Raw genomic sequence first — 121,896 nt, 5'->3', positions numbered from 1 at the left:
AATCACTCCAGGATGCAGTTAGAGGATGGAGGACTTCAGGACGGATGCTTCCAAGAATATTTCCTGTTTTGCCAATAGAGGATATGACTATCACATAATGATTGCTGTGGCATATGTAGCTTGAGAGGGAGGAGTGGCTTAATTTATTAAGGGGTGATCATGTAGAGGGGGGCCAAAGGTGAACTTCGATGAACTCTGCTATAATGGTGCCGTAAAGCAGAGTCTACAATCCATATATTTCCTACTTTTTGAACAGGAGTCTATCTTTCTCAAAGGGTGGATCCTGAACTACCTGCAACAAAAATCATCTGCTTTGCCTGCTAAAAATACAAAATCCTGGCCCTATCCCAGATACAAATTGGGCAAGGGGGGCAGACGAAATCCTTGGAATCTGCATTTTAAACAAGCACTTCAGAGGACTATTCTTGTGCTTTTGAGTCTGAAAGCCATTGCTTTAAGTCTTTAAATGGAGGTGATGATTAATTGTAAATCAAAGTTGGATCCCTTTCCTATCCTATGGAGCAACCCAGGCAGGTTCCAACTCTAATTCTGCATCAGGGAAACATACTGTGGAATCTGTGAGGCTCAGGGTTCCCCCAGGGCTAGATTTTCTGGGACCCTTCTACCACAGTGATTTAACTCAGCTTTGGGACTACAGAGAAATGAATTTTTTATTTCCTTCTCTTCTTTTCCCAAAAAGAGTATCCTCCTTTGAATTTTAAAAGGTGTTAAATTAATGCAGACATCCTCTTAGGACTTCAAGCTTCTTAAAATAGATGCTACCTGTGCTTTAAAAATTTTAATTAAACCAACATTTAGATACCCATACAAGGCCCTGCCTAGGCTGGGTATCAAAGCACACACTATTGGAACGAAGACTCAAAACTCTGATTATGGCAGCAGTTAGGAGCTCTTCATCTCAGTTGGATGGGCCAGCACATCAGTTCTATGTAGCCATTTTCAGAATAGATAGCAGTGTTAAGGCACCTGGATTACATCACAGATGCCTCAAGTTTGGAGACTTCTGAGAACCCGAGTAAAGCTGATACAACACAACCCTTTGGAAGCAGCTCTCTCCTTAGAGCCCTTAGCGTACCATTGGGGACAAGTGACCCTGGCTTGGATGTCAGTGTTGGAAAGTAAGACACATGAACACGGGGAGATCTTGACAAGGCTCTTTACTTCTGCAGAAGGGCGCAAGTGCTCAAAAAGCGCACACAAAGAAGGAACACCACTATTTATCCCTAACGCAGGTGGTACATGTGTCCCCTTCCCATTGGTCAGTTCAGGGCGCACATTCTTCTTGGTTGACTAATTTGAAACAAACTATTATTGGGAGAAGAGGGAAAAATTGTGGGGGTGGTGGAGGAGGCTGTCTCAGACAAAGTAGGAACAAAATGGAGTAACCAAGGCTTCCTTTGATAGAAAAGACATATGTTAATTCTCACAGCACCAACCCAAATTCTTAGTGGATTCCAACTAAGAGATCTGAGAGACAAATGACTGGTCATATATCTTCACATCTGGTTGCCTCTACAATGAGTAGGGACATTGGTTAGACATTTGAATCACAATAGGAACAAAAAATAAACCAACTTTCTCTATTGCTAGCAATTTGTTCCATCAAGAAAGTAAGAAAATTAGGAGTACTTGTCATGGCTCAGCGGTAACAAGCCCGACTAGTATCCATGAGGTTGCAGGTTCAATCCCTGGTCTTGCTTAGTGGGTTAAGGATCCAGCATTGCCATGACCTGTGGTGTAGGTCACAGATATGGCTCAGATCCCACATTGCTGTTACTGTGGCATAGGTTGCAGCCAATGTGACTCCTTGCCTGGGAACTTCCATATGCCACGGGTGAGGCCCTTAAAAGACCAAAAAAAAAAAAAAAAAGATTTATTTAATACTGTTTAGAAAGTATCTGGTATTTACACTTATTATCTAAAAGCAATGTTTATGAGCAGGTCTCAGGAAGTCTTAGCAAAGATTATGCTTCAAAAGATTATTTTTGAAGTACTCTGGCTAATAACATTCATTTTGGCAAACAACCTTATTTTGCTGCTACTAATACTTGAGACAAACTTACCTTAGATTATTAAAACTTACTTTTTTTCTTAGAAAACGATAATTCAGGAGTCAAGCCTGACAGCAAGAGGAAATGGAATTGAGTATTGTCAATTTTTCAAAGTTGACCCTAAACCCAGCAGTAATAGGTTACTTTTATATTTTAAAAATGGACAAAATTAAAAAAATACATCTTTTTTTTCTAATTAAAAGAAAGAGGGAAGGAAAGGGTTATTGATTTATTTTTTTTTAAAGAGGAATACAAACAGCTTCAGCTGGTTTAGATCTTTGTGTATGAATTTGGTTTCTACTTCCTAACTGCACAGCCTTTGTCACAACATACTTGTGCCAAATTCCACATACAGATCCTGATTTGCATAGCTCTCCTTTATGTCAAAAAAGAAATCCGGGCTAACTCTTGTGGGCGAGGATGTGAAGAAAGACCAGAGAGTATTCTAGCTGATGAAATCCTTTTCCGAATTCCCAAGGCTGCCCTTCTCAAAGCTCAGTCTAATATCGTTATTTTAATGCCCTCTTTAAGCATACCTTCATTTCCAAAGTATGAAATAGAGAGAATTTAGTGTTTTTTCCCTAGTTTTAAAATGAGAAGCCCAAACTGTACTTATTATATTTTAATATGGAGCAAAATCAGGAGTGCAGAGACGTGCCAGAGCCAGAGAGAGAATATGTGTGAAAAGGTGTTGTTGAATAAGGCAGCAAATTACAGTTTTTGTAAAACAGGTTTATACATTAACAAAGAACTGGGGCAAAGGGAATTATACAAGCAAAGAAGATGGGTAAAAAAAGTGATGAACAATTATGCATGTACACACACACCACCCCCCAAAAACTTTGGATTATGACATCCAAGAATACTAGTCCATAATTCATGTAAATGTATTGCTGTGGAACTTATTTTTACTTTTCTCCATAAATACATTGTTGACACAACAAATAATACTCTCAGTTTATGGACTATAGTCAAAAGGCATTTTAGGAGTTGACTTTTCCTTCAAAAAAAAAAAAAAATTGAAGAGGCTGTAAATCTCACTTGCTGTTCTTATGCAGGTCTGCGATTTCATCCTACCTATTTCCAAAAAGAAAACAGTAAGGGGATGCAGACAGCTGTAACCTAAAGAGTGAAGGATTTAGTGAGCTGTCAGTTTCTTGCAGAAGTCTTCTTTTCTGGTACTGCTGTTCTCTATGTATTATTAATCTATTCATATTTAACTCCAGCTATTAGCCCGCCTCTTCCAGCCACTGAGCCATTTGCAAAGGAGAGGAGAGAAAGACACGGGTTGCTATTATTAGGCATCCTTGTGTGTGATGAAGGTGGAGACAATTAAATAACAGCATTTTGCTTCTTGGAAAATGACAGAGATTGTTTGGGGTGGACAACTCAGGGCTGGTTAACATAACCTTTCCCCTCAAGAAGGTAAAACAATAGAGATACATTTTTGTAGTACTTAATTAAGTCTTCAGCAAGGAGTGTGGGAAAATTACAGACCCATAAAACCCCTCCAGTTCTAAGCAAGAGTAAATTTTCTCTGCAGCATTCTGTCACTGCTCATTTACTGCATCATTTTGACAACATCTCATATTTCCACAAGGCTTTTATATAATCTATAAAAAGGGACAAAAAGGTGAGGAACAGAGAGAATGGGGACAAAGTTTGGACCTCCCACGCTGTCACTTTCTTTCAGTTTTCCATTAAACGGCGAGGCTGAAGGGTAGCATTTTAAGATGATTTTGCTAAAAGGCTGGGACAGGAATAATCGAAACAGCAAGGAGAACGCTGTGAAAAACTGTCACCAATTGCTTCCTCTTCCAAAGGATGAGTGTAATTCAGTCATAATGTAAGCTCTTTAATGTTCCTCCTCCAAACCTTTTTCGATCAGGAAAGCCTGGAATCTGTAGGCAAGAAAGATAATCACATTCGGATTCAAGCAGACAAAGTTCAAATGCTAACAGCCTTTAATTTTTTCCCCTTATTTTCTGTTTCTGTAGGTTGGGCTCTCATTCTTTAAAGAACTATCTTTCTGAGGTTTTACTCAGAAAATCACAGCAGACTAAGTAACAAAAATAAATTCTACCAAAATGAAAAACACTTGCCAACCAATAGGTGATAGTGTCATCTAAATTAGAGAGGATAATCCCCTAATATTCACCTATTGGACTTTTATATGAATTATGTGCATTTTTATAGACCTTTGGAGTCTCAAGCAAATTACATTCTTCTGTTATTTTATAACATAGCCTTATCTCTGGAGTTTTGTTTCTTAGACCCTTGTTTTCTCTTGCTCTGATTTCTTTCTTTTATATTTAACAGGACAGAAGAAAGTCAGTTGTTTGTGCTTGAAAAGGATTTCCCTCCCACGTTAAAAAAGCCACTTCGAAAATAAACTTGGAAATTAACTTCAAATCAATCAATTCTCTCTCCAAATTTAAGAATGATTTTATAAAGAAAAGATAGATACAGACCTGATTACCATCTCTTAAAAAGTATCTCTTCTCTATGACCTATGAGAAACAAATAAAGATTTTAAAGGCTTAGCACATATACCTTGAAAAAGTAGTTAACTCCAACGGCCACTCATGGCACTAAAAGGTGTTCGCTTGGAGTTCCTTGCTGTGGCAACAGTGGCTTTAGGATCTGGCCTTGCCGCAACTATGGCATAGCCTGTAGTTGTGGCTTGGATTCAATCCCTGGCTCATGAACTTCCATATGCTATGAGTGTGGGGAAAAAAAAAAGGTGTGCACGCATCAAGAGTAGACATGTAGTACAGTGAACTAAATCTGATGCTAATGAGATCTGGATTGTGGGAGTATTTCTAGAAAAGTTTGCCTCATTCCAAAAAGCATTAATGATAGGTTAAATAATAAATGAACAAACAAAAATGACTAAATAATCAGTAAATTTGGCTCAAAGTTTCCTAGCAGTCAGTCCCAAAAGGTACCAAACAGAATAAAGGCAAAGCATTTTTACTACCACAACAGCATAGCTATTCTTTAAAGAGGAGTCTATATAATGCAGTAATCTGCCACATCCTTCTAATAAACATAGTGATAAATTCTGTAGGTCCTTAATGGAGACAGATGACATAGCATCAAAAGCAGTCAATTAACTTCTTTTTATGGACTTAACCTGCACACTTAATTCTGAAGTTTCACAACTGTCTATATTTGGTCAGTAGGAGAAATGAGGTAAGGCAGGGACGTATCTGTACAAATCCGTAACTACAACAGAAAAGAAGCCTTCAAAATATATGTTCTAATATAATGAATTTAAGAGCACCACATTTTCATGTGATGAAAAACATTTTTAAAAATAATGAATTCTGTTCTAACACCCGAGGAACTGCAATGGTGGCAGAGGCAGTATTAATTTCTTTACACAGAGCTGTAAGAAAAGTTCATCAGATTAGAATACAGATTAGCTGGAGATTAACTCTAGGACATTAGGATCAAGAATTGTGAAGCTAGGATTTCCTCTGAATAAAGCAGAGCATCTTCTTCCAGGTCTGCACCAGCTTGCTCTCATTGGCCTGACAGCTGTATCACCTGGATTCTTACTATCTTGGAGACTTTGGCTGGGCCACTTTTAGCCACAAGAGATCCAGGGTAAAGTTATGGTCACTAGTCCCAGAGGTAGAAAAGCTGGTTCATGAATAGTATCCATCTAAAATACTTGACCCGCAAAAACCATGACAGGACCGATTCTCTTTCCTCTCTCCAGGGTAGTACACAAAAATCCTATTATTCTTGAGTGGGGAGGAACTATTATTAGTGAAGGGAGTGTGGGAGAGAATAAGTTTATCTCTTAGAAAAGAAATCTTTAAATTCTTGAAGACATGATGTAGAGAAAACTGGGTGAAATTTAGCTGCCAAGTCCCTTGGTTTGAGGCAGTCACCTCAGTCTGGAGGTCTGGCCAATGCCCTAATCCACCTACCTTTTGTTGTGAATTAGGCAACGAAGAGAGAAATCCTTTTTGCTTTTGCTTATAATTCCCTGCCCTCAACTTGCAATGTTCTCTTATCAAATCTTGCTCTCTTCTTAAAACCAAGTTTCCTCTAATTTTCTTTCTTTTTTCAATAAAGTCTTGCTGACAACTTGGATCACACCAGTCCATAACCTATTATTTCTCTAGGATGTAACTTATCACATTTTATTTTTTAAACTTGAAAATTAAAACATTATAAAGAATATATTGTGGGATCTTTCCATGTCAGACACAGATCTTACAAGATGCTGCCCTTTGGGGATACAGATGGTGGCCATGGGTCTAAAGCAAATGGAAATTCCTATAGTTTAAGTTTAAAAACAATGTGGAGAGAAAAATCTGGTTCCGTATATAGCACTTCCTACCATTTTTCATGTCATGATACATTTAGAAAATGCTAATATTTTGTGTCATGGCACACTGGGGTAAATGGAAGAGCCAGTCAAAGGGACTCTGGCTGCTCTAAGAACTGAGGGGATCATCGTCTCAGCACACTTTTTTTCCCACACACCAGTCGGGAAGTTCTGCAATAAAACAAAAATTTCCCAGTGGTCTAATATTACGGGAGTGGGGGAGGGGGGGGAGCGTGGGCCTTATCTTATGCTGACCTATTGGACAAAAAAGCCAAATACTAGATCTCTGAATACCTAGAAGGAAAACGATTCATAAAGAAGAGCTATGAGGAAGGAAATATGTTTCTTGGGACATTATTTGTAAAAGGAACTATAATACAGAAATCAATCTTTTTCAACAGTAATACAGAAAACATCCTATTTTACTATGCAATGTGTCAACACTGGGCAAACAATTTAAACTTGGTCAATATTGTGTAGCTGTATGGCCTTGTGAAGGAAAGACGAAAAGTGCTCTAATTTACCAGTATGCTGAGTCATTCTACATTTTCATTCCAGCTCAGGAGAATATGATGATGCTGGTAAAAGTCAATAACTGGAAAGCAAAGGTTTCTGACAGGGAGAATTATAAAATCAAGAAGATGATAGAACCTTAAAAGTAATAGTAACATTCATGTGGGGAATATTAATAGCTGGAAGAGCAAAAAGAACTCAGGGCTTTAAGTAGAATCTCCTCAATTTAGTGCCTTTTGTGGCGGCTGAGGGAATAGGGAATAAGTACAGAAAGAACTAGAAAATATGGAAACATAAATTGTTTTAAGGAGGGGAGTTGGGTATCTTTAAAAATCCCATTTGAATCCAATAGCTTTCATCCTTTGCTTAGAGAACACTGGTGACAGAATAAACACGTCAGCAGGCCTTGAGCAATTATACCAACAGATAAGAGTGATCAAAACAAGTATTACTCAGGTTGTGACGTTCAGGATGAAGGAATAAAAGGACAACGCACTCTATGAGGACTTTAAATTCTCATAATATACAAATTAAGTTTAAAAATAACTTAACTGAAGCCATTACCTTATCAAAAAACCTACTGAGCTTGACAGCATTGGAAGAACCTGCAGCTAAGTACCGTGGATTTGTGCAATCCTAGAGGATAAAACAGAAAATCCACAATTAAACATTAGGAAACATAAGTTCTTTGTTAGTCATTACTGCTCCTCTTGCACATTTTTATAGTAAAATACTGGGCATAATATTCTCATAAAATATTCAAGTAATTTCAAATTATGATGCACAGAGCAAAGAGGAAAGTGATAAAGACTTTGTTATTTTGGCGACTTTGGAGGACACTGAACCAATGTATTCATCATCAGATAATTCATAAAGGAAGACTGGATTGCTAATATCTTCCTACTAAGAAAACCAAGACACTAATTAGGTGACCTACCTACATTTACCTTGAAAAGCAGATATAAGAGCCGTTAAAAATAGATAATACTTCACTTTTTAGTACTAGTTACCAGGGCTCAACTAATGTAAGTACTATGCAGTTCTTAAGAATAGTAGGAAGCATGAAAATAGGAGTAAGAGGAGCAAAAAACAAACAGAACAGTTGCCAAAGATTTTTTCACTCACTGAATGCAAGGTACTACATCTCTTGGTAGGCCACTAAAAAGTAATAAACAATAGATATATTTTTTGATAATAATAAACAATAGATAAGCAATAGTTTATTTAAAAATAACATTAAGTATTTTTTTAATGATAATTATATAATAATAAATAATAGATACATTACTACTAGGATTTCAGAAAACAAAAAAATGGGGCTCTGAAGAGACAAAAGAATCTGGAACACTACAATGAAGTGACTAGTATAGTGCAATGATTAGTAAAGACCTTAAAAAGTTTACTATCCTTTTCTTGGAATTCCAATGTTGAATTGCCTTTACCATGTCAAGAGACTGAGTACTTTGATTTTTATCTCAAATGCCACGTAAGGCCAAACCATGAGTGCATCATATAGGCTCCTTTCCAAGGATGGTATTTTCTTTTCAGTTATGGATCGTCTGTGTCCCCTAGGAAATCACTGAAATTATGGTTGTTGCATTTATTCTGATTGTAATCTCTTAGCCCCCATGATTCCTTTCCAATGCATTTTGTTAATAACCACCTATTTTATTCATATACAACATTTCAAGGCTCACATTTTGAATTTTGGCCAGAACCTACATTTTCAAAAACCATATACAAAAAAGAGACTACAACTTTTCAAAGATTACAGAGTACAAGAAAAATCAGAGGTCTTTGAAGCCAGCAAGCTCTGAATCTGACTATCTATCCCAACACCGCTAGATTGTGTGACACCAGTTAGGTTACTAAACCTTTAAAGTTAAACTTTTACTCATTTGTGAAATGAGGAGAGCAATACTTATCCTATGGGATTTTTGTGAAAATTAAATGAGATAATGCATGTCTGGTACACATGGCAGGTACCAAAATACTAGTTCCCTTCTTTCTTTATCCCAAGAAAATGCCATCAGATTGAATTTTCAGACCCAAAGCACCTAACATAATAAAAGATAATTCTATATTATCTTATATGGATTAAATAGACTGAAACATTATTGTGTAAATTGCTATATTTGAAATCATGTTTGAACACATTTATACAGTGGTTGGAGCATATAAAAGGCAAACCGTAGATGAGTGTTAGATGTGATATCTGTTACAAAACATATTGATTACACAGTCATCAGAATGTCAAAAGACTTCCGAGATGATTCCAAATAGAGCTAAATTACCAAATAAAAATTAAACAGCAAACAAATAAAACCTCCCCCAAACTTAATTTTAGGTCTCCACAATTTCAGGTTGACAAGACTAAAGAAAACCTATGATTTTAGGATGAGAATTTTAGAGCCAAAAGAGCTATCTGCTATTTGACCATGGCTGAGGGCAAAGTCTGAAAATTAATAGTTCTAAATGTTTGTCTGAGAAAGAAATATTAACTAGGGAAGATGCTTCAAAATGATCACTTTGACATAAATGTAATAGAGAAAAATTTGTGCTAGACACAATAATCCCAATAGGATTTAAAAAAATATGTAATCTCCTTCCTGTTTATAATTCAAACAATTTGCCTTTTTTTTCAGGTACCAGACAACTTTGATTCTTTTTCTTTTTTTTCTTTCTTTTTTTTTTTTTTTTTGGTCTTTTCTAAGGCTACACCTGCAGCATATGGAGGTTCCCAGGCTAGGGGTCTAATCCAGCCGTAGTCGCCAGCCTACACCAGGGCCACAGCAACACTGGATCTAAGCCACGTCTTTGACCTACACCACTGTTCATGGCAACACTGGATCCCTAACCCACTGAGCGAGGCCAGGGATTGAACCCGAAACCTCATGGTTCCTAGTCAGATTCATTAACCACTGAACCGCGACGGGAACTCCTGATTCTTTCACTTTTTCTCTTCTTCGGCTGTACCTGTGGCACGTGGAAGTTCCTGGGCCAGGGATCGAATCTGAACCACAGCTTTGACCTACACCACAGCTGTGGCAACAGTAAATTCTTAACCCATTGCACCTGGCCAGGGATTGAACCCTTGCCACTTCAGAGACAAAGCCAGATCCTGAACCAGCTGTGCCACAGCAGGAGCTCCCTAAGTCTATCTTTGATGTATATATAGTTATGTTCTTACTTTTTTATAATTTTAAGTAAATTTGTACAGTAAGCAATACTGTTACATCAGTATTCACTGGAGACTTTATATTTACTTGCTGAGTCTTTTTGACTGCCATCTCTTTGAAATCACTTATCTAATTTTCCTCCTCATTTTTTCCCTGCACCCTCAAGAACCTCTTGTTGTTTCTGCTGTGTTCTTGAAGGTGTATACTGATAAAAGGCGATAAGTATGTTGTATGTGAACGCTGTGGAGACTGTGTGTGCCAAAGTACTACCATTTGAGAACATTTACATCTTGTTAACAATTAAAAGATGGCCCTGCTTTTGCAAGTAAAATAGGAAAATCACATATCTAAGTGATTACCACAGAAATCCACAGGCACTAGAAACAGATACATTCTAAAATACATTAAAAGTAATTGCTGGAGCAAATTAAGCATATCCAGTGGTAAATTTCCCTTTGGAAATAATATCCAAACAAAGTAATCTCAGTACTTCTTCAACAAGGATATTATATATTCTACATAACAGGAATCCCCTGAATATGATGGTCCAGTGCTGACTACCTGGGGGCATTTAGGCTGAATATTCCATAGTGGCAGCTAAGAAAAACAAGGCACATCCACTGCAGGTAGAATGGAAAAAACAATGGAGTGGCAGGCAGAAGAATGGAAAAAACAATGGAGTGGCAGGCAGAAGCTACCTGTTATGGGGGTAGAGGTGGGTTGAATCAAGCAGCGTTCACAAATGTTGATTCACAGAGAAGGGACATCAGAGTCACCTAGTCATTACTTAAAATTACAGAATCCTGGTCCTTCTGTTAGACTTCATGAATAAAAAGCTCCAGTTGTGGGACATTTATTCAAAGATTTTCACAAGTATCGTTGGTAATGTGAACATGTAGTAAGGTTTGGGTAACTGACGATCTAGGTGATTTCTAACAATTCTTTCAGCTCCAAGATTCTAAATGTTAGTTGAAGGATAACTAAGTGGAAAATAGGCGGAACTGTAGAGCATAGGCTCTGGAATCAGAGTGCCTGGTTTGACCTGTGTAACCTTGGCCTGGTTACCTCTTTCTGCTTCTAGACTTTGTTTTTAAAATGGAGGTACTTATAGTACCTACTTTATAGGACTGATGTGATGATGATGTATGTGAGATAATGTACATAAAGAACTAGAATAGTGCTTAATAAATGTTAGTCATTTATTAAACGACACCACCATGTCTGGAATACCACTGCACTGGTATTGCTGCAGAAATCCTACTTGTGAACAATGGCATATAAACCATGACTGGAGCTGCTGGGCCAGGATCATTCTCCAGGCAAAACTAACTGGCTTATATGAGAACTTCCCTTAGCCTTTTTAACATCCAGTTCTGGTTGAGCTAAATATCTCAGGAAGGGACTCAGTCCACTGTATACACGTAAGTTTATATAAACAAATGCTTACAAAGCATTCTTAGTTTACAGTTAGTAACTTTCTTGTTTATCTATTTGCTCTTTAAGGTAAATTCTGTAGCTTGAGAAGCTAGGAGGCTTTTTGCTAAAGCAAGAATAATCAATGTACAGTGTAAGTGACCCTTCTTTGTCACCATAATTATTTTGACTTTGGTGTGATTTTTAAAAATCTTTTTAAGAAAAAGTCTATGATCTACATTCTTCATAGAACAAAGTTCGAACATTCCAACAGATGAGCACATGAGGAGGCTGAAGTGACTGTGCCCATCTCAGAGACTATGTTGGCTCCCATCTTCACTACTTTTGGGACCAGAACTCCAATGCCTGATTTCAAATGTAAAGCTTTTTCTGTGAGACTATGTAACTTGTGAAGCCTTTGGTTTTGCCTTTACCTGATAACAATACAAACATGCATTAGTGAAAATACACACCAAATTAATCTCTTCTGCATTGAAATCCTCAGCCAGGAAAGCAGTCCTAGTTAAAACTTCATGGCGCTTGGTTTCATGAATCTGATCCAGTTTAGTCCCTATTACCAACAGTGGGATTTGGTTATCAGCAAACTGTTCCCGGTCATAATCCCTGTGATAAATAATGAAGAAATGAACAGATTTTACTTTTCTGATGGTAATATTTAAATGCAACTAGCTTATACTATTTTATTGACTCTTGCTCATCCATCACCTATAAACCTACCTTTCTCTCAATTTCTTGCACCTACTTGTTCATTTTTCAATCAGTCCTCACCATCTATTGAGTTCCAACTATTAATTCAACCATTCAAAATTTGCCCTATGGGTCTCTGTAGATTATTCAAATAAACTGGGTACCCACCAGGTATATTAAAGTAGCTTGATTTGACTTCTCCCAAAGCTCTGTCTTCTAAGGCTAACAGCTCAGGAATCTTTCTGGGTAGATGCAGAGTGGATTCAAACCTCAGTGGACAGAAAACCCAGGAATCTAGCATAGCACCCACATCTTTTGCCAGAGGGGAAAATGTCAAACTTCTGGGTACCTTGTGGGCATACATAAGCATTATACATATTTCTGTCTATGAGTAATAAAGAAAAATAGATCATTTCAGAAAAAAAAATAGGAATGTTGAAGGCCATAATAAATCAACCATAGGTGATGCTACAGCCTGGGGAAAGATGGATTCAACAAATGGAAAGGTAAAGAAACAGCTGAAATGCAAAATGAATAGAAAGGTAAGAATTAAGTATAAAATGCCTTTCTTTTTTTTTTTTTTTTTTTTTTTTTTTGTCTTGACATGGGAGCTGTGGAAGACACAGGACAGGCAATAAGAATCATTTAGGGTTAGTGGCCTGAGTCACTGTCTTTCTACTGATGAAAGAAACATAGAACCTAATTTTGCTCAACTAATACAAATGCTAGTCACATATAATAAAATAGACTTGGATTTCTGACATATTAAAAGCTCAATTTATAACAGCCAGCAAAATCTGGTTGCAAACACCTTATGACGGTAAATCAATATTGCATAATCCAGTTAATACAAACCAGGGGAGAATAGCTTTTTTCCTTCTTTTAATATTACTTTTCTTTCTCTTTGAGTAATCGAAATCATGTGTGTGTGTATGTGTGCAAAATTACCAAATCTTCTTGCTCTTCTCAATAGTCTTACAGAGCCTCAATTACTGTTTAGTCTTGGAACACAACTGTTTTGAACTATGTAACCTCCCATTTCATAAAAATATTAGTATTCTAATTACTGCATCAAAGTCAATAATAATTTGATAAAGCCTTTGATTCTTCTTACCAACATCAATGTTGACTTAGAAGACATAATCCAAAACTGAAATTTGCTTTATTAGAAAATAAAATTTTGGAATATTTTCTCAGGTCAGTCTCCCAAAGCAATAGAAATTAGAGCAAAAATAAACCCATGGGACCTCATCAAACTGAAAAGCTTTTGCACAGCAAAGGAAACCCAAAAGAAAACAAAAAGACAACTTACAGAATGGGAGAAAATAGTTTCAAATGATGCAACTGACAAGGGCTTAATCTCTAGAATATATAAGCAACTTATACAACTCAACAGCAAAAAAACCAATCAATCAATGGAAAAATGGGCAAAAGACCTGAATAGACATTTCTCCAAAGAAGATATACAGATGGCCAACAAACACATGAGAAAATGCTCAACATCGCTGATTATAAGAGAGATGCAAATCAAAACTACCATGAGATACCACCTCACACCAGTCAGAATGGCCATCATTAATAAATCCACAAATAACAAGTGCTGGAGGGGCTGTGGAGAAAAGGGAACCCTCCTGCACTGCTGGTGGGAATGTAAACTGGTACAGCCACTATGGAGAACAGTTTGGAGATACCTTAGACATCTATACATAGAACTTCCATATGACCCCGCAATCCCACTCTTGGGCATCTATCTGGACAAAGCTCTACTTAAAAGAGACACATGCACCCGCATGTTCACTGCAGCACTATTCACCATAGCCAGGACATGGAAACAATCCAAATGTCCATCAACAGATGATTGGATTCAGAAGATGTGGTATATACACACAATGGAATACTACTCAGCCATAAAAAAGGATGACATAATGCCATTTGCAGCAACATGGATGGAACTAGAGAATCTCATACTGAGTGAAATGAGCCAGAAAGACAAAGGCAAATACCATATGATATCACTTATAACTGCAATCTAATATCCAGCACAAATGAACATCTCCTCAGAAAAGAAAATCATGGACTTGGAGAAGAGACTTGTGGTTGCCTGATGGGAGGGAGAGGGAGTGGGAGGGATCGGGAGCTTGGGCTTATCAGACACAACCTAGAATAGATTTACAAGGAGATCCTGCTGAATAGCATTGAGAACTATGTCTAGATACTCATGTTGCAACAGAAGAAAGAGAGGGGGAAAAACTGTAATTGCAATGTATACATGTAAGGATAACCTGACCCCCTTGCTGTACAGTGGGAAAATAAAAAAAAAATAAAAAAAAAATAAAAGACAGCTACCATTCTAAAAAAAATAAATAAATAAAATAAAATAAAATAAAATTTTGAAAGTACCCTCCTTTAGGACTTTTCTTTTTTTCCCTATATTCCAACTCTGGTTTACACACAAATTTTTGTATGTATTTTATCAAACATAATTTCTGATACACATATTTCTGTTGCTTGAAGTCAGGCATAATCTCTTCCATATTAATGAATATATTTATTGCATACATGTAATATAACATGTGTTACACATAGGTATATATAAAATCTATTCTCATTTTCTCTTTATAGCTTTCTTTTTTCTCATTTTTTTTCATAAAATCTTACACGAAATTTGAAATCTGATCTCAAAAAAGGTTTTTTTCTTTTTAAATCATTAGGTAAAAAAACAAATGGGGAATTTTATCATGAATGGATGAGGCTGATAACACATTAACATCCCAAAAAGACAGATAACTAGTTATTATGTGTACAGTACCATTTCAGTAAAAATGCAACACTTGGCATCTTTCGGACAACTATTTATTTATTCATTTATTTATTTATCTGCTTTTTTAGGGCCGCACCTGTGGCATACTGAAGTTCCCAGGCTAGGGGTTCAATCAGAGCTGCAGCTGCAGGCCTTCACCACAGCCACAGCAATGCAGGATCTGTACAACGTCTGCAACCTACACCACAGCTCGAGGCAATGCTGGATCCTTAACCCACTGAGTGAGGCCAGGGGTCAAACCCACATCCTCATGGATACCAGTCAGATTTGTTTCTGATGAGTCACAATGGGAACTCTGAGACGACTATATTTAACTACCATTTTAGAGAAGATTAGGATTCAGAGAAACAAATGATGCTGGAACAACTGGGCATTCATATACCAAAGTCAACCTCAACCAAGTCTTTGCGCATTATAACTAACTCAAAACAGATCACAGATCTAAAAGTAAACCCAAAACTACAAAACTTCTGGATGAAACACAAGGGAAAACCTTCATGATCCGGGATTAGGCCACGAGTTGTTATACGTGATACCAAAAACACAACATAAAAGAAAAAAAATTGAGAAATTAGATGTCATTAAAAATGAAAAACTACTGCTTTGTTAATGGTACTGTTAAGAGAATGAAAAGGCAATCTACAGACTGGGAGAAAATATCTGCAAATCAAACAGCTCACAAAATGTTATTTTGGAGGGTATATTCTTGTGACTGCTACAGCATTTCAAACCAAATGTGAGATAATCTGGGCTTACCCATTTGTTACCAAGACTCCAGTTGGCACCAGATCCCTGTTGAGAGCTTCCAATGACCAACGATACAAATTTTGGGATGACTTCTTATTTGTTAAGTCATGTACTAAAATAATACCTAAAAGAATAAGAGAAAATAATATCAATATTGTAACATTCCTCTTCATTTAACAACTGGCAAAGCATTAGGTTGCTTGAGGAATGCCTTCTGGTATAACTAAAAAATTATACACAATGATTTTATTTCCTATATAAATTACAGATAATTACTTATAAATAATTAACTAAAATTGTTTCTTTGTCAGTTATTTAACTTAAAAAAATTCTACAAGGGTTGACAAAATGTCATTAAACTTTTAAAATGACTTTTCTTCTTCATTCAACACTTAATGAGTACCTGCTCTGCCTAGTCTTACCTGCAGAACTACTTCATCAATAAAAGATTTAAGAGTTCCCCGTTGTGGGGCAGTGGAAACGAATCTGACTAGTAACCATGAGGTTGCAGGTTTGATCCCTGGCCTCATTCAGTGGGTTAAGGATCCGGCATTGCTGTGAGCTGTGATATAGGTCGCAGATGCGGCTCAGATCCTGCATTGCTATGGCTGTGGCTGTGGCTGGCAGCTATAGCTCCAATTTGACCCTAGCCTGGGAACCACCATATGCTGCCTGTGTGGCCCTAAAATGCAAAAAAAAAAAAAAAAAAAAAAAAAAAAAAAAAAAAAAAAAATTTAAACTACTTCAAATGTGTAGGAAATTATATTCATTCAAAAAGGTTATTTTTTCTACACTATGCATCTGTCAGAGACATCATACATACACATATTACTTAACACTCATTAAAATATTTAGTAATAAAATTTATTAAAACTGTATTTATTTAATTTGATACAATTCCTATTCTTTTTTTTTTTTTTTTTTTTTTTTGGTCTTTTTGCCTTTTCTAGGGCCACTCCCGAGGCATATGGAGATTCCCAGACTAGGGGTCTAATCAGAGCTGTAGCCGCCGGCCTACGCCAGAGACACAGCAACGCAGGATCCGAGCCGCGTCTGCAACCTACACCACAGTTCACGGCAACGCCGGATCCTTAACCCACTGAACAAGGCCAGGGATTGAACCTGCAACCTCATGGTTCCTAGTCGGATTTGTTAACCACTGCGCCACGATGGGAACTCCTACAATTCCTATTCTTTAGCTGACAAGATGTCTTCTTATAAATCTCTTGGACCTAATCAACTCAGAAGTTTCATCATTTAGTTCTTTAAATTAGTGGTTAGCTATGTAAGCTTGTCCTATCTATAAGAGATTTAGTTAACAGAGCAAAAGAAATGTGCCACTAGAAGGAAGTAGGAACAGACAGTAAGAAATATGAATAGTGGAAAATAGATGGACTTCTGAGAGACTGAGAAAAATGACAAAATGTAATAAGAAGCAGAAATACAATTAAACAAAATCAGTTAAGATCCTAGACAGAAAGGCATGTAGGTAAATACTACAATACAATATAGACAAAAGAAGGAAGGCTTTAATGCCTAGTCAAATTTACGGTATTATCTTGTGGTCAAAAGAATACAGGTTTTCAAACTCCCAACCCATTCCCCTATTACCCAGATTCTACTATGAAGAGAGGATGTGAAACTGATGATTCTTCCATCTTTAAGATGTAAGCGATGTCAATTTGAAAAAGAAAGGCACGAGAGAATTATTTGGCTCTTCTAGCTTTCACAGACATTGTGCAACCAAGGTGCTTGTCCAAGTTATAGCTGACTAGTTTCAGCTGACTCACATGTATCTTTAGGCTGGCATCTGGAACCAATAGAGATCTAACACTCATCCCCATATACAACTGCACTAGCTCTGCCTTCCTCAATGAATGGTCCTAATGGGCATGATCAAGGACAGATTTTTAAAAGGATTAAAGGGCTACCATTAAAGAATACAGCTCACGTTTATTCTGTATGTACGTGCTACATATTGTGTTTTACATGTGTCCTCTAATTTGATTTTCAGAACAGTGCTATGAGGTAAGAATTATCTTCATTTTATACTTGTGGAAACTGAGGCTTAGAGAGGTTGAGTAACTTACCCTAGGATACATGTCAAGCAGGGTAGCAAGAATTTGAAATTAGGTAATTTGACACTGAAAGACCATAGGAAAGCAGAATAAAGGAACTTCAGGGAAAAGAAGTGGCAGATATTTTCTCCTCTTCCTATTTCCCAGGTATAAATATCACAAACTATGGGTGAGACTTTTGGTTTAGGAGAATGAAAAAGTTATAAAGGCCTAGATGAACTATTAGATGGACAAAGAAAAGTTTATTTTTTGAGGATATCCATTTAAAGTTTTTGAGCTTTTAAGGGCATTGAGCACAATTTTCCCTTATTTTCCTTCTTTCATTTGGGCTAAGAGTTCTTTCTTTGTAGATTATGAGCTAGAGGGGACAAAGGGAGGCCCAGAGGAAAGAAGTCAGGTGATAGCTAATCAGAGTATGTTCTAATCTTTAAAAATGGAGAGATAGAGACACTTCATATGTTTCCTTTGGGGATTACTAGTCTCGTTCATCACAGTGGGAAGAAGGTAGGGTATTGAAGGAAGAAAGATATTGCCTAGACCTGTGTATTTGAATGCCGTGATCCTTATGTTCTGTTTCTTAGAAAACTAAGGATGGTAGATGGAGTAGAGAACCTTGAATGCTTCTACCAAGAGAAATGTTCCAGAGATAGGCTCAAACAACAAAGAAATCGACTTTTCTTTCTCTCTTTTTCAAACTGAATTATCAGTCATTTATAATACTGTGTTAGTTTCAGGTGTACAGCAAAGTGATCCGTATATATATGTTTTTCAGATTCTTTTCCATTATAAGTTATTACAAGATACTGAATATAGTTTCCTGTGCTATACAGGGGGACCTTGCAGTTTATCTATTATATATATATATATATATAGTAGTTTGTATCTGCTAATCTCAAACTTTTAATTTATCCCTCCTCCCATTCCCCCTTTGGTAACCATAAGCTTGTTTTCCATGTCTATGAGTTTCTATTAAGAGTGTTCTTAATAAAGACTTAAAAAATATAGGAATATATCTCAGTCTTACTTGTAAACTAATATAGGGTACATGAAATTATCTCAATGATATTTAAGGAAGAAACAAATCACTAATGGATAGTAGGTAAAGAAAAGATAACCAAATAAATAATTAGATGGATTTCTTTAGTACTTTATAAGTTTACAACTCAGAATCCCATAAAGTTTCTAGGATTTGAATGGTCTTTGTTATTTATTTATAATTTTTATTCTAACTCTTTCTCAAAATATCTAAATAGTGAAAGTGTTATATATCCAAACTTCTCCTTGCCAGACTAGATTAATATCAACTTTGATAAGTCATTTGACGGATATAATACAAGTTTATCACTTGATTCTAGATCTAAACCAGGCTTCATTTCTTTCTCTCTTGCTCTTTAAGTAGTCACCTAATACTATACCAGTCTTATCTTACTGTTTTTCTCATTTGTATACATCTTATTAATATATGGTATTATCATGTACTTTTCATATATCATTATGAGGTCATATATTAATGCCATCATCTTAAACTGTGTTTTGTTTCATTTACAAATATTTTGTTTCTTTAATTTGATTGTGATACTCTTAAGATAGAATTCTGTGCTAACTGGGACATAGGTCTCAACTAACACAACTCATCCTGTATACTACAGAATATATGAAATGGCAAGAACCTTCTCTACTTTTTGTAGTATCTATAACATCTTATGATATGGGATAAGATATTTAAAAAGGAATATACATGATGAAGATTATACTGAATAATTACAATGCTCACCTAATACTGAATGAGATTTAAGCATAGCAAAAATGAAGCCAAATTAATAGCTAAGCATCTATAAGAAAAGACATGGTGAGATGCCATATCTTTTGTACATCAATCAAAGAGAAGTTGTATTTCAAAGTGAAAAAAAAAAAGGAAAAAATGAATACAAAAAAGAGATAAAAACGCTAGTTAAATCACAGGTGTCTGTAGTTTAGTTCCTTGACAAAGAGTAGGCACTCTATGAACTGCAATTATGTTCTATTACACAACTCCATCTGGAAGTTTGCTCCAGATATTTGTGAATCTATAGCTGGGTGAAGTTTCTGCACCCCTGAAAACATCCTTAAACAGCTATTATAAATACACAGGACTCTCTCTAAGGAGCAGATGAGAGAAATCTCAATATCTCTGTGATATCTGGCTTAGCCTATGGGACTCCTAATAGTATGTACTCAGTTAACTGAAGAAGTAGCACTCTGGGCTAGCGGTTGAATCAAAGATGCAGCTGAGGCCTATGCCAGAACCATAGCAACACTGTATCTGAGCCACATTTGCAACCCACACTGCAGCTTAACAGCCACATCAGAGCCTTAACCCATTGAGCGAGGCCAGGGATGGAACCCGCATCCTCATAGGGACAATGTCAGGTCCTTACTCCACTGAGCCACAACAGGAACTTGGAAAGTTTCAAGCCTTATGTTGAGCACCTAAAGTACAATTTTATTTCTCAATATTTAATTTATGACAATAATGTAAAAAGAAACACTTAGAGAAAGTAAGTATCTAATGTTCTAAAATACATAGTTAGAATTTAAAAACACAAACTGGAATGTGATACACAGATTTAAATTAAGAGTTGTGAATATATTAATCTCTCTTAAATTGAGTCCAGCATTCATAGCATTCATGTCAGATGATCTATATTCCAAGACCATTAATGGGTGGTAAAAATAAAAAATGCTTTACCATTTACAGAGTTGTAGAATACTGCTCTTGTGCTTTTCACACTGCTGGCACTGCCCACCGAGCCTCCAACATCCCATAATTCTATATAGTAGGTCTTCTCTTCTGGGGTTCCTTCTTTGTAGTCATGAACCTAACAAATCAATCCATCAAAATAATTATTACAGCCACTAAGAAAACCCAGTAAGCACCTTTATTCCAGTTTAAAGCACTGGACATTCCCTATCAGCAGCTTACCCTCTGATTTTCTAGTTACTACCTACTATCTTTGTAGCTTTCTCTCTCTAATATTCCAATTCCAGTAAAAATATTTGACCCCAAAGGTCCCTGTACTTCATTGATTCTAATACCTTTTAAAGTCCTTCATTCCACTTCTAAATCCCCATTTCTTTCCTAACTAAGCATAAATTCTACTATGCATCATTACAGTTACTCCTTTACCCCTCTCACATTGTATTCATTTGACAAGATTCCAACCCTGGTTATATCCACCTTTTCCTAGATTCCAGGTCTACAATCCAGCTAGCTGAACATAATGTTCAGAAAAATATACATTCCAGCTAACTGGATTCATTTTAAATTGAAGTCTACCTTTGGAGCTGTCCTTCAGTCAGTTCCTTTGTCTATCTCCTTTTTTTCTCTCCTAGATAACTATTTCACACTTACTCTTCTTTTTCAGATTTCCAATATCTTTTCCCCATCTTCAGGCACAGCTACTAACCTTGCTTCTGGAGACAGAAGCAATGAGAAGAGAATGTCTATAACCTGCTCTTCCCTCATCTATCCAACTCCTTGCATCTGTACCCATATAATCTGCTTTTCTTCCAGCTATTATAGATAAACTGTGTCCCTAAGGCCAAATCACCTTCCTGTGCATGGAATCCCATCTCTTACCAAAGAGGTAGCTCTATTAATTCTCCCTTTTATCATCAAATTTTCCCTCTCTGTTGGATAATTCTCACCAGCAAAGATGTCATTATTTTTTCCATCTTAAAATAATCTTCTCTTGACCTCATGTCTTCCTCCAGCTACCCCACCACTTTTCTATTCCTTTTTACAGCAAGAGCCCATCAAAGAGTTGTCTTTTCTCAACTCTTTTCCTTATATTCTTTTCCTTACATTCTCTCTTGAACTCATTCTTGCCATAACTTTTGCTCCAATCACCCTATTGAAATATTCCCTATAAGATCACTATTGGCCTCCCCATTGCTAAATCCAATGATCAATGAACAATTTTCTTCTTACTCTACCATCTGATAAAACAATCACTCTTCTTTCAAACTTTCTTCATTTAACTCACAGGGTATCATGCCTGCCTGCTATTCTTCCCTCCTCACTGGTTAATCCTTTTCATCTCCATTTAGGTTGTCCTCATCTTTCTAACCTCTAGTTGTTAGAGTGTTTCAAGGTTTAGTTCTTGAATCTCTACCAACATTTTTTACAGTTTCCTCTAAACTTTTTTTTTTTTTTTTTTTTTTTTTTTTTTTTTTTTTTTTTTTTGTCTCCTTAGGGCCACACCTGTGGCATACAGAGGTTCCCAGGCTAGGGGTTGAATGAGAGCTGTAGCCGCTGGCCTACACCACAGCAACACCAGATCTGATTAGCATCTGCAAACTATACCAGAGCTCACGGCAACACCATATCCTTAACCCACTGAGTGATGCCAGGGATCAAACCTGCGTCCTCATGGATACTAGTCAAATTCATTTCCGCTGAGTCACAATGGGAATTCCTTCATCTAATCTTATGATTTAAAATGTCATAATGATGTTGATGAATTCCAAATGTATATTCATCCTGGACCAGTCCCTTGACCTTCAGACTATCTTATCACCAGAATACAATTTGGATGTCTAATAAGCACCTCAAATTTAACATATCTAAAAATAATAACCCATTCTTTCTCACAAACCCATTATTCTCCCAGTTTTCTCTGACTCAGTAAAAGGCAATTTGAGCTTTCCAGCTTCTTGATAGCCAAAAACTTAAGAGTGATCTTAAGAGTTAAGGAACTCCTCCCAGATTGCATATCTGATTTGTGAGCCAATCCTGTTGCCTTGCCTTAAAACTATATCCAAAACCCACTCATTTCTTACCATTTTAACTACTACCACCCTCAAGGCCTCTATCCATCTCTTTGCCTGAATTAATGTAATGATTTCCTAAGTGATTTTTCCACTAGAGCCTCACCCTACTCACTTTCCCTCCATCCCCCCCTCATTTGTTTTCCATACAGTCCTAGAGTGATCTTTTTAAAATATAAGTTACATCATATTCTCCTTCAATTCAAAACCCTTTAATGACTTCCTTATTCAGAGTAAACTTCAAGTCTCTCCCTTTCTCATGGTCAACACTCCTGCAGTCATTTATTGCCTATACTATATTATTCAGAAACAAAATGATATAAAGCAACCATATCTATTAGAATATAGCCAAGATCCAGATTATAGTATGGTGGTTCAGGGTGTACATCATAATCTTTCAAAAAATTTTATTTTTAGAAATACACATGCCAACAAAAGCAAAAAGTAAATAAATGAGACTACATCAAACAGAAGAGCTTATACACAGCAAAGCAAACCAGCAACAAAGTGAAAAAGCATCTTATGGGATGGGCTAAAATATTTGCAAATCATATATCTGATAAAGGGTTAATATCCAAAATATGTAAAGAAATGATACAATTCAAAGCAAGAAACCAAACAATCCAACTTAAAAATGGGCAGAAGAACCAGAGACATTTTTTTCCAGAGGACATACAAAGGCCAACAAATACATGAAAAGGTTCTCAATATCACTTGTCAGCAGGGAAATGCACATCAAAAGTTCAATGCAATAGCACCTCACACCTCTTAATATGGCCGTTATCAAAAAGACAAGATAACAGTGATGCTGGGGATGTAAAACTGTTCAGCCACTGTGGAAACAGAATGGAGATTCCTCAACAAGTTTAAAATAGAACTACAATATGTCCCAGCAATCCCACTTCTGGATATATATATATATATCCAAAGGAAATTAAAATAGGATTTTTTATAGTGTAAATATAATTTTTAAATGAAGTATAGTTGATTTACAATATATTAGTTTCAGATGTAGAGCACAGTGATTCCGTATTTTTACAGATTGTACTACGTTAGAAGTTATTACAAGATGTCAATAATTCCCTGCACTGTACAATATAACCTTGTTGCTCATCTATTTTATATATAGTGGTTTACAGCTTTTAATCCCATACTTTAATCTCACCCCTACCCCTTCCCCAATGTTAACCACTAGTTTGTTCTCTGCATCTGTGTATCTCTTTCTGTTTTGCTATATACATTTGTTTGTTTTATTTTTTTAGGTCCCACATATAAATGATATACAGTATTTATCTTTGATTTGTTTCACCAATCATAATACCTTCTAGGCCCATCCATGCTGCTGCAAAGGGCATAATTTCATTCTTTTTAAATGCCTGAGTAATATCCCATGTTATCCCATATATAGCATGTTCTTTTTCCATTCGTCTATTGATAGTCATATGGGTTGCCTCCATATCTTGGCTATTGTAAATAGTGCTGATATGAACAGAGGGGTGCGTATATCTTTCCAAATTAGTGTTTTCTTTTTTTCCAGATATACACTTGGGAGTGAAATTGCTGAATGGTATGATAGTTCTAGTTTTAGCTTTTTGAGGAACCTCTATATGTTTTTCATAGTGGCTACACCAATTTACATTCCTACCAAACAGTGTACAAGTGTCATTTTTTCTCCACATCCTCGCCAACATTTGTTATATGTAGACTTTTTGATGATAGGCATTCTGACAGGTGTGAGGTGATATTGCAATTTTTTCTCACAATTTTTAAAATTATAGATTTACAATGTTGTGCCCATTGTATAGCAAAATGACCCAGTCACATTTATATATAATACATCTCTTTTCTTATATTATCCTCCATGTATCTTTTTTTTTGTTTGTTTGTTTTTGTCTGTCTTTTTTGCCATTTCTTGGGCTGCTCCTGTGGCATATGTAGGTTCCCAGGCTAGGGGTCCAATCGAAGCCATAGATGCTGGCCTACGCCAGAGCCATAGCAACACGGGATCTGAGTTGCGTCTGCAACCTACACCACAGCTCACAGCAAACACCATATCCTTAACCCACTGAGCAAGGCCAGGGATCGAACCGGCAACCTCATGGTTCCTAGTTGGATTTGTTAACCACTGTGCCACGATGGGGACTCCCATGTATCTTTTTGAATTGTAGTTGTGCCTGGATATTTGCCCAGGAGTGGGATTGCTGGATCACATGGTAGTTCTATATTTAGTTTTCTAAGGAATCTCAATACTGTTTTCCATAGTGGCTGTACCAGCTTACATTCCCACCAACAGTGTAGGAGGGTTTTCTTTTCTCCACACTCTCTACAGCATTTATTTGTAGACCTATTAATGATGGCCACTCTGACCAGTGTGAGATGGCACCTCATTATAGTTTTGATTTGAATTTCTCTAATAATTAGTGATGTTGAGCATCCTTTCATGTGCCTACTGGTCACCTACATGCATGCTTTGGAGAAATGTCTGGTTAGGTCTTCTGCTCATTTTCCATTGGGTTGTTTGTTTTTTTATTGTTGAGTTGTATGACTTGTTCATATATTTTGGAGATTAAACCCGTGTTGTTTGCATCATTTACAACTATTTTTTTCCTATTCTATAGGCTTTTTTTAATGGTTTCCTTTGCTGTGCAAAAGCTTGTAAATTTGATTAGATCTCATTTGTTTATTTTTGTTTTTATTTCTATTGCCTTGTGGTACTGACCTCAGAAAATACTTGTATGGTTTACTTCAGAGAATGTTTTACCTGTATTCTCTTCAGGAGTTTCATGGTGTCTTGTCTCCTAAGATTTTAAGCCATTTTGAGGTGTTTTTTTTTGTTGTTGTTGTTTTTTTTGGTTTTGTTTTTTTTTGTTTTTTGTTTTTTGTTTTTTTTTTTACATGGTGTGAGGGTTTGCTCTAGTTTCATTGATTTATATACAGCTATCCAGTTCTGCCAGGACCACTTGTTGAAGAGACTATCTTTTTCCCATTGAATATTCTTGCCTCCTTTGTTGAAGATTAATTGGCCATAGGTGTCTGGCTTGATTTCTGGACTCTTTATTCTGTTTCATTCATCTATATGTCTAAAACAGGATATTGAAGAGATATCTGCACTCCCAGGTTCTGCACACCATAGTCAAGATATGAAAACAATTCAAGTGTCCATCAATGGATGAAAGAATAGAGAATATGATATATACATAAATACGACATATATATATAATAATGCAATAGATAATATATATAATATCATATACATAATGGAATATTATACAGCCATGAGAAAAAGCAAATTCTGTCATTTATAACAACATGGTTGGGCCTTGAGGGAATTATGCCAAGTGAAATAAGCCAGACCGAAAAAAAAAAAATACTGCAGGCTAATCACTTATAAGTGGAATCTAAATAAAAAGTCAAACTCATAGAAAGAGAAAGCAGAAATGTGGTTACCAGGGATTGTGGAGGTGGGAGAAGTTGGTAAAAAGTGAAAATTTTCAGCTTTAAGATGAACAAGGTCTGAGGATCTAATGTATAATATGGTGACTATAGTTGATGACACTCTATTGTATAATTGAAATATGCTAAGAGGGTTGAACTTAAATGTTCTCAACAAATAAACATGTAAAGTAATGGATGTGCTAATTAACTGGATGGGAGGAATCCTTGCACAATGTATAAGAATATAGTAAGTCAAAAAGATATATACTTTAAATATCTTACAATTTTATTACAATTTGTTACAATTTTGATACAATTTGTTAATTATATCTTGATAAAGCTGGAAAAAAGTCCCGAAAATAAATATACATGCCATACTTACTGTATCAGTAACTTTGGGGTCCAGTCCTTGGCATGCACAATTTGAACAATTCTCTAAATAATTCTGCTGTAACCCCCCCCCCTTTTTTTGATTTTTAGGGCTGCACCTGTGGCATATGTAAGTTGCCAGGCTAGGAGTTGAATCAGAGCTGCAGCTGCCAGCTTACACAGTGCCAGATCTGAGCCGCGTTGACGACCTACACCACAGCTCATGCAATGCCAGATCCTTAACCCACTGAGTGCAACCAATGTCCCCATGGATACTAGTCAGATTCGTTTCCACTGAGCTATAGTGGGAACTCCCTGTAACCCCTATTAAGAATTGCTGATTTTACAGAATGGAACTATTTCGATATCAGGAAGTCTAGATTATACTCCTTTTTAAAAAATCTTTTGTCTTTCTAGGGAGACACACACCCATGGCATATGAAGGTTCCCAGGCTAGGGGTCCAATTGGAGCTATTGCCAGCCTATGCCACAGCCACAGCAACGACAGATCTGAGCCATGTCTCCAACCTACACCATAGCTCATGGCAATGCCACATCCTTAACCCACTGAGCGAGGCCAGGGATCGAACCCAAAACCTCATGGTTCCTAATCAGATTTGTTTCCATTGTGCCAAGATGGGAACTCTGCATCTTTTTTTTTTTTTTTTTTTTTTTTTTTTTTTTTTTGGAGATTATACTCCTTGATTGCTACTAATAATCCCTGATATATTTGAGTTTCAGGTTTTTTGATTACAAAATGAAGAAGTTATGTATATCGAGTGGTTCTGAGATAACACTGACATTAAGAGAAGACAACTATCAGACTGGCAACAAAGAGAATAGGACACAAAATGAGGAGAGTAAAATCACAGCAGCTGGGGACCATTGTGGACAATGGAATGTAATCCTGTATACTGTGATAAAAGGTGTCACTGTTTTGCTGTATGGCATAAATAACTGATAAAATGTGACCATGCTAAGTCATCAATGAAAAGGTGAAACTACATGAATTTTGTTTATGAAAGCAAGGAATATTTTATCAAGATTTCTAAGCAAAACCACTGAAGCAAACAATATAAGGTATTATAAGGAGTCAAAAACTCAACCACTTTAATGAATCCTGCCCCCCTCCCTAGATCCAAAACCAACCAGGGCAGGTTAAGAACTCCTATTTGCTCCCATAACATCACACAGTTCTACCATTTCACTAACCACACTGTCTTATTTATCTACTGGTATCTCTTCTATTAGACTCTGAGCTTAAGGACAGGACCATATTTTTCATCTTTGTAGGCCTAGAATATAGCATAATACCTAGCACATATGAAATGCTTGGATATGTTTGTTTAAATCAAGAAATAAATTCAGGATATCTCATCCTTTAAGATTTTATCATATTTAGTTTATTATTTTTACCAAATTCCAGTGCTTCTCAGGTACAGTCTGAGAACAAACTAAATCAGAACCAATAAGAAGACTTATTTATAAAAAAAACAACCCAGAGATTCTTGGACAACTTCTGAAATTTCTGCGGTGGGGTTCAAAAACCTATGTTTTTAAAGAAATCTCTTTAGGTGATTCTAATGCATAATTAAGTTTGGCAACCATTTAAGTACACCATTTTTTCCCCCCAAATTATTTTGAATACCTAATTTCTTCCCCTAAAAGACTGTAACCTCTCCCAGAATAGCAACATATAATGCAATGTCCAGGTAGCGTGCCCTTGTAGCCTTGCAATGTACCAAGTCTGTAAGTCAGCTCCCTTCTGGCTACACATATTCCCAAGCCAGACTGGCTCACTCATCTATACTCTTCTCCACAACCACTTTCCTTAATCAAATCTTTTCATGTTTCCTTCCAGAAATAGAAGAGAAGGTACCCTTCTTCCTTTCCAAACTGCTCAATTAATACTTAGCTCAACTTAATTTAAATTTAATGGTTCTAAGAACTTTAAACTATGGCTTGTAGCTTGTAGCTATGTCATTATAGCTTTTGTACGGTGAGTGATCTCCATGGGAGAGCTTGATATTATAAAAGTATGGCTCTTGACACAATAAGTGGTACCTTGGCGCTATACTAAGAGCCTGACATTAAGGCAGGTAATGCCAAAATATAAGAAATGTGTTTTATATTTAAATCAGGTCATCAAGGATCTGATACTTAAAGTGATTTTACAGACTTTACAGCCATATAAGGAAGGATTTTCTCAACAGGTAGCAACAGTATGTGCTGATCATCAAATGGCAAAAGGAACCACGCTGTCACTTTGGTACTTTTCATTTACTCACCTCTTGACTTTTTATTGGAAACCAAATCAAGACTAAGTATAAAAGGTTTTGTCTCATTTGAAGAGTTTATTCATTGTTTGTAATTTTTTAAAAAGAGGAACAAATTTAGTAAAGGAAATAATACACATCAAGAAAGAGCGGTGGATGTTGTAGATGTTCTCTAACAAGTTTGATTTAATATGTGTGCCTGCAGAATTATTAAAGAGAGGCAGGAAGGAAAGAGGTCTTAAGAGAGAGTTGGTAGAAAGGAGAGAAGGATAGAAAAAGTCAACAATGAGTGTACCAGGGAAGCAGAAATTGAATTTTTCTCATTCACTGCTGTACTTTCAGTTCTTCCCAGTGTCTAATAGCCAGTAAGTATGCAATATATGTTCTGAATGAACAAATGAATGAATGAATAAAAAAGTTTCTGCTAATTGCCTCTTTCTTACCAGTAATCTCGTTTTGCCTTCAGCCAAGCTCATTTCCTCTTCTTAAAAAACAAATGAACAAACAAAACCCTTCATTTCCCCCTTCTATTCTGTACCCATTTGCTCCTTTATTTTACCTTTAAACTTTGTGTATGATTGATTTAAACCTGTCTCTATTTCCTCTGCCTACTCACATCTTTTGGTTTCTGCCACTAACATTCCATTGCTCTTTCAAAGGTGAGTACTAACTCTGTTATCACCAAATTCAATTTTTTCCTCTCAGTTCTTATATCTCTATATCATTTCATACAAAAAGTCAATCCCTCTCCTTCATGAAATTCTCATCTCTTTTTTGTTCTTGTGGTATGTCATCTTGGCCATCCTTCCTATTTCTTTAATCAATCTTCCTTTGACCCCCTTTTTCACCTTCAACTCTATATGCCCTCAGCTCTCCTGTTGCTAAATTTTCTTTTTTGAAAACCTCATCAGCTTTCATGATTCAGGATTATCTCTCTATAGATTATTCCAACTCTGAATTCTCTCTTGAGTTTCAGCACCTCAAATTCTTTCTAGACAGCTTCAGTTGGACAGCACAGATACCTCCCTTCATCATGCCCAGGGCTGAATTTATCATTTCATTTTCTTTCATCTGTAATACATATCTCTCTTCTTCTTTTTTTTTTTTTTGTCTTTTTGCCATTTCTTGGGCTGCTCCTGAGGCATATGTAGGTTCCCAGGCTAGGGGTCGAATCGGAGCCGTAGCTGCCAGCCTATGCCAGAGCCACGGCAACACGGGATCTGAGCCGCGTCTGCAACCTACACATCAGCTCAGGGCAACACCAGATCGTTAACCCACTGAGCAAGGGCAGGGATCGAACCCGCAACCTCATGGTTCCTAGTTGGATTCGTTAACCAGTGTACCATGACGGGAACTCCCCATATCTCTCTTCTTAAGGAATAATTCATTTGTCCACTATCCAGGCCACCTGTTCAATCATTAACACTGTATAATTTTCTACTCTTTATAAGCACCTCACTTTTGAACTCCTGTGACATATTCTATATCAGTGCCATGCCACAAAACTTTCTGAGATGATGGAAATGCCAAATACAGTAACAACTAGCAATTTGTGACTACCAAGCACTTGAACTATGGCTAGTTCAACTAAGGAACTAAATTTTTAATTTTAGTTCATTTAAATTAAATTTAAAACTCCACATGAGTCTAGTGGTTACTGTATTTAACAAAATTAGAATACCTTTTTCTTAATACCATTCTGGAACAAGAGGGCTTACAGAGTAGTGATCAGAAGCACAGGCTCTTACACCAGACTTTCTGGGTTTGAATTCCACCTCTATCACTTAATAGCATTGTGACCTTGGACAAGTCAGTTAATGCTTTTGTGCCTCAACTGCTGTATGTGTCAAATGGGGAAACTAATAAAACCTACCTCAAGGAGTGGTGGGCATTAAATGGATTAGTAAATAAAACAGGTACCTCGGTTCAAAGTAAGCACTAAAAAAATGTTAGCCATCATTCATTATTACCGTTATTTTAAAGATCATTTATATAAAAACCTTGTCTCAGAGTTCCTGTCGTGGCGCAGCCGAAATGAATCCGACTAGGATCCATGAGGTTGCGGGTTTGATCCCTGGCCTTGCTCAGTGGGTTAAGGATCCTGCGTTACTGTGAGCTGTGGTGTAGATTGCAGATGCGGCTCGGATCTGATGTTGCTGTGGAGTAGGCCGGCATCTACAGCTCTGATTGGACCCCTAGCCTGGGAACCTCCATATGCCGAGGGTGTAGCCCTAAAAAGACAAAAAAAAAAAAAAAAAAAAAAAGACAAAAAAAACCCCAAACAACCTTGTCTCACCTACTAGTTCCCCACCTCATATTTTTAGTAAAGAAGTCGGCCTTTAAAAAAAAAATTTCTCTGCAGTGCCTGCACATTGCTATGCTACTCAAAGAGGAATTCGATAAATATTGATTGTATGCAATATGTAAATTAGAGTTAAAATCCCATTAAAGTGAACTGGAAATGACAAATCAATTTCCTTATTTATAATTTGTGAAAAGATTAAATTCTGTAAGTCTCGTTTTCATAATTAAGAGTAGTCATGCATTTATATTGGTCCCATTAGATTTGGCGCAACAAAATTAGAACACAGTAAGGAATGAAAAATACCACAAAATAAAACTCTTCTCCTTTTTTCCTTCAGTTCAGTTCTGAACACTAATGCCTTGCATACTAAATCCAAAATGCTAATAATTACTGAGTACATACTATAACCTTATCATCTTCACCCAGCACTTGAAATTAAACAATTACATTATCACCTTTACCATCTCTATTTTAGTTGGCTCTTAACAGATGTGAAATGAGCTAAACGGGAAAAATGTTTTTAAGAGTTCTGAAGAGTGTGTGTTTATGGATCTATACTGATTCTGGAGAAGCTCTGTCAAAGATTTCAATAACACAGAAGCTGTAATTGCAATATAAAAGCTGCTAGAGAAGAAAGTGTTCTTCCAAGTTATTTAGGTAAAGACTTTATCAGATTTAATTATCCTTGTTAGAGGGAAGAACTTTATTATAACAATAGTCAAAGTGATCTACATGTTTATCAGAACTTCCTTTAAGATTGGCTTAAAGATGGCTTTCACTTGTATTGCCACTCAAGAAATGCACTTTTCTCAAAGATAAAAGAAGCCTAATCAACAAGCCTAATTCAGTGAAGAGTAATAAAAGCAAGGTCACTTTCAGCCTTATATGCCCCTCTCTTCCATAAAAATGCAATTCAGGACAGACTGGCTTTAAAAGAGTTAGTTACACACTCATTCTAGTAAAATCGGTCAGTTATTACATGACACTTTTCTTCAAGTGTCATTTCTGTCCAAAAGGGAGGCTGGAATAAAGACAGTTTTATATCTTTCCCAGTGTTTCTGGAACTATGGAGGGAGTTAAAAAAATCTGCAGTCTTTATAAACGCACTTCTCTGTTAAGAGCAGCATTATTCACAATAGCCAAGACATGAAAACAACCTAAATGTCCATTGAGTGATGAATGGATAAAGAATGTGTAGTATAAATACACAATGGAACACTATTCAACGATAAAAAATAATGAAATAATGCCATTTGCAGCAACACGGATGGACCTAGAGGCCATCATATTAAGTGAAGTCAGAGAAAGACAAATCACATGATACCACTTATATGTGGAATCTAAAATATGACACAAATGAAGTTATCTATGAAATGGAAGAGACTAATAGACATAAAGGACAGACTTGTGGTTGCCAAGGGAAAGCCAGGTAGGGATGGATGGATTGGGAGTTTGGGATTAACAGATTCATTCTATACATGAATGAACAAGATCCTACTATATAGAATAGGGAAGTATATTCAATCCTATGATAAACCATAATGGAAAAGCATATAAAAAGAATGTATGTATATGTGTATAACTTAAATAACTTTGCTGTATAGCAGGAATTAACACAACTTTGTAAATCAACTATACTTCAATAAAATTAAAAAAAAATCTCCAAAAGCAGGGTTCTCCAAAGGAATTCACTGCTGTTACTTCTAAAACTGGTCAGAGTCTTGAGAAGTAACTAATCTCATATTGATCTGCTCTCTGGGACTATCATGGAAGCATTCCTTACAGATACAACTCAGTTTCCATCTTCATATACAGAGGGATGCTAAGACAAAGTTTCTTTTGGAAATTTTGCCACCAGCTACACTCAATATCCCTGTTATCCTCAGCTATCATATACTTTGGGTCCTTAATTGGTTTCTCATATTTTGATTCTCATACCGCTTTCTGCTTCCTGTACCCATTATTCAACCCCAAATGTTTCCTTCTTTCTCATTTTTCCACTTCTCTCCTAGACCCTAAAACCTAACTCTGTGATTACAAAATTCCAGTACATCCTTACCCTCAACCTCATTGTATTACCTGATGCCAGTCCCTACCCTGAAGACATGACTTCTGCTGCTCTCTCAGGTAGATGGTGTTCACTCTTCCACATTCACATTACCTTGGAGATGAAAAAGAGGAAATACCTTGCATACTCTCTAAAGCTACTTTCAATACATCAGCCCTCTGCCTTTATATAAAAAAAACCTGTGTTCTTTTGAGGCTTTGGACCATCTGGCTGTATACCCTTCTTTCTCCCTTTCCTTACTGTTAATACCTACTAGCTTCCTGTCAGCATTTGATTAATAGTCTTGCCTTTCTGCTCTAAGTCCTGTCATTAACCACTTTTATATCCACTTGGAAAACTGATTCCACACCCTACCCAGTGTTCCTTAAAATATTATTAATCTACACCAGAATCACCCCATATGCTTTTTAAAATGTAGATTCCTGGGCATCATGTATAACCCTGAATCAGAATATCTGGGGGTAAGGTCCAAGAATCAAATTAAAAGACTAAGATGTAAGACTGATTATCAAAGCAAAATTGAACTACATCTTATTTACAAGAAATACACATAAATACAAAGGCACAGAAAGCATAAACATTAAGAGATGGAAGTAAGATATACCACAAAACATTAACTAAAAATAAGTTGGTTTATACAATACAGTATTAATTATAGTTGTCATATTGTACATTGTATCACCAGGACTTATTTATCTGATAACTAGAAGTTTGTACCTTTTGAGCACCCTTACCTATATCCCCTATTCCCTCCACCCCTACCTCTGGCAACCACTAATTTGTTCTCTGTTCCCATGAGTTTGGTTATTTTAGATTCCACATCTAAGTGTGCTCATATAGTAATTGTCTTTCACGTTCTAACTTATTTCACTTAGCATAATGTCTTCAAGGTCCATCCATGTTGTTTCAAATAGCAGAATTTCCTTCTTTTTCAATGGCTGAATAATACTCCAATTATGTACACCACATTTTCTTTATCTGTTCATCCATTAATGAACACTTAGATCTTAAAAGTTCTCATGACAAGAGAAAAAAAACAGTTAACTATGTGAGATGATGCAAGTTAACTAAACTTACTGTGGTAATCATTTCTCAATATATACATATATGATTATGTTGTACATCTTAAACTAATACAATGTCAGTATACGTCAGTTATATCTCCGTATATATGTTATATCTTTTACGTCAGTACATGTCAGTTATATCTCCATATATATGTTGTATCTTATATGTCAGTATATATCAGTTATATCTCAATAAAACTGGGGTAAAATGTGGATTTAGTGCTCTTTTATTAGCAGACAAAATAAACTTCAAGATACAATGTATTACTGGATATAGAGAGAATATATCATGACAATAAAATGTTAAATAAAAAATTAAAAAAAAAATAAAAATAAGTTTCTGTTGTGGCACAGCAGAAACGAATCTAACTAGTAACCATGAGGTTGAGGGTTTGATCCCTGTCCTTGCTCAGTGGGTTAAGGATCCGGCATTGCTGTGAGCTGTGGTTTAAGTCACAGACGTGGCTCAGATCTCATGTCACTGTGGCTGTGGCGTAGGCCAGCAGCTGCAGCTCTGGTTCGACCCCTAGCTGGGGAGCTTCCGTATGCTGTGTGTGTGGCCCTAAAAAAAGAGAAAAAAAAGTACATCCTTCAGGAAGCTTAAACAATCTTATTAGTACACAATAATACAATCTCAAAATATAAACAAAAAATGGACAGAAGTAAAATGAGAAATAAACAAATCCACACTTACAGTTGGAGATTATAATACTCATTCCTTAGCAATTTAATGAGATAAGCAAAGAAAATCAGTCAAGATAGAAAAGATGTGTACAAAATGAGTAACAAACTCGACCTAACTGACATATTTAGAACAATGCACTCAACAGTTACAAAATATGCATTTTTTTAAAGTGCACATGAAATATTTACAAAAACTGGCATTAAGCAAATTTCACCCAATTTTCAAAGGATGAAAGCAACAGCATACATTCTGAGCACAATGAAGCTAGAAATCAACAATTAAAAGATAATAAACATTCTCAAAGTTTGGAAATTAAGTGGCACTTTTCTAAACAATCAATGAGTCAAAGAAGAACTCACAATGGAAATTAGACAGTATTTTGAACTGAATTTCAGAGATGTAGCTAAAGCTGTGCCTAAATAGAAATTTGGACTCTTCTAGAGCTCTAAAAGGAGGCCTGGGGGGCGTGGGGGAAACTCACTGAAACAACTACCTAGGGCAAGAAGTTAGAAAAAAAACCACAGGTAATTAAACCCAAACGAAGTATGGACATAATAAAGAGCAGAAATTAACAAAATAGGAAAAAAACATATAATAAACAAAAATCAACAAAGCCCAAAACTAATCCTTGACAGACCTCTGGCAAGACTGACCAAGAAGATAAGAGAAAAGCCAAAAATTATCCATACCTGAAATGTAAAAAGGAATATTATTACACATCCTGCAGATAATGAAAGATAATCTAAGATAATAAAAGCACACTGTTTGAGAATTTACATGAATTGGACAAATTATTTCAAAAACATAAGTTACCAAAATTGGCAAGAAGAAATAGTCATTTTCATATTTTCTTTAGTTATTTAAAAAGTCCCACAAAGAAAACTTTAGGCCCAGATGTTTTTAACTGTGAATTCTTTCAAATATCTAAGAAAGAAAGACGACTAACCTTATATAAACTCTTCCAGAGAATAGATACGAAATAAAACTTCCTGCTTCATTTTATGAGGCTAGCATAATCCTGAAACTAAAACCCCACAAGAAGATTATGAGAAAGGAAAATGACAGGTCAATCTTTCTCATGAATTTATTATTTTTATTTTTTTTTTGTCTTTTTGCCTTTTTGAGGGCCGCTCTCATGGCATATGGAGGTCCCCAGGTTAGGGGTCGAATCAGAGCTGTAGCCACTGGCCTACGCCAGAGCCACAGCAACACAGGATCTGAGCCACGTCTGCAACCTACACCACAGCTCATGGCAATGCGGGATCCTTAATCCACAGAGCAAGGCCAGGGATCAAACCCGCAACCTCATGGTTCCTAGTCAGATTCTTTAACCACTGAGCCATGATGGGAAATCCTTTCTCATGAATTTAGATGCAAATATTTAGGAACAAAAAATATTAGCAAACTGAATCTACTTACATAATAAAAGATTAGATTAATACATCTATACCAATTTGGATTTATTTCAAGAATGCAAAATTGTTTTAACACTTAAAAATCAATCAACATAATTTACCACGGTAACAAAACAAAGCAGGGATATTACGACTATCATGAAAAAGCATCTGATAAATCCAACACCAAGTCATGGTACAAACACCATCAAAATAAGAAGAGAAGGTAATTTTAATCTGATATATTGTATTTACAAAAAAATCCTATGGCAAACACCATATTTAATGGTATTACATTAAAAGTTTCCCGATATTGGGAATGAGACAAGGATGCATATTAGCATTGCTTCTTATATTTAACACTGTCCTGGAGATTTAGCCAGTTTAATAAGCAAAGGGGAAAAAAAAAACCCCAAACAAGACGAAAGGTAAATTACATGAGTAGACAGCTCTGGGTGGATAAGAGAAGCAGGTGGCGGAAGGGGCAGAAAACTGAATTTAAGTTCAATTTCAACTTCAGATTGTAAAGTATTAGATTTTATTAACTTCACATCTTTTAGGCTTCTCTGATCCTCTCTACAAACCTATAGGCTAGATAAGGCAGGTATCATTTACCTCTGTTTTGCAGATGGCATACTAAGGCTCAGAAAAGTAAACTGAATAGTCTCTTTCAGAAGCAAAAGGCAACATAGGGACTGACCTAGGAAGTGGGAGTTCACATGTAGGTTTCTTTTCAATAGGTCATACTTTCTCACAGAAAAGGAACTAGAAAAGTCCAAATTTTGTCCAGAACTCTTTATTAGGTCTCCTCTCTAAATAAAGTTGCCACTGAACTCATTATCTAGAATTTCTTTTTCTTCCATATCTAAGAATTTGGGAGCATAGCAGGCTGAAATGACACAGACAAGACCCTTTTGACCTCGGATATATAGAAATGCCATAAAAATAGATATATTTTTTAATGAAAAGGACAAGTGTAACAGAAAAAAAAGGGGAAATTCCCCAGATGCTAAAAATGAAGAAAGAACTTAGAGTGCTAAGTGGGAGCTGATCCAGATTCAGTTATAGCTTCAGGGCTTGGTCCCTAGAGTTTTAGAACCCATCCAAGAATAGGGATCTGTTTTCTAGCTTTTAAAGCAAATGCGTATATGGGTGAGTGACAAAGAAGAGATTCCCTTATTACAACATTGTTAATCAATTATACTTCAATAAAACTTTAAAAAATGAAAAAAAGACAGATTCTCTGGTGAAATGTTTACCCTTGATGAACAGCACTGTCAGTGAAGAGAGTAGGCAAAACTATGTCCACTGGCTCAGGAAAGCAGGAAAAACTTTCTGTCAGGGACCTTGTAGAGAGTAGATAAAAGATCCACACAAAATGTAAATCACAGTTGGATACTGGGAGAATTTACACTATCAGGATTGTATGGAAATTTCTAGCTGAGAAATTACAAGGACCATTGAAATCTCTAGTGCTCTGGCAGCAACAGAAATGAAAAGGTAGTGCACTCTTACGACACAGCATATTAAGACTTTAAAAGGGAAAAGGAAAAAAAACAAATCCTGCTAAAGATGTGGTCATCCCCAAAGATTTACAAAACAAACAGGCATATTTCCATGAAGTCGAGTCAGCATATACAACAAGTAGAACATCTACCACCCATCCAGGAAAAATGACAACAACAACAACAAAAAAGAGCAATCCAAAAGAAACTATAAAATATTATGTCGAAATTAATTTAAATTAAAAAAATGAAAGATCAGAATATTTTGAAAATTTTTGACATTTGAAAAAGAACCAAAAGGAACCTCTCAAAATTAAAAATTACAGTCACTGAAATAAAAGACGGAGTGGACATATTAAAAAAAAAGATTAGGTATAGCTCAACAGATTCTTGTTAACTGGAAGGCAGATATGAGTATATCATCCAGAATGCACCAAGGAGAAATAAAGAATAGGAAACATGAACATGCAATTAAAAGATGTGGAGGACAAAAATGCAATAGAAATTCAAAAGAAGAAGAGAGAGGGAATGAGGGCAGGTAAACAGATAATAGCTAAAAATTTTGAAAAATGAGATAGACACGAGGCATACTACTTCCAAATAGGATAACCATAAACTAATCCCACCCCTATACATAGGTTAGTAAAACTACAGAACAGCAAAGACTAGAAAAAAAAATTTTTTTCTAAAACAACTAGAGAGAAGAAACTACCTGAAAAAGGAATAATATTTTGGCTGACAGAAGATTTCTAATTAGCAGCAATATACATCATAGACTGTGGAACAACAGCTTCAAGGAACTGAGGGAAAATAACTGTTAATCTAGCTAACTACTATACCCTCTCTATTTATTTCTTAACTCAATGGAGACAGGAATGCCTGCGGAAGAGAGACTTAGGACTGGCCAGAATTAGCGAGACCAACATCTGGGAAGATAGTTAATTCACTGGAAACTGCACTTGTGTTTCTTAAGGTGGAACAGATGATCTAGACAAGGCTCCAGACACTTTTGCTTTGGCTATATATTTCTAGCCAGAAGTTGGTGTCTCAGTGGCAAAGGCTTAGGCAGAATTATTTATGAAGATGTTAAGTAAACTCTAGATAAATAGCATAGTATTTAAAAGTTAAGTCTCTGAAATCAGACTAACTGGGATCAAATCTTGATTCTGCTTCTTATGAACTGAATGAATTTGATCAAGTTACTTTTCTCTATGCCTTAAGTTTTGTAACTATATCTCACAGTTTAAAAAAGACTAAATGAACAGGTAAAACATTTGACATAGTATCCAGCATAGAGCAGATGCTTACTAAAGCCCAGCTATGACTACTACTTAGTCTAACTGTAATGTGATCATGAGTTTGAAGATGTTATTTCTTTTCTTTTCTTTCTTCTCTTCCTTCCTTCCTTTTTTTTTTTTAAATGGCCATACCTGTGGCATAGGGAATTTCCTGGGCCAGGGGTCAAATCAGAGCTGCAGCTGGGTCCTTTGCCACAGCCATGGGAACACCAGATCTGAGCCACATTTATGACCTACACTGCAGCCTGAAATGCTGGAGACTTAACCCACCGAGGCCAGGATGCAGTGTCTCTGCATCCTCATAGAGACAACGTTGGGTCCTTAACCTGTTGAGCCACAATGGGAACTCCTGAAGAAGTTATCTTTAACAAGACACTGAAAAACTAAAATATAAGAAACACATACTCTGACATCTACTGAGCAGCCCACAGTCCATGATGGATTTCCCAGCACTTGATTTTGGCATAGAAGATGAACTAGTGAAGATTTCCCAACACCTGTAAAAGAAACAAGAACTCTAGTCATATAAAAGACACGCTGAAATCTATTATGGCAAAAGTAAGGCAGAATATGCAGTAATAATATGTAAAGCATATGGTTGTTTGAAGAGTGTTCATACCATACTAACCATTTAATAAGCTTCACTGGTAAAGAGAAGATAGTTAAGGACACTGGTTCTCTCAAATTTGGCATTAGAACCCTCTGGAGGGCTTGTTAAAACAGAAAGCTGGGTTCTCTCCCCAGAGTTTCCAGTTCAGCAGATCTGTCACGAAGCCAAAGACTTTGCATTTCTAACAGGTTCCCAGGTGATGCTAATGCAACTGATCCAGGAAACTCACTTTGAGAACTACTGGTCCACGGCAATTTCAAATGAATGAATCCCTTTTCTTTTTAATGATTTCATCTATTCAGCCGATTTCAGAATTGGAAAATCTTAACATATCTTAGAGGTAATCTCGTCTATCCTGACCACCAATGCTGAGGTCCTTTCCTCAGACCATGTAAGATGGTCTTTCAGATTGTGCTTGAACCCTGTCAGTGACAGGGATTCACTGTTGCACATTTCTGTATTTTGACACTCCAGTTCTCCCATACAGTGATTTTTACAAAGCAGTCAACCACTTGGACCAGGCTTACCCTTTAGAAAAAGAGAATAGCTCTTCTCTTCTACAGCATGGCCCTTTACCTTTATAGGTAGCATTTCCTTTTCTTTTTATTGAAATATAGTTGACACACAATATTATGTTAGCTTCAGGTGTATAGCATAATGATTCAACATTTAAATAACATTACAAAATGATCACCATGAAGCCAAGCATCTGTCCCCATACAAAGCTATTAGAGTACCATTGGTGATATTCCCTATGCTGTACAGTACATCCCTGTGCCTTATTTATTTATTTAGTCTTTTTGCCTTTTTCTAGGGCCGCACCCACTGCATATGGAGGTTTCCAGGCTAGAGGTCAAATTGTAGCTACAGTTGCCAGTCTACACCATAGCCCACAGCAATGCCAGATCCCTAACCCACTGAGCAACCCTGTGCTTTATTTATAACTGCAAGTTTGTACCTCTTAATTCCCTGCACCTTCTCCCCACCCCTCCTCTCTAGCAATCATATATTCTCTGTATCTGAGTCTGCTTTCATTTTGTTTGTTCCTTTGTTTTTTAGATTCTATGTACAAGTGAGATCATACAGTATTTGTCTTTCTCTGACTTATTTCACTTAGCATAATACCTTCTAGAACCATCTGTGTTGTCACAAATGGCAAGATTTTGTTATTTGTATGGCTAATTGTGTGTATTTTTTCTTTATCCATTCATCTATCCATGGACACTTGGATTGCTTCTATTATCTTGACAATTGTAAACAATGTTGCAAAGAATATAGAGATGCATACATCTTTTCCAATTAGTGTTATTTTTTTTTTTTCAGGTAAATACCCAGAAGTGGAATTGCTGGATATGGTAGTTCTATTTTTAATTTTTCAAGGAGCCTCCATATTGTGGCTGTACCAATTTACAATCCCACTAACAGTAAATGAGGGTTCCCCTTTCACCACATCCTTGACAACAGTTGTAATTTACTGTCTTTTTGATGATAGTTCTTCTGAGAGGTGTGAAATGATATCTCATTGTGGTTTTGATTTGTATTTCCCCAATGATTAGAGATGTTGAGCATCTTTTCATGTGCATGTCTTCTTTGGAAAAAATGTCTATTCAAGTCCTCTGCCCATTTTTTAATTAGATTTTTTTTTTTGATTTTAGAGTTGTTTGAGTTCTTTATATATTTTGGATATTTCCTTATCAGACATGTTGTCTGAAAATATCTTCTTCCATTCAGCAGGACAGCACTTTATTTTCATAAAGATCTCCTGTGTTCAGGATAATCTAGTTATTAATGCTAGGAATATGTTCAGAGATCTATAGGAAGAGGAAAGGGAATGGAGCTATTCATGTACACTTTGTGTAGAGTTATTCATTAAGTTAACACATTTTGGGAAGCCATTATAAAAAGCGCACTTGGTGAATCTTTATGTGACACTAGTTGCAATAAAAAATTTAGACCACCTCTTTGTGTGCATTATTGTGTATGGGCCTGCTACGTTTTATTATAAAATTCTATTTACAGATTATTTATAAAGTATATAAAAAGGAGAAAAAGAATCATCTGAAGAGCACTGCTGTCAGCATGTAGACTTAATTTCACAAGCAAGATTTTTCTATGGACAGGTTGTTATTGTGAATATATACATACTGTACTTAAAAACAATGAAACATAAGCTTTTGCTTGCATAGCTGGCTTTGTCTTAAATATCCTACCCATCCTTCTCTTCCATTTCCCTCTCCCAATGGTCTGGTGAACTAATCTTTCAAGACTCACCATTATTGTAGTTAGAAAGTCTTTTCTGACTCCATACAGAGAACAAAGCATGTCATCTACCATTCTCTGCATCTCCACTGTACACTGTGCATTTTCCTAAAGAGCATTTAAAATACACTAGTACACTTGCTTTTTTTATCAGTTTTATTCACTGTGCTTAATTTTAAGTTGAGGGCTGAGACTGGATTTTACTCATCTTTTTTTTTTTTTTTTTAATTTCTGGTACTCAGAACAGGGTACTCAGAACAGCCACTTATTTAGTGGCTAAGAATTATATTATTAAATAATCTTCATAAACATCTTTTGTCTCAATAGTTCAGAGAGTAAACATATTGATTGGTTTAACCATTTTCTACTTAATAGGGTGTTTGAACTTCTCACTATGCTAAGAAAAGATTTCTGTTTAAACTTTTGTTTAAAATTATTTTCCTAGTATATCTTACCAGAAGTGAAATTAGTTTGTAAAAGGAAATCAACATTTAAAGTTAAATATAAATATTATATATATTGACAACTTTTATCTGGTTACTTTACCACCAGCCATACCCATAAACCTGCAGGTCTTGTTGCACCTCAACAGTATGAAGTTGCTTTCTCACCTGTGTTAGTTTATAAAAGAAAAAAACCTGACATCTTGCTTTAGCCTGCATTTCCTCACCTTCTAGTAATGGTATAATTATGATCATCTGTGATAATCAGTTGTTTTTCTTATGAATTATCTATTGATGTGCTCTATCCATTTATCTACTGGGTTTTAGTGTTACCAATTTATGTGACCGCTTTATATATTAGCTGCTCATGCAATTTAATCAAATATTCTCCCAGATGTCCCTTTAATTCTTTTTTTTTTTTTTACTTATAGGTATATAATATTTTTGAGTACTTAAACTGAGTTTTTTTGTATTTACCACAACCCACTGGTATCTACGGCCTTTAGGGCATATTACTGATTTTCGTGTTTGCACGTAGGTTTATGTTGGAAGCATACAGCTAGGCATTTAGTTAGCTTGATTCAATGCTTGAGCTTCTAGTTCAGCTTAACTGTGTCAGAGTAAACATCTCTATGCAGTAATATTGTATAGGTGTCTATGAATTAACTGCCTTGGGTGATAAGAGTTAGCTAACATGGGATGAACCCTAAATAGTAAGAACAATTGAAGTACCAAGAATGGTGGCTAACTTTAAGAATGTTGAGAGGTTCTGATCCCATGTTTTCATCATTAGGACTAAATTAGATCAAAAGAATGACTTAATTTGCTGCAGAAAAAAGTTCAGTATGATCAAATAAAAGCCAGCTCCAAATAGAGTTGGTAGTGTGTTAAGCTCATCCCCTATGTCTGAAAGAACAAAGACAAAAGAGTATGAGATGTTAGAGAAACTTTCAGGATTTCTCACTAAATTATAAAATATCTCTAAGAAATACAAACAAATCCCAAGTCATCCCTTTATATATTTGCAAAATCCTCAAATTTTCACGGGGTAAATAAGCCTTTATTCAAAAGCAAACTTTGAAGTTTAAACACAAAGGCAGATAAAGTGTAAAAAGTATATTCAAATCTGTCACATAGCAAATCACTGTTAAAAGAGAACTGATAAAAAGGTAATAACTGATTTTACACATATAGCCTAACATCAGTGAATGTGTGACAAGATCAGTCACTTTCCCAGTGGGCACTGCTGTGTCTTCTCTTTTACAACTAAACTATAATAATTTAAAGAAACCTACTAATTGCCTGATCATTTTCCCCATTTAATGCAGCAGCCAATTTAACCCTGTTGCATAACGCACTGATTCCACAGTTATAGCCCCAGCATCTAATTCAGTACCTGTTATGCTGAAGGTTTTAAAAATTTTTTTTGGGGGGGGGAGAATAAATCAACTAGTTTGAACAAAATGTAATGTGAAGAGATTGTTAGATGCAAAAGAAAAGGAATCATAAATGCGAGAGAGCACTCACTTTACATATGATCAAAAACTGTTAACTCTGGATTCCAGTTCTAAATCTTACTTGGTGATACTCTTTCAAAGTCCATTTAGACTAGCACTGCTTTCTTTATCTGTAAAACTGAGTGCTTTTATTAACTTCAACACCACTTCAAGCAAAAGAACTAAAGCTGACATAAATTAGATTATGTTCATAGAATTTCAAAGTGCAACTTTCTGAAGGGAGTATTAAATGCTCAGTAAAATATTTTGTAATTCAACTAATCTTCAGGCAATGTAAAAATGTTCTCAACCATCTCCTCTCCCCAACAACTTTATTGTTTGGTCGGGCTGTTTTTCAGGCTCTTTGGGGTCCTTAACACACCAAGCGAGGCCAGGGATGGAACCTGCAACCTCGATTCCTAGTCAGATTCTTTCCACTGCTCCATGAGGGGAACTCCTGTTCTCTTTAATCTTAATTGAAAACCTCTTATGTGCTGGGTTGTAAGAAATAGAAAAATTAAGATGAGGGTCATACTCATCTTAATGCTAAGCCCAGTTTACTCCTAGTGTTAAAATTATTTTGACACCTTGGACACTTGACAACTGGAACTGAAGTTTTCATTTCCCCCTTTCCACTTCACTCTCATTCTGTTTCTCATTATCTCCATTCCTAAGCTCTTTAAAAACTTGGAATAAATGGTAACTTTGCATTTCATAGATATGCTTTTCTGGAGTTGACTTTTGGATATTTGCTCTGATAGACATTGTGTCAGATGTTTGGAGCCATGAGCTGTGGTGTAGATCGCAGACCTGGCTGGGATTTGGCGTGGCTGTGGTGTGAGCCGGCAGCTGTAGCTCCGATCGATTGGACCCCTAGCCCGGGGAACCTCCATATACTCTGGGTGTGGCCCTAAAAAGCAAAAAAAAAAAAAAAAAAAAGAAGAAAAGATTAAAGAGAATAAAGAAAACAAGAAGCCCAGTTGAGCGTAAAAGATTACTACTACCTGCTATTTCACTAAATAATATAGGTTAGTGTTTTAAGCACACAGGCTCTCGGTTCAAACCAGTTCTGTCATTTACAGCCCTCCGCCTCTCTTTTCTCATCTGTAAAATGGGATAACGGGCCTGATCTCAGGATTGAGTCAATATATGCAAAGCACCTGGTACAGTTTCCTAAGCGCACGTTTGATTTCCTTAATTAACAAAATCTCTTAAAGGAAAGGTCCTAACTTTGTCTCAGCACGGCGTCTAATACCACACTCAGTATCCGCATATGTTTTAAAACAAAGGATCACTAAGCTGCGGTCATCTGGTAGACAGATGTAAAAACCTAAAAAAAACAGAGAAAGGCCCGGGCTCCGCGCCCCCAACACTTGCGAAGCCGCGGCTCGCTTAAACAGAGCAAAGTCCTCTGGGAAGTGTAGTCTTTGGGCCTTGAGAGGGATGTCAGCCCCCCGCCAGAGTCAGTTCATCCGCAGATGGGTGGAGAGGGAGTGAAAGGGGAGGATTTTCATATAACTCAAAAGTGTCGGGAGCCCCAAAGGTGGGTTAAGCGGCTCACCTGAGTCTCCCAACACCAGTACTTTCACCCGATCCAGGGACGCCATCTTGCCAGCTCCTTCCTGAGGTTAACGCCTATTCCGGGATTGAAGACCAATCAGAGCTGGGTATGGAGGGCCGAGTCTTCAATGCCATTGGCCAATCGGAATGTGACTGATTTGATTGAAGGCCTCACCGTGCTGATTGGCCTGCCTGGTTAAAAGTAGCGGGTGGTTTCTAAAACTGGTCGCAGGAATATGGCGTTTTCTTTGTCGCATAAGTGGCGTGGCTCGTTTAAGCCGGTAGTTGAGGCGCAGAGGGAAGCTGTAGTGGGAGTGTACGAGGATTCGCTTTGGTAAACCTTGTTCCCTGTTCCTTGTCCTCGGTTCCCTGGTTCGACGTCGCCTTTCAGGGTGTCTTCGTTGCTTTTTCCTTAGCTGTCCTCCTCCCCCTTACTCTTTTGAGTCGGTTCTCTGCTTGGTCCTCCAAAGAACCATTGACCCCGGAGCGGCCCATGTGCGACCTCGGGTAGGACTGGCTTGGCTGCGTCAAGTGTGGCCTCTGGACTCAGCTGGCAGAGTCCGAGGGAATTTAGGGCGTCGTGGTTGTCACAGTGGGGCGGAAACGAACATTTGGGAACGGGGCTGGTCCAGAGGTTTCGCGGTGATAATGCCACTTTATGTATGAAGCCGTGGAGACTATCGTGAAGTGTGGCTAACTGAGAAAAACCAGGTGGATGTATAGAATCCACGTTATTCCAGATTTGGAATAGTAATATATCGAAATCTAACAGAACTCCCCACGTCCACTTCTTCTTTCCCTTCATTTTGCAGTTTGCAGTCAGCAGAATCCTTTAAAATCGCTAATTTGGTGCTGTCACCTCCTGCTTAAAACCATTTGAAGTTTAAGAAGAGGGTTTTCAATACCCTACCTTTCTTTACTCTGGAAGCTGCAGTGGGGAAAGTGAATGGGGGGAGGTGAGGGCTAACAGGGTGGGCATGTTTGAAGAACACGTGCTGAGGAGACCTATTGAAAGTTTTATGGAAATACTTGACCAGCTGTTATCCATACTGGAAAATCAGTGGTGAACAAGATTAAGACCCTTGTCTCCGATGTAGACATTGAGAAAGTATAACTATTCACTGCCACCAAGAAGGGGAAAGAGCTATGGGAGCATGTGAAAGGGGGATGATTCTAAACTGCTAGGGAGAATCTGAGAAGGTGTCTCTGAGGAAATGTCATTTGAGATGTGAAAAATGATTAGGAGAAGGGACTTCGGCCTTTGTTGTGGGGGCGTGTGTAAAGGCTTGGAAGCAGAGAGCATGTGTGGCTCCTGGAATTGAGAGAATGCCATTGTGGCTGCAGATGAGGCTGAGGAGCCTAGACCCAGTACAGAGAGTGCATTCACTTTCAACTTTGTTCTTACAACTCTGCCTGGTGTTTGTGTGATTAGAATACATATGGTTTAAAAACAAAAGCAACTTGCTTTCAGGGGTCTGGGTTAGGTAGGGTAGGGTTGTAGGTGAGACTGATAGGTGACTGATGGACTGATAAGACTAAAAAGAAGAAACCAGACATGGCCCCCAAAGGTCACACACTCAAAAGTCTCCAGAGGCCAGCCAAGCTCCTTCCCTTTTTTAAAGTATCAATTGCTCTTCAGCTGAGTGTTTCCATGTGGGAATATGATCTCACTTTTTCCCTCAGATATTTCCACTTTTGAGAAGTAGCTGAAAATTAAAATTTATGTGATATCTCATGATTTTTATTTCATTAAAAAAAAAATGGGGGGTTTCCTATGGTGGCTCAGCAGAAAATGAACTCTACTGGTATCCATGAGGATGCAGGATCCGACTTTTGTTTTTTGTTTTTTTCCTTTTTTGGGGCCACACCTGCGGCTAGTGGACGTTCCCAGGCTGGGGGTGGAATCAGAGCTGCAGCTGCTGGCCTAACCACAGCAATGCCAGATTCATGCCTCGTCTGCCCCCTGTATTGCAGCTTGTGGGTCCTTAACCCCCTGAGCGAGTCCAGGGATCAAACCTGCATGGATATCCTCATGGACATTACTCAGGTTCTTAACTCACTGAAGCACAACAGTAGCTCCAAATCTCATGATTTTTAAATGTTGACCACTAATTCAGAAAATTTTCAAAACATTTTGAAATCAAAATTAGTCAAATCATGTGGCAGAAGCTGCCAATTTGAGACCTCTGACCTAAGTATTATAAAATCCAGAGATTGAAGAGATTTAGCATCAGTGGGGAAGTAGAGGCAGTGAAGGAGAGAACACAGTGGTCAGAAAAGAGGATTTTTAGAATATAGCGATTTTGAACAAGATGGCACATACATTTCTTTGCTGAGCTCCAGATTCATTTGTTCAGCTACCTGTGGGACATCTTCACAGTAACATTCTGTAGTATTTCTTCAAACACAAGCAACTGGAACTGAATGCCTCATTTCTTCCACCTGTTCCTCTTCAGGTGTTAGCCTGTTTCTCAGTATATTTGTCTCTTCCCAGTCATACTGGCTTAAAACAAATAGCTATATGTTATTAATGGGTGTAAGGTTTCAGTTTTACAAAACGAAGAGCTGTGGAAGTGGTTGATGGTGATAGCTGGATAACATTATGAATGTGTTTAATACCACTGAGCTGTATACTTAAAAATATATAATTGGTAAATTTTATGCTGTGCATATTTTATCATAGTAAAAAAATTGGGGAAAAAAACCCCAAATATTTAAAAATTTCCTACTGTGTATCTTCCATTTGCAATATATTATGGGATCCTTTTGATTTTGTCTCTGTAAGTTTCATTCATCCTGTCCTCTTATATTTTTGCCTTTTGTAGTTTAGGTTTGATTACTATAATTCTTAATACTTCCACAGGGCTTCCATCTTCATTTATTTCAGCCCATTTCTCAAAGTGTTTTAAGAATTACTTATCTAAGTAGGGAGTTGTTACGAAGGCCAACACTTAATGGAACTCTTATGATGCCAGCCTTGAAAGCAGAACACTGCACATGATATTATCTCATTTACTCCATGTATCAACTCTATAAAGAAGACATTGTTAATCACTTTTTATATATGATGAAACAGACCAAGAATTTTCCAGGGTCAGAGGCTCAGAAATAGTAGAACTGAGATTCAAAACTCAAAACAATGGGACTCCAGAGTCCTCATGTCACTCCCTTGCTCATATCTTTAGCACTTTAGCTAAGCTGTTTTAGGCAAAGGTACCAGGCTGAATGACAAGTGAACAGGGCCTTCCCCATGCAGGATGTGCTTTGGTGGGATGAGTAAGAGCCACATACCCAGTTTATTGGTAACAGTGGTCAGGGACTTACTCTGTATATTAGGGTCACCAAAAGAGCTTAAAAAATTAGTATGATGCCTAATCTTACTCTCTTAGACCAGCTGAAACAGAATCTCTCAAAACAAGGCCCAGGGTAGGTGTCTTGAGGTGCTGGAGCCTTTCTGTCATCCCAGCAGATCATTCTGCTTTATAGCCCAGGGTTTAGAACTTTTGACCTGGAAAATGGAGTATATGGAATGGAAGGTCAGAGAAGAGAGATGTAATAGAGGGAGATAATAATGGAAAAGTAGGTTATTTTGGTGTTGGTTTGCCATCCTTTGGTCTGTTTCTGAAGCCATATATTGTGTTCTGCCAAATGTTGAGCATGTAACAAAACAAAAATCCCCAAACTAGGTTCAAATACAACATATAGACCAAATTGGAAAGGAGAACAAAATGCATCTGGTACTTTGGTGTTAAACCCAGATGCTCGCTTGGCATCCTTAAACCTTGGGATGACAGAAAGGCTCCAGGACCACAAGTTTGGATCTAAGTGCTGCTTTGTTGTCTCATATATAGTCGTGCTTGAGTATTTGCAATCTGAAATATATAATTTGTTATAACTGACTTTTATTTTTTCCTTTATTACAGGTAGTATGTTATATCCCCCCTCCAAGTATGTGTATGCATTGATTATTTAGGCATATCTTTTTAGTATAGTACTTTGGGTATAAAAATATTTCTTATAAAAATTATTAAATCTGATAAGGTGGATAACCATTGTTTTAAATAAAAGATTCAATAGACACTAGTATTAATAACAGAATATGATTCTCTATTGAAATTTTTCAATGGGATGTCTTTTATAAATTTCCTTATGGTACAGGGAAGTTTCATTTGATATAGTCTATATGGATAGCCTGGCCTTGATTAGTTTGGAGCATATTAAATTGATATGGATTAATAAGTGCTTCCCTAAGCTCATTACATTTTCATTATTCATCACAAAAACCTCATTAAGGTAATTGATATTATCCTTATTTCTCAGAGAGTGAAGTGGGGCTTGAAGTTTAAGAGATTTGTTTAGGATCACACAGCCACTAACCAAGGCTGTCTTGGAGTTCCCATCGTGGCGCAGTGGAAAATGAATCTGACTAGGAACCATGAGGTTGTGGGTTTGATCCCTGGCCTCACCCAGTCAGTTGAGGATCCAGCCGTTGCCGTGAGCTGTGGTATAGGTCGCAGACACAGCTCGGATCCCACATGGCTGTTGCTGTGGTGTAGGGCGGCAGCTGTAGCTCTGATTTGACCCTTAGCCTGGGAACCTCCATACGCCACTATGCCATGGGTGCGGCCCTAAAAAGACGAACAATGAAACAAAAAAATACCCCCACAAAGCTGTCTGATTCTTAATTCCGAAGCCCAGGCTCTTTAATTACCACATGAAAGTCTAGTCCATGCCAGTTTGGGCTTCTAAAAGCCAGCTTTCTGGGTACAATTAACTTATGCTTTTGCCCTGCAAGAGATTTAATATTTAAGGATATCTTGATATTTGTAATTATTGTTTTGAAGAACTATATGGCATTTACTTAATTCATCATTTAACTTTTTAATATTGGTAAAACTGTCTGGATCTAATTGTTAATTTCTCTCAGATTTATAACAGTAATTTTGCCAACCCCCCCAAATGGTGATTACTTATGTGTTTATTGGTTTGTTGTGATTTTACTGTGAGAGTATGAATGTGTAAAACATCCTAGAATCTATCTTGGTGGAAAAATTTTACTCAAGACATAAAGACCCTTCAAAGAGTATGCTAATTGCAAAGCTTCTCAGGGGTTGGTTGGTTGTTTTTTTCCAGCATTCCCGAAGATCTGTAGCATTAAGAATAATGTGACTTGGAGTTCCCGTCGTGGCACAGTGGTTAACGAATCCGACTAAGAACCATGAGATTGCAGGTTCGATCCCTGGCCTTGCTCAGTGGGTTAAGGATCCTGCGCTGCCCTGAGCTGTGGTGTAGGTTGCAGACGCAGCTCGGATCCCGTGTTGCTGTGGCTGTGGTGTAGGCTGGTGGCTATAGCTCCGAGTAGACCCCTAGCCTGGGAACCTCCATATGCCGTGGGAGCAGCCTAAGAAATGGCAAAAAGACAAAAAAAAAAAAAAAAAAGAATAATATGACTTTATAGAGTTCCCCTGTGGTGCAGTGGGTTAAGAATCCATATTGTTACTGCAGCAACTCAGGCCACTGCTGTGGCTCAGATTCCATCCCTGGCCCAGGAACTTCCACATGCCATGGCATGCCCACCCCCAAAAGACTTTGTTTAGCTTTCTGAAATAAAGTGGTTTTAATATAATTATCATTGCTATAAGTAATAAGTTACTTTTTGGGGTTAAACATATTGTACATCATGAAAATAACCATTTAAGAAAGTTTTGCCTTTTCTAGGGCCGTTCCAGCAGGATATGGAGGTTCCCAGGCTAGGGGGCTAATCGGAGCTGTAGCCGCCCGGCCTACGCCAGAGCCACAGCAACACAGGATCTGAGCCAAGTCTTCAACCTACACCACAGCTCACGGCAACGCTGGGTCCTTAATCCACTGAGCAAGGCCAGGGATTGAACCCGAAATGTCGAGGTTTCTAGTCGGATTCGTTAACCACTGTGCCACGATGGGAACTCCTAAGAAAGCTTTTTAGGTGTAATCTTTTGTGTACTCTAGAAGAAAATTTTGTTCTCTGTTAAATGCTTAGACATTAGTCTTTTCAAACAATGTTTTGAGTACCTTTGTGTCACTCCAACCGTAGTGGTTACCAGTTTTCTAAAGCGTGGGTTGATTATTCTAGATTTAAAAGGATTACTTTGTCCTTATGCCTAACTAATTTTCTTTCTCTTTCTCTCTCTTTTTTTTTTTTCTTTTTTTCGGAATTCAGTACATTTAAAGTTGAAGTTTGCTGCTAAAGATGGCAGATCCAGATGTCCTCACTGAGGTTCCTGCAGCACTGAAGCGGTTGGCCAAGTATGTGATCCGGGGGTTTTATGGCATCGAGCATGCTTTGGCCTTGGACATCTTGATCCGAAACCCCTGTGTGAAAGAGGAGGACATGCTGGAGCTGCTCAAGTTCGATCGGAAGCAACTTAGATCAGTCTTGAATAATTTAAAGGGAGACAAATTCATCAAATGCAGAATGAGGGTAGAGACTGCTGCAGATGGGAAAACCACTCGTCATAACTACTACTTTATCAATTATCGTACTCTTGTTAATGTGGTAAAATATAAATTGGACCACATGAGGAGGAGAATTGAAACCGATGAGAGAGATTCCACCAACCGGGCTTCCTTCAAATGTCCTGTCTGTAGTAGTACTTTTACAGACTTAGAAGCTAATCAGCTCTTTGATCCCATGACAGGTGAGATTTTTCCAGTTTATGAATCTTTTAGTAACTTTTTAAGAGTAAAGTATGTATCTTTTTTCTTAAATGGATTTATCTAATTCTTAAGCCAATCATGTATATCATTATACTTTTGAGTAAATATATCAGTGTTAGCATGCAGTGATTCTTAGTCTTAATGTCCTATTTGATTGTCATACTACTTTTAGAAGCTGTTGTAAAGCCTTTATCCTCTACAAGGGAGTGAATTCATCCATGGACTGTCTTTCATCTATGGTGCTCCCACTTTGCTACCACCCCATCCCTTGTTTACAGCTGCAGCCTAATCTAAAGGGTTGACTTAAACATTTTGAGGCTCTTCTGACTTTACTTTTGACCTCCTCATTCAACAGATATTTGAGCACTTACTTGTGCCAATCACTGCCAAACAGTTATAACAAATACTTGTTCTTGGTATTTAAGTGCTTAATGAAAGTGCAAAGTACTATCATGAGAACATAACTAGGGCACCTAATCTGGATTTGGGGAAGGCCTCTGAAAGAAATTAGAAATAGCAGGGACCTGAAAAATAAATAAAAGTTAGCCAGATGAAATAAGAAGGGCACCCTTTCCAAGTTAACAATAGACATTTAGTTTCTTAGCCATTCATTGATAGAAGAGAGTTGTCAGCAAGAGTTATAAATTGCTGTGTTTAATTAACTTTAGTTTTAAGGATTTTCTTAACAACAAAGAATTTACAAAATGTGTATTTTCTAAAAATACGATGTCTAACATTAACATGAGAAACTTTAAAGTGCTAGGTTGTATAGTTATTTGTAAACTGGAAAAGAGACTATAGTGTTACTAATTACTCAGTGGGTCAATTTTATATTAAAAATTTATAAAAATATATAGAAAGAATCACTGCTAAGTTCAATTGTCCCTTGTTATGGCTGAATTCAGGAGTATAGACTCCTTTATAGTTCACAGACCTGACTTTTAAAAACTGTCTGAAAAATATAGTTTGAACTTTTACAGATGAAATGTTTTATTGTAAAAAAATTATAAATTTACGTACATGTTTAATTTTCTAATTTTGTATATATTATATATTGTACATTTTAAAGAATTTTTAAACAATTTTTAATGGGAAATAATCCCAGTATCAGTTGAGATTATTAACAAAATGAGCAATGATAGCCGATGACTTTTTTTTCCTTACTTACTGTGAAGCGAGTCATTTTAGATGAAATATCCTTAAAGAATTCATATTTATGTTAAATGTTTAATTTGTCTAAACCTAACTATTTTCCTTAAAAGGACTTAACTAGGAGAGCTCTTGGTTATCAGAAAATCTTAACCATCCTGAGTATAAGCATTGCTTGAGTGTGCTATGGAGGAAGGTCATAGACTATATCTGGAGCTCTTTCAAAATAAACTTAGAGAAGTCTCATGATTTTTGCTATTCACTCTAATAATAGATTTCTTGAAAGAGCTCTGGGTTTTGGTTTTGTGATTTTCTGCAGCTGCTGGTGTTTGAGTGATCATTTTCATCATTCTTTACTGCAATGAAAGTAAAGTAGATATCCTTTACTATCCTCAGGATAATCTAAAGTAATACGCTTTTACTACATTCCTCATCATTTGATTCTTAATTTCATGAACCTTTCTAAAAGGAAGTTATCCTACTACTATACATCAGTATTTAAGAGATTGATTCATGATGCTCTTCAAATTTTATCTAGGGTTTGTGTCTGAATGAAATGAGTTGTAATCAACGGGTGGCTTGTGGAAGAGATGGTCTAATGCCAAATATAGTCAAGATGATTTGAGTGAGAGAGTTGAGACTGGGTAGGTAGCATGAAAACATTGCATGGAAGAGAGTTGTTTTGTGGCCAGTCTGAACAAAAACTGTATTTTTGACATGAGAGTTATGGTCAACATGCAAGTGGAAAGAAGGGGCTCAAAAGAGCAAGAATAAGTTACTTTACATTGGTATCACTTAGGGGAAGGTGCCCTGATAAGCCAACACTAATAGCCAACTTCATTGGCAGTTATGTCCTTGCATTGAAACCTGAGATACCTACCATGAATGAAAATTCGTAATCATTGGGGACCCTAATTCTGAGAATGTACTTGCCTTTTGATTATAATTTGGTTTTTCATTGGACTTTCTTTTACGGAGAGAATATGCTGATTGGATGATATTAGACTCTCCCTCCAACCTGCTTGTCAGTCTGGTTTTATTTTATTTTTTTCCACTATTAATTCCTTGACACCCTCCCTTGTTCTTCTATACATTCCCTTTAGAAATCTTGGTTTTTCTCCCTCTGTTCCCTTCCTGTTTTTCTCAGTATTCACATCTCTCCTTCATTTTGAAGAAGACAGGAAGTAAACACTTGGTATGTGTATCAGAGGAGGAGGAGGGAAGTTTTTCTGCCGTAATATTCATGCTCTTAAATTGATACCGTTTTCATTCTAAGCCAGTGATACAGTTTCATTTTAGGCCAGAGCTATACAAAGGTATTCTATTTCTTGATCGCTGTTGGAGATTGATATTTCTGATCAGCTATGGAGGTATCACATGGGCTTCTATCTCTGTTCCCATTTCATTAGTTCCTAGGTTTATGAACTGTGGTTTATATTAGCAACTAGAGGGTTTTCAGGAATTCGATTTGAAGCCTTCCAGGCTTTACTTCTTTCCTAATAAAAAGTTCGTAACTCAAGTGTATGGACAACTCTTTGCCCTTGGACAGAGTAGTGACTCTTAGATGAATATCCAGAAATTTTGGCCTCGGGAAATTGAATCCAGAAAGAATTGTTTTACCAGTGTTAATTCACACATAAGCCAGCAATTTTCTTCAGTTTATAGTTTATCCTCCCCCATCTCTCTTTCCTAAATATTATAAATTCTCTCCATACATTCCATTTATATAATCTTAGGTGTTCTGGGGTTAAATGCTCCTAGTGTTTGGTGTTTGATACGTGTAGCTCATTAATTTTATTAAAATGGAATAGCCTAGCTTTTGCCCAGTAGTCCTGGGTTTTAGAAATTAATCAGGCAAAATCAGCTGTTTTATTTCATGAAATATGAGGGTCTAATGTAATCAAAACAAAAGTAGCATTGCATGAAATCCCTCAGATTAGCAAAATAGCATCTTGTGGTTCATAAATGTATGTTTTAGATTTAGTAAGCCTCTGACCATGTGAATAGACTTAGCATTTCTACTTTAATGATCTCAACTGTGCTGAGTTAGTTAATGATACTTCTAAGTTAAATTCAGCAACATGCTTCCCCAAAAAGGAGGGGGAGGATTATATGTATATAAACATTTTTTATTTTTATATTATTTTTTTGCTTTTTAGGGCCACACCCATGGCACATTGAGGTTCCCAGGCTAGAGATCTAATTGAAGCTAAGCTGTCAGAGCCACAGCAATGCCAGATCTGAGCCGCATCTGTGACCTACACCACAGCTCACGGCAACACCAGATCCTTAAACCACTGATTGAGGCCAGGGATTGAACCCGCAAACTTGTGGTTCCTAGTTGGATTAGTCTCTGCTGTGCCATGACGAGAAGTCCTATATATATATTTTTAGATGTTAAAGTTAGATGATGAAAATAGCTTTATAATTTCTATTTTTAATTTAAACATTTTTCAGCCCATGATGCCAGAGAAAATTTTGAAGAGGAAAAAAATTATAGCAAAACTACCAACCTTTTGTGTATTACCTATTAGAGTCATAGTCAAGAATAATTTGTGGGAGTTTCCGTCGTGGCGCAGTGGTTAACGAATCCGACTGGGAACGATGAGGTTGCGGGTTCGGTCCCTGCTCTTGCTCAGTGGGTTAACGATCTGGCGTTGCCGTGAGCTGTGGTGTAGGTTGCAGACATGGCTCGGATCCCGCGTTGCTGTGGCTCTGGCTGTAGGCCGGTGGCTACAGCTCCGATTCAACCCCTAGCCTGGGAACCTCCATATGCCGCAGGAGCGGCCCAAGAAATAGCAACAACAACAAAAGACAAAAAAAAAAAAAAAAGAATAATTTGTGGTCTCTTGGTTTCTTTAATGTACCAACTCTCCTGTTTCTATCTAGTATTCGAAATATGTTGAAATAGGTGTGATTCCCCCCCACCCCTTTTCCTTTCCATCTCTTTGGAGCACTTTGATTGTCTCTATCTTTTTTTTTGCTGGTATAGATATATCACTTTGAATATTTTTGTGTATATAGCATTTTATTCTTGTTTTTTTAAATTTAAGAAGGATTCTCAGCAGTGGGGATATTAGGTGAGAACATATAGTTTCATAGCTTCATAAAGGTGTATAAGACACTAGTTTTATTGTGTGTTGGGTAAAATTGTTAGGTGTTTGAATTAGAAATTTAGAAATAGTTTGGGAGCCCCTATTACTGAATTCACCTGTAGACCAGGGAATCCTGTTTGAAGTAAATTTTTTTAAAAAAGGAATCTCATAAATGTGTGTTCAATCTTTTTATAAAATTTATTTTTATTAAAGTTTTATTGGAGTATAGTAGTTGACTTACAATGTTGTTTTAGTTTCAGGTGTGCAGCAAAGTGAATCAGTTATACATATATCCATTCTTTTTCAGATTCTTTTCCTATATAGGTTATTAGAGAATATTGAGTATCTTTCCCTGTGCAATACTGTAGGTCCTTGTTACTTATCCAATGCAATCTGTAAATAGGAGTTTAGAGATTATCTAGTTCAGCTCACCTAATGTGTGTGTGGGTACACATCCGCATGCCTGTGTTGTGCTCTACGGTTTGGAGGATCTTAGAAAATAATAAAGAAATGTAGGGCTATATAGATTTCTAGGATGTTTTAGATTGAGTGCTTGGGAAGATATGATAGCTTTCGTGGAGATTCAGGTTTTGTGTGGCTCCATGGAAAAAAACTTAGAGTCAATAGATTTTGACATTAAAAGAAGCCTTTAATAACTATTTCTAAAATAAAATGTGTCTAATAAATAACTTTAAAAATAGCCAACAGTGGAAAAAGACCTCTTCTACAGGCTAGTTCAGAGTCACTCAGAACATTCAAGTAAACTTGTGTACTTGAAATACTCATTTCTAAGTTTGTGGTTAAATCAGGAGTCCCTGCTTCCCTTGTGACTGCAGGTAATGCCCTTTAGTTTAAAGAGATCAGTTGCCTGATCCCCATATCATTGAAATTCCTCTTCAGTTCCCTCAACCTAATGTTTAAAACTGTCAAGGGTCCTATATTTGTGAGCTTCTTAAAGACTTGTTACTTTCAAAGAGCAGGCTGCTTTTTCCTATCTTCATCTAGTTCCACTTGGAACAGGAGATAGCTTATTAGCAGTGTTTTCAATTCTTGAAATGCTAAAAACACAAACAAACATAAAAGAAATCTTTCTAGGATTACTTTGCTAGAGTAATTAGAAAACTACACTGGAATGCTCAGAGCTGTGAGTTTGGGGACAAGAAAGGGCAGGAGGGAAGGTGATTATTAGAATAAGTTGGGGGGAAAAAAAAAACAAAACCTAGCTATGGAAAGGTAGCATGGAATAAGTGTCTTCCCTCTTCTACCCTTCACTTTCTGCCAAAACCTTTAGGGCTGTTTTTGTTTTGTTTTCCTTTTTTAACTTGCTGCTTTTGATTTTGAGGATTTGAAAGCTTAAAAAAAATCTTCTGTTTTATCATTTGTATTTTTTGATGCTGATTACGTAGACGTGAACTTATTTGCGAAGAATTGCTTTTTAAATTTGATGCTGGCATACGATATGCTATTGAGTATTATCTTTCAAATAGTCACATCGAAATCACATACCTTTTGCCTGTTCATTGAATGTTGTAATGAATTTGGTACAGGCCTATTCTAAGTAATTTATTACAAGCTTTAGAATTCACCCAAGTACCATACTTCAATTTATTATTTTCCCTCCCGGGCATTGTACATTTTTTGTTGTTTGTTTATGATGAGTTCCAGAATCAAGGAATGATGCATGATTACACTAAATCTAGATATGTCCGTTTAAGAAAGGACAAAAGCCAATTTCGTTGATAAATTTGAGTTTTGAGGGTGGAATTGTATTGTGTACATCATTAACACTCTTGAGATCTTCTGAATTTAAAAGTGCATTAAACCTACTTCTTTTTCTTTTTACATGCAAATGAATATTTTACAGTGTTGTGTGTTCTATAGTGAATTTTTAAATTCCTCTTTTTTTTTTTTGGTCTTTTTTTTTAGGGCCGCACTCGTGGCATATGAAAGTTCCCAGGCTAGGGGTCCAATCAGAGCTGTAGCTGCTGGCCTCTGGCACAGCCACAGCAATGCAGGATCGAAGCCACACCACGTCTGTGACCTACACCACAGATCATGGCAACACTAGATCCTTAACCCATTGAGCAAGGCCAGGGATCGAACCCATGTCTTCATGGATGCTAGTTGAGTTCGATAACCACTGAGCCACAACGGGAACTCCAAATTCCTTTTTATTATAAGTAAAATTATATAAAATATTATAACTATGGTCCTGTCTTATTATTTTATAATAGCGATTCTTTTTTTTCATACACTTCCCCTTGCTCAATTAAACTGAAGAAATTTACTTTATGAAATAAATTTGGAAATGATTATAAAAGGTGACTTTTTGAAACTTCAGTATTTAACTTAATATTTTAATATGTATATCCCCCGAACACTTTAAACTATAAAAATTTTAACAAAGGACTTGATAATGCTTTCAAAGAATATCCCAAGAATGACTATAACTTTTGCATATTTAGAGGAGGTTGGGGGAGTTCCTGTTGTGGCTCAGCAGGTTAAGAATCTGACTAGTATCCATGAGGATGCGAGTTCAATCCCTGGCCTCACTCAGTTGGTTAAAGGAGCTGGCATTGCCGTGAGCTGTGGTGTAGTTCACATATGCAGCTCAGTATGGCGTGGCTGTGGCTGTGGCTGTGGCGTAGGCCAGCAGCTGCAGCTCTGATTCGACCCTTAGCCTGGGAATTTCCATATGCCACAGGTGCGGCTGTAAAAGAGCAAAAAGAGAGAAAGTTGGATGCTTTTGGAGAATTCAAAATGCTATTTTTCTTTCTTCTAAAAATACATAATGCATGAATGTTAACTTATTAAAGACACAAATAACAGAATAATATGTAGAATAAAATGGCTAACCTTAGTTTTTCTTCTCTACAATCTCTCAGTCTAGTCCCTACTCTTTCCACCTTTCTCTGTGTTGACAGTTGGTAAGTTTTATGATTATCCTTCCAGTCTTTTAACTTTTTATGCCCAGCCTCACCTCACTCTCCTCCATAAGCTCTTTTGAAATCTGAGAGAGCAAGGTGATTCTTATTTCTTTTTTTGACAGAAAGTATTTATTGGTGGATGTGAGTAAGGGGGGGACAGCACCAATGCTGTCATGAGTGCAGGGCCTGCCATTTGTCCAGGGGGCCATAGTTAGGGATATATTTAACCTTGCAGTCATCCAGGATGAGCTGCATTTCTGTCACCACGTTTTCTTTTGGTCACTCCGTGGTATATATGGAGTTCCTGGGCCAGGGGTCAGATCTGAACCACATTTGAGACCTATGCCATAGCTGCAGCATTGCCAGATACTTTAACCCACTGTGCCTGGCTGGGGATTGAACCTGCGTCCGGGCACTGCAGAGATGCCGGCCATCCTGCTGTGCCACAGCAGGAACTCCCATCTGCCACCATTTTTTCAAAATCATCTGAGTTAAACTTAGTAAATCCCCAGTTCTTGGAGATGGATTTTCTGGTGGCCGGGGAACTTGAACTTGGCCCTGTGTAGGGCCTCAGTCACATGCTTTTTCTGAAGCTTGATGTGGATGGGCATTATGACTTGGCAAGTGTGGACCCTGGCCTCTTTGCCCCGGGGGGTTTCCAAAGGCACTGCGAATACTTGTCTGGAGACTAGACTGGGGACAGCGTGCTAGACATGAATGTCCACTGGAAAGGGCTGTTTCCAAGGTCCCTTAGGGCAACCCTTAGGCAACAGGATGTATATACTACTGATGAGGCTACTGTTTGCAGCCATTGCACCCTGGGCCTCCATGGAAAAAGTGATTCTTAATTAAATTTTGTTGTAGCAGTTATGATTATTAATGCCTGGCCAATTTATGTTAGTATTGCAAGAGCACTCACTATATTGGGTGCTTTGGCATAATCAGTGGAAATGTCATCTTTAGAGGGTTTTTTTGGTTTGTTTGTTTTTTTTTTTTTTTTTGGTCTTTTGTCTTTTTGTTGTTGTTGTTGTTGCTATTTCTTGGGCCGCTCCCGCGGCATATGGAGGTTCCCAGGCTAGGGGTTGAATCGGAGCTGTAGCCACCGGCCCACGCCAGAGCCACAGCAACTCGGGATCCGAGCCGCGTCTGCAGCCCACACCACAGCTCACGGCAACGCCGGATCGTTAACCCACTGAGCAAGGGGCAGGGACCGAACCCGCAACCTCATGGTTCCTAGTCGGATTCGTTAACCACTGCGCCACGACGGGAACTCCCTTTTTTTGTTTTTTTTAACCAGTGGCTACAAGACAGCAAATTGAGTGTGTTAGGATTCCAGAGACCTGGCTAGCTTCCAGTCTTGGGCTGTGTTAGTAAGTATTCCTTGGGCAAATCCTATAATCATTGTCGAAAAGGTCTTAGGATATGTAAAATGTTAAGTTCAGTCTCTTCTATACTATGTATGGTATCTCTCAACTCTAATTGCAAAGCACCCTTTGATTTGGAGAATAGTTGACATTTTAAAAGTATGGAGAAGCTTGGGGTTTTTTAATTACTGCTTTTAGAGGATAATGTTGGTTACTTTTGGTTAATTTGAAAGCCTTGGTTAAAAACTGAAACTTCTGATTATAGTAGTGTTCATATAGAAAATGTGCTCTGTTCAATTAGGCTCTCTTCAGAAACATATTGTGGCCTAATGGAGAATAATATTTAGATTTTTTCAGTCTTATTTTCCAAAGCTCCCCTGTTTATTCCCTTTTCTCATAAATACAGAATCCATAAAATATTCAGTGGGAGAGGAACCAATGTCCAAAGATGACTCCTAAAGGATATATGGTGGTTGGATTCATACGTGGTAAAATTAAACCTATGTTAGTGATGTGTCTTGAAATTTTTATAGATTCCTCTTTATTTCACTAGAATCCTAGCAGCTCAAGTCCTTTACTTGATTTTAACCTGGAACTATGAATTGTCTTCCATCTTTTGCTTTTCCTGGAAGTTTTGAATGAGGAGGAGTAGAGAACTTTTTTTTTTTTTTTTTTTTTTTTTGCTATTTCTTGGACCGCTTCCGCGGCATATGGAGGTTCCCAGGCTAGGAGTCGAATCGGAGCTGTAGCCGCCGGCCTACGCCAGAGCCACAGCAACGCAGGATCCGAGCCGCGTCTGCAACCTACACTACAGCTCACGGCAACGCCGGATTGTTAACCCACTGAACAAGGGCAGGGATCGAACCCGCAACCTCATGGTTCCTAGTCGGATTCGTTAACCACTGCGCCACGATGGGAACTCCGAAAACTTTTATTCAAAGTTTTTTTTGTAGGATTGTCCAGAAAAGTTTTTTAAGCCACTATCTCTTGCTTAGCTTTTGCACTACAACTCTTTTAGCTGGTCTCCTTTCGCTCATGCTTCATGTGTAGACTCTTTTGTCACAGCAGCCAATGACCCTTCTTAAAAAGCACATCAGGTTGTGTCACTCTTCTCTTCAAAACCCTCCAAAGGCTTCTCCCCTCAGAAAAGTCATAGTCCTTAACAGAACTTAGAAGGCTTTATAGATAAAATAGATATTCTCCTTTCCCCTTTGCCTGCATGCCTCCTAACCCCCCCAACCCCCCATTTCGGAGACTATTTCTACCACTATCTTCCATGTTCACTCCACCAGCAACTGCACTATTCATCTTACTTGTGCCTTTCTTTTATATACCAGGCATTCCTTTACTTTTTGTCTTTTTTTTTTTTTTTTTAAGGCCGCACCAGAGACATATGGAAGTTCCCAGGCTAGGGGTTGAATCAGAGCTGTAGCTACCCGCCTACACCACAGCCACAGCAATGCCAGATACGAGCTGCATCTGCAACATACACCACAACTCACGGCAACGCCGGATCCCTAACCCGTGAGCAAGGCCAGGGATTGAATTTACATCCTCATGGATACTAGTCAGGTTTGTTATTACTGAGCCACCATGGGAACTCCACTTCTTGTCTTTTTATATTGTTTCCTCCTGCCCAAATATCTATGTGACCTGCTCCCTTGTGTCTTTTAAGTCTCTACTTATATATTGCTGTATCAGAGAGGCCTTCCCTGAGAGTCCTGTGTAATAAGCAGTACCCCTTTCTAAAACCACCCTCTTTTTTCTTTATCCTCTTTTCCTGCTTTGCTTTTCTTTATTGTGCTTAATGCCTGATGTTATTTTTTTGTCTTGACTACTCCCCAATAGAATGTGAGCTCCAAAAACGCAGCTCAGAAGATGAGTGGCTAGATTTAGGAAGGCAGAATGTTGCAAATCCTTGGGATATTAGTCCCACTGTGTTGAGGTAAGGGCTGTGCAGCAGCGAACACTTGATCCTGCCTGTTTCTTTGGCCAGTCTTGAAGACTTGGGCTGCAACATGACTTCTGCTTCAGCACTGCAGCACCTGTAGCATAACAAAGCAATTGGGCTTATTTTATTTTTATTAAGTTTTATTGACATATAGTTGATTTACAATGTTGTGATAATTTCTACTGTACAACAGAGTTATTCAGTTTTACATGTACCCATCCATTCTCTTTTCAGATTCTTTTCCCACATAGATTATCACAGAATATTGGGTAGATGGGCTTATTTTATTTTGATAGATATGTTTAATTATTTGATAGGAAGATGGCTGAATAATATTCCAGTTGCAATTCATATGTTTGACAGACTTTGACAGTGAATTCTAGACATTAGTCAATGACCTATTCATTGGATATTTTGGAGTGAAGAAAGAAAACACAATCCAAATAAAATAAATTTGGGGATTTGTCTCATAATGTCTTTTTCCCTTTTCCTCAATTGTGATAAATTTCCAAAGCATTTTCTTCTTGTCAAACTAAGGAGGATAAACATTTTTTTCACTTTGGTTTTATTTGTAGTTATTCATTATTCCTTTGACTGAATTCTCACGTAATTAAAATGAGTACTGTGTATGTTAATGAGTAAACATTTAAGTGGAAGACCGTGGCCAGCATAAAAGATATCACCTAAATTTTCTTTTTCTGTGTTTAGCAAAGGAACGTGTTAAGTTTGAATCTGTTGAATGTTAACTGTATTTTCCTTTTGTTTCCAGTCCCTCCTCTCTCCCCCAATGCCTCTGATTCATTTTTTTTATTTGTTTGTTTTTACATTTCTTACTTTTGGAGAAGGTTAAAATTGTATGGAACTCTTTCCCCTTACCCTCCCTCCTCTTTCCCTCTCGTCCCAAGAAGTAAGTCTCCATATCTTTTCTCATTTTGGAGTGATAATGTCATAGAATTGGAACATTCACATACTAGTGAATAGACAACCCTAAAATATAGTTTTGAATATCTATTTTAAAAAGATTTTTCTTCTGTTATCTTCATATGGATATATTTTGATCCTTTTTACGAACTTGATACATTAAGATGCAGCTGAGTAAATGCCAGGTATGTGATACACATTTAATGATTGTTAAATAAATTTTTTTGTTACAGATCCTCTCTCCTGTTCCATATTTTTAAAAATTAGAGCCTATGTATATACATGGGGAAAGTTTGCTAAATTGTAGCTGTGGGGATGAAAAGAGGTTGGGAAAGGGATGTGTAATTCAGGATGGTTCAGTGAATTTAGTTTTTTGAGTCAGAAAGCTTTGTATTTGTTTTTTTGTCTTTTTTTTTTTTTTTTTTTTTTTTTGCTATTTCTTTGGGCCGCTCCCACGGCATATGGAGATTCCCAGGCTAGGGGTCGAATCAGAGCTGTAGCTGCTGGCCTACGCCAGAGCCACAGCAACGCGGGATCCGAGCCGCGTCTGCAACCTACACCACAGCTCACGGCAATGCCGGATCTGGATCGTTAACCCACTGAGCAAGGCCAGGGACCGAACCCGCAACCTCATGTTTCCTAGTCGGATTCGTTAACCACTGCGCCACGACGGGAACTCCAGAAAGCTTTGTATTTGAATCCAGACTTAGTGATTTTGTTTTTAAGCTGTGACTTGGGAAACTTAACTTCTCTGAGTCTTATTCCCTCATATGTTAGATTTGAGTAATATTATTATACAGATTTTGCTATGTTGAACACATGGCAATATTTGTAAAGTAGCTTTCTTAGTTTTGTGTGTGTATGTGTGTGGTTTATGTGTATATATGATCAAACATATATGTTATCACTGAATTCTTTTTCTCCTTATCTCATCATTTGCCAGGCTTTGGCTGGAGAATCTTTGTAACCTTCATTTTCTCTCTACTGCCACATTCTTTTATCTAGCTGGTGTGGTCTCCATTTTGTGGCTTCTTGGTCTTATGTATGGCAAGGGGAAGATGGTAAAGAGCTTTGAGTTTTGATTCCAGTTTCTTCTCTTGTTGAGTGATATATTCTGTGCACACTACTTAGTACAGAGTGGTACAGTTTTAAGAAAAGTTGAGGTATTTATCATTTTGATTACTTAACAGCAGCTCTCTACCAGGGATATGCATAGAATCCATGGAACTTGGAAAATTTACATTCCTGGCCCCCACTGCAGACTTGTTGAATCAGCATCTTTGGGGCAGTGATTTTTCTACACTCACTCACTTAAGAACTGGCTTATTGGAAGATCATCTCAAGCCACAAAGGTAGATCAGTGTTTATAAAAATCAGTTTTGATGACCTTATGTTTTTGCCCCAAATCCTTCAATCACTTTTCTGTTACTGAAGAATAAAGCCAAAATGAAGCTCGACATTCAACTTATGGGCACCCTGGTTTTCCTGTTAATTCTGTTTTTTACTATTCTTTTTGATAATTAAATTCCTATTAGCTTGAGATTGCAGTTTACCATTATTTTCAGCCACCTACTTCTCTTAAGATGATCTAGAATGTCCTGTTCTCTTCTCCCATTTCTTGGTCTCTTTAACAACTGCTTTTCTTCTAAATTATACCTCAAAAGGCACAGCTTTCTCAATAAACCTTCCCTAGTGCCCTCAACTAGAAGTCATATTTCTTCTTTGAACTCCAGAACACTTACGTGCTTTGTTTTTGCACTAATTCTAGATTATGTTTATCTGTAGATACCTTTCATCTCTATTAAACTCTAAGCTTCTTTTTTTTTTTTTTTTTTTTTTTTTAATTACTTTCATTTCGGAGTTCCCATAGGGGCACAGTGGTTAACCAATCTGACTAGGAACCATGAGGCTGCGGGTCCGATCCCTGGCCTTGCTGAGTGGGTTAAGGATCCGGTGTTGGTGTGAACTATGGTGTAGGTCACAGATGCAGCTTGGATCTGGCATTGCTGTGGCTGTGGTGTAAGCTGGCAGCTACAGCTCCGATTCCACCCCTAGCCTGGGAACCTCCATATGCCACAGGAAGTGGCCCTAGAAAAGGAAAAAAGACCAAAAAAAAAAAAAATTACTTTTATTTTTATTTTTTTTAGGGCCACAGGTACCACACATGAAAGTTCCCAGTCTAGGGGTCGAATTAGAACTGCAGCTGTCAGCCTATGTCACAGCTACAGCAATGCCAGATTCAAGCTGCATCTGCGACCTACACCGCAGCTCGAGGCAACACCGGATCCTTAACCCACTGAGCAGGGCCAGGGATCCAGCCCTCATCTTCATGGATAGTAGTCGGGTTCGTTACCACTAAGCCACAGTGGGAACTCCTGAACTCTAAGCTTCTTGATGCCAGATTCTGTGTCTATATGTGTTGCACTACTGCCCTCTCAGTAGAACAGTACTTTGTGCATACTATGTGCTGAGTCCCTCCCCTCTTTCTGATTTTGGGAAAGTTGACTGGTATTTTTATAATGTTTAGTGCAGTTTATAAAAATACACCTGGTATGTTGAGCTAGTCTTAAGTCCTTTTACATAAAATGTAGAATTTCTTATTTTTCTTGGACTTCAGACCTGGCTTTTTGATAGGCTTCTTCTGGTTTACAGCTTATGTTTTTGTGATCAGCATAGGACTCAGAGATGTCAGGGTAGCTTTTCCTCTTACAATGTTTGCCAGGCATGGTTGTTGTTGAGAGACAGTTCTCCATGGGTTTCTCACATGTTATGTATGTCCTGCAAGCAGAAACAATGAACCTTTTCTCTGGACTGTGTTTTTCAAGAATGTTTATGTAGTGAGCAGCTTTGAAAGATAAAGATACTCTTTTTCTCCAGAGCAAAAGGTAGATTTGCTTACTGTTTAGTATAATAAAAAAGTATCTCCCTCCGGAGCGTGTTTGCTTAGAGTCCAGCATAGTAAAGATAGTGTCTTTACCCTCCAGAGCAAAGGACAAGTGTGTTTATGCCCATTGTGAAAGATGAGAATTCCTCAAGCTCGGGGTTTATTTCCTATAACATAACCCCCCCCCCCGCCACGTACAGATGTTGCCTAACAATTTTTGTGGGGTTCAGGGAACTGGCACAAAACCCTGACACTGGCTACTGCTATTGCCATGACTAATAAAGTTCTTTTCTCTGACCTAGGAGTCTTGTGTCTTTCTTCAGCATCTATGAAATGGTGGTGCATGATTTGGTAGCTTACTTGTGGGTTAAAATTTCAGACCCTTCCTGGTTTTCGACAGTAATAGGAGAGCAACTCTTCAGAACTGCAAAATGGGCCCTCTACAAGGAACTCTGGTTAACTCTTAATCTGTATTAAGCCTGGGTCTCTGGAAAGGTACCTAGTGAGGCTAGAATTCAGGTTCCATATGACTCTACCATGTTCTCTTTTTTCCCCCTATTTTTTTTTAAATGAAACTAAATTTATTTAAGTTCCAGGACTGTCCTTCTGAGATTATCCTTCTATGAAATGATGTTACTAGTACTCTCTTTCTCTCTTTGCCCAAAATAAAAGCATTGCTCTTTCATATGAGTGAGCTACACTGACAAGTGTTGATTTGTTTACTTTGAAGTTTGCAGTGCATGTTGTCTTCAAGAGAAAAATGGGGTACTTGGGAGGACATTTAATTGGGTATACAATGACAGTTTCAGTGATAACCTAATAAACTGGGTAGATAATAAAACATAGTATGTTGGATGGTTACAAATGTGAAGGAAAAAGAAAGGGAGGACAAAACAGTGTTGAAATTTTAGGTAATGTTGGCCTTGGAAGCCCTCACAGATGTGGCTTTTGAATGAAGGTTTAAAGTAAGTTATGAGATTAGCAGTTTAACTCTGGAGGAAGAGCATTCCAGGAAGAGGGAACTGCGATTACAAAGGCTCCACAGCAAAGTGTGCCTGGTACACTTTGAGGAGACCAATTTGTAATGCTTTGAAGATATAATGAGAATTATAGTGTTGCCCTTTGCTTAGCTATCTTTCTGTGCTTCAACCAGGGCACTTGCTTTTTTTTTTTCCTTTAGAGCACTTGCTTTTATGTATTAGGTACTTTTTCACTTGAGTGGGATTTCTTCCTTTAAAAATAATTTGAGGAGTTCTCTTGTGGTGCAGCAGGTTAAAGGTCCAGCATCATCACTGCAGGGGCAAGGGTTTGATCCCCAGCCCAGGGTCTTGCTCATGCTGCAGGTGCAGCCACCAAAAAAAAAAAAAAAAACCAAAAAAAAAAAAAAAACCCTGAAAACTACTAAACTCGGTAGCTTTTCTTTTGCAGTATTCTCTAGTTCTCCTTGACGGTCTCTGTAGGTGCTCATCTTTGAATAGTCAGTGTAAGTCCTGCATCACTGTTTTTTAATTCAGCAGGTATTTGAGAGGTGTTAGACCTTACTTTACAGGGATACCATCTTTTATCATGCTTTGCTTTATTGCATTTCACAGATAATTGCTTGCTTTCTTTTTTTTTAAACAAAGTTTGTGGCAACTCTGCGTTGAGCAAGTCTGTCGAAGCCATTTAGCATTTGCTCATTTTATGTCTTATATTTTGATAATTCTCGAAATATTTCAAGCTTTTTTGTTATCTTTGTATTTGCTCTGGTGATCTGTGTTCAGTGATCTTTGATGCTACTACAGTTTGCTGAAGGCTTAGATGATGGTTACCATTTTTAAGCAAAAAAAACATTTTCCAATTGAGTTATGTACATTGCTTTCCTAGATTTAATGCTATTGCACACTTAATAGACTACAGTATATTGTAAACATAACTTTTATATGCACTAGGAAACCAAAAAATTTGTGACTCACTTTATTGCATTACTTGCTTTATTGTGATTTGGAACCAGAGCCACAATCTCTCTGAGGTATGCCTGTATATGACTTATGTTTTAAATCCCACATGGGTTATAGTCTTTATATTTTTGATGAAGAGAAGAAATTGAGGTAGCTTGGAATAGTTAAGAGAAAACTAAGAGCTTAAGCAAACTAAGAGCCTATGCAAACCAAAACTTCTCTAGCCAAGATTTCTAATTACCCTTTATTACTAAATATAAAACCTGGTTTTCAATTCTTGTTGACCTTGGAAAAATAGCACTATATCATTTCCTCCTTGAAACACCATCCTATCCTTCTGGTTGTACCATCTGTATCTCTCAAGGATTCTTCTTTCCTTGGGTTTATACCTTGTCTGCCTGTGCTTCTCACTCTCCTTAATCCCTGGATACTCTGATCTAGTGTATGTTTTCAGTTACCATCATACATTGTTGATTCTCACATCAAAATTTCTAATCTCAAATTCCACTCTTGAGCTCTAAGCAGTTGAAATAAATTGGCTTCCAACATTTTGATGGCCACTGAGCAACATGGATTCACCTATCTATAGCAACTCTGTATCTTTCTCCCACAAAGTAAACAAAACTTGTTCTTCCTCTTTATTTTAGTAAATAGTATCCTTGTTCAGTTAAGCCAGGATCTGTATGTTAATGCCCATTAGTTAAACACCATCAGGTACATGCCCATGGCAAACAAAATTGGGTGTGTTTATGCTTTGTGCAGCAAGGAAGCCACATACCATAGGGAACCATGGGGTGTGTCAGCAAGTATGTGATGGGCAAACTTAGAGAATTTCAACTTTTGTTAAGTAATTTTGGGAAGGATTCAGGGAATTGGTGGGAATTTTGCTGTGGATTAAATACTGTCAAGAACTGAGGATAATTCTATTATTGGCTGTCTTAATAAATCTTATCCTATGGTGAGAAGACCAGGGCGAGGCTAAAACTATAATTGGTAAGGAAGCAGCAATCACTCCTGTTAGCTGGGATGTTTTTTTGTGTGTGTGGTTATATAGGGACCTTACTTTTGTCCATGTTCATACAGACTCATACTGGCTTGCTTTTGTTTCAATTCCATCATGGTCTCAGAGGACCTTATCTGATATTGGTGATCTGTAAGACTGTTTGACAGAAAAGCATCATGGCCTAGGTATGAGTGCTGGGCCACTTCCTAGCTATCAGAGACTGCTTTCTTTCTTACTTATTTGGAATAGATGTAAAAGATGAGGTAGCATATGTATAGCAGGAAGATGAATTAAGAGTGATTATACAGGGTATATAAACAGAATTTACATCTTATTGGTTGTTTATGTGTGAGAGACAGTAAAGAAACGTACTCAGTTTGGAATGTATCAGTAGAATCTAGTGTTAATATTGAAGCAAAGATGTCTAGTTTGTGTATTTCTTATTAGGAGAAGAGGGATTGAGGGTGGGTTTTGTATCAATAATATATTTGGGCTTTTAAAAACGAAACGTTTGCATACTTACTGTGTGCCAGACACTAAGTACTTGTGTGATCTCTTTTAATCCCTTGGATTAATTGAGTTAGAAAGGAAAATGCATATCCCTGGCACTGGGAGTAAGAACCAAACTGGAGATCTAAGAGGGGCTAGTAATGTTAAATAATGATTAAGAGTGTGAGTTTTAGCATAATAGATTGGGTTTGAATCCTGCTCTCACTTCCCAACTAGTAGTGATACTATCTTGAGCAAATTACTTAACTCTTTAGAACCTCAGTATTTTTACAGATATAAGTGAACAATAATAATACCATCCTCAGATGATTGATGATACTTGTGATACTAGTAAGCACTCAGTATATAATAGCTGCTGTTACTGTTTTTCTCTTATTGGCTCTGTGTCTTTGGACAAATCACAAAACTCAGATCTTCAGTTCTGACGTCATTTAACAGGTTTGGTATAAAGACAAAAAGTATACACGGAAGTATTTTAGAAACAAAGCACTATACAAATTAAATGCATTTTAATGTCTATTATGTTGTCTCTTAAATGTTTGAATTTACTTGACAAGCAAAGGACTGTGTTTGGGTTATGGTATTTTTGGATCAAGTTATACAGGGTCTTGAATATTAACATGAGAAATTTAGATTTGATGCTTTGAACTTTAAAACTTTCAGATAGACTTCAGAGCAGGGGAATGAGATGATAATCATGTGGCATAGGAAACTGGGAACTGGAGAGAGATAGCCTAAACGTTCCATGACCAATTTAGGAAGCTAAATTCCAGGCTAAGTAACAGGGGCCCAGATTAGTAAAATAATCGTAGAAGTGAAAAATCTCAGATGTTTCTAAGGAGTTTCCACAGTTTAATTACAAGTTGAATGTGAAGGATATAGAAGTAAGAACAATAAAGTCTTCTTACACTTTCATTTTGGAAATGGATTGGTTGAATTTGTTTAGATACAGTTAATAAATTTGAAGGAATAGCTTTGTGACAATGTATAGGACGATCAGAGACTTTTGGTTTTAGGTATTTATTTGGCTTTCCCCATAATGTAGACTCAAATGTGTAATGTGCAAAGGGAAAACTGTTGGGAAAGTATACAGGTTTCAGTGGTAAGCTGTAAAAAAAAAAAAAAAAAAAAAAAAAAAATCTGGTTTTTAGTTAAAATAGTATAAATATGTTACAAATGTGATCAAAATCTGCTGTGCTGCTGTTAGGGTCGAAATTACTTTGAAATGTTTCAAAAAATGATAGATGGATAGATATATGATAAATCAAACATAGGAAAATAGTAGTTGTAGAACCTCAGTGGGCACAAGGATGTTCATGGTAAAATTCTTCCATCTTTTCCATAGTCTTGAAAGTTTTAATCATAAAATGTTAGAGAAGGAGTGGATAAAAACAGATAAAAATGGTTTGCCAAAGCCTAGTCTTGAGAATTTCTCTTCCCTGGCCTGAGACTTTTGTTTTCTTTATAGGAACTTTCCGCTGTACTTTTTGCCATACAGAGGTAGAAGAAGATGAATCAGCAATGCCCAAAAAAGATGCACGCACACTTTTGGCAAGGTTTAATGAACAAATTGAGCCCATTTATGCTTTGCTTCGGGAGACAGAGGATGTGAACTTGGCCTATGAAATACTTGAACCAGAACCCACAGAAATACCAGCCTTAAAACAGAGGTGAGTGTAGGCCCTGTGCTTTTATCAAGAACACTTTTCAGCTTGCCCTTGCTTTAACTGCTTGTACTTTGGAGAGCTGGGTTGGGTAAGCAATTTATCAGGAGACTAAAAATGTAACGTTACATGGATTCTAAGTGCTGTCACACTAGTCTTACTAACTTGTGCCTGTGATGAAGTTTGTATTGAGTGCACAACAGTGTGGGCCTTAGGCACAAATCTTTAAATAGTCAGGTTTGACTTTAAGTACTCAATCTGCTTGGCCTGTTGCAACTCAGCCAATTGTTAGCTAGTCCTAAATTGGTTGTGCTTCTTGAGGATATCTGAATTTTCCTCATGAATTCCAAAGCCTGAAGTTCTTTAAGGAATACACAGCATTCGCTTTTCTTGTTTGTTTTTAAAGGATATTAACCACATGTTTCTTGCCGTCTTAGGTTTCAGTGCAACTTTCTTGCAAGTGAAGTATACTAAGTATTACCTATGGGTTAGTGCTTCTTACTGTGGTACTTTTTTATCAACATACACTGATGTTTGAATTGCACAGGCAGCCTTAGTTTTGCCAAGCCGTAAAAGTGTTTTATATTCTTCTTTAAAAAGCATAAATGAGAATTGAGGTCACAGAGTACTCTCCTATTTTACCCTTTTTCTTTCTTCCTGGTGTCAATCTGAGTGCTTAGCGTTTACCATCTGCTTCCTTCCATAGAACCCAGTAGTCTAGTTGTAACGGTATAGATTTGGGGAGCGCTCTTAGTGTTTTGTGCCCTCTAGCACTGATGTTGCAGAAATACCAGTTCTGGGTAGTTCTGAGCACAATGAGTTTCTTTTTGGTGGTTAAAAACATTCTAGTTTTACAGAAAGTTTTATACCTAGGCAGGTTATTGTGAAAAATTTTTTCTAGTATCTGTGTCATTTAGGATGCCTTTATCTGTGAAAACTAATTAAAGGAGCTTGAACAGTAAGAAAAATCTAGCATGACCAGAAGTCCTGAGGTAGCATAATTCAGAATTTCACAGCTCAGTTATATCCTCAGGGATCTATTTAGATTTGTTCCATGTTTACTCTGCTGAACTTATTAGTCTACTGGTTGTCCTCTTGGGACCAGGCGTGGAGCAAGCCTAATACAGCCCTGTCTTTCTAGATACCACATGTAGATTAAGATGTTCAAGTGCAGAAAATGGAACCATCCCTTCCTTGTGTCCTATTTTCAGATGAAAGAAAGCTTTCTCAGAGGGCCGTCTTCATCCTACTGTATCCCCCAATGTCTCTCTGACCAGAATTGCTGTATATGCTTATTTCTAAACCAGCATCTCACAAAGGAAATAAGATCACATGATTGATGCTGAGACTAGTTAAGGTTTACTTCCTAGGACTGAGGAAGGTCCCAGAGTCCTTTGGAACAATAAGCAAAGGAGAGGAGCCATAATTGATAGGCAATTAATATCATCCACATTACAGATAGCCATAAATTTTTAAAGTTATCTTAATTTTTTTCCTGTTAGTCATTGGTCTCTTATCCAGAATTTATATTTTAAAGTTTTCTTATTGATCATTGGTCTCTTATCAAGGATTTATTTTTTATATATTTTTCTTTCCATTTAAGTAATGCTGTAACTCTAACATAGAAATTTCTGTGAGGGAATTGATTTTATGCAAATATATATATTTCTAAACTCATGAGTTATTTTATATCGAAGTGTGTTTTCGACATTTTTTCTGACTGCTTTCTATACAGTATAATACTATTTATGAATTATACTTGTGTTTCCTCCTTATAACTATAGTTATCCTCTTGTTTATTAAGATCCTTGCCCTCTACAATAGCATGCATTCACCACCATCACTGGCATACCACCTCTGTTGTTCTGTACCTACTACAGTGCACTTTACATTCCAGGATCTTTACTTAAGTATCCCTCACTCCGTGCTGGAGATAAGTCTGAGCAATGCCAGAGGCTCAACAGCAGCTCACTATATCAAGTCATCTGCTTCTTGTTAAGAATGATGGTGACTCAAGGAATAAAGAAATATAGGAAATAAACTAATCAAGAAAGAGGCTACTTAACAGCATGGTCACTAAGACAAAAGGGGGGAATGGAGGCAGGCAAGAAAGATAGAATGGTATACCTGGAGCTTCCAGCTTGAACAAAGTACAGAAGCTCTACATGGTCAGGAGAAAGACCACTAGAGCTAGGTTAGAAGGTGTCAGCTGACTGATATGACCTCATTAAGCATTTGACAAGTTCCATTGCTTTGAGATAACACCCTGGAAGTGGTATTAATTTAGCCTTTCTGTACTATAGGCTCCGTTTCAGAGAACAACATTTCTGTAATAGCCATCTTCCCCCAGTACAAGAAAAAGAAACGTCATAGAGTAGTAATGGTATGGGAACTCATAGCCAATAGCAATTCATTGATTTTTTTTTAATAAGTGCCATGATTGTTTGATTACTAATCTGTAACCAATTCAGTGCTAGCTTATCCCTAGAACAGGAACAGGAGGCTGCCTCTGTAGAACTGTCAGTAGATTTAACCCAAGAGCTGATGGACAGTTCCAGCATTTTAGCAAGTCAACCCATTGGGTATTTAAAGTCTTCTTATCTTTATTAAATGGAATTCCTTGCCAGTAACCTCCCCTTATCCCATCATCTCTTATTTATTACGCACCTTAAAGATCTTTAAATTTTAGTTTTGAAATAATATTCCTCCCTCACCTCTGAATAAGAATTATATCTTTTAAAAATTCTAAGATTTCTTAAATAATGTAAAGATTGAAAATTAAATTGTCAATTTTGTCATCTTTAAAATGTGTACATTCTCTCCACAGAAGAAATTTAAATATTCAGAAAGAGTGAACTCTGGTGTCACTCATCTAAATTTTCTTTAGTGTTACATTTGCAATGGTTTGACTGTATCTGTGGTGAAGGTAGAAATAAAATCTATGTAGTCAACTCTCCATAGTTAAAAATATCTTTAAAAAACCTCTTCCAAATTAAAAAATATGTTTTGCTTGTGGTCAAATATTTCCTGCCTCATACTGGAATAAAACCAATTTTGAGTTTCTATAATGGAGTAGTGAAAACAAGACTTAAAAAGCAGTCGTGTGCTTACATTTATTTGAATTATCCTATTCTTTTTCTCTGTTCTTTTTCTTTACTCAAAGTATTGAACACTTGCTAACCTTCAGAAGATAGTCTTCAGAGCTAATGCTAAAGATATAGCATAGATGAAAACTATGTGTTCAAGATGATACAGAAACAATAGCTTCAGAAAGAGTGAGTGAATCATTTAAGATTCTGGATAATGGAGAGACAGATAAGGACAGGATGTAGTTGGCCAGGTCAGAGCTAAAGAAACATTGAGTGGGTGGAGAGAGACATAAAAATCATCTGGCTAGCTCAGGGAGATAAATGTGGGGGCAGGAAGGCATATAGGACAGGCTTAGCACAACAAGATAAGGACATTGGTTGAAAATAGAGGAAAAATTAAAAGGAGTCAAGGAGAAAACTGGGTGAGAGAAGAAATTCAGAATATAGAGTGAGCACAGAAACATGAGGACACAAATCAGGACAAGAGAGAAGAGAAAACCGAGTGCTGGAGGGAGCCCAGAATTCAAAAAGACACCTTACACCAGAGTAAGCAGAGTCGTATTATAGTGAAGGCAGCAACACAGTCTTTCAGAAGACAACATGGAAGATAGAAAAAGAATGACTAGGGACAGGTATGGATTAAATTGAGACAAACATGGTAAGTAATGCAAAAAATAACATTAGATGAACGCAGAAAGGAATAAAACAGAGAGAGAAACCAGTTTTTAACTGTTGTATAAGACTTTAAAATACAGCAAGACAAATAGATAGATTGGGTACAGAGAGATACTTCTTAGGCTTAGATTCAAAGTGGGTGAGTAATTAACTGATAAAGAGGCTATAGGAAAGAATGATTGACAAAGCAGCCCTGGGTACAGCTATAGGCGATAGTTGGGAGGCACAGATTAAATGAGCAGATCAGCATGGTCTGGACAACTGGATACATTTTTTGGATAGGAAAAGTGGCAGTGGGCCTGTAAATATCCAGAGGCAGAACAAGAGGGATGGGATAAACCCAAGATGACCTCCAGAGAATGATCAGAAATAGTTTTCTCAGGGAAAGATGTAGTGAGCCCATCAGATACATGGAGTGATATGTATATATCAGAGAAATCTCAACTAGACATGAGACAGAAAACCCAGGTAGATAGAACTGGGCCAAAGAAGAAATGAAGAACAATGGAGTAAGCAGAAATGAAGTAGAACCAAAGAGAAGGAAAAATAGTGAATGGCTTCTGAGAGAATGAGAAGTGGTATAGAATTTAAAGACAAATGAAGAAGTATTGTTTAGGCTGAAAATGGGATAGGGTACTACATGGGAGAGAGTCTAGGATCCATGAAAAAGAAGTAAAGGAGAAATACGGGGCCAAGAGAATCAGTCAATAGACATGGAAAGGAATGCAGCAAAAGATTTGAAGAAAGGTACAGAGCTGACACTAAATGAACCGGCAGTTCCTGAAACATGGAGATAGTTGATGGAATAAAACACAGCTGTCTAAACAGGGAAAATCATGCATAGAATTTGATGCAAAAAGCACACAGAGAAAGATGAGATGTGAGCTCAGACACACAGAAAATCAGGTATATTCAAAAGAATGTAGAGCAGATTAAGAGCGAGACAAGCAGATAAAACAGGGAGCAGCAGAAAGATTGATGACTTTAACTCGTAGAGTTGAGGGAACATTAAGTGACTAGAGAAAGGTAAAAATTTTCTGGCCTGGAACAGACTAAGATTATGGGTAGTAGAGGTAAAAAACAAAACAAAATAGACAGATCATAGTTACTGTGGGGTAGAAATAATGCTTGGAGCTGGATATGGAGGGTCAGGATAGTAGGTGAAGAGATGACAAGATAAAACTTGATAGAAAAGAGGCTAATCTGTGCATAAAGATTTGCCTTATTTGGTAAGTAGCAGAACATTAATTCAGAATTGAAGTTTGGCTTTATATTACCCTTTTCTAGCTTCTCAGAACACAGAAGAAAGAGAAAAGCCCACAGAACTACTTTAAATTCTTCTGGGTTGAGCTGAGAGGATGCTTTTTAAAATTGCACATGGGAGTTCGTGTTGTGGCTCAGTGGTTAACGAATCCGACTAGGACCGATGAGGTTGTGAGTTCGATCCCTGGCCTTGCTCAGTGGGTTAAGGACCCAGCGTTGCCGTGAACTGTGGTGTAGGTCACAGACGCAGCTTGGATCTCGTATTGCCGTGGCTCTGGCATATGCCAGCGGCTACAGCTCCGATTCCACCCCTAGCCTGGGAACCTCCATATGCTGCAGGTGCAGCCCTAGAAAAGACCAAAAAAAACCAAAAAACAAAAAAACCCAAAAAAAACCCCATATATATATATAAAAACATGTATTTTGTGGGTTTTTTTGGAAGATTACTGGGAGAGATTTTTTTATCAGACGAATGTTTTTTTTTTTTTTTTTTTTTTTTTTTTTTTTTGGTCTTTTCTAGAGCTGCACTAGAGCTGCACCTGTGGCATATGGAGGTTCCCAGGCTAGGGGTCTAATCGGAGCTGCAGCCTTCAGCTTACGCCAGAGCCAGCGGGATGTGAGCCTCGTCTGTGAACTACACCACAGCTCATGGCAACGCTGGACCCTTAACCCACTGAGCAAGGCCAGGGATCAAACCTGCAACCTTATGGTTCCTAGTTGGATTTGTTAACCACTGAGCCATGACGGGAACTCCTCAGATGGGTGTCTTTAAGCGGATTTTGTCACTCTATCATTTTTCCCTCTCTCTAAGTAGATTTATTAAAAATGTCTTAATCTATACAATTTCAGTCATTTATATAGACCAGAGGATTCAGTGTTTGAGTGATTTAAGTATAAATATGATGGGTTCAGGGTTCCCTTGTGGTGCAGCCAGTTAAGGATCCAGCATCGCCACTTTAGTGGCTCCAGTTTCTTCTGTAGCTTGGGTTTGATCCCTGGCCTAGGAAGGTACACATGCAGTGGGTATGACCAAAAAATAATGTTTTCTTCAAACCCATGTAACTTCCACCTTGAGTAAGAACAGATTCTCAGAATTATTAAAGCATATGTGCATGATTGCTAGATAGCATTTATGTGTAATATATCAGTAACTGCTTCTTTTCTGGCACTGGAACTTTAAGTTTTCTTCTTCCTTCCTCCTCTGATCTTTTTATATAGCAAGGACCGTGCAGCAACTACTGCTGGAGCTGCTGGCCTGGCAGGTGGGCACCATCGGGAAGCATGGGCCACCAAGGGCCCCTCTTATGAGGACTTATACACTCAGAATGTTGTCATTAACATGGATGACCAAGAAGATCTTCACCGAGCCTCGCTGGAGGGGAAATCTGCCAAGGAGAGACCTATTTGGCTAAGAGAGAGCACTGTCCAAGGGGCTTATACCTCTGAAGAGATGAAGGAAGGTAAGAGTAAAAGTCAGTAAAATGGATATGTCTTGGCTTCAGTGGAAAATGAACTTGACTTAGTAGGAAGTTCCCTGGGCTATTCTTAGTTTTATTGGAAATCCACCATATCTGTTTTATAACTGCATTATAGTAGGATGTAAGAAATTGAGCAATAAGCATTAAAACCAACCATTACACTTGTGTTATTCTTCAACCTAGTTGAAATAACAGCTTTTTAAATCTCCATTTTTAGATTTGAGGAATTGTCATTTCTTTATCTTAATTTCTTGAGAAAATGCTCTTGTGTTTAAAGTGGGCACATTCACCTCTTTAGTGTTCTGTTGACCTAACTTACATACTTTTTCATTTCTTTGAATTGGGAGCCATAACTATACACTCATCCAAATGTTTTTTATGTTGTCTCCTCATAAATATCAAATTGTGCTTCTTGAAATATATAAAAAGATACCACATGAGTAAATGACAAGATTTGCAGAACTTTGTACTAGAATATTTTAGAAATCTCTATGAGCCCTGAAGGGTTAAGAAATGCATAATAATCAGAAGTTTGAGAACTGCGTGATTTTACTTTTTATATCTTAGTCTCAGGTTACTAGATGCAGAGACCGTGTGATCATGGTTTAGGACCATGTGGGAAATGGGAGGCTAAATCTGGACAAATATTAGTCAGAAACTGAGAAACAGGTGAGACAAGGATTCTGTACCTCCAATTAGATTTTATGAGCATTGGAGTCTTTGTGTCTTTATTCCTAGGTTATGTATCATTACTAACATCACATAAATTCTGGTTCTTTAATACTAAAGAATCATAAGAATCATCAGTAACTAAAAACCACTTGTTTTTTTTACTTTTTTTCTAAATTCTTTTCCCTTCATAATTAGTATTTCTTTACTGTGTATGCTAGGAGTTGTACAAATAGTGTGGAATTGGATAGTGATGGTAAAAGCAAGTAATAGCTCTAATGTGATTCTCTTTGGTGTTTTAATTCCAACCAGAAAAAAGTTTTCCTTGGCAATCCTACTTCACTCTCCCTGCTTCCCACTGGTTAGCTTGGCTATGATGTTTAATTATTTTGATTCATTTGTTTTAGATTACATAGTAGTTAGGGTGTCAACTATTTAATAGGCTTGATTTCCCTAACTTGGCTTCTTACTGTTCTTTAAGCAACCAAGCCTTTTTGTCCTTTGAATTTGGGAACAAACTTGAATAAAATAAAACTATTGTTAGCCAGTATTACATACAGTTTGGCTCGTAAGCTTAACATCCAATGTTTATAATTCCTAGAATGATAGAATTTGAATCATAAGGGCTTTAAACAAGTCATCTAGTCTACCCAGTTCCCTTCTGTGTATAAAAGGATATGCTGTTATGTCTAGATTTGTCTTCATTAGGTTTTATGATAAATGAATAGTCTCTATCCAGTGACTGTGTGAAGTGAGTCTTATTTGTCCTGCACTTAATATTCTTCAGACTTGAAGTTATTTTAATATCTTTCAGAATTTTATTAGACTTCAATCATGTCCTCATTATTATACTGAAAGTTCTAATTCTTTTTGATTCTGCTTTCCATATTAATAGTTCTTTTCCCCCAAACCACCTCCACAGTTTTCGTCTTAATTTTAATCGCCTTTTGACTGTCTCCAATTACAATATACTTTACTTGAGACTTAGTGACCAGAACAATACATGTTATTCATGCATGGATTTATCATTAATGATTTGAATTTTATTTCAAACATCCTGCTAATTTTTACTTGACACTTTGTTCGTTGCTTTGGTTCTGGAAACATATTAAGACCAACAACTTTAGGGAGTTCTCTTGTGGCTCAGTGGGTTAAGGATCCAGGGTTGTCACTCCCTGGCCCAGGAATTTCCGCATGCCATAGGTGTGGCAAAAACAAACAAACAAACAAACAAAAAAACCCAAAAAGCCAACATCTTTAGAAATATGTGCAAGGATTTTTTTTTTTTTAAGACTCTTTTCTGCCCTTTATCTGATAGCTTGGATCAGGTTGTTCAGTATATTTTTGATTTTTTTTCCCTGTAGGCAGGTTTTCTTACACTTGCCAGTATTGAAATAGATCTGCCACATTGCTGCCATTTACACAAGCTTCAGCTTTTCCTGTGTTTTTGTTTGTTTTTTGCTATCGGTTTGGCCTTTAAGCACCCAGAATTGCTTAGCATCATCAGTGAACTTGACAGTTTCTCAGTATATATCTTTGTAATTTATAAATCTATGAAATAAGATTGTTCCTAGAACTAATGTTTCTACTTTATCATCTAGAGATTTGTTCATTTATCCTTATTTTTCATCTTCTGTCTTCATCTATAACAGAACAATTCCTTTTTTTCTGAAGCCTCTCTAGACCCTTGTCAGAAATCTTTTAGATATGACTTCATTCAGTTTACAGAATTAAATTCCTTTTCCCATAATTTTATATTAACTTTAAACATTAATCAAAATCCTGTGTTGGTAATGTTAAGCTATTTGGAAAATTATTTTAGAAGCATGTAAGCCTGAGAGACTTATATACATTCCTTGTCTCTTTTTCCTCTTGTAGTACTGCTTTGGCAGTAAGAGCTCTAAGGAGGAAGTTCAGCTTTTGGCAGTGTTTTAAAATAGTTAGATTTTGATCACTTTTACATTGATGTTATCAAAAACCTGTTTTCTCTGACCTAAACTTTTAACTTCTCAATTCCTGTTTCCTTTTCCCTCTCTTATCTGCCCAATATCTCATCTCAGGGCTTTTATATTTTCTAAAGTTTCCAGGGTTACAGTTAATTCATTCTGATGTTTTAATGAGAAAATGCTTTCACTTCATCCATGGCCAGAATTGGTCATTTCTGAGTCTTCTTTTGATAATGATAATAGATAACACTAAGTTCCAGGCCCTCACAAATATTCACTTAATACCCACAGTAATACAGTGAGATAGATACTATTTTACTCTTTTTTGTACTTGAGAAAATGGAAGCAGAAAAAGATGAAGTAACTTGGCCAAAATCACATGGCCAATAAATGTTAGAGTTAGGACTTGAACCAAGGAGTCAATAATTAAAACATTATAATTATGTAAAGTTATCCTTATATTAAAATATTATATAAATAAATAAATATATGTTTGTTTGTTTTTCACCACACCCATAGCATGTGGAAGTTCCTGGGCCAGGGATAGAACCTGTGCTTCAGTTGCAGCCTGAGCCACAGCTACAGTAACACCAGATCCTTAACCCACTGCACCACATGGGAACTTTGATAATTCTTTTATATATTTTAAATGGCATTATGTTTGTATTATGTTTTTCTTAAATTTCATCCATAATATACACAAAAGATAATAGAAGGTGTGTGGTGGGAGAAGTTTCATTTCTTACTAGATTCCTAGATAAAGAGATCAAAGTACACTTAATTTGCCTCAGGAAAATAAAACTGCCATTTATTCAGTCATTCATCAAATATTTATTCAGTACCTAACAAGCGATAGGGACTATTCTGGGTGCGTGGGATATATTACTGAATAAAAAAGGTAAATATCTATTGTGGTGGACCTACATCTGTGGAGAGTAGGTGACAAAGATAATAGACATAAATTACTATGTTAGAAAATAAATGCTATAGGGAAAAATAGAGCATTGAGAATATAGGGGTAGGGGTGAATTAAAAGAAAGTGAAATTTGAGTAAGGTCATGAGAGATTGTAAGAGAGTATGGATACCTAGATGGAAAATATCCCAGGAAAAGGAAACGGGCAGTGCAAAGCCCTGAGGTCAGAATGCATATGGTGTGTACAAGGAATACTGTGGAGGCCACTGTGACTAGGGCAGGATGAGCAAGTGATAAGAGAGAAGTAGGTGGGCAGGAGGAGTTCCAGATAATGCAGGACTCTGAAAAAGATGAAGAGCCATGTTTTGATTTCCTATTATGCCACCTACAAACTTGGCCCTTCATAGACGTTATTTCATTTGTTCTGATTGAGAGCCCTAGAAGCTTTTATCATCCCATTTTATAGAAAGAGGTATCGAGGTTTAGAGACTAAATAACTTGCCTAGAGAGTTACATCTTGCATGTGGAAGAACTAGGATTCAGATCCAAGCTATATACCTCTTAAAATCCATGTACAGTTGCCCCTTGAACAATGCAGGGCTTAATCTGAGTATAACTTATTTCCATGGTTTCCTGCATCTCCATGGTTCAGACAACCACAGAACGTGTACTACTAGTATTTATATTAGGAAAAAAAAAAAAACATGTATAAGTGGAGCCTGCAAAGTTCAAATCCACATTGTACAAGGGTCAACTGTACTTAACCATTATGCTACTTAAGTTCTAGTTTGTAAGAAACATTTTGGCTATCATATGGACAGTAAGTAGCTCAAAAAATGGAATTACTGAAGTCTTTGTTATTTTGTATCATCCTATATTTAAATATAACATATTAAAATACTGTGTTAGTTATAAAGGAGTGCTTTTTTATAGTTAAGGTTTTGACTTTCTGGTTTTTTCCTTCCAGGTGGCATAGATATAGACTCATTTCAGGAGCGTGAGGAAGGCCGTGCAGGGCCAGATGACAATGAGGAAGTCATGCGAGCACTGCTCATTCATGAGAAGAAGACCCCCTCTGCCGTAGCAGGCTCAGTGGGGGCGGCTGCTCCTGTGACCACTGCCAATGGTAGTGACTCTGAGAGTGAGACCAGTGAGTCAGATGACGACTCCCCACCCCGACCGGCAGCTGTGGCTGCACATCATGGGGAAGAGGATGAGGAGGATGATGAATTTGAGGAAGTAGCAGATGACCCCATTGTCATGGTGGCTGGCCGTCCGTTCTCCTACAGCGAAGTGAGCCAGAAGCCAGAGCTGGTGGCCCAGATGACACCAGAGGAGAAGGAAGCATACATAGCAATGGGACAGCGCATGTTTGAGGACCTCTTTGAGTGAGCTTTCCCTCCTTTTCCTCCTTTCTCTAATGCTCATTTCAAAAAAAAATTCCCTACCTTTGAAGAAAACTATTTAAGTGGCTTTCTGTCCCTCTTGATGTAAAGCAGCTTTTAATCTTGCACAAAGAATGATGGGAAAGTTTGATTTTTATGCCAGAAACTTCCCCACAAGGTAGGTTGGCTATAAGCATTCCCTTCCCTATTACTACAGTGTTAATATTTTGCTGTATTTCCTTATCTAATCTTTTTCCTTTCCTTCTGAAATAAATGTGTGGAGTCTATAAAGTAAATTCTTCCTATCTGCTTGTAGAAGCCCACTATGACATGTTACAGCAATTCACTGATCACCTCCTTTTTATCTATTCTGACCAAGCATTCCAAACAGCTCCTGATATTGCTACCAATCAAGCAACTTGTCAACAGGCAAATCATTGATGAAGGAAAAAAAAATCTTAAAACTTCATGTTGCCTCACGATCGAGGATGGAGTCAATGCTTAAGGGGAGGTGGGAGTGTATGTGGAAGAGGGACGGCTCTGTCTAAATCTCTTGATGTTATCTAAACAAAAATTTGTGTCCTTAGAAGTGACTTTACTGAGAGATTCTATTAGTTTGCTAAATGCCTTTTGGTTTGTATAAGGGATAATAGAAAACAGAAAGTGTGTTTGGTAAGCCCTTAGGAAGAAATTAGAGAAAAAACATGCACTTAGGATAAAGAGTCCATGTAAAGGGTTGAAGAGTGAGGAGCCTTGGGAACAGTACCTTTTAGAATTGCCTGAGTTTGTGCTGAATCCTTATGTAAAACTGAGACCAGTACCCTGCTTTTTCCATTCTTTCACAGTGCTATAACTTGTTTAGAGGCCATTCCAGTAGGAATCAGCATATAACAGTTGATTACTCCTCTCTCTCTCTTTTTTTTTTTGTTCCTCTCAACATCATTGAAGACCTTCTTTGTCTCTCTTGAGTCTTGTCAGGCATGGTATTTTAGAGTGCATCCAGTATATTGTCACCTCAAGGAAAATAGTTTATTTTTGTTTCTGATATGTAGCATGGTATTATTCCCTAAGGCAGAACTTTAAAGATCTTTCATACAAGGGTCTATAACTATTGTATTTTTTGTAATATTTTCCCTTGCATTGTAATTTTTAAGTATTTATCATTTTATAGTACATGTGTAAAATTAAGATAGATTTTAGAACATCTGAGCCTTGTATAAAGTAATGTTTCATTTACCTGGGTTGTATTACTGACTATTACAATAAATCTATTTTATACTGACTGAAATTCATTAATTTCTAGCTCTGTAATATCTTGGAGCATAATTAAAATTAATACTCTTCCCATTTTAAAAAAGTGTTTCAGAATTTTTTCTCTTACTGGTCAAGTAGATGCAAACTATATGTGGTCTAAACTTTATCTGGCAGTAAGTTGCTTTAAGAATGACTTTTATGTATGTACCTTGTGCAGATGGGGCTATTAAACATTGTTTTCTGAACATTTCATAATATAGAAATAAGTTCATTAAATAGTAATCAGATGTTAAGTTTTAAAATGTAGTTGCAGATGAACTATCTGCTCTTCAATGACTACACGTTTTGTAGTATTTTTTTCTTGAATTTAACTTGTTCTGTTTCCTAAAGCTACTATTCTATTTTTCTTCTCTTAATATCTACCAACTTCTTAGACTCATGTAGACTAGTTTCAGACTTCTTTCATCTTCCTCTTGTAGTCTGGCCTATGTCCTATTATTACACTGAAACAGCTTTCTCCTGTCCTAATTGTCCAGCCTAACAGCCCTTTATTTCTCATTATCTGTGGATTCTCTTCAGTCTTTGATGAAAAATGTTTCATTTGGTATCCTCACCATTATACTGTCCAGGTTCTCCTTACTTCAGGAAGCCTTCCTTCTTCCCTGACTTCACCTCTTCTCCGTACCACCTGTACCAACTGTCACAGAACCATAGACACATCTGTGTAGCAGATCTTTACTGAAGTTTTTGGAGTAATGGGCAGGAGTCTGGCAGTGAAGAGTCAAGGAATATGAGTGGATCATATTCATTCTTGTTTAAAGAGTATCTCCACCATTCTCACATTTCACCCCAAGTAGATTCCTACCTTCCTTGAAAAATTTCAGCTTCCTTTTTCCTTCTCTTCATCACTCTTTTATTTCCAAAGGCCTTGGAAAATTATAAATGTATTGGAGAAAATAACTTCTTTTATTCCTATTCCAGGTGGCCTTGAAAGATCCCATCATATCCAAAGTAGTCTATCGAGATGTTTCCCTAACCAGGGAACCACTTTCCCACCACTAAGAGCCAGCATAGGAAGTTAACTGTGGCTGTCAAAGGAACTTTTTCTCCTCTCACTGCAGTAAAAAAATATTACTTATATACTTTGCCAAAACTAAGGTGATGAGTAAACAACTCTGGACCTAGGTGATCCCTAGCCTTGTATCTGGTGGAAAACTGCTTTCATTCTATCTGTCCTTTAAGTTGAAGCCTTTTCTTATTTATATGCCCCCCTTCTCCCCAAAACACCTTAAGGAGCATTAACTTTAAATGATAAAAAGACGATATCCAGTTTGGCATAGCCTGGAAGTCAGGAGACTAGGTTCTAGTCCCAGCTCCAGTTAATTAGATACTTGGCCCTGTGACACCATTATCTGATGTAATTGTTAGGGCTAGTTTTTAGCTGTCAATAATGAAAGGGTTATGCTATGATAATCCTTTATTATCCTTTGATCACCAATGATTCCTTTCTGCTCTGATATTTTATGGAGGTAAGTGGTAGGTAATACATTTTAAAATGAGGCTAAATAATAACAAAACAACAAAAAGTCTTCTGATTTGCTACAGCAATTCAAACAGTTGAAGGATATTTTAATTGAGGGACAAGTGTTGGTGGCTGGTGTAGGATTTAGGGTATAAAAAACCAGAGCATAAATTTGTTTCTCTTTTCCTATCTTGCTGAGGTACTTCATTTCTAATCTCATTGAGGAAGAAATAATTAAATATTTCATAACTCTTTTTGGTATTGTTTTGAGAGAATTAGACACTGAATGGGAACAAGATTGGGAAGAGCAGTTCATTTTCTTTCTACCAGTTGGCTATATGGCAAGATTCCCAGCCAGGACCACAATAGAAAGACTTACGTATGTACTGTCTTATTTTCTTTATTCCTGAGTTTTAAAAAGTAACTAGGAAATGACAATAAAAAAAAAACATGAAAATCTGTAGAATATAGAAATTGGTATAATTCCACCTTCTATTTATTCAGCACTTTGTTTCCACCAAAGCTGTTTCACATGTGCTACCTCTAGCAGAGCTGGGCTATGATCATTTTGTATTTTAAATATCTAACACTCTCTTGGGGAAATGAAAAGATTTTGAAAAGGAATGGAACTGTGACACCTAATTTATTGTCTTTTTTTGTTGGCTTTTTCTATTATAAAAGCAAAATAAACTGTGAACAAGATTAGTACAGGTATTCTTCAAACATGATAAGCCAGATGGGTTGAGAAGGGGTAAGAGTCATGAAGTTTTACTTCTTCCTTTGAAGAGCTAAAAGAATAAACTAATGCTGGTGTGCCTTCAAGGGAAGGAACAGATACCTTAGTTTGTCTTCGGAAAGAGCTTCCTGTCCTCGTGAATACCAGAGGCTGTCTTTCCTGTTCTAGTTGCAAAGCAGATAGGTCTAGTACCACACCCAGTTTGAACAATCAACCCACCTTTCCCAACACAAGAAAGAGCATTATTGCCTACCTAAGTCTGAGAAATTAGTCTGGAAATAAAGGTTGATGCCAGGTCCTAAGGTGCTTTAAATCATGTTAAGGTGTACTCTATAGTCGTACAGTTTGTTATTGTTATATATATATATTATTTTAAAATTCATCCAATAATATAATATATATGTGTGTGTGTGTGTATATATATATATATATTTTTTTTTTTTTTCTTTTTAGGGCCACACCCACAGCATATGGAGGTTCCCAGGCTGGGGTCCAATCAGAGCTACAGCTGCCGGCCTACACCACAGCCACAGCAACACTGGATCCTTTGATAGCCAATCAAAGGACGTGTCCATTTTAAACTGCTAGATATTGCCAAATTACTCTTCAAAAAATGTTTTGAAGAATTTTAATTAGGGGAACAATTTGTAGCACTGATTTGGGGTTGGAATTTAAACCTGGAGATTATTAAGGTGCTTTTAACAGTCTCAGTGAGTAATTGGTCTAAAGACATGACGAAGTCAGTGGAGATAGAAAGGAGGGGACAGGAGTTCCCGTCGTGGCGCAGTGGTTAACGAATCCGACTAGGAGCCATGAGGTTGCGGGTTCGATCCCTGCCCTTGCTCAGTGGGTTAACGATCCGGCGTTGCCGTGAGCTGTGGTATAGGTTGCAGACGCGGCTCGGATCCTGCGTTGCTGTGGCTCTGGTGTAGGCCGGTGGCTACAGCTCTGATTCAACCCCTAGCCTGGGAACCTTCACATGCCGCAGGAGCGGCCCAAGAAATAGCAACAACAACAACAAAAAGACAAAAGACAAAAAAAAAAAAAAAAGAAAGAAAGAAAGAAAGAAAGGAGGGGACAGATTTAAGAAACTTTGGGGAAGTGGAATTAATGGATTTGGTGACTGGATCCGGCACTGCCTTGGATGAAGCTTAGGTTTCTGATTGTTCTGGTTGTTCCATTTATCAAGATTAGAAATATGAAAAGAGGAGCAGGGTTTGCTCCTGTTTCAGCTGCCCCTCTCAGTAAATGGCACCCCCATTTCACCTACATGCTCACTCCGAAAATCTAGTAGTAGGTCATCCTTTCTTTTTTTTTGTCCCACATCCAATTAATCAGCAGATCCTTTCAGACTCAAAATATAATCCAATTTTTTCCTTTTTTTCTTGTTTTGTCTTTTTAGAGCTACATACGTGGCATATGGAAGTTCCCAGGCTAAGGACTGAATTAGAGCCTTGGCTGCCAGCCTACGCCAGAGCCACAGCAACACCTGATCTGAGCCATGTCTGTGACCTGCACCACCATTCATGGCAACACCGGATCCTTAACCCACTGAGCGAGGCCAGGGGTCAAAACCACAACCTCATGGTTCCTAGTCGGATTTGTTCACCACTGAGCCACAATGGAAACTCGAAGAATGTAAAATATTTTATTTTTTATTTTTTTTGCTCTTTAGGGCCTCACCTTGGCATATGGAAGTTCCCAGGCTAGGGGTTTGAATCAGAGCTACAGCTGCTGGCCTGTGCCACAGCCACAGCAACGTGGGATCTGTCTGCAACCTACACCACAGTTTATGGCAACGCTGGATCCTTAACCCACTGAGCGAGGCCAGGGATTGAACCCATATCCTCATGATTCATTTCTGCTGACAGGAACTCCCTTAATTTTTATATTGATCACATGTTGAAAAGATAGTATGGTAGATACATTGAGTTAAAGGAAATGTTCTGTTAAAGGTAATTTCACCTCTTTTTATATGGCTCTTAGAAAATTTTAAATTGCAGATATTGCTCACATTTCTAGCTTGCATTATATTTCTATTGAACAGCACTGGTCTAGGACATTTTCTTCAGGTGCCAGAATTGTGTGTTATACTTAGGGATTATTTGCATGGTCCTCATATACAAGTTTTTGACTTGAATGTTGTGCCTATTCTCTTCTTCTCCCTCATCCTCTACCAGATAGGAAGGCTTTGTTTGTTTATAGGCTCTTTCCCTAGGGCATAATAACAGATTTTGCTTCTGGTTTAATTTTTCCTCTTTTAGGGGTGGGAATGATTGGGGTGAGGGGATTTGTTTGTTTTTTGCTTGTATTTTTTCTGAAGTAGGATGAAGTGTAGGGATGATGGCAGCAATGATGTTACGAACTGAGAAATTTTTTGACAACTGAGGCCAATATTGTGATGTTGAAAGTGCTGCTGACTGCTGGGTAACTGAGGTACCTGAGCACCTGCAAAACCACGCCAGAGATGGAGAAGCTAAGAGCCAGTGCTAAATCATAGGAGATTTGGAAGCCGCATATGTTTCTCTGTATGCATGATATTATCAGGCTAGTGTATGTGAGATTGCTCGTGTGTTCATTGTCTGTCTCTCTTCCTGCTAGAATGTAAGCTCCAAGAGGGCAGAGACTTTATCTTCCTTGCTCACTGCAGTATTTTGGCTCATATCCATGGCTCAATGCCTGGCACATAGTAAGTTGTCATCAATGCATATTGAATGAATAAACAATTATGCTTATTTGGACCAGGAGTAAACCATAGCCTATTTGTATGAAGGACTGCTATTTTCTGTTTCTGTCATTCCTTTTATACCTAAATGTGATGCTATTTTGTACAAATATCTTCCTGTTTAGAATGCTCACAGAAAGTGCTGATCTACTCAGCAGCGTGCATTTTCACAGTCAACTGGTGAAACAACCTAACCAAAAGTATACCTAACAAATACATGTAACTGAAAGCTTATGTGTGAATTTATTCACTCAGTCTATGTTAAGGTCCTTCTTTAATGAGGAAAGTGTAAAGAGCAAAGATTGTGCTCTTTTTCCAACTAAGGGTTTTATTTGTCTCAAAATTGATGACACCATGATTTCCTCCATGACATCAAAGACCCAGCTTCCTTTTATCTTTATGCTCAGCCATTCTTGTCAAATATCTGTGGCTTCATGGTCACATAATGACCCATACTTCACCTTTCTACATACACCTTCAGGTAGAAATGAGAGAGTGAGGGAATAAAGATATATACCAGCTGAGTCAGTATCCCCTTTCTTGTGGTGAAATTCATATGACATAAAATTAATCATTTAAAAGTGAATAATTCAGTGGCATTTGGTGCATTCACAATATTGTGCAATCACCATCTATATCCAGTTCCCAAACATTTTCATCACCTCAAAACAAAGCTCAGCCCCATTTAGCAGTTGCTTCCCATTCTCCTCTCCCCTCAGCCCATGGCAGCTACCAATCTCCCTTCTGTCTAAATATCCAGATTTACCTATTCTGGATATTTCATATAAATGGAATCATACAATATGCAACCTTTTGTGTCTGTCCTCTTTTACTTAGCATAATGTTTTAGAAGTTCATCCGTGTTGTAGTTTGCGTCAACAGTTCATTCACTTTTATGGCTGAATAGTATTCCTTTGTTCTTATATACCACAATTTATCACAATTTATTCAGCTGTTGATGGACATTTTGATTGTGTCCAGATTTTGTATATTGTGAATAATGCTGCTATGAACATGTCTGTACAAGTATTTGAGTGCCTGTTTTCAGTTTGGGAGATATATACCTAAGAATGGAATTGCTGGGTCTTATAATTTATGTCCATGTCCTGTTTCTTTTTAAAGTAATACCTTTCCCAGCACTGTGTGCAGTAATTACTATCATTCATTGGGGAGTAGACAGGGCCTTGTAACCAAGATGTCTGTTTTGGATGTGAGAGTCAACAGAGAATATCAGAACTCTAGGGTTTGTGACCAGAGAGCCTTTCCTGGCAGCAGTTACAGAAGACAGAATAATAGGAGGCATGCATATGAGGTAAGAATTCAAGCACCCTGCATTTTCTTTTCTGAAGGAATTAGTTTCTCTGAGTTTCCTGTTATATACATTCCTGGGACTCAGGCTCTTAAGTCCTAAGACAGACTCATTCTGGCCATCCAAGCACTAACCTGAGACTGTGGTCTCTGTGCTCCAGTGCTCTAACACAGTTGAGCCTTTAAGTCCAGGGTCATAGAAGGCTAATGTCTTCTTTGGTTAAGCATGAGGTGAGGCCCTTTTGTTTGAATATGCTTGGAAGCCTACCAGTGTCAGAGCTGGTGGTGATGGTAATTGTTAAGATCTAGAGGATGAATCCAGAACCAAATTGCCTCTCACAAGTATTTGCCCAGTATGAAGTCAGATTTAGTCAGGCCTATTCTACCAGCTTCAAAAAATGGGAGGCTGGCAGCTTTTCACATCAGGGTAGTGACCTAACTGGGAGGTCTAAAGAATGATTCTGACAATGTTCCAAGAGAATCCTTCCCTGCTGTTATGTGCTTGTGTGCAGGTATAATGTGTATATGTAGGAGGGTGGAAAAAGGCAAGACAGGGTGGGCCTTTATGATTAGTGGGTGGGTGGAGAGGACCTAGCATGCTGCGTATGTCACTCACATTTCACATCTCTTTGACAGGCTATAACTTTAGTAAATTCAGTGGTAATTTCTTGGCTGCTTTTTCCACTGAGACTCATTAAGGTATAAAATGAAGGCAGTGTTATGGAGATCTCTGTTCATGTCTCATGCATTAGTCTAGTTCCTTTAAGACTGACCCAGTCTTTTTCCTCCCTCCCCTACCCCAGCAGTTAGGAACAAAAACACTGACCAAGCAAAGAACTAATTGAAAGTCTGTGATAACGGCTGCCTTGACCAACGCACTCTATTTCTCAGAGTGCATTGGGCCACTCTGGGTTTCTCAAATATTCCTCACTGTGTTTTCACCCACAGATAACTGTGTTTCAGCCTCTGTCTCAGTATACCACATCTCCACCTCCCAGAGTGCACTTGGTAAATCCCTTTTTGAACTTGCCTTTCTCCAATAAGTGCTACTCTCCCTTTGCCTCAGAACCTCCCTTGATTTTCTTCCTTCCTCTGTCTTGTGTCCTTTTCTACATGATCATCATTTTGGGAACAAACCTCTTGAGCCTACCTCCTGTGATGGATGTGGGTGGTTTTCATTTTTTCTCCTATAGTTTGTGCTTCTCTCCTACTCTCCATCCATGTGATTCAGCTGCAGTTGGTGCCAGTCATAGTGATTGATTCAGAGAGGAGCATCTGATCCAGACCAGATAATGAGATTACTTCAGAATTTTTGTTGAAATGAGAAAAAGGCACTGTCATTTTCTATGTGGGTTACTAAACTGGTAGAGCATATCTGGTAGCTACTTGGAACATTCTGTGTCACCATTTGAGGACAACCGGCCTGAAAATGAAACCAACACAGAGAAAGGCAAACACTAGAGATAGAGACAGATTTCCAACCATAGCACTTGAGCACCTCAACCTTGCCGTACTTGAAGCCATTTTTACCCTTGCAATTAATTTCTGTTATGTGAGCCAATACACTTTACTTTACTCTTAGGCCAATTTGAGTTGGGTTTATATCCCTTGCAATTAAAAGTATTGATTTATTAGACAATGCCTATCAACCCACTGATTTCTCCACTTCATCTTCACTCTGGGCCCCATTCAGTTGGAGGCAAAATCTCACCTATATCCTAACCACTCTTAACTCTTTCCACTGACCCACGTCTCTGTTATAATCCCATATGTACATTTATCTAGGCCTTTGTAGTCCAAAAGAGGCTTTCCTATCACTTGATTCACAAAAAGTTGTGAGAAAGATGGAGGAGGCATGATTATCCCCTTTCTTCAGCAGAGGAGACAAGTTGGAAGAAGTTTATGATGGTTCGCTCATATATTATTTATAGGCACTCTTGGGACTCACACAAGTTTCCTGACTACTGATCTACAAGTGTTCTTCTATAATATGTTGCCTCCCCTGGGTAGAAACATGGCTCTAATGTAAAGTCACATCCTCTTGTCCCATGGAGACTTCTTTCTCTAACACCTAAGGACCCAATGGGGCAAAAGGCCTCATCTTTGTGTCAGTATCTCATATTGGCTTCCCTCTGTTTTCTGTAATTTTGATTTCTGTATGTATCAACTGTCATGAGTTGATATAGGATACATCTCAAGGGCCTAACCTGGTTTAAGAATATGACTGGTTCTGAGTTATATTTGACTTTGGCCCCACTGCTCATTTGAGAACTCCTTGACTTCTTCAGCTCTTTAACAAACCAAGACCTCTCACAAAGTCCCTCAAATCATTCACCATCCCTCCATACCTTCCTGATATGCTTTTTATGCTCCCATACCTGGCTGGGGAGTGTAGCAGCAAAGATGCTGACTCATACATTGGCCCTACCACCTATTTCATCTGGGCCCTTCCTGCTGTGCAGATCTCTAGATGGCTACAATGCTACAGTGTTTTCTTTTCTCTCCCTCAACCTTCGCCGGTCTGTTCTTGATCTTGCCTTCTCCATTTCTTTGATGTATGAGATCATTTGCCTTCATATAATTTCTATAATAAAAATTATTGGTAGCCTATTTAGCATCTATTGCTCCCTTCCTAAGAGTACCTAATGTTTGCTAAAAATCCCCTTCCCAAGGAAGTACATGTGCTTCAGGAAAAGCTAACTTGATAGTCATCTGTATAGTCGGTCCTGATTGTAGGAAAATTATATGAGTAATTGTAGTAGTGACTGTGCCTATTCACAAATATTCTAGTTCTAGATACATAGTAGGATTGTATTTCCTATCTTGAAGGTAAGTGTGGCCACGTGACTTGCTTTGGCCAATACAAGGTCAGTAGAAGTGATGTATGTCATTTCCAGGCAGAAGCCTTTAAAGGCCAGTGTAAGGTTCACCAGTTCCCTTTCCCTCTGCTACAGTGATTGCTAAAGCATGTGTCAAGATGAAGCCTCCATCATCCTGGGTCCCAGAGGACTGTAATAGTAGAGTGGCCCCTGCCAACATACACTGGCATATAGTGAGAACTAGAAATAAATTTTTGCCATAATAAGCTGCTGCAATTTGTGAGTTGGCTGTTACTGCAGTGTAACAAGCCATTCTAACTGATATAGTAATCTCACCCTTTTACCAGTGCCTGGGTTAGAAACCAAGTCTAAGCCAATTAGTCATGGCATTCCTTGGTCAAGGAATTGGTTGAGGAAAAGTCTATGACTTACTTGGTACACTGAAATGAGAAGGGAGATTTGCTGGTGCCTTCAGGAAAGAGTTTCCTCACTTTTAGGAGAGCTGCCAGAAGATACAGATTCTTTTTTCCTATGGATGTTATGTATGAATATGAAGCCTGCAGTTACTACAGTCGTCTTGCTATCAGCCTGAGGATAAAGCCTATACAGAGGAAGAGTGGTACCAAAGAATCACAAAGAAATGGAGCCAGTCACTACCCTTTTCCCTAGAATTTTTCAGTTGGATAAACCAGTAAGTCCCTTTTAATGTTTAAGCCATTCGAGTTGAGCTTGCTGTTACATATCTCCGTTAGTATCCTAACAGTTGGAACTTCCTTTCTTGGTTCTTATCTCTACTTCCCACTCATTTATCTAGTATCAGAGAAATAACAGCTAATGATACTCCATTTATAGAAGACTAAATATGAGTCTGGCACTTTGCTAAGTGCTTTCCAGACAAATTCTCATTTCATTTCAGGGTAGAAAATATAAGTGTGAGCTCCTTTCTTCTTCATATCTGTTTCCCCCACAATGGTGATTCATACAAAGTAGATGCTCACCAAATATTGAATAACTGAACAAATATAAACTGAGCTTTACTCTTAGAGAACTCATAGTATTATTGACTATCCAATCTCACAAACCTGAAAGATTGAGAAAAATGCAAGACATTACAAGCTGTTAGTTTCTAAACAGGAGTTCCAACAGGCACATTACTACAGGAAAGGCTAAGAAGAAAAATATCATTATTGCCTGAAGGTTGAGAGGGAAAAGCTTTTGGAGAGTCAGATTTGATCTTTTTTTGGGGGGGGGGAGCAATGATCAGATATGGATAAACACAGTGAGTGGGAGGGTGGATATTACTTAGAGTTAGGGCAATAAGAAGCAACGGCATGGTGCCAAGAAGGGACATGGTGTACTGAAGAACATTCAATACATCCCATTTAGGTGCTCAATAAATGCTAGGCTTTGGGGTTTGTTTGTTTTTTTTTTTTTTTTTCATTTCTCTCATCATGAGACAATAGCCATTTTCCCTTGAAATGTTTGATGTAGCCTTGATATAAAAGGTGTTACAGCCATCACCCTGACCAGTTAGCTCCTTACTGCTCAAACCCCTTGCACATAATAGGCATAGATGTTTGTAAAATCACATCAATACACTATTTCTCCCTAGAGAAAGTAGTTTCTGAGGGCTTTTCTGTCGAGCATTCTACTTCTTCCTGGCTCTAACTCAATGCTGGGCACACACAATTGCACAGGAGGCCCTTAGTTAAATACTTGATTGAATTGATTCATATTATCTGCCTTGGGAAGAATTTATTTACCTAGTGAGCCTGGTTTTTCAGTACATCAACACTTCATCAAACTTCTGTCAGATCAGATTCTCAATAGGGTATCTTAAATACATGCTATTAAAATACCTAAATAGAAGTCCCATCTGTTAGAATAGACTGAGCCTGATGAATCAGCCAGAGGTGGGAGGCTGATCCAGCCAGACATGAACTGATCTTGTGGGGAAGAGGCAGCTCTCTCTCCCTTTGCCACCCAAAGTGCTCACACCAGAAGGTACTGATTTACAAAGAGAAACCAGTTAGCAAAATATGAGGACTGGAGCATGCCACAGGGCAGTATCTGTGGGCTCATCAACAGAGGTCTGACTGGAGCCCCTGAACCCTGCTACAGGTCTTGTGGAAAAGCATGTCAGATCAGGAGAAAGAGGGGCCCAGGGACTTGCCCCTTTCAAAATTCCTGTGCCTCTGGAATTTAGATTTTGTTTTCATGCAATTGTAAAAAGTATTTTAAAAAGCAGATTTATTTTGGGAACTGTCACTGGTGAAGTCATCAAGGACTTAAAGACCTAAGATAAAGTACAGTGATGGAAGAGTGTTGAGGAAGCTGCACCCTTTTTTATTCCCCAAGGAAGATTTTGCACAAACACCCATCCCTGATGAGATGTCGTCAAGCTCTCCCTATTTCCAAATGTGCTTGGCTGCCAGAATCCTTATCACAGTCAGCTTCTCAACTACCACAATCTCTCCTTTCCCCCCTTCCTTTAGATACCCGAGGCATGGATTATGCTCTTTGGTGCTGCATTAAAGAAGGGAGAAGATTTGGAGGTGACTCTTCATTACACCATTATACCTGTTTAAAAATTTTCTTTCTGAAACTCAACTCCTCTTGATAGCCCTTAGCACAATAGTTGCTTAATAAATAGTCTACTGAATTAAACAGAATCATTCCTCAGTTTTCTTGGCTAAAAAGAAAGAAAACTTTGATATACTTCATTATTATCATCACTGATCCAATTCCTCTTCTGCTCTGCTGTCAACTTGTCCCTCCATACCCATGTCCTTAACCCAGTCCCCTGTACACACACGCATCTACAGCCCTGATCTATCCCATTCAGGTGATTCTATTGCTTCTTTTTTAGAGTATTTTCTTTATTAAATTAGAGGAGAAGTAAAAAGAATAATGTATATCAGTCAAAATATATGGATTCTGGTCCTAACTTGGCCCTTTACTTTGGATCGTGGGTAAGTGACTATGTTCTTGGACTCCATCTCTGAAATAATAACAACGATCATAATAATAATACTAATGGTAATACATGCCTTGACTTACCCCCCAGGTTGGTACAAATGTCATATGAAAGCCCTTTGAGAACAGAAAAAGTATTTCAAATGACTTCCTATTATAAGAACCTAACCCCTCCGAGTTCATGCACCCAATCAAGCGTATGTAGTATCAGGAAAATCTTCCCTAGTGCGTTTCCCTGGGAAATGGGCTCCTTCTCACCTCCCTTCCCCAGGAAAGGCTAACTGGCTGGCTTCCTGGGGCCTGAACGGGATGCTTTTATTCTGATGAATTCACTGGGTCCCAGGGTCAGGCCCTCAGCTTTGCAGCATCAGAACTCAATTTTGGCAGAGCCTCTGAGTTGGTCAGACTCAAGGATGCTGACTCATACTAACTCACAAGAGACTGCTATATAACCAGAATGTCAGTTTATTAATTTACAATGGAAAACATTTGGCCTGATCCACACCTTTGCTCCCTAGAGACCAGGTGCAAGGGAAGAGAGATCATCAGAAGGTTGCTCAGTGAGCAAGGAACTTTGATAAGCTCTGCTCATCTGGCTTACCTATCTCCTCATAAGGAATCCACCCTCCAGATGGTCTAAATGTTTCTGGCACCCTGGGAGGGTACTCAATTCTAGAATTTTGCTTACATGAGCCAAGTGTGCCCTTTCCCCTACATTCCCTTTACTGACCAACCCTCTTATGACCTACACACATTGCTTTTTATATATGTTAATCGTTTTCAGGCCTCTTTCAGTGGAACTGTGGGTCCCAAAGCCAGTCTGCTGGCCAGGCTGGGGCTAATTGCCACAAAAGCACCAGGAGGATTTACAAAGAAAGACTTCTGGCTCTACTAGAAATTCTAATTTATTGGGTCTGTGGAAGGGTTTAGGACTCTGAATGTTTATAGGGCTCCTAAGTGACTGCTCTTTAGCCAGGTTGGGGAACCACTGATATAAAAGTCTTATTTGGATAAGAATCTGTACTTTCCCTTTAAGATGACTTTGCATATTCTGATCTGATCCATTATGAATTGATTTTATAGATTAACTCTCAGAACAAAACATTATTTCCTAGTTCTCAAGGTCCAGTCACTGTTACATCCTTGAACCAACCTTCCTCCCTTCCTTCCTTTCTGCCTTCCTACCTTCTTACCTTCTTGCCTTCTGGCCTTCCATAAATATTTATAAATGCCCAATGCCCAAGGAAGCCTACCAAAAGAAGACTGTGGCAATCAACACTTCAAGTGCCAAAAGCAAAGGCTGCTTTTAGGTGATAATAGAATTTAAGCATTAGGATATATAATCCCAGTGCATAGACAACTCTAAGGCCAGCCGATAAAACCAAGGCCTGTCACTAAACATTCTAGAGACAATTTCCCTGTGGTTAAGTAACCCTGGATCTTGGTGTATTTCCTGAGCTGGTGTCCTCTAGGTAACAAACTTGGGCCCACAAGCGGCCTTGATGGAAACTCCAAGTACCATGTCCTCATCCCACCCGTGGCAAAGACAATAGGTCACTGTCTTTCTTCTCAAATGTGGTTCTTATCTCACTAGCACCTGGCAGTGGCTTGCTTCTAGCAGAGCATCATATCACAGAAATGAAGTGAGCATCATCTAAGGAGGGGTGCCAACATGTGATGGACATCTCAATATACCAGGCATTGTGTCCCCGTACTTAATATGCCTTTTGTACCACAAAAGCTGCTGATAGGGGTTAATATCCTAAATTTCCGATGAAGAAATTGAAGCTCAAAGGTCACTAAAGGTCATTCAAGCAGTAAGTGGTGGAACTGGAATTTGAACCCAAGCCTTCTTAGTTCCAAGTTCTATGCCCTTTCCCCATGGTGCCATGCTGCTTAGTAGACAGAGGGGTTTAAAGTAGGAGGGTTTTGTTTGCTTGTTTGTTTTTGTTTTTTTATTTTTTTTCTGTTTTTTTAGGGCCACACCCATGGCATATTGTGGTTCCCAGGCTAGGGGTTGAAGCAGAACTGTAGCCACTGGCCTACACCACAGCCAGCAATGCAGGGTGCGGGGTCCGAGCCACGTCTGCAACCTACACCACAGCTCATGGCAAAGCCAGATCCTTAACCCACTGAGCGAGGTCAGGGATTGAACCTATGTCCTCATGGATGCTACTCAGATTCATTTCTGCTGAGCCATGACGGGAACTCCTAAAGTAGGAGTTTTGAGCTTAAGATTCATTGTGCCATAGATAATAGTTAAAACTTCTTGCTACATAATAATTGATATATGCATATCAATTTATATATAAATATATATATTAGCATTCAAATCTGCATTTGTTTATGCGGCAAATTCTGATTTCTTTCTGCTATAACTGGGAACAGAATTGGGAGTCAGGATAGCTGATTTGTAGTCCTGGCTCAGCCATTCACTCACTTTGCCTTGAGAAATTCCTGTTTTCCTACTTAGGCCTCAATTTATCTTCTGCAAAAAGAATGGTCAGACTAGATCTCTAATACGCTAAGATTCTAAACATCTGGTGAAAACGTTACCATGTTAATTGTTTTCGAACAGAGCTTGGCCATTAAATACTACAAAAAAGGTGAACATATATGCTTAACTATTTTATTTTTGTTTGTTTTAAATTAATTTTATTGATGTATAGTTGACCTATGGTTGACATATGGTTGACTTACTGTGTTGGTTTCTGCTGTGCAGCAAAGTTATTCAGTTATACATATTTTTTTCATATTCTTTTACACTATGGTTTATTATTGTATATTGAATATAGTTCCCTATGTTATATTGTAGGCCCTTGTTGTTTATTCATTCTATATATTAACACTTGGCATGTGCTAATCCCAAACTCCCAATAAATCACTCCCCTACCCCCAGCAACCACAAGTCTATTCTCTATCTCTGTGAATCTGTTTGGTTCATGGATAAATTTGTTTATATCATATTTTAAATTCCACATATAAGTGATATATGATATTTCTGACTTACTTCATTTAGCATGAGAATCTCTAGTTGCATCCATGTTGTTGCTTTATGGCTGACTGGTATTCCATTGTGTATGTTCCTAAGTATTTATGATGCAATTTTATACCACATCTATTCCTAAGTATTTATGATGCAATTTTATTTTATTTTATTTCATTTTATTTTTTTGTCTTTTTGCCATTTCTTGGGCCACTCCCACGTCACATGGAGATTCCCAGGCTAGGGGTTGAATCGGAGCTGTAGCCACTGGCCGATGCCAGAGCCACAGCAACGTGGGATCTGAGCCACGTCTGCAACCTACACCACAGCTCATGGCAAAGCTGGGTCCTTAACCCACTGAGCAAGGCCAGGGATCGAACCCGCAACCTCATGGTTCCTAGTCAGATTCGTTAACCACTGAGCCATGATGGGAACTCCCTGATGCAATTTTAAAAGGACTGTTTTTTACATTGTCTTTCTGATATTTCATTGTTAGTGTAAAGAAATCCAACTGCTTTCTGTATGTTAATCTTACATCCTACTACCTTGTTGAATTCACTTATCAGTTCTAAGAGTTTTTGTGTGGAGTCTTCAGGGTTTTCTATATATAGTATCATGTCATCTGTAGATGATGACAATTTTACTTCTTTTCTTCAAACTTTTATGTCTTTTCCTTGTCTGATTGCTATAGCTAGGATTTCCTGTACTATATTGAATAGAAGTGGTGAAAGTAGGCATCCTTATGTTGTTCAAGATTTTATCAGGAGGGCTTTCAGCTTTTTACCTTTGAATATATTGGCTGTGGGTTTGTCGTAAATAGCTTTTATTATGTTGAGATCTGTTCCCTCTATGCCCACTTTGATGAGAGTTTTGTTTTTGTTTTTTTGACACTACCTGTGATATATGAAAGTTCCTGGGCCAGGGATTGAATCCTGCAGCATCTCCAGACTCTTAACCCACTTCACCAGGGCAGGGGTCAAACACTCGCCTCAGCAGCACTCCAGGTCCCTGCAAAGACAATGCTGTATCCTTAACCTACTGCAACACAGTGGGAACTCCTGATGAGAGTTTTTATCATGAATGGATTTTGAATTTTACTAAATGATTTCCAACTTAGTCCTGGTAAATGATCTTTTTTACATGTTGTCAGACTTGGTTTGCTAATATTTTGTTGAGAATTTTTGCATCTAACTTCATCAAAGATATTGGCCTGTAATTTTCTTTCTTTCTTTTTCTTTTTAAGGCTGCATCCGTGGTATATGGAAGTTCCCAGGCCAGGGACTGAATCTGAGCTGTGGCTGTGACTCAAGCTGCTGTGGCAATATTGGATCCTTTAACCCATTGTGCTAGTCTGGGTGTTGAACCCACACCTCTGCCAACCCAAGTCACAGCAAGCAGATTCTTAACCCACTATGTCATGGCTAGAACTCCTGTAATTTTCTTTTTTTGATAGTGTCTTTGTCTGATTTTGGTACTAGAATGACGGTGGCTTCATAGAATGTCTTTGGAAGTGTTCCCTCCTCTTCAATCTTTTGAAAAAGTTTGAGAAGGATCAGTATAAGTTCTCTGTATGTTTGATAGAATTTGCCTGTGAAGCAACCTGGTTCTGGACTTTTGTTGGTAGGAAGTTTTTAAATTACAGATTCTATTTCACTTCCAGTGATTAGTCTGTGACTCTGTTGTCTGTTTTTGATTTGTGGTTATCCCATTTTTCATGTATATTAACGCCTTCTTATATCAACCTTCTTTAGACTGGTAGTCATATAGGCTCAAACACATTCAAAAAAAAAAAAAAAGCAAATTTTCTTACTTTTCTCCACCACATTTTATGATTTTTATGTCCTCTTAGAAAACTATTTAAAAATAGTATAATTATTAAGAACTATATAGATGCCAGGGTATTAACTAGTTTACAGAATGTTAATTCTTATCATATCAACTCTATTCTTATTTATCCATCTCTGAGGAACAAGAGATAAGTAATTTGCCCAGGATCACATGGGCAACAGGTAGAGAAGCCAATACTTAAATCTAGGACTGATTCTAAGGCCAGCTCCCAAATATGGTCCTATCCACTATCTGCTTGTTTTACAGCTCCTGCTCTGATGACTGTGTAGGACATTTCTTAAATTCCATTTGAGATTTCCTGACTTTGAAATATGAGGAAAGAGTAGCCCAAATCAACCTACATAAGGCAATTTCCTAGACACTTTTGTTATTATTATCTTCCTTTGAGAGGGGATCTATAAAAGTCAGATTGAATACGTTTGGGTTCAGAGAGAATGTTTTCATTTCAACTGTATGAGAGAAAACATTATACTGGTCATCGGACATTGGCCATGAAATTGTTTCTATTTGTTAGTTTTATTAGTATGCTTTGTTTTCCTAATATTAAGCTCATAAAATTTAGCCCCAGTTCCTCTGACTGGGTCTAAATAAGAGGAAATATGTCAATGAGGGGAAAACTCCTTTTCTGTCAAGCACTGATCCTGTGGAGGTGAAGGAAAGTGGAGGAAGAGATGGCTACTAGCAGAAAGATTGAGAACTATCAAAGGGCTGAGCCTTGTATAGACTGTGGCTGCTGCATCTGACTTCCATCCTCTTTTTTTTTTTTTTTTTTTTTCCTGTCTTTTTTTTTGCCATTTCTTGAGCCACTCTCATGGCACATGGAGGCTCTCAGGCTAGGGGTTGAATCAGTGCCATAGCTGCCGGCCTACGCCAGAGCCACAGCAACATGGTCCGAGCTGCATCTGCAACCCACACCACAGCTCACAGCAACGCCGGATCCTTAACCCACTGAGCAAGGCCAGAGATTGAACCCGCAACCTCATGGTTCCTAGTCAGATTCATTAACCACTGAGCCATGACAGGAACTCCAACTTCCATCCTCTTCAAATGATGCCTTAATACCAACTTGTAAAATTTGGTTGTGATGATTGTTGTACACCTATAAATGTAATAAAATTCATTAATTAATTTTAAAAAACCAACTTGTTGCCTCTGATCTTCCTGGAAAGGAAAGTTGGATGGCTAGGCAGAGCAATGGTTTAGAAAGAGCTATAAACTATTGTCAGCATCCTCCACCCCCAAGGGTTGATGCCTGAGTCAGATCACAAAAGTGTCCTGTTCTGGGACCAGGGGTGGAAGAATAGGGAGGAAGATGAAGGTAGTGTCACTACTTCCCATTGTCTTCCTTGTGTGAAAGAGCTTCTTTTTCTTCTTTGTGTGCTTTGTATTACATGTCATGCATGTGGGTTGGAGAAAATTGAAAGAGGCTGTCTATAAATTGCTCAAGCTAATTTAGAAGTCATTCTGCAATGTGTACCCAAGCCTACACTTTCAATAATGTCAGAAAAGTTTGCTTTATTTTTGCAGTGCATCAATAGGTTATGGCATTTTTACTAAACCTACAAGTTGAACAAAGCTGGAAAGTACAAAGCTAAATCAGAATGCAGAATTGTCTAGACAGTTGTCTAACTCAATAAGATAAAATGTATCAGAAATAATTGCAGAATTCTATATTTAGGGTAAAAAAGAAAACCGGGTATTCAGGAGGGAAGAAATTACCCGAATAGTGTTTATTCACATGAAAGAACTGGGAAATTTAATTAACCACAGGTCGAATATTTGCCAACACTATGATGTGTCTGCTGAAAACAAAAACAAAAACAAAAACAAAAACAAAACAAACCCATCCAATCTTTGCATGAAGGGAAGTAAAGTGGAGATGACAGGTAGCCCTAGTCCTGCTGCAGTGGGCTGTGGTCAGACCATACTGAAGTACTGGGTTCTGTGGTAGGTACCACAATTCTTGGGGGATATTGACCAACTAGGACAAACTGAATAGGATTGTAAGAGTCAGGAAGTCAGAGTTAGTTGATAGAAATGGCTACATTTAGCCTGGAGAAGAAAAATCTCAACCAAAGGAACAGTAGATCATTGTCTGCGAATATTTCAAAGGCTTTTATGTGACAGGCAGAATAAATTTGTTCTTCCCTGTCAAGATGTAGCACTAGACCAAGGAGCAGAAGCCAAAAAAGCAGATTTTGGTTCAGCATAAAGCCGTTCAACAGCTGAGCCACTGTTCTAGAGGGAGGGAGCTCCTGGATTCTCAAATTAATATGGCTAAGGCTACCTAGGAGGAGAACTTTACACTGGGCAGTGGCAAGGTGAGAAGTAAGAAAGTATCATTTGTTTGATTTATATTCCCTACACAAAAGGACAGACCATTTTCTCTGTTTTTTCCCAATTGGATTCACTTCTCTAATTTCATATTTTTTCTTGGACCTTGATTTGGGAGCCAGTGACATTTGCTGGAGATCCAGACCTGAGGATGCAAGCCCCATGACCTTCTGAGCAGGTACCAACACTTTGGAAAATCTGAGTCCCTTAGGAATTCCCCCCACAGTGAAAATTAATCTCTTGTGTTCATCCATTAGCTTAATAACAGGAAGATTCTCTTTTCTTTTTGAGCATGTATTAGGCAATTATTATTTCTGCTGGAGAAATATTTTTATTATTTAATATATTGTACTTTTATTTCCTTGAATTTCATTTGGTAATTCTTGGACATTTTCCCCCCTGCTTTTAAAAGTGATGAACATAACTTCGATAATATAATAAATTTATTACATGAAGGGAAAAAAAAGATGAACAGAAGTTTATGCTTTGAGGCTTGACTGTGTAGTTAAAAGGATACCAGGAGTCCTCTTACCTGAAAAATATATCCATTCAGCCCCCAAAGAGATTGATTGACCACTATGCCCCCTTTGTCCTTTACCTCACAGCTATTCCACTAAGAAAAGCAGACAGTCTCATTCTTAAAATCCTTGATCCAAGAGCCTAGGAGACTTATAGCCCAGATTTCTTTTAAGGAGAACACAAGTTTGGCTTCAAAATATCTTGGAATAAAATAACAACAAGAACAATAATATTTTCATAGTACTTACTATGTGCCAGCACTGTTTAAGCATTTAATCTTCACAATAACCCCATAGCAATGCTATTATTATTAATATTATTATTATTTGATTGTAGGGCTGCATCCACAGCATATGGAAGTTCCCATGCTAGGGGTCAAATCAGAGCTACAGCTGCAGGCCTATTCCACAGCCACAGCAACTCAGGGTCCAAGCCACAGCTGTGATCTACACCACAGCTCAGGGCAACACCAAATCCCCAACTCACTGAGCGAGGCCAGGGATTGAACCACATCCTCATGGATACTAGTTGGATTCCTTTCCACTGTTACAATGGGAACTCCCAGCAGTGCTATTTTGTGGATGGAGAAAATATGGCATGGAGAAATGCTGTAACTTGCCCAGGGTCACAGAGGAAGCATGAGAGGAAGCTCATGAGTTCTGACTCCCAAATCCAGACTCTTAACCACCATGCTATATATACCACCATGCCATATATCCTCTCATTTTAGAACAGTACAATTCCTTAAGATAAATACATGACTAAATTTCTAGTCTCAACATCTTATAATCCTTTTTTAAAAATGTGTAGTTTTTACTATAAAAAAATATTATAATGGCTAAGACTCCCAACTTTAATGTCAACTAGACTTGGACTCAGATGCAGGCTACTCACTAAGTTACTTAATTTCTTTAGTTTCCTTATATGTAAGTCCATAGATTTTTAAAAAGAGGATTAAGGGAGAGAAAATATGTAATGTGCTTAGTGGAGTGCCTGGCCCAGAGTCAGTACTCAGGAAATGTCAGCATTCATTAATATGTATTATAATCAAAGAAAATATGGGAGGACTGAAAGTAGAAAGAAGAAAAAAAAATAAACCACCCAGAATTCTACCACCTGAACTGACTTTGAGCTATTTTTGTTTTGTCTTTTATGTGTAAGAGGAAATTCATGTTCTGTTGTCTGTAATTCTGAAAGGAGGTCTTGATAGCAAGAATATTGTTTGTCAAGTCATGATGGGATGGGTGGTGGGGAGAAAATTTGTAGGTAGAAATTGGGGTGTATGTGTGTGCAGAATTCTCTGCATAACACAGAAGGTCAATGAGATTCCCTGGGGGAGAAATAACTTAATTTCTGGATTAAATCTTCGGAGCAATTCTTTTTTTTTTTTTTTGGTCTTTTTTAGGGCTGTACCTGCAACATATGGAGGTTCCCAGGCTAGGGGTCTAATCGGAGCTACAGCTGCTGGCCTACACCACAGCCATAGCAATGCGGGATCTGAGCTGCTTCTGCAACCTACACCATAGGTCAGAGCAATGCCAGATCCTTAACCCACTGAGTGAGGCCAGGGATTGAACCCACATCTTCATGTATATTAGTTAGTTTCATTAACCTCAGTGGTTACGCTGAGCCATGAGGGAATTCCTGAGCAATCCCTTCATTCACAGAGAATGAAGCCATTAAGGGCCCAAGTTTTAGAACTGCTCTTGTCAGAATGGACTACTTTTGTGATGTCTTTTTTTTTTTTTTTTTTAAGTGTTAAAGTGTTATTTAAATTTTTTTTTTTATTTTAGTTGATTTACAATGAACCTATCTACAGAAAAGAAGCAAGCTCATGGACATGGAAAATAGGCTTGTGGTTGTCGGGGGGAGGGGGAGGAAGTGGGATGGACTGGGAGTTTGGGGTTAGTAGATGCAAACTATTGCATTTGGAGTGGAGAAGCAATGAGACCCTGCTGTATAGCACAGGGAACTATATCTGATCACTTGTGATGGAACATGATGGAGAATAATGTGAGAAAAAGAATGCATATGGATATACGTATGACTGGATCAATTTGCTATACAGCAGAAATTGACAGAACTTTGTGATATCTTTATTGAGAAGTTCTCAACATGTTGAGAGTAATGACAAGCCTCTGAGAGTCAAACTTTAGACACTTGTGCCGTGAGACGTTTCTCCAAACTTCTGTCTTTTCCATCCATTCTTCTATGAGCCATTCCTCCCAGGGCCAGCCAAGGAAGTCTCTCCTGTGTTTCTCTAACTTAAGTTGGGCTCTTATACAAGTGAGAGCACACATGAACCAAGTAAACTCACATTAGTCAATAGTTCTGTGAATGCTTTATTAGTAGGAAATCTGGACCAGGAGGATTGCTTCCCTGAGTGTTTGGGTTAAGGAGAGCCCAAGAATCCAAGGAGACAATGCTTGACCAAACTAATTTATAGTTGCAAGCTAATGTTGCTGAGTGATAGTTTAGGGGAGAATTATACTTACCACTAAAATCCAAGAGCCAGTGTTACTATTTAATAATTGACTTTCCTTTGCTTATTTTTATCTGCAAGTTGGATATTTTAGACTGGCTTAAAGTTATTACTTATCCATTAAGTAAATCTACACCTTAAAAATTTCATCTATGTGTTGCTAGAATAACTCAATGAAAAGATGAAGGAATAAAAATAATACAGTGGAACAAGGGCCTCTCTATTTCTATGGCTAACCTTGGGGAAAATTTTTCCCTGAAAGTCTTCTTCATCAGCCACCTATGGACAGATTTTTCAGCTGGGTCTAATCAGCCATGATTACCTCTTGTTGGAACAATGGGAATGAGTTAATTTGATAAAGACTGTTAGGAAGGGGGAAAAAACTGGAAATTGTAAATAAAATTTGAGCACATCTTAGATGATGTTCTTCAAAGAATATTACATGTAAATCTTCTGTTAAGTATTCAGTGGAAAGTTAGCCAGGCTGACCCCCATCAGGTGCACACACTGAATTGAGGAGGGGGTGGGAGTGAGGAGGAGTTTAGGAGAAGAAGCTTCCCAAGCAAAGCTTCACCTTTTCAGGAAATGCAACGGGAAACAGAACAAAGGTAAGAGGAAAAGAGCCCAGAGAATCCAAAAAGTCCAAAAGGTGAGCTGCGGCCTTGCTAAGGCACAGATTCAGGAGGTGGGGGTGTGTAGAGAGAACTGGGAAATCCTAAGTAACCAAAGAATCCAGACTTAGAGGAACCATTAGAGCCTTCAAGGGAAGCTCTCTCTGAAAGCATTCAAGGTTGTTTGGCTCCTGTGTCAGTAATTTTTCTTTCTTTTTGGCTGCCCCATAGCACATGAAGATTCTGGGACAGGGATCAGAGCCGAGCCACAGTTGCAACCTAAGCCACAGCTGTGGCAAGGCCAGATCCTTAACCCACTGTTCCAGGCTGGGGTTCAAACCTGTCAGTGTTCCAGAGATGCTGCTGATCCCATTGTGCCACATCATGAATTCCCTGTGTCAGTAAGTTTTAGCTTCTAGTAAAAAAAAAAAAAAAAAAATCTTATAAAAGTGTAGCTTAAAACAAGATGGACATATACTTTTCTCTCAAACAATATAAAGTTGGAAATTGGTAGTCCAGAGTTGGTATAGCAGCACCACGATGCCACAGTGCCACTGATGGACTTATTCCTTAGCTTGTGGTTTTCATCTTTGAGACTGCTTCATGGTCACAGTTGGTTTCTGCAGTTCCAGCTATCAGAGCTACCATATAGGAAGGAAGAGGCAGGAGGAGGGGAGAGCGAAACACACACATATCAATTGAGTCAGTCCATCCTCTTTAAAAAGCAATCCCTCCTGTGATTGCTGCTTATGTCTTTTCACCAAGTCTTTCATTTGGCCAATACTAATGCTGCAGACATATAGTTTTTAAGCTTGGCATTGAATTATCTTAGTAATAAAATTTGAATTATCTTAGTAATGTAAAAGGGAATTATGGATATTAAATAGACAAATAGCAGACTCTACCACAAATCCCCACCATGGAATGACAGAGAAATTATTTCTAAGTCCCAGTAATGTTTTGGGTGCAGGTCTAAGATGTGTCAGTGTTCTCTGGACATCCGTTCACTGATTCTAAGGAAGAGCAAGACAGTTTATAGAGAGTTTACTCCAACACTAAGTTAGAGCTATGTCAGATTAAGAATAGATAACAATGATATTAAAAAGAGATGCCTCCAGGAGTTCCCGTCGTGTCTCAGGGGTTAACGAATCTGACTAGGAACCACGAGGTTGCTGGTTCCATCCCTGGCCTCGCTCTGTGGGTTAAGGATCTGGTGTTGCCATGAGCTGTGATGTAGGCTGAAGATGAAGCTCACATCTGGCGTTGCTGTGGCTCTGGCATAGGCTGGAGGCTACAACTCCAATTAGATCCCTAGCCTGGGAACCTTCATATGCCTGGGGTGTGGCCCTAGAAAAGACAAAAAGCAAAAAGCAAAAAGCAAAAAAAAAAAAAAAGACATGCCTCTGAGAACAGGCTGGAGGAAGTACATCATAGCAATTACAATAGTGGGTAAAGTGATGGGACATGACTTTCCCAGTTTTCCATTAAGCATTTGTTTTACTTGCAATTTTTTTTTTAAAAAGAGGATTTTCACAATACTAAATAGCAAAGATGAAAGCCATACAAAATGGGATAAAGTATAGAATAAATTTCCTATTTGTCTCAGCATATTTTCCATTCCATTTCTCCAGAGGGAGTCACTTAATCTGTTTCTTAAGATCCATGATATAATAATCTCTATGAATGTAATTGTGTTTAAATATATGTATTTTATTCTGTAAAAAAATAAAAATAAAAATAGTATGTAAAAAAAAAAAAAGAGGATTTTCTGTTTAGTCCTTTTTTCCTGTTTTAAGACTCCTTTTAGAGGGAAAACATTTGAGCAAGACTACTTAAAGTGAAACATATGCCCAAGGTGCAGAGTAAGCCAAAAGGCCACAAAATGTGTTAAGGAAACAAACCAGGGCATTTGAGATGGCCCTTACACAAACATATTGCTTGTATGTCATGTCGAGCTCTGTGTCATTGGGGAGCTATAATGAGCTGGCAAAAGCCCCCAGGAGGGAAAACTAGAAGATGAGAGAGCTGTCCCAGGAAAGTTATTGAGGAGCAGGCAGGACAGTAGAACTCTGGGAAGGGGACCTGGATTCTACGTCTTTCACCACTCCTGCCTTTAACTGGCTATATGATCCTGGGAAAATTAATCTATCTTGTTCTGGTTTTCTTATCTAGAAAGTGAGAGAGTAGGAGAAGATGATTATTAAAATTATTTACAGTCCTTAATAGTTTTATTCTCTGTAATTGTGGAACCAAGAGAGAAAATAGAAATATTTTGCAAGGTAAGGATAGGAAGGACTCAAAGTAAGCAAGTAGTCCAACATGTGAACAGGTTTAGCCAAAAAGTAAGACCTGGAAGTGGAATACGAAAGCAAGGAAACCATTTGGGGGTAATTTTAAGTGCCTGGTAGCTGTACGGAACCCCTTTTGCCAGCCCCCACAGATGAACCGAACATGCTGATTGCAATTCTAGCACTAGGAGGGGTTCCCCATGTACATCTGGTTGTAGCTGCCCAATTAAAATTCTTGAAAGGCGCTCCGATTGTGGCTCAGGGGAAACGAATCCGACTAGTATCCATGAGGATGCATGTTCAATCCCTGGCCTCTCTCAGTGGGTTGGTGATCCGGCGTTGCCATGAATTGTGGTGTAGGTCGCAGACATGGCTCGGGTCCTGCATTTGCTGTGGCTGTGGCTGTGGCCGGCAGCTGTAGCTCCAATTCCACCCCTAGCCTGGGAACCTCCATGTGCTGTGCATGAGGCCCTAAAAAGCAAATAAAATAAAAATAAAATTCTTGAAAAAAGGAATTATTTATGTAATCACCTAAGTCAATGAAATGGACTAAATACCTGAGAAATATATATATTTTTTGGTCTTTTTTTTGTCTTTTTTTAGTGCCACACCTGCAGCATATGGAGGTTCCCAGGCTAGAGGTCTAATTGGAGCTATAGCTGCCAGCCTATACCATAGCCACAGCAACGCCAGATCCCAGCCGTGTCTGCAACCTGCACCACAGCTCATAGCAATGCCGGATCCTTAACCCACTGAGGGAGGCCAGGGATCGAACCTGCAACCTCATGGTTCCTAGTCGGATTCTTTTCCACTGCACCGCAACAGGAACTCCAGTCTGAGAAAGATTTTTAACACAATTATTTTTAAATAGCATTAATGCCACAATTCTAGTAATTTTGCCATATAGCTTTCCTTAAAATTTGCTCTTCCAAACTCCCAGTCCTTTTCTCTTTAAACCTCCGCAGATCTTTCCATATTAAATTTAGGAACATCTAGTGATCAGTTTCTTACTTTCTGAATGCTTTTTAATTGAAAAAGTATGTAGGTACTTTTAATTGGAAAATTAAGGGTGTGTGCTTGTGTTTATTTCTCGTGCGTACATGCAAGGGATCACTATGGTTCTTCTGAAATATCTTCCTGGAAAATATCTTATAATCTAATATACGGCTCTAATGAGATTGTTTTTCAAATGCAAATAGAGCCCTGAATTCAGCAGAAGAAATGGAGCTTCTTTCTCTCCCAGCACAATCATGCTAATTACAGTTATTTTGTTATCATAGCTCTTTCTTGAGCAAAGCTTTGCTCATTCTTCTTGCCACAAGCAACTTGAGGATCAGGACATAAAGTCTGTTTTCCGGGTGGGTGGGGGACACAGTGAGCCAAATGTTAAGGAAGAGGAAGCAGAACAGTGCAGATTTAGCCCTAATTTGGTGGAAATTAAGGCTCTTCACCTCTACTGTGGCCTTAATGCAGCCTACACTCCTTGATCTCCCTGAGCCTTAAGGATTATTTTCATTAATGTGAGAATTCTACAGCTTCTCTACCAAGTCCCTGTTTACATTTTCTTGGCTCTGATATTTCATGAAACTGTTCTGTCAAAATCTCCCTTGATTGTGTCAGAGAAAGCCCTTCCCAAACTTGTTCTCTCGTCCTACCCTCCAAATCCAGAGAAAGAGCTACCTCTTTTTCTATAGTTAAAGTCTGTAATTTACACCCCTCCAGAGTTCCCAGAGACCATACCTTTGGGTGAATCCGAAGGAGCTGGGCTATTTTAGCTCTCATCAAGGCCAAACTTACCACATTATTGAAGACTAAAAAAACCTGAGGCAGGAAATTCTAAAGGGCAATGTAGATCTTCATTGAAAGTTCTTAAGGACAGGGAGAAGAGATGTGCAAAAACTTCCTTAAAATATCTTGCACACTTTTCTCCTTTCCAAATGCTAATTCCTTCTTCCCTCTATTTCCCACTACTCAATCTTTCCCTCTGGGAGTCAACTTCATCTTCCAAGCTGCTTGGCTTCCATCAGCTTTTCCAGCAACCGTCTCAACCCTCTCCTCCTCTGACCACATGGCACAACTAAGGCTCAGTAATTAGTTGCCCAGGAAAATCTTCTTTTTCTTTAGATTGCAGGGTACTGGGTGATACTCATCATTCAACATTACAAAATAAGGATAAGAGTCATACCTCACAGAGTTGTTGTGAACATTAAATGAGATAATATATATGAAATTCTTGGAAGAGTAATTGGTACAATGTAAGTGTCAAATACATTTTATTTCCTGTTATTATTAGCTATTTTTTTTCCTGGAACATCATATTTTCTCCCCCTTTTCTAGTAGTTTTCCCATTTGCTCCTATTCTCCATCCTAAACAATCTATATTGACCATTTTTCACTATTCTTTTTTTAATGATAATCTTTTTGGAAAGATAAGCTATTCCTCTATATTTTGATTTTATAAGTGCCTATTACTCCTCAAGTCTTCGAGTTCTAGAAGGTCAAAAGAAGTGAAAATACCATGAAAAGGACACATTGTGACACATATCCCTGCATTACAGAGGTTAGTGCCAGATGGATGATGGGATGGAGGGAATATCAGGCTAGGTGGAGTGGGCTGGGAAGGCTTCAGCAGAGTCCGCAAAAAGGGGAAGTTAACTTTTGGCAGAGGGTGGGGAATGGCCTCCAGATGAGCATGAACTATGGTTGGAGCAGAAATGTATATAATGTGTTCAGGGAAGAATAAGGTTGTTACAATGAAGCAGTATCTGAAACAGAGCAGTGAAATGTGAGGTTACTGGACAGTGAAATTTGTGATAAATGAAGGCTATGCTGGAGGTAATTGGTGGTGAGCTTAAAGCAAATGCAAAAGGGTCTAGATTTAATGCAGAGAGCAAGAGCAAGATATATAATTCAGGCTTATAATTATTAATAATGATGATCAGTCTTATTTTTGGAGGGCTTACGGTATTGTGTAAGAACCTCCTAAATGGTCCTGCTGCATTTCTTCTTGTTTTTCTGCTAATTTTTTCCTCAACAAAGCAGCCAAAGTAATTTTTTAAAACTGCAAATCTGATCATGTTGTTGATTCCTTCCTCACCCATCTTAAAACCCTCCTCCAGCTTCTCTTTGTTCTTAAAAGGACCAAAATCCTTTACATGGTTTACTAGGTCCTGCCATATTGGGCTCCAGCCCCTTCAGCTTCAAATCTTGTTCTCTTCTAGTTCCTTAACACAAGTCCTGCTCTCTCTGGGCAGAGTGCATTCACAGATGCTCTTTCATATCCTGGACATCTCCTGCTGGTTCCTCTTTGTCTGGTTAACATTGCTTTATCCTGCACATGTCCATGTAAATGACACATTGTCAGTGAAGCTTAGGCTAAACTCTACCTTAACCTCTCTTGTAGTTTCACTTCATGGATGGACAACCATGGAGGTACACCAAGTGGATCTCCCTTCAAGAATTTGCTATGCAGCTGCAAAGGGTACAGTTGACTGAATGCCTTCTTTTACTGCCTTCAGGGCCTGCCCCAGCTTTCTAGCCAAGGCCACATTCTTCCAGGGCAGCTCCAATCTAATGACTGGACATATCGGGTAGTCCTGGTCATTTCTAGCCAATGTGGGATTCTTTGAATGCGCAATCTTTGTTCCTAAGCCCGTCTGGAATTGGCCAAGCCCTTGAAATATCTGTATTGCAGTCTGAGGCTCTTCCTGCCCAAGTCTGCTTTCTCTGCCCTTAATATCTCTCAGGAATTAACCCCAATAAGTCTCTTATGCTTCTAATTCTGTCACTGCATCTGTTCCCTGGAGGACCCAAATGAGACATAGCACTCATCACTATTTAAACTTATACATTTATTTGTGTGATATTTAATTAATGTTTGCACCACACTGAAAAATTCATGAGGGGAGGGGCCACTTTTACACTCAAAATTATATCCTTAGTTATCTTCCAAATTACATAAAGGCCCTCAAAAACTATTTATGACAAGAAATTAAAGAACTTTTATAGGAATTATTATCTCACTAATCCTTTGAGAGAGGTTCTATTTATGTGACATTTTGAAGATGAAACTAAATGAGAGAGATTAACTTATCCAAATTTGAATCCAGATATGTCTGATGTCAAAGATCTTCTGACTCACTGCTTAATTCCCTCCTAGGTGAAAAAGAAGATCGGGATGATTCTTCAACCAGGATCCCTGGGTTCTTACTTTAGGGGTCCTTGCTCCCACCAGAAAATATGAGGTTGATTTGAAAGGGATCTTGCCTAATAATTTTTATATTTCTAATAGTGCCTGACACAGAGAAATACTCACTCCGTGTGTAGTAACTAGATGGGTAGTAGAGGGCAGGGATGATGCTTAAAATGATTCTTGCTACTTCTGTAGGTGCTAGGAGAGAAGTGTGTATCAACTCTAAGTATTGTTATGAGCAATCAATGTCATGAGGACCCTGGAGAATGGTTTTCTTTAATCACAACTCTCCTCTGCCAGGTCTAAGGCTCTATGGCAGTGTCCTCTGTAAAGTTTCCATTCATGCCACAGAGAAATCAGTGCAGCTGGGAGCTAATCAGTTCTCTCTTGCCTTCAGAGTTGTGATGCTCTTGATTGATGCAGCTAAGAATGAATTATTGCAACAGGGGGAAACTTTGAGAAAGATTTCACCTATTTATTTTATGGGGGAAGAAACTGAGGCCCAGGGAGGTGAAGAAATTTGCCCAGGTAGCTGAGGTAGAACTAAAACTTGTTCCCATTCTACTCTGTTCTTGACGTCCAGCCTGCAGAGGAAACTAAGGATCTCCATTTTGCTTCCCAGCAGGAAGATTAAACTTTGCTTCAGAGAGAGTCACACAATCCCCTTTTGCTGGGGCGTGGCCCGGGGAAGAGAAATGGGAATGAATAAGATGTGTCAGAATAGCTGTATTGTATACGAATCAGTATTTCCCAGACAAGCATGACTTCTGAAAATAAGATATACTCACTGGAAAGAGAAGTATAATTGCCTGACTACAGAGTTACCTAATCTAGTTTGGATCTTGCTGTTGGAAAGTCTGACCAAATTTGAGTTCTCCTGCCCTGGCTTAGTTCTAGCCTAAAACCATCACTGCTTTCTTCTGAGGAGCTTGTGCCACTGTTCTGACATTGAGTGTCTCTTTGTGAACATTTGTACCTTTCTGGTGTTGTTTTCATCTTACAAATAAAAATGGAGGCAAAAATAGGTCTTGCCATAGGTCACACAAAGGCTCAATATTAGGGCCAGTCGCTCTTTCTTTGCAGAGGGAGGCTCAGACAAGGAGAGGTGGACCAGGTAGCCCTGCTTCTCTCCCAGCCACTGGTCCTCTCTGGTGTCTGTCATCTTGCCAAGAGCCAGTGCCGCAGCTCTTTTAATGCTCATCATTATCCTGGTTGGCGAGGAGGCCCTGCTGGGTTTGGAGAGGGTCGGGGCACAAGGCCAGCTAAGATGAGAGGCCACAGAAAAGAAATAAAGAAAAAAAGTCCTGGGGAAATGCATCAAAACAATGCTGAGAGCACAACTCTGTCTGTGGACCAAGGATTGGCAAGAAAGTGAAATAGCCCTATTCAAGGTCAGAGCAGCAAGGGCATTCTCAAGTTGGAAACTGAAATCGATTCTTCTTTCCTTTCAGCCTGGCAGCTGAATCTGGTGGGTGCCTAGGAAGCTGGAACAGTAAGGCACAGCCCTGGCAGCAGCAAGAGTAAAAGTTTCGCAAGGGTCCACAGACACAGGGCTGGGGCCAGAAAAGAACCCATCTTTGACCCTTGTCACGGGTCCCTTACTTACAAAGGCAGCGCTTCTCCCTGACTTATGAAGAGCATCATGGGAATATCTATTCTTGGGGGCTCCCATTTTCATCATGATTAATTTTTTGGTAAGTTTGTTTTTAAATTACAGGAATCTCATGTCCTTGTATCTCAGGCCCTGTTTTGATGAGAGTGGGGGTGGGAAGAGGCTCTTCCTTATTGTGAGTTTTAAAATTCAGGGCAGGAAAGCTACTGTACTTCTTACCAGAGTCAGTTCTTGCCAAGACAGGTTCAAGTGTTTTGGATCAATGGAGCAAGAGGGAGGGAGATAGGGGAATATAGAAAAAAAAATCAACGCCTTTTCTCTCTCTTCTGCTTCACTGCATGGTGGGTACATAAAAGTGTATGTAACCCAGGGGTGGTGAAGGGGGTGAGAGAAAATAAGGCCCGGAGGAGAAAAGTCTCACAGCATGAGAAGATAGAAGAAAATCCATCTTTTGAAAAATTCAGTGTGAAAAACACATTTTCCACACACATAGAGTTTACATAGATCCATAAAGGAGCAAATAAGCTGAACAGGGAAAGGGGAAGAGAGTACAATGACTAGAACAAGGTGGGCTGCCGTCAGGTCTGCCAGCCTCTGTGACAGAGAAAAAAGAGAAAATATGTGGTGGAAATGAATAGTCTGCCCTTTTCACATTTCAATTCAACGTTTACTGAACACCAGCTAGGTGCCAGGCACTGTGCTGGGCATTCTGAAGTGAATAAGATAAAAATTATACTGCCAAGGAGTTCACATTCCAGAAGAGGAGAGTGATCTGTTTACAGACAGTCTCAAAAGAAAGGCATAATGTGACACATTCAGTAGAGGTACAAGCTGCATGCTACAGAAGACAGATGAGGCTGAGATTAATTCCATCTAGCAGAGCACAGAAACTCTCACAGAGGAGGTAATATTTGATCTGGAATTTGAGAGGTGATTTTTTTCCTTTTCACTGTACGTTGATGTTTTCCTGACATGTAAGTTATACTGCCAAAGTAAATTTATTAGTGTAAGAGAATTAAATCTCCCCATTTTGCATTATAACAACAGCAACCACAACATGTGTGATGACTCCTTGGGGCCTAGAATCATTATCTATCAGAGGTCAAGTCTGCATTCAGTTGCTCCAATAGCCATGCAGTGGGTCCTATGGAAACAAGAGACTAGAGTCCAGAGAGAACCCAACTAGCTACAATAAGAAATAGGCACTTCTCTAGGACAAAAGACAACTCATTGTTTAAGAAAAGCAATATTCCGTCCCTCCCCCAATAATATGCACCTCGCTCAAGTGTTTTAACCAGAGGTCAGTAAACTTCTTCTGTGAAGACCCAGGGAGCAACTATTTTCAGATGTGCAGGCCATATGGCCTGTGTTGAACCTACCAGGCTCTACCCTTAGAAGCATGAAATCAGCCATAGGCAATATGTAAATGAATGAGCGTGACAGTTTTTTAATAAAACTTTACTTACAAAAATGGTGAGCTGGGAAGTTCCCATTGTGGTGCAGAGGAAACGAATCTGACTAGTATCCATGAGGGTGGGGATTCCATCCCTGGCTTCCCTCAGTGCACTGGGGATCTGGCCTTGCCATGAGCTCTGGTGTAGGTCATAGATGAATCTCAGATCCCATACTGCTGTGGCTGTGACATAGGCTGGCAGCTGTAGCTCCAATTGGACCCCTTGCCTGGGAACTTCTATATGCCACAAGTGCGGCCCTAACAAGCAAAATACAAGCATACATACATACATAGTGAGCTGGATTTAATCCTAAGGCCTTAGTTTGTTGACCCCTGCTTTTAACCATCCGTTTAACATGACTCTCCCCAAACCCTCTTACCTCTATAGCATGAAGGGCAGTGGAGGTCTTCATTAAGAGCATAGCCCTTATTTCCAACCCTTCACTTACCAATAATTTTCTTATCAGTAATTTCCTTTTATATTTTATTTTATTTTATTTTTTCTTTTAGGGCCACATCCATGACATATGGAGGTTCCCAGGGTAGGGGTCAAATCAGAGCTACAGCTGCCAGCCACAGCCACAGCCACAGCAACATGGGATCCAAGCCTCGTCTTCGAACTACACGAAAGCTCATGGCAATGCCGGATCCTTAACCCACTGAGCGAGGCCAGGGATGGAACCTGCAACCTCATGGTTACTAATTGGATTCATTTCCACTTCACCACAATGGGAACTCCTCCTTTTATATTTTAAAAGCAAAGAATTCTATCTGTATTTTCTAACCTAAATTTATACCTCCACTTTTTTCTACCTCTAACCAGGCATATCTTAATAGCTACATGGATTAATCTTCTCATCCCTAGCAACAACTGTGGTTAAGCTGCTCTGGAGACAGAATTTCTAGGGCTCTATCCTGAAATGTGGCATAGATTGCCGGTGTTTAGCCTCAATATTTATTCTTCTCTTTCCCTAGTAATATAACCCTCAATGTTTATCTAGGCATAGAGCCACCCAGAATCCAGGCATTTCCCAGTTTCTTTGTATCTGACTATGACCAGGTTATTATGTTCTTGCTAGTAGGACATCAACAGAAATAATGTGCAGCAACTTCCAGGAAAACATTTTAAAAAGCAGCTGATGGGTGTCTTCTGCACTTCTTTATCCCCTTTTCCATTAGTCTACCTGGAAAAATGATGTGATGCCTGAACTCCGGCTACCCTCTTGGGCCATGAGGACAAAGACTTTGACATAAGATGCCGAAATAGTGATTTGGAAAAAGCATTAATACTTGAGGATTGTGGATTCTCATAGAGGCCCTGGGCCACCTTACTTTTATCTGATAGAGAAATAATCTGGCTTTAAGTTGCTGTTACTTGTAGCCATACCTAATCCTAATGAATATATTCAGATGCTTGAAATTTTCAAATATGGAAATTTTTTTTAGAAACAAAGACTGCAATGAGCTTCATTGTAGTTCTCAAAATGACTATTTTTAAAAACAATGGTAATTTTCAGTCTTAAATCACTGAATATTTATGATTGTTAAATGTGGCAGAAGAGGACACAGGCGTCTATTTGAATTTATTGGAAGTTTTTACTCTAGCTTGTAAACTTCCATGGCTTCTTATGAATTCAAATAACAAATAGAGACAGTGGAGAAACATTTACTTACACATTAAATAATCCTGGGATCTGGGCCTGCCTGGTTCTCTCAGCAACATTGTTAAAACAACAGGGCAAAGGTTATGCTCTATAACCAGGTTAAATTGACAGCATCTGGGTGCCGAACACAGTAGTACCTCTTAGAAGAGCTGAGGGGGCACATTTCTGCCGTTCACCTGTTGCCTACTTGCACTCCAGGCTTGCAATCTATTGCAATGCCTGCACCCCCTCCCACCCCAAGCTTGGACCCTAAGGCCAATTTGTTGGAGGAGGTAATCAAGAGGACATGACCACCTAAGAGTGGGACCTGGGCAATCCGAGGCTCCTCACCCTGTCCCTTGTCCTTGCAATGTATGTTCTGCCTACCATTCATTCTCGCAGTGGGAGCTACTGCAGGGATATAGCCTTGAGAGAGTAATGTGTTGTTGAGGCATCTGGGCAGTATACGTGACTGACCCAGTTAAGGCCTCTAGATAAAATTTAAGATCCTGGCCAGGGGACTAGGGGGGTTTGAAGATCTTCTTGTTTTGTGGCCACCCGAGACAACCCTCATAAGTAAGTGTTCTTGCTGGTTAAAACTGCCACTTCCTAAACTGGAGTGGTCCACTTCTTTCTTTAGTCTTTCTTTGCTCTTCCTGCATGTGTGCCAGTTTTGAGAACCAGCACAGCTGGATGGAAGTGTGTATGCTAGGACCAGGGACTCCCATAGCTGTCAGTTTACGATCTCTGTTCTTTGGAGAGGAGTTGTCCTTTGGTCACCAGTTATTCTTCTGGAGTTTTCACTCTGCTGCAGGAGTTCCCTGTGCAGAGAGGCCAGGCAGAGCTGTCCTCTTCTGCCTGATACTCCAGTACTGGGTAGTGTAATTTGTCTTTTCCTTCTTTGCCCTTGGTGTGGGTGTTCCCTGCCATATTGACTTAAAAGACACAGGATAGAGGCAAAGAATTGCACACTGGCTCTACAATATTTTTCTTTCTTTGCTGTTAGCTGCATAATCTGGAAATAAAGATTGCCCCTTTCCTGCTGTGTCTTACTTTATGAAAATGAAAGTAATAAACCACTGTTTTTTACTTTCATTCCTCAGAAATGCTCTAAGGCAGTGGCTACCAAGTTCCTGAAAGAGTTGTCTTTCAGGGGCCCAAGGTATCCCAATCCATGGCATATGATTCCAGCCTTTCCTCCTAAAACTCTACACTTCCTCCTTCTCATACTAATACAGGGAGATGCTACTAATTGTTGCCCTGATCATAGGCTACAGCCGGTGCTACACTTTCCTCAGGCCTGTTATTTGACACCCCATTCCTGGTACCAATTTCAGGTTTAATAAGTTCTTTCAGTTGTGAGGAACAGAGACAAATGTGGAGGGGGGAAGCTATTGTAAGGATTTATACTTGGACTATAAGTGAGCCTGGAAATCTGGCTGGAGTTAAAGCAGTTCTGGAGATAGGCTGCTCTCTCCACTTCTCTCAGAGACAAATGGCTTCTCTACACATCTTTCTTTTTGCACTCCTGATGGGCTTTCTCTTCATTCATTCACCAAATGATTTAAAAAATTTTTTTTAAATTAAATTATGGTTGATTTACAATGTCGTATCAATATCTGCTGTACAGCAAAGTGACCTAGTCACACATACACATTCTCTTTCTCATATTATTATTCATCATGTCCTATCACAAGAGATTGGACACAGTTCCCTGTCCCATACAGTAGGCCCTCATTGCTCATCCATTCTAAATGTAACAGCTTGCTTCTATTAACCCCAAACTCCCAGCCCATTCCATTCCCTCTTCCTCCCCCTTGGCAACCACAGGTATGTTCTCTATGTGTATGTGTCCATTTTCTATTCTGTTAGATAGGTTCAATTTGTGCCACGTTTTAGATTCCACATTTAAGTGATGCCAAATGGTATTTGTCTTTTTCTTTCTGACTTTCTTAGTATGAGACTCTCCAGTTGCATTTATGTTGCTGCAAATGGCATTATTTCATTTTTTATGGCTGAGTAGTATTCCATTGTGTATATGTACAACATCTTCTTAATCCATTCATTCATCTGTCGAAGGACATTAAGGTTGTTTCCATGTCTTGGCTATTGTTAATAGTGCTACAATGAACATAGGGGTGCATGTGCCTTTTTGAATTTTAGTTTTGTCCACATATATGCCTGGGAGTGGGATTACTGGATCATATGGTAGTTCTATATTTAGTTTTCTGAGGAACCTCCATACTGTTCTCCATAGTGGTTGTACAAATTTACATTCCTGCCAACAGTGTAGGAGGGTTCCCTTTTCTCCATACCCTCTACAGCATTTGTTACTTTTTGTTTTGTTTTGCTTTTGTCTTTTTAGGGCTGCACCCACAGCATATGGAAGTTCCCAGGTTAGGGGTCAAATCAGAGCTGTAGCTGCTGGCCGACACCACAGCCACAGCAATGTGGGATCTGAGCTGCATCTGCAGACTTCACCACAGCTCAGGGCAAGGTCAAATTTTTAACCCACTGAATGAGGCCAGGAATTGAACCTGCATCCTCATGGATACTAGTCGGGTTCATTACTACTGAGCTACGAAGGAAACTCCCAGCATTTGTTATCTGTAGACTTATTAATGATAGCCATTCTGACCAGTATGAGGTGGTACCTCATTGAAGTTCTGATTTGCACTTCTCTTATTAGTGATGTTGAGCATTTTTTCATGTGCCTGTTGGCCATCTGTATGTCTTCTTTGGAGAAATAGCTATTTAGGTCTTCTGCCCATTTTTTGATTGGATTGTTATTTTTGTTGTTGTTGAGTTATATGAGTTATTTGTATATTTTGGAGATTAGGTCCTTGTCAGTTGCAGCATTTGCGTCTATTTTCTCCCATTCTGTAGGGTTGTCTTTTCTTTTTATTTATGGTTTCCTTTGCTGTGTAAAAGCTTGTAAGTTTGGTTAGGTCCTATTTGTTTATTTTTGTCTTTCTTTCTTTCTTTCTTTCTTTCTTCCTTCCTTCCTTCCTTCCTTCCTTCCTTTCTTCCTTCCTTCCTTCCTTTCTTCCTTTCCTTCTTCCTTCCTTCCTTCCTTTCTTCCTTCCTTCCTTCCTTTCTTTTGTCTTTTGTCTTTTTAGGGCCACATCCACAGCATATGGAGGTTCCCAGGCTAGGGGTCTAATCAGAGCTTTTACTGCTGGTCTATGCCACAGCCACAGCAATGCCAGATCCAAGCTGCATCTACAACCTACACCACAGCTCACAGCAATGTCGGACCCTTAATTGACTGGGGCCAGGGATAGAATCTGCAACTTCATGGTTCCTAGTCGGGTTTGCTTCTGCTATGCCACAATGGGAACTCCTATTTTCATTTTTATTTCTATTGCCTTCAGAGACTGACTGACCTAGGAAAACATTTGTACAGTTAATGTCAGAGAATGTTTTGCCTATGTTCTCTTCTAGGAGTTTTATGGTGTCTTGTCTTATGTTCAAGACTTTAAGCCATTTTTAGTGCATGGTGTGAGGGTATATTCTGTCTTCACTGATTATTCACCAAATATTTTTTGATCATCTAACTATGTGTTGGGTACTGTTTTAGGCAGCAAGAATGTAGCAGTGAGCAAAACAG

At 38.2% G+C, this 121,896-nt stretch overlaps 2 protein-coding genes and 1 non-coding gene across 6 annotated transcripts; 1 reads left to right on the top strand and 2 right to left on the bottom strand.

Annotated features, from left to right (window-relative positions):
* Positions 1-1,163: 1,163 nt before the first annotated feature.
* RABL3 (RAB, member of RAS oncogene family like 3) lies at positions 1,164-45,517 on the bottom strand. Of its 2 annotated transcripts, XM_021070305.2 has the most exons (8): positions 45,457-45,517; positions 39,493-39,584; positions 20,605-20,734; positions 15,808-15,922; positions 11,996-12,146; positions 7,495-7,566; positions 4,544-4,582; positions 1,164-3,973 (listed from the first exon to the last, which is right to left on the bottom strand). In XM_021070305.2, the coding sequence occupies exons 1-8, from the start codon at positions 45,500-45,502 to the stop codon at positions 3,908-3,910; spliced, it is 711 nt and encodes a 236-aa protein (XP_020925964.1). In that variant the 5' UTR covers positions 45,503-45,517; the 3' UTR covers positions 1,164-3,907. The 2 variants fall into 2 exon arrangements, 1 of the variants encoding a protein (XP_020925964.1); XR_014824712.1 differs by lacking the exon at positions 11,996-12,146.
* Positions 45,518-45,742: 225 nt separating this feature from the next.
* Positions 45,743-84,335, top strand: GTF2E1 (general transcription factor IIE subunit 1). 3 transcript variants are annotated; one of them, XR_014824710.1, is made up of 5 exons: positions 45,743-45,962; positions 51,655-52,132; positions 71,364-71,565; positions 77,805-79,627; positions 81,274-84,335. XR_014824710.1 is itself a non-coding variant. In XM_021070303.2 (5 exons), the coding sequence occupies exons 2-5, from the start codon at positions 51,685-51,687 to the stop codon at positions 82,983-82,985; spliced, it is 1,317 nt and encodes a 438-aa protein (XP_020925962.1). In that variant the 5' UTR covers positions 45,743-45,789; positions 51,655-51,684; the 3' UTR covers positions 82,986-84,335. The 3 variants fall into 3 exon arrangements, 2 of the variants coding, with proteins under 2 accessions (XP_020925962.1, XP_020925963.1); XM_021070303.2 differs by having other exon boundaries at positions 45,743-45,789; positions 77,805-78,046; positions 82,561-84,335; XM_021070304.2 differs by having other exon boundaries at positions 77,805-78,046; positions 82,561-84,335.
* LOC146397709 (small nucleolar RNA SNORA70) lies at positions 60,055-60,186 on the bottom strand. Its single transcript, XR_014825389.1, has one exon. It is a non-coding gene; the product is annotated as a small nucleolar RNA SNORA70 (small nucleolar RNA).
* Positions 84,336-121,896: the final 37,561 nt, after the last annotated feature.

This window comes from Sus scrofa, chromosome 13 (assembly GCF_054392235.1).
Source record: "Sus scrofa isolate SSC_HxYL_T2T_F1_AM1 chromosome 13, Sscrofa_HxYL_maternal_Yorkshire_Landrace_v2.0, whole genome shotgun sequence".
Taxonomy (NCBI): domain Eukaryota; kingdom Metazoa; phylum Chordata; class Mammalia; order Artiodactyla; family Suidae; genus Sus; species Sus scrofa.
Note: the sequence above shows the minus strand (reverse complement) of the source record. Positions and strands in the feature narration are given on the sequence as shown.

What these genes read in the sequence shown, in the direction of transcription:
- RABL3 (XM_021070305.2), bottom strand. Translation starts at nt 45,502, where the DNA reads ATGGCGTCCCTGGATCGGGTGAAAGTACTGGTGTTGGGAGACTCAG. An exon ending in ATGCAGAAGAGATTAATTTG is followed by an intron (nt 7,567 to 11,995) that starts GTGTGTATTTTC and finishes TTTATCCTCTAG; the next exon opens with GATTGCACAAATCCACGGTA. An exon ending in TTTTAAGAGATGGTAATCAG is followed by an intron (nt 3,974 to 4,543) that starts GTCTGTATCTAT and finishes TCTTGCCTACAG; the next exon opens with ATTCCAGGCTTTCCTGATCG.
- GTF2E1 (XM_021070303.2), top strand. Translation starts at nt 51,685, where the DNA reads ATGGCAGATCCAGATGTCCTCACTGAGGTTCCTGCAGCACTGAAGCGG. An exon ending in ATACCAGCCTTAAAACAGAG is followed by an intron (nt 71,566 to 77,804) that starts GTGAGTGTAGGC and finishes CTTTTTATATAG; the next exon opens with CAAGGACCGTGCAGCAACTA. An exon ending in CTCTGAAGAGATGAAGGAAG is followed by an intron (nt 78,047 to 82,560) that starts GTAAGAGTAAAA and finishes TTTTCCTTCCAG; the next exon opens with GTGGCATAGATATAGACTCA.